Below are 144,179 nucleotides of genomic sequence, written 5' to 3' on the forward strand. Positions count from 1 at the left end.
CTCCCGGGACGCCCCTGGAGGCCGAGGAGAGAGGGAGTGGCCGGGGGCCTGGGTTGGCCTTCGCCCCCCGAGCCGAGAGGGATGATGTCGTTCCTCGCCGGACCCTGGGCATTACAAGTAGTGAACCTCTGTGGACTGGTTTCAAGCCCCAGCAAAGCGCTTGGGAATGAAGACTAGCAGCACCAAGGTTGGGGTTGTCGAGGGTGTTGAAACCTGGGAATGGTTAGTAGTGATAGTAGTAATTGTTCTGAAAGAGGTTTGCAATGATTGTTGGCAGGTGTGGAGTAAGGAGAAGATACTGTTGACGTTCATTTAAAGATCACACAAGCAGTCCTCTGAGGTCCAACAACAGATTAGAGTTATTCCCAGGTGGAATTCTATAGTTTAGTGCTGTGTGCCGGCTTATTAAGGTGCCTAAAAGCAGAATTTGGGGGGATGGGATGGGGGACAAGGTGGGTTATAAAGTAAGCTGCATATAAAGTCAGAAGTTCATACCGTTGATGCAAAGCATTTATGTCCTTACTGAAACGTAATTTATTTAAATTGCTTAAGAAAACTTGTCACCTTTGGTCCAGACGGGGCTTATCAATTCCATGTTCATCAGCAACGTTTGTCAACCAGACAACAATTTTGGCGTGTGATGTATTTAGTTCTGGTGTGTAAAAGAACAAGAATGAATGGGAAAGAAGAACAATTTGACAAACTTAGCTTCTTTTCCACACTTTAGTGAAGGTAAATATTACATATGTGATTTTTATCTTAATATTTGACCGAACGTAATAATCTGTGTTCTGTCACTCTGAATTTTCTCCCACATGTTTCTTTGACACACTGTCAACACACTGTACAGTTTGTGTTGGAGCAAAGGGAGCTAACATTGAGTATTCAGGCACTGGGCTTGGTGGGTTACGTATGTTTGCATTTAATCCTCATAGCTACCCTGTGCTAAAGATGTTATCTTTGTTGTACAGATAAACACTAACCTCCAGTATTCTTCAGTAACTTTTCTGAGTAGGTCATCTAGCTGGTAAATTGTGGAGCTAGAACCCAAACTCATGTGTGTCTGATTCTAGAATATGTGATTTTTCTACTATACTCTGCATAAGTGTATGTGCTGATTAATACATATTTTATGAAAATGGAAATTTTTGTTACAAAGAAACCTTTCAATTCTGTTGGTAATCTTGAAAGCGTTCAGTGTCCTTGGCTGAAGATAATCTCATTTTTTTTTCTTTGCAGATTTTTCCATTTTCTAGCCAGAGGTTAACATTTTAGCAGAAGTCTGCTGATTAGTGAGGATTCCTAGTAGTCGGTAGTGACCTATCTGAAATTCAGATGTTTTCAGTATCTTTGCCTTCAGTTTCAGCATGCCCAGGATACTTCAAAGATCAGATATCTTGTTTATTCTGGTCCTGAGTAGCTTTTCAAATTATATTACTAAAATAAAATATGAACTGTTTATAAGGATTTGAATTTGCTTTATCATAACTTGGAGGTTTACGCACACCTACCCACCCACCCACCTTCTCCAGCAAGTGAAGTACTTGATAGCAGATGTTTTTCTTCTCTTTAATTTAGTACAGAGGTTTTGGACCCAGTTTGTGGTTTGCAGAAAATACAGCAGCTGTTCTGGGATCCAGCATAATCTTTTATGGGGCTAGGGAGTGAAAGACCTGAGACGTTGGTGAAACAGTAGAAACATCTTCCCAGTGCATGGTCATTGGTCACTTTTGTCCCCCACTGGTCTCTGCTCTTGCATCTTTGACTTGATGCTGAACTTGCCTACCTGGCCATTATCTCTGCTCAAGAGAGAGTTCAACTGGAAGAGTAGCTGCTGAAAGCTGAAATTAAAAAAAAAAAAGAATGCTAAGTGCTGGCACTCATCCTCTACCAGGTCATTTGGTTAGGTTTACCTGTCGAATTAATTATCCCTGGCTGGAAGTTCTAGAAACATGGGCATAAGAGGCTGGAAGAAAAAACAGTCCTGTGCTCCTCAGGACGCATCTGCTTATGTTTTATGGAGTTTAGAGCTTTGCTTGAAATGTAATATCTTGAAATCCTCACGGGCGATGTTTGGTAATGAAAGAGCAAGTTTTTCATAATAGTTATACTCCCAAGAAAGGGTTAAATATATTCCTTACTTGTGAAGGTAATTACCGTATTTGGGCTACTGAGGTGAAAAAGTCAACAAATGATAATGTAACTGAGTGCTCACCAAGTAAATAAAAAAGCCTTTCTGAAATGATTTATATTGCCACTATATAAAGAAAAGACACCAGGAGATTGTCTCATATGTATTTAGAAGTTTATTTTCATACCTTCCTTATAATAAGCCTCAGTTTATTATCATGACCACAAATGTTCATTTGTCTAAAAGTGAAATGGTCCTATGAAATTTCTGAAACTGTCAAAATGAATTAATCCTAAATATTTAAGAACATTTATTATAGTTTAATTTATTGGCAGTTCTATTAATTTATTTGTCTGACCCTCTAACATCCCAGTTCTCTCCTGCTTCAAATTTCTCTCCTTCCTCTGCTTCCTCTCTTTCTGGTGCTGTTCCTGCTGGTATCTGGAGCTTTCCATTAGTTCTCAATTGACACTGAAGTCTTCGGCAGAATCAATGATGACGAGGAGGGCAAGGAAACTTCTCTGAGTCCACTCCCCTTCTCCAAACCCTTGTGCTCTAGGAGGTCAAGAGGGACCCGGACAGGAGCCCTTTACCCACTCCATTCTCTCTTGCAAAGGAGAATGAGAGTAGCCAGAGAGAGGGAGGCAGTGTCAAGACCCTTGCCACGGCTTCTTTTCCTTCTCTCTCTGAAGCATTAAGGAGGAAAGTTTGTAAAAGCCCATCTGCTGCAGGAGTAGCCACTGTTCCCTCATTGTCTTCTGCAGCCCACCCCGACCCTCACACACTTTTTCCTTGCTCCTTTTAGCGGCCATCCCACCATTCATCCTTTATTCCCAAGTAGGTCGTGCCTTCCTCATCCCAGGATCTCCTTCCACTACAGCTCTACCTTTTTGTCCTTCTAACTCTGAAGCCTGATGCACTGTCGACTGCCCTCTTTCATGCCTTTCCTCCTCCTTGGCCTTGATCATGGAAGCCTAGGCCTGTGGTCCTAGGGGAGCTGACTCCCAGTTAGAGGAGGGAAGGATTCTTTTTTACTTCCAAGGCTTATTGGGGCAGGGATATTCTTTTATTCTAAGTTGACTGTTAAATGGGTTTTCCCATAGAAACATTGCCCATGCAGGTTCGGTATTTTATTATACCTGTAACCTTATGGATGTTTAAGCTTTAGTGGACTAGCTTGGAAATCTGGCACCTTAGATCTTTGTTTCCTGGGAAGGCAAGTTCTGAGGTTCAAGTAGGTGATTTAAAAAAACAGCTTGTGCTCCAGAAGTTGTTAGGGGTTGCATGCTTTTTGTTAATTACTCATGGGCTGGTAGGGAGCACAGGTTAAGCTATCCAAAATTATCTGTTATGTGGATCAGGTGGCTCTTCTGGGAGATAAACGGTTAGTCTTTTTAGATGGTCAGTGGAGAATTTCTGAATTTAGGCACATGTTTTGAAATACAATTGAAGTTCAGTCTATCCCAGGTTAATGTTTGTGGTGAATGTTTGTCCTTAGAGCAGATGTTACAGTGTTGTGGAAAAAACAGAATTTTTCTTTGTCATAAAAGGAATATCTTGTTCCCGCTATTTCTTGCTGCTGTTCTCAAACTTTTCAAGGGTATTGGAACTCCTACAGTTATTTTACCCAAGTTTACTTAGTGGTAAACATGGACAGTGTTTTATTTTAATCAAAAGATTTTAAAGTAAAGTTTTATTAGTTTGTTGTTGAAGTTGCATGCTGTTACCACCGTTTGTATGGTTCAAACAATTGAGGGATTTCAAAGTGATAAAAGCAAAGCAAAATACATATAGAATTTGTTATCCATAAATGTGTTCAGTCTTAGCTTGGTTGAAGGACATATTTCTAATAAAAGGCGAGATGGGACCATTTTTTTTGGTCTCCAAACCAATCTTGTTTAAAAATGAATTTGAGTTAAGTACTGTTTATTTTAAGAGTTTACTAGATTATTTAATTACACACAGATTGCAGTGGTTAAAAATAAAATCTCTAGGGGTAAAATGCTCAAATGTTCAGATCTTACTTTTGACACTAACTAGCTCTGTGATCTTGGGCAAGTTGCTTAATCTCTGACCTGTTTCCTCATTTTTGAAGTTGGGATAGTGTAATGTCTACCTCACAGGATTTTCATGAGGATTAAATGAGATGTACAGAGGATGTACAGTATGTAGAACATGCCTAGCAATGGTAAATGCTCAAAAAGAGTTAGTTTTTCTTGCTATTATTACTACTTTGTCATCATCATTATTACTGCTGCTATTACTACTTTAGCTACCTTCTGACATAACACCCCTTCTGTTCTGGGTGTGTGTGTGTGTGTGTAAGATATATTTATTCGTTAATAATTTTTAAATGCAAAGCTTAGGGGGGGGCCAGGGAGAGCAGTATATTCATTGCTGGATACATCCAAAATTGGCCATAGTGCAGGAAATTCATAAAATATTAAACTAATTTTTTTCAGTAACACCGTTCCTATTATGTTAGGTATAAGGAACTGTGCCACTTTGACGTTATGAGCAAAACTGGATTATTTTAGTAATCACAGTCTTTATTAAAATTTGTTTAACTATAAGGCCAGAGCCTGTGTAGACAGAGCCTTAATTTCTAAATGGTTAAGACTTTCTTTTAGGAAGTCAGCACCATTTTCCCACAGAAATAATGTCACATATGGCCTTTAGATTCCCAGGCCAGCCCAGCATATCTGAATTTGAAGACTGATAGTACTATAAAAGCTAACTTCTATGTATAACAGTGTCTCAACAAGAATCTGCACTGAGTGCATCAGGTACTTAAAGATTATGAACACAATCTTGAAGATGGCGTGGTGGGGTCACATTCCTTCACGATTCCAGCAAGCACTCCCAAGCCTTGGGCAGAGGGCTTTCTTCTGGTGGAGGCTAAGGACAGGGTAAGTAGTGGGACCTGGTCTCTAGAAGGCAGGAGCTTTTTCCTGGCTTGGCTCCTCAAGAAGCTGTGTAGTGTAGTGGTTGCCAGTGTAGTGGTTGCCCTCGGTCTCTGTTCCATCACTTACAGAACTTCTCATGTGTAAAATGTAGATATAAGTACTGCCTATTTTACAAGGTTCTTGGGAGGATTAAATGTGTTAATATATATAAAGCAGTTAAAACAGTAGCTGGCCCATTGGTGAGTGCATGAGAAATGTTATATATATATTATTAACCTTTACTGTTTTAGGACTGCCAGAATACCCCTCTCTACTTGGCTGTCCACTGCCCATATCTGTTGTACTTAATATTTATTTATTTATTTGTTTGTTTATTTGGCTGCGCCGGGTCTTAGTTGAAGCATGTGGGACCTTTAGTTGCGGCATGTGGGATCTAGTTCCACGACCAGGGATCGAACCCGGATCCCCTGAATTGGGAGTGCAGACTCTTAGCCACTGGACCAATAGAGGGAAGTCCCTCTTTTTTTTTTTTTTTTTTTGTAGTACGCGGGCCTCTCACTGCTGTGGCCTCTCCCGCTGTGGAGCACAGGCTCCGGACGTGCAGCCTCAGCGGCCATGGCTCACGGGCCCAGCCGCTCCACCGCACGTGGGATCCTCCCCGACCGGGGCACGAACCCACGTCCCCTGCACCGGCAGGCAGACTCTCAACCACTGTGCCACCAGAGAAGCCCGGAAGTCCCTTTTTTGTACTTAAATAGGATTATTCTCCTCCCTTTCCACTGAGAAATAGTTTCATACCTTTTCATTTTCATCCCTGCCTAAAGTAAGCATCTTTTTTTGTGTGTGTGTTTTTGGCTTTTCTGGGGTTTATTTTATGTAGTAATATTGGAGAAATAGGTGGCATTTAAAGAGTCCCTTCTGGGAACCTCTCCTCATCCCCTTTTTAGGCTTTGTAGGGATGTGGAGACAACATTGCTTGAAGATACTGACTGTGGACATGTGATTGGGTCAGAATTGAGGTGCAAACTTTTGACTTTTGGTAGTTCTCACTGAGTTATTTTTTTAAAAAATAGGCAAAAATAGTACAGAATTCCATATGCCTTTCATCCAGGTATACACAGTGATGGTACGTTTGTCAAAACTAAGACACTAACATTGGTATATTATTATTAGCTAAACTGATTTTATTTGATTTCACTAGTTTTCCCACTAATGTCCTTTTGTGTTTTAGGATCCATTCGAGGGTACCATGTTGCATTTAGTTGTTAGGTCATTTTTAATCTTTAGTGAATAAGTTTCTGTGGCCATAAAACCATTTTGTGATGTAAGCTTTCTGCAGATCCTCAAAAGGCCAGGTGTTTCCCCTGGGGTTGGCAACTTCAGGGAGTCATCTTGGCACTGAACTTTATAGTTTGAAATAAGAGGAGTCCTGTGATAGAGGAAAGAATGCTATGGTGTTAGGGTGAGATTGAAGCATTTTTATAATTGAAAAATATGTTGGACTAAATGGGTTTTATGTACTGTTCACTTTTGGTGGATTTAGCTTCAGAGTGACAAGACATTCTTTTTAAAATGTTAAAGATATATAAAAAGCATGCTTCATATTGGATGTAGAAGCTAACTGGAATGAATTGCAGAAAGTACTTATAATTTTGATTGAGAAATTAATATTAAGTTAGGACAATAATTTGTTACTAATTTAGCACATTTGTTTATATGTGTTGGCTTCAGTTTGTGGTCGTGATTGATTTTATTTTGTCTTTTTCAGGGTACCGGATGCTATAGGTGCCATTGTCATTCTAAATTGTGACATATGCCTTAAGATTGATGTCACAGTCATCACTTAGTGTAAACAGAAAGTTATCTGTTAGGTTGCACATCATGAGCTTTACTTTAGAAAGTCTTATCTTTTCTGCCCCAGAAATAGGTTTTGGCTATTAGTCATGGATGGCAAAGAAATTAATTTTGAGTTGGTAAAATTTGGATGAAAATGTTTCAGTTGAATATGGTATGTGTTGAGGGACACTGTCAGTAAACAAGTACTCTTGGTGGGTGGAAATCCCCTAGTACTTAGAGAAAATTGGCAGAGGGGAGAACTTAATTAAATAGTTTCAGTTGTTTCTACTTATCAAGAGCTGCTTATGACATTGAACAAATCACCCAACTTCAAAGGACAAGGGTTTCTTCGTTTGTATATAAAATTAGGAGATTTGACTAGATGTGTGAATCTATTCATTTCTAAGATTTGAAACCCTTTTATTTAATAGAAACCTACTGTATAGCACAGGGAACTATATTCAGTATCCTGTGATAAACCATAATGGAAAAGAATGTGGGAAAAAAAGAATGTGAAAAAGAATGTGAAAAAGAATGTGTGTGTATATATATATATATATATATATCACTGAATCACTTTGCTGTACTGCAGAAATTAACACAACATTGTAAATCAACTGTACTTGAATAAAATAAATTAAAAAAAAACCTATAAGGTCAATTTGCTTATCTTGGATCTTTATGAATCAGCATTAGTCACTAATCTAGGTATAAATCAGTTTATCTTTCAGCGTTCAAATAGTTTCAAACCATTGTTACTGTAAGTTTGAGAGTCTCTAGTTGGTTTGACAGCTCTATCAATATTTTTTGGTAATTAGCATGTTGTCTAATACCTGCTTTTTTAGTTTTTGTTAAGTTATTTAATTTCTGTGCTTTGACCTGAAGTAGTGGACTTCAAACTTTTTTGCTCTCATATCCCCTAACCAATTTTGAAAAATAGGTACTCTTTCACACTTAAAAAATTATTAAAATTTAATATATTTACAGAAAGTACACATCAAAAAATTATTAAAATTTAATATATGTACAGAAAGTACACATCAGTAGTGAACAGTTTAGTGAATTTTCACAAACTGAGCACACTTGTGTACCAGCAGCCAGATCAAGAAAGTGAACATGACCAGCCACTTTCAGAAGCCCCTTTTGTTTGCCCTTTTGGTCACTTGCCGCCCTATCATCCCCCCACCGTTTCCATGACTTTTTTTTCTTAATTTAATTTTATTTATTATTTTATTTTTGGCTGCATTGGGTCTGCGTTGCTGCACGAGGGCTTTCTCTAGTTGCGGCGAGTGGGGGCTACTCTGTTGTGGTGCGCGGGCTTCTCATTGCAGTAGCTTCTCTTGTTGCAGAGCACGGGCTCTAGGCGCGCGGGCTTCAGTAGTTGTGGCATGCGGGCTCTAGAGCGCAGGCTCAGTAGTTGTGGCACACGGACTTAGTTGCTCTGCGGCATGTGGGATCTTCCCGGACCAGGGATGGAACCCGTGTCCCCTGCATTGGCAGGTGGATTCTTAACCACTGCGCCACCAGGGGAGCCCTTCCCTGACTTTTAACATCAAAGATTAGGTTTGCCTACTTTTGTATTTTATATAAATGGAATCCTACTGTACTCTCTTTTGCAGCATTATGAATGTGAGATTTATCTGTATTGTATATAGTTGTTAACTATTCCTTCTCATTACTGTATATTTCATTATGTGAATATATCATTCTGTTGTTGATGGGTATGTAGGTAGGTCTCAGTTTTTGGAGAATGTCTTTGTTGACCTTGGAGTGGGCAAAGATTTCTTAAACAGGACTTTTTCAATGATACATATTTGTTTTAGAGTTGTGACTAGAGAAAGAATGAGAAAACTGGCTTACTTTAATACAGGCATCTAAACAATTTTGAAAATATTAATATATAGTAAAAATCTTTTAGTCTGTAAATCTTAGGGAAAGTGTCAGATTTAAAACTAGATCTAGGTGACTGAGGTTTGTGCTTTTATAACTGTTTTGGGTGGTATTCCTTCAGAAATGTGTCATGTACTCCCTTGCCTATTTTGACTTGCTGATTTGTAGAAGTTCTTTACTGTATGCTAGAAATGAACCCTCACTCACTGCAGGGGCATGCTTTTTCATTTTTAATGTGTCTTCTGATAAACCAAAGTTTTAAATTTTAATGTAGTCTGATTTATCAGTGTTTTATGTTTAAACTAGACATCAGGTTCGGTTTAAAATATCCTTTCCTATCCCAAGGTCTTGAAGATATTCTCTGTCATCTTCCAGAAACTTTATTGTTTTAGCCTTCTTATATAGGTCTAACATCTACCTGAAAGTAATTTTTGTGCATCGTGTGAGGAAGAGGACAATATTCCTTTTTTCCACATGGATAGCTAATTGGCCCAGCACACTGTCTTTTCCCTACTGTTGTCAAGAATCAGATATTCCTGTGTCTCTGGTTGTGTTACTTGGCTGTCCTGTTCCATTGGTCCTTGCACTGATACCACACTGTCTTCTTTACTGTAGGTTTGTCGTAAGTCTTGATGTTCAGTAGAACAAGCTCTTCCACCCAATTGTCCTTTGAGAGCATCTTGGCTATTCTTGGCCCTTTGCACATTTATGTGAATTTTAGTATCATATTGGAACTTCCCACACATCACACATACACACACTGACACAACATACCGAGGGATTTTGACTGAATTTGCATGGAATCTATAGAGCAATTTAGGAAGAATTGACATCTTTATCATGTTGCTTTCTAATTCATGAACATGATATACCACTCCATTTATTTAGGTCCTCTTTAATTTTTCTCAGTAATGTTTATAATTTTCTCCAAAAGTCATTCACAACTTTTGAAAGTTTTATTCCTAGATCTTGATACTTTTTGATATTGTAAGTTTTTATAGATTTCATTTGTTTATAAAAATACAATTGACTTTTGTATATCAAGCTTGTATCTATCAGTTGTGCTAAACGTTTATTACTTTTAGGAATTTATCTTTTAGAATCTTGTTTTTTCCTTTCAAACTGTGACACTTTTGTTTCTTAGTGTTCTGACTAGTACTTATATTATAAGATAAACTAAGTGAATAGAAGTGGTAGTAGAGGGCAGTATTTTCTAGTTCCCTTTCTCAAGGGGAAAACTTTCAACATTTCTACTCTAAATATGATACTTGGTGTAATTTTTTACCTGTAACTCTATTGAAGTTTCATTCTGTTTGTGGTTTGGTAAGAGCTCATATCATGAGTGATACTCGATTTTATCAAATGCTTTTCCTATTGTTAATATATTATTTTACTTCTCGAATCAAATTATATCGATAGATTTCCTAATGCCAAATCAACTTTGCATTCCAGGAATAAACCCAATTTGGTCATTATCACATTTTCCTCTTACTTAACATAGGAACTTTGTACCTTTGTTCTTGAGTCAGATTGGCCTCTAATTTTGTTTTATTGTCCAGTTTTGGCGGACTTGTAAAAAGAGTTAAGGAAGGTACCTGTTATTTCTTTTAAAAAATTTATTTTTTCTATTTATTTAAACTAAAACAAAACAAGTTCACCCATTTCTTCCACTCCCACCTCTTGCAATCACAAATCTGTTTTCTGTATCTATGAGCTTTTTTTTTCTTTTTAAGATTCTGCAAATAATAGAGACTATATGATGTTGCATATAATAGAGACCATATGATATTTTCTTCCTCTGACTTTTTTCACTTAGCATAACGCCCTTGAAGAGCCCTTGAGGTCCATCCATGTTGTCACAAATGGCAAGGTTTCATTCTTTTCTAAGGCTGAATAATACACCACAGTTTCCTTTATCCATTTATTCCTTGATGGACCCTTAGGTTGTTTCCATATTTTGGCTATTTTATAATTTATATAATGCTGCAGTGAACATGGGGGTGCATATAGCTTTCCAAATTAGTGTTCTTGTTTTCTTTAGATAAATACCCAAACATGGAATTGCCGGATTGTATGGTAGTTCTATTTTTGATGTTTTTGAGGAACCTCCATACTGTTTTCCATAGTGGCTGCACCAATTTACATTACCACCAACAGTACACAAGGGTTCCCTTTTCTCACATCCTTGCTAGCACTTGTTATTTCTTGTCTTTTTGATAATAGTCATTCTGAGAGGTGTGAGGTGGTATCTCATTGCGGTTTTGATATGCATTTCCCAGATAATTAGTGATGTTAAGCACCTTTTCATGTACCTTTTGGCCATCTATATGTCTTCTTTGGAAAAATGTCCATTCACATCTACCCTTTTTTTTTTTTTTTTTTGCGGTACGCGGGTCCCTCACTGTCGCGGCCTCTCCCGCCGCGGAGCACAGGCTCCAGACGCGCAGGCTCAGCGGGCCCACGGGCCCAGCCGCTCCGCGGCACGCGGGATCCTCCCAGACCAGGGCACGAACCCGTATCCCCTGCATCGGCAGGCGGACTCTCAACCACTGCGCCACCAGGGAAGCCCTACCTATTTTTTAATCAGATTGTTTCTTTTCCTGTGGAGTTGTGTGAGTTTTTTGTATATTTTGAATATTAGTCCGTTATCAGATGATTTGAAAATATTTTCTCCCATTCTGTAGGTTGCCTTTTCATTTCTTGATGTTTCCTTCACTGTGCAGAAGCGTTTTTGGTTTGATGTAATCTCACTTGTTTAGTTTTGCTTTTGTTGCCTTGGCTTTTGGTGTCAGATCCAAACAATGATCACCAAGACCTATGTCAGGGAGCTTACTGCCTGTGTTTTCTTCTAGGAGTTTTATGGTTTTGGGTCTTACAGTCATGTCTTTATTCTATTTTGAATTAATTTTTGGGTATAGTGTAACATAGTGGTCCGTTTTTTGTTTTGCATGTGGCTGTCCAATTTTCCCAACACCATTTATTGAAGAGACTCATTTTCCCATTGTATATTCTTGGCTTCTTTGTCATAAATTAGTTGATCCTATATGTGTGGGTTTATTTCTGGACTCTCTGTTCTGTACCATTGATCTATGTGTCTGTTTTTATGCCAATTCCATACAGTTTTTTTTTAAATTAAATTATGGCTTTGATATTCATCCTATCCTCAACTCTGAGGTCCTTTTCAACGGTACCACCACTATGTATATCAGGACAGCTAAACTCAAAGCAGTCCCTGAAAAACAGCACAAAGACCCAAGTCCGAAACAGAGGTCACAGGGTGGGAGTGGAGGAGTGCCTAAGCCATTTTTCAGGACGTGTATTACTTTTTTTTTTTAACATCTTTATTGGAGTATAACTGTTTTACAATGATGTGTTAGTTTCTGCTTTATAATAAAGTGAATCAACTATACATATATCCCCATATCTCCTCCCTCTTGCGTCTCCCTCCCTCCCACGCTCCCTATCCCACCCCTCTAGGTGGTCACAAAGCACCGAGCTGATCTCCCTGTGCTACGTGGCTGCTTCCCACTAGCTATCGTTTTACATTTGGTGGTATATGTAAGTCCATGCCACTCTCTCACTTCGTGCCAGATTACCCTACCCTCTCCCCATGTCCTCAAGTCCATTCTCTATGTCTGCATCTTTATTCCTGTCCTGCCCCTAGGTTCTTCAGAACCTTTTTTTTTTTTAACATTCCATATATATGTGTTAGCATACGGAATTTGTTTTTCTCTTTCTGACTTACTTCACTCTGTATGACAGACTCTAGGTCCATCCACCTCACCACAAATAACTCACTTTCGTTTCTTTTTATGGCTGAGTAATATTCTATTGTATATATGTGCCACATATTCTTTATCCATTCGTCTGTGGATGGACACTTAGGTTGCTTCCATGCCCTGGCTATCGTAAATAGAGCCGCATTGAACATTTTGGTACATGACTCTTTTTGAATTATGGTTTTCTCAAGGAACATGCCCAGTAGTGGGATTGCTGGGTCGTACGGTAGTTCTATTTTTAGTTTTTTAAGGAACCTCCATACTGTTCTCCATAGTGGCTGTATCAATTTACATTCCCACCAGCAGTGCAGGAGGGTTCCCTTTTCTCCACACCCTCTCCAGCATTTTTGTTTGTAGATTTTTTGATGATGGCCATTATGAATGGTGTGAGGTGACACCTCATTGTAGTTTTGACTTGCACTTCTCTAATGATTAGTGATGTTCAGCATTCTTTCATGTGTTTGTTGGCAGTCTGTATATCTTCTTTGGAGAAATGTCTATTTAGTTCTTCTGCTTATTTTTGGATTGGGTTGTTTGTTTTTGTGATATTGAGCTGCATGAGGTGCTTGTAAATTTTGGAGATTACTCCTTTGTCAGTTGCTTCATTTGCAAATATTTTCTCCCATTTTGAGAGTTGTCTTTTGGTCTTGTTTATGGTTTCCTTTGCTGTGCAAAAGCTTTGAAGTTTCATTAGGTCCCATTTGTTTATTTTTGTTTTTATTTCCATTTCTCTAGGAGGTGGGTCAAAAAGGATCTTGCTGTGATTTATGTCATAGAGTGTTTTGCCTATGTTTTCCTCTAAGAGTTTTATAGTGTTTGGCCTTGCATTTAGGTCTTTGATCCATTTTGAGTTTACTTTTGTGTATAGTGTTAGGGAGTGTTCTAACTTCATTCTTTTACATGTCGCTGTCCAGTTTTCCCAGCACCACTTACTGAAGAGGCTGTCTTTTATCCTTTGTATATTTGTGCCTCCTTTATCAAAAATAAGGTGATCATATGTGTGTGGGTTTATCTCTGGGCTTTCTGTCCTGTTCCATTGATCTGTATTTCTGCTTTTGTGCCAGTACCATATTGTCTTCATTACTGTAGCTTTGTAGTATAGCCTGAAGTCAGGGAGCCTGATTCCTCCAGCTCCATTTTTCTTTCTGAATATTGCTTTGGCTGTTCGGGGTCTTTTGTGTTTCCATACAAATTGTGAAATTTTTTGTTCTAGTTCTGTGAAAAATGCCATTGGCAGTTTGATAGGGATTGCATTGCATCTGTAGATTGCTTTGGGTAGTACAGTCATTTTCACAGTGTTGATTCTTCCAATCCAAGAACATGGTATATCTTTCCATCTGTTTGTATCATCTTTAATTTCTTTCATCAGTTTCTTATCTTTTTCTGCCTACAGTTCTTTTGTCTCCTTAGATGGGTTTATTCCTCGGTATTTTCTTCTTTTTGTTGCAGTCGTAAAGGGAAGTGTTTCCTTAATTTCTCTTTCAGATTTTTCATCAGTGTATAGGAATGCCAGAGATTTCTGTGCATTAATTTTGTATCCTGCTACTTTACCACATTCATTGATTAGCTCTAGTAGTTTTCTGGTGGCATATTTAGGATTCTCTATGTATAGTATCATGTTATCTGCAAACAGTGACAGCTTTACTTCTTCTTTTCTGATTTGGATTCCTTTTATTACTTCTCTGATTCCTGTGGCTAAAACTTCCAAAACTATGTTGAATACTAGTGGTGAGAGTGGACAACCTTGTCTTGTTTTGATCTTAAAGGGAATGGTTTCAGTTTTTCACCATTGAAAACGAAGTTGGCTGTGGGTTTGTCATATATGGCCTTTATTATGTTGAGGAAAGTTCTCTCTATGCCTACTTTCTGCAGGGTTTTTATCATAAAGGGGTGTTGAATTTTGTCAAAAGCTTTCTCTGCATCTATTGAGATGATCATATGGTTTTTCTCCTTCAATTTGTTAATATGGTTTATCACATTGATTGATTTGCGTATATTGCAGAATCCTTGCATTCCTGGAATAAACCCCACTTGATCATGGTATATGATCCTTTTAATGTGCTGTTGGATTCTGTCTGCTAGTATTTTGTTGAGAATTTTTGCATCTATGTTCATCAGTGATACTGGCCTGTAGTTTTCTTTCCTTGTGACATCTTTGTCTGGTTTTGGTATCAGGGTGATGGTGGCCTTGTAGGATTAGTTTGGGAGTGTTCCTCCCTCTGCTATATTTTGGAAGTGTTTGAGAAGGATGGATGTTAGCTTTTCTCTAAATGTTTGATAGAATTCGCCTGTGAAGCCATCTGGTCCTGGGCTTTTGTTTGTTGGAAGATCTTTAATCACAGTCTCCATTTCCGTGTTTGTGATTGGTCTGGTTATATTTTTTATTTCTTCCTGGTTCAGTCTCGGAAGATTGTGCATTTCTAAGAATTTGTCCATTTCTTCCAACTTGTCTATTTTATTGGCATATAGTTGCCTGTAGTAATCTTTCATGATTCTTTGTATTTCTGCAATGTCAGTTGTAACTTCTTTTTCATTTCTAATTCTATTGATTTGAGTCTTTTCCCTTTTTTCTTGATGAGTCTGGCTAATGGTTTATTCATTTTGTTTATCTTCTCAAAGAATCAGCTTTTAGTTTTATTGATCTTTGCTCTCCTTTCCTTCATTTCTTCATTTCTGATCAGATCTTTATGCTTTCTTTCCTTCTGCTAAGTTGGGGGGTTTTTGTTCTTCTTTCTCTAATTGCTTTAGATGTAAGGTTAGGTTGTTTATTTGAGATATTTCTTGTTTCTTGAGGTAGGATTGTATTGCTATAAACTTCCCTCTTAGAACTGCTTTTGCTGCATCCCATAGGTTTTGGGTCGCCATGTTTTCATTGTCATCTGTTTCTAGGTATTTATTGATTTCTTCTTTGATTTCTTCAGTGATCTCTTGATTATTAAGTAGTGTATTGTTTAGCCTCCATGTGTTTGTATTTTTTACAGATTTTTTTCCTGTAATTGATAGCTAGTCTCATAGCGTTGTGGTTGGAAAAGATACTTGATACGATTTCAGTTTTCTTAAATTTACCAAGGCTTGATTTGTGACCCAAGATATGATCTATCCTGGAGAATGTTCCATGAGTACTTGAGAAGAAACTGTATTCTGTTGATTTTGGGCAGAATGTCCTATAAATATCAACTAAGTTATTTCTTTTTAATGTATGATTTAAAGCTTGTGTTTCCTTATTTATTTTCATTTTGGACGATCTGTCCATTGGTGAAAGTGGGGCGTTAAAGTCCCCTACTATGATTGTGTTACTCTCGATTTCCCCTTTTATGGCTGTTAGCATTTGCATTATGTATTGAGGTGCTCCTGTGTTGGGTGTATAAATATATACAACTTTTATATCTTCTTCCTGGATTGATCCCTTGATCATTATGTAGTGTCCTTCTTTGTCTCTTGTGATAGTCTTTATTTTAAAGTCTGTTTTGTTTGATATGAGAATTGCTGCTCTAGCTTTCTTTTGATTTCCATTTGCATGGAATATCTTTTTCCATCTTCTCACTTTCAGTCTGTATGTGTCCCTAGATCTAAAGTGGGTCTCTTATAGACAGCATATATATGGGTCTTGTTTTTGTATCCATTCAGCCAGTCTTATGTCTTTTGGTGGGACCATTTAATCCATTTACATTTAAGGTAATTATCAGTATGTATGTTCTTATTACCATTTTCTTAGTTGTTTAAGTTTGTTATTGTAGGTCTTTTTCTTCTCTTATGTTTCTTGCCTAGAGAAGTTCCTTTAGCATTTGTTGTAAAGCTGGTTTGGTGGTGCTGAATTCTCCTAGCTTTTGCTTGTCTGGAAAGGTTTTAATTCCTCTGTCGAATCTGAATGAGATCCTTGCTGGGAAGAGTGATCTTGGTTGTAGGCTTTTCCCTTTCATCCCTTTAAATATGTCCTGCCACCCTCTTCTGGCTTGCAGAGTTTCTGCTAAAAGATCAGCTGTTAACCTTATGGGGATTCCCTTGTGTGTTATTTATTGTTTTTCCCTTGTTGCTTTTAATATGTTTTCTTTGTATTTAATTTTTGATAGTTTGCTTAATATGTGTCTTGGCGTATTTCTCCTTGGATTTATCCTGTATGGGACTCTCTGTGCTTCCTGGACTTGATTAACTATTTCCTTTCCCATATTAGGGAAATTTTCAACAGTAATCTTTTCAAATATTTTCTCAGTCCGTTTTTTTTCTCTTCTTCTGGGACCCCTATAATTCGAATGTTGGTGCGTTTAATGTTCTCCCAGAGGTCTGTAAGAATGTCCTCAATTCTTTTCATTCTTTTTTCTTCTGCTCTGTGGTAGTTATTTCCACTATTTTATCTTCCAGGTCACTTATCCGTTCTTCTGCCTCAGTTATTCTGCTATTGATTCCTTCTAGAGAACTTTAAATTTCATTTATTGTCTTGTTCATCATTGTTTGTTTGCTCTTTAGTTCTTCTAGGTCCTTGTTAAACGTTTCTTGTATTTTCTCCATTCGATTTCCAAGATTTTGGATCTTTACTGTCATTACTCTGAATTCTTTTTCAGGTAGACTGCCTGTTTCCTCGTCATTTGTTTGGTCTGGTGGGTTTTTACCTTGCTCCTTCATCTGCTGTGTGTTTCTCTGTCTTCTCATTTTGCTTAACTTACTGTGTTGGGGTCTCCTTTTTGCAGGCTGCAGGTTTGTAGTTTCCGTTGTTTTTGGTGTCTGCCCCCAGAAGGTAAGGTTGGTTCAGAGGGTTGTGTAGGCTTCCTGGTTGGGGGGACTGGTGCCTGTGTTTTGGTGGATGATGCTGGATCTTGTCTTTCTGGTCGGCAGGACTGTGTCCGGTGGTGTGTTTTGGGGTGTCTCTGTCTTTATTATGATTTTAGGAACCTCTCTGCTAATGGATGGGATTGTTTTCCTGTCTTGCTAGTTGTTTGGCATAGGGTGTCCCGCACTGTAACTTGCTGGTCATTGAGTGGAGCTGGGTCTTAGTGTTGAGATGGAGATCTGTGGCTGAGCTTTTGCCATTTGATGTTACGTGGAGCCGGGAGGTCTCTGGTGGACCAGTGTCCTGAACTCGGCCTTCCCACCTCAGAGGCACAGGCCTGACACCCGCTCGGAACACCAAGGCTCTGTCATCCACATGGCTCAGAAGAAAAGGGAGGAAAAAAAAAAGGAAAGAATAAAATAAAATTGTTGTTAAAGTAAAAATTGAAAAATAATTATTAAAAATAACAGAAACTTGAAAAGTAATTTAAAAAAAAGAGAAAAAAGAGAGAGAAACCAAACCAAGAAACAAATCCACCAATGATAAGTGCTAAAAAGTATACTAAGAAAAGAAAACAAAACACACACACACCAAACCGGACAGACAGAACTCTAGGACAAATGGTAAAAGCAAAGCTATACAGACAAAATCACACAAAGAAGCGTACACATACACACTCACAAAAAGAGAAAAAGGAAAAACATAATTCTATATATAAAAAAAAGGAAGAGAGCGACCAAATCAATAAACAAATCTACCAGTGATAATAACTTGTACATACTGACTTAAGATAAGCATAAATCTAGAAACAAATCAGATGCAGAAAGCAAACCCCAGGTCTACGGTTGCTCCCAAAGTCCACCACCTCAATTTTGGAATGACTCGTCTATTCAGGTATTCCACAGATGCAAGATATATCAAGTTGATTATGGAGATTTAATCTGCTGCTCCTGAGGCTGCTGGGAGAAGTTGCCGTTTCTCTTCTTTGTTCTCACAGCTCCTGGGATTCAGCTTTGGATTTGGCCCCGGCTGTGTGGGTAGGTCTCCTGAGGGCGTCTGTTCTCGCCCAGACAGGCCCGGGTTAAAGGAGCAGCCGATTAGGGGGCTCTGGGTCACTCAGGCCAGTGGTAGGGAGGAGTACGGAGTGCGGGGCAAGCCTGCGGCGGCAGAGGCCAGCATGACGTAGCAACATCCTGAGGCGTGCCATGTGTTCTCCCAGGGAAGTTGTCCCTGGATCTCGGGACCCTGGCAGTGGTGGGCTGCACAGGCTCCCGGGAGGGGAGGTGTGGATAGTGACCTGTGCTTGCACACAGGTTTCTTGGTGGCTGCAGCAGCAGCCTTAGCATTTCATGCCCATCTCTGGTGTCCGCTCTGATAGTTGCGGCTCGTGCCCATCTCTGGAGCTTGTTTAGGTGGTGCTCTGAATCCCCTCTCCCCGCACACCCCAAAACAGTGGTTTCTTGCCTTTTAGGCAGTTGCAGACTTTTACCCGGCTCGCTGTGGCTCACTAGCCCCCTTCAGGGTATATTCACACAGCCAACCCCAGTCTTCTCCCTGGGATCTGACCTCCGAAGCCCGACCGTCAGCTCCCAGCCCCCACCCTCCCCGGTGGGTGAACAGACAAGCCTCTCGGGCTGGAGAGTGCTGGTTGGCACCGATCCTCTGTGTGGGAATCGCTCCGCTTTGCCCTCTCCACCCCTGTTGCTGCACTCTCCTCCGTGGCTCTGAAGCTCCCCCACCCCTGCCACCCCCACCCCTGTCTCCGCCAGTGTAGGGGCTTCCTAATGTGTGGAAACTTTTCCTCCTTCACAGCTCCCTCCCAGGGGTGCAAGTCCTGTCCCTATTCTTTTTTTGTCTCTTTTTTCTTTTGCCCTACTGACTTACATGGGGAGTTTCTTGCCTTTGGGGAAGTCTGAGGTTTTCTGCCAGCATTCAGTAGGTGTTCTGTAGGAGTTGTTCCACATGTAGATGTATTTCTGATATATTTGTGGGGAGGAAGGTGATTTCCACGTCTTACTCCTCCGCCATCTTGAAGGTCTCCCTCCATACTGTTTTGATTAGTATAACTTTTTAATATAGTTTGAAACCAGAAAACATGATGCCTCCAGCTTTGTTCTTATTTCTCAAGATTGACTATTGGAGGTTTTTTGTGATTCCATACAAATTTCAGGATTGTTTATCTTTTTGTGAAAAATACCATTGGAATGTTGACAGGGATTTCATTGAATCTGTGGATTGCTTTAGGTAGTATAGACATTTTAACAGTATTAATTCTCCCAATCCATGAGCATAGACTATCTTTCTGTTTATTTCTGTCATCAGTTTCTTTTGTCAGTGTCTTGTAGTTTTCAGTATATAGGTCTTTAACCTCCTTGGTTAGATTTATCCTAGATAGTTTATTCTTTTTGATGCAGTTGTAAATGGGATTATTTTCTTAACATCTCTTTCTGATAGTTAATTATTAGTGTAAAGAAACAGGGTTTTTGTGTATTGATTTTGTATCCTGCAAGTTTACTGAATTTGTTTATTAGTTGTAACAGTTTTTTGATGGAATCCTATGGGTTTGCTATATATAATCTCATGTCGTCTGCAAAAATTGATAGTTTTACTTTTTTCTTTCCAGCTTGGATGCTTTTTATTTCTTTTTCTTGCCTAATTTCTGTGGCTAGTTCTTCCAATGCTATGTTGAATTAAAGTGATGAGAGTGGACATTGTCTTGTTCCTGATCTTAGAGGAAAACTTTTAGCTTTTTACTGTTGAATATAGTGTTAGCTGTGTGCTTGTTACATACATCCTTTTATTATGTTTAGGTTCATTCCCTCTGTACCCGCTTCGCTGAGAATTTTTATCATGAATGAATGTTCAATTTTGTCAAATGTTTTTTCTGCATCTGTTAAGATGATCATATGATTTTTATCTTTCATTTTGTTATGTAGTGTATCACACTGACCGATTTGCAGGTGTTGCACCATCCTTGCCTCCCTGGGATAAACCCCTTTGATTATGGTGTATGATCCTTTTAATGTATTGTTGACTTTGGTTTGCTAATATTTTGTTGATGATTTTTGCATCTGTGTTCATTAAGGATATTGGCCTGTAATTTTCTTGTGCTATCCTTGTCTAGTTTTGGTATCAGCCTAATGCTGGCCTTGTAAAATGAGTTTGGAAGTGTCCTCTCCTCTTCTATTTTTAGAGGAGTTTGGGAAGGATTTGTATTAATTCTTCTTTGAATATAGAATTAACCAGTGAAGTTCTCAGGTCCTGGACTCTTTGTTTGTTGGGAGATTTTTGGTTACTGATTCAGTCTCTGTAATAGTAATTGGTCTATTCACATTTTCTATTTCTTCATGATTCATTCTTGGAAGGTTGTGTGTTTGTAGGAATTTATCTATTTTTTCTTGGTTGTCCAATTTGTTGGTGTATAATTGTTCATTGTAGTCTTTTATGATCCTTCATAGTTCTGTGGTATCTGTTGTAAATGTTTGTTAATTTTGTCTCCTTTTTAAAGAACCAGCTGTTTGTTTCCTTGATCTCTTCTTTTGTCTTTTGGCCTCTATTTTATTTGTTTCTACTCTGATCTTTGTTATTTCCTTCATTCTACTAACTTTGAACTTTGTTCTTTTTCTAGTTCCTTGAAGTGTAATATTTTGTTATTTATTTGGGATATTTATTGTTTCTTGAGGTAGGCCTCAGTTATTATGAACTTCCCTCTTAGAACTGATTTGCTGCATCTCATAATTTTTGATGTGTTGTATTTTCATTTGTCTCAAGGTATTTTTCCATTTCTCTGTTGATCTTTTAGTCTTTCAGTAGCATGTTGTTTAATCTCCACTATTTGTGCATTTTCCAGTTTTCTTTTTGTAATTGATTTCTACTTTTATACCATTGTGGGAAAAGATGCTTGGTATGAATTTATTTCTTCTTACAACTTGGTAAGTTATATATTTAAAATATTTGTCCATTTTATCCGAATTTTCAAATTATGGGCATTACAGTTATGCCCTTTTATCATTTATTGTCTACAGATTCCTTACTGAATGTTCCTCCTTTCTTTTCTTAATAGCTTTGAGGTATAACCGCACATTTCACCCACTCGAAGTGTACAATTTTGCGGTTTTTATAACATTCACAGAGTTGTACAACCATCAGCATAATCAATTTCAGAACAAAAAGGAATGCTGCACCCATTAGCAATCACTCCCCATTTTCCCCGAGCTCCTTCTTGCCCCATCAGCCCTAGGCAATCACAAATCTTTTTGCCTCTGTAGATTTTCTTCCTGAAATTTTCACATAAATGGAATCATGCAATTTGTGGTCTTTTGTCACTGGCTTCTTTCACTTAGCATAATGTTTTCAAAGTTCACTTATGTTGTAGCATATTATCAGTACAGTTGACTTTTGAACAACAGGGGTTTGAGTTGTGTGGATCCACTTATATGGGGACTTTTTTCAGTAGTAAACACTATAGTACGACACAGTCTGCATTTGGTTTAATCTGCAGATGTGGAACCGTGAATACAGAGGAACTGTGTACACAGAGGAATTATGTATGTGGAGGGCCAACTATAAGTTATACTCAGATTTTCAACTGTGTGGAGGGTTAGCAACCTTAATCCCTGTGTTGTTCAAGGGTCAACTGTACTTCATTTCTTTTTACTGCCAGATAACATGCTACTGTATGGATATACCATATTTAATTTATTCATTCATCAGTTGATGGATGTTTGAGTTGTTTTCAGTTTTTGGCTATTATGAGTAATGCTACCATGAACATTCATGTACAAATTTTTGTTCAGACATATGTTTTTATTTCTCTCGGGCCTTTTTCATTCTTGATACTGGGTATATGTATCTTTTTTTCCTCCTTCTCTTTTTAAAAAGAATTTTACTAGAGGATTAGCACTTACAGTAATTCTTCCAAAAGAACCAGCTGTGTTGGTGTTTCTTTATTTTGTTAATATCTGCTTTTATATTTATTATTTTTTTAGGATTCCTTTTGCTTTTATTTTTCTAACTTCTTAACAAGGGTGGTTAGGTATTAATTTGCACCGTTACTTCCTTCCTAACATATGAAGTTAAAACTACACATTTCAAGTATGTCTTTACTTGCATCCCATTATTTTTGATATGTAGTATTTCCATTATAGTTTCACAACATATTTTAATTTCCATTGTAATTTCTTCTTTGATCAATGGGTTATTTTAAAGTGTATTTTTTAATTTCCACTAATATAAGAATTCTCTAACTGCATATTTTATAATTGTTTTCTAGTTTAGAGTACTTTCTCTGAGTGATTTCAGTCTTTTTAAATTTCTCGAGATTTACTTTATGGCTCAACATGTGATCAGTTTTTGTAAATATGTAAGACCTTGAAAAGAATATATTCTGCAGCTGTTGTATGCAGAGTTCTATATATGCCCATCAATCAGATTTGTTAATTGTGTTGTGTTATCCTTACTGATTTGTTTTTGTTTTTGTTTTTTTGGCGGTACGTGGGCCTCTCACTGTTGTGGCCTCTCCCATTGCGGAGCACAGGCTCCGGACGCACAGGCTCATCGGCCATGGCTCACGGGCCCAGCCGCTCCGCAGCATGTGGGATCTTCCCAGACCAGGGCACGAACCCGTGTCCCCTGCATCGGCAGGTGGACTCTCAACCACTGCGCCACCAGGGAAGCCCTTTACTGATTTTTTTTGTCTGCTTATTTCAACTACTGAGAGATACCTTAAAATCCACCACTATGATACTAATGTATGTGTATTTCTCCTATTAGTTCTGTGAGCTTTTCCTGTATATATAATTTGAGGTCATTATATCAAGTGCATGTAAATTTTTAGAAACTATTTATTTATTTGGCTGTGTTGGTTCTTAGTTGGGGTACGTGGGATCTTTCGTTGTGGCATGCAGGCTCTTCTTTGCGGCACATGGGCTTCTATCTAGTTGTGGTGCGTGGACTCTCTAGTTCTGGCGTGTGGGCTCCAGAGCGCACAGGCTCAGTAGTTACAGTGCGTGGGCTTAGTTGCCCCGTGGCATGTGGGATCTTCGTTCCCTGACCAGGGATGGAACCCACGTCCCCTGCATTGGAAGGCAGATTCTTAACCACTGGTCCACCAGGGAAGTCCCAAGTGCATATAAATTTAGTTAATTATGTTCTGGTGAGTTAAACATTTTATCATTGTTGAAGTGACTCTTTTAACTGTAGTGATACTTTTTCTTTGATGTCTGTTTTTTCTGAAACTAATTTAGCTATACCATCTTTATTTTGGCTAGTGTTTGCATGATATATTTTTTTTTCTTTCAGCCTTTCTGTATGCTTATGTTTAAATGTGTCTCTTGAAAGAGACCATATGTTTGTAGATTGTTTTTTTAAGTCTGATAATCTTTCTCTTTTTTCGGAAAATTCAGTCCATTTGTATTTATGTAAGTACTGACATTTTGAGATTAAATACAGCAGCACATTTTTGTCCCACCTGTTCTTTATTTTTCTCTTCCTTTTATTTGATTGTTTTTATATCAATTTTCCTTTATTGGTTCAGATATCACATGTTCATTTTAATTATTTTCATGGTTGCACCCGCACTTCCAGCATGCATAGGTCACTTATCAAAGTCTAGTGTTAACTGATAGTTTTATCTTCCTCCTGGTTGAAGCAAGAACGTTAAAATACCTCTGTTCCGCTTACTGATCTCCTGACATACATGCTCTTGTCCTGTAACTTAATATTCTGTATGTATATTTTTCTACAAAAAGCTGTACATATTCCATGTATATAATTTAGTGGGTTGGAAGATAAGTTGCTGTACGTATTTTAACCCCCACAGGACATTATTATTTTATACAATCAATGCCCCATTAGATTTTTCACATTCTTACTTAAACTTTCATGGTTCTTCATTCATTTCTGCATCTGTGACCTTCCATTTTGGGTCAGTTTTTTTGCTTTATGACTTTTTAGTGAATTGTGAATTCTGTTTTTATTTGTCAGAAAATATATTTCATTTTCACTCTTTTTTTAAAAATGTATGTATTGTTTTTCAAGTTCTTTTCCCATTTAGGTTATTACAGAATATTGAGCAGAGTTCCGTGTGCTATACAATGTGTCCTTGTTGGTTATCTATTTTAAATACAGTAGTGTGTATATATCAGTCTCAAACTCTGAATTTTTTTTAACTTTTTATTTTATATTGGAGTACAGTTGACTAACTGTGTTGTGATAGTTTCACTTGTACAGCACAGTGGTTCAGTTATACATATACACATGTCTATTCTTTTTCAAGTTCTTTTCCCATTTGGGTTGTTACATAATATTGAGCAGAGTTTGCTGTGCTATATGGTAGGTCCTTTTTGGTTACCCTTTTTTTTGGCTGCACTGGGCGGCATGTGGGATCTTAGTTCCCTGACCAGGGATTGAACCTTCACCCCTTGCAGTGGAAGCACAGAGTCGTAACCACTGGACCACCAGGGAAGTACTGTTTATCCATTTTAAATATAGCAGTGTGTACATGTCAATCCCAAACTCTCTAACTATTCCTTCCCCTCACCCTTACCCTTACCCTTACCCTCCTGGTAACCGTAAGTTTGTTCTCTAAGTCTGTGAGTCTGTTTGTTTTGTAAATAATTTCATTTGTATCATTTGTTTTAGAGTCTGCATGTAAACAATATCATATGATATTTGTCTTTCTCTGTCTTACTTCACTCAGTATCATAATCTCCAGGTCCATCCGTTTTGCTGCAAATGGTATTATTTCATTCTTTTTAATAGCTGATTAATATTCCATTGTATATATGTACCACATCTTCTTTATCCATTCATATGTCGATGGACATTTAGGTTGCTTCCATGACTTGGCTGTTGTAAACAGCACTGCAGTGAACATTGGGGTGCCTGTATCCTTTCAAACCATAATTTTCTCCGGATGTATGTCTAGGAGTGGGAATGCTGGATCATATGGTAGCTCTGTTTTTAGTTTTTTAGGGAACCTCCATACTGTTCTCCATAGTGGCTGTACCAATTGACATTCCCACCAATAGTGTAGAAGAGCTCCCTTTTCTCCACACCCTTTCCACCATTTATTGTTTGTAGACTTTTTGATGATGGCCGTTCTGAATGGTATGAGGTGATATATCATTGTAGTTTTGATTCACATTCTTCTAATAATTAGCAGTGTTGAGCATCTTTTCATGTGTCTCTGGGCTGTATGTATGTCTTCTTTGGAGAAATGTCTATTTAGATCTTCTGCCCATTTTTTGATTGGGTTGTTTGGGTTTGTTTTGATATTGAGCTGCATGAGCTGTTTGTAGATTTTGGAGATCAGTCCCTTGTCGGTTGCATCGTTTGCAAATATTGTCTGCCGTTCTGTTCGTTGCCTTTATGTTTTGTTTATGGTTTCCTTTGCTTTGCCAAAGCTTTTGAGTTTCATTAGGTCCCATTTGTATATTTTTGTTTTTATTTCCATTACTCTAGTAGGTGGATCGAAGAAGATATTGCTGCGATTTATATCAAAGAGTGTTCTTCCTATGTTTTCCTCTAAGAGTTTTATAGTATCAGGTCTTAACATTTAGGTCTTTAATTCATTTTGAGTTTATTTTTGTGTATGGTATCAAAGAATATTCTAATTCCATTCTTTTACATGTAGCTGTCCAGTTTTCCCAGCACCACTTATTGAAGAGACCGTCTTTTCTCCATTGTATAGTCTTGCCTCCTTTGTTTTAGGTTAATTGACCATAGGTGCTTGGGTTTATTTCTGGGTTTTCTACCTTGTTCCATTGATCTATATCTCTGTTCTTGTGCCAGTACCATACTGTCTTGATTACTGTAGCTTTGTAGTATAGTCTGAAGTTGGGGAGCCTGATTCCTCCAGCTCCGTTTTTCTTTCTCAAGATTGCTTTGGCTATTCGGAGTCTTTTGTGTTTCCATACAAATTGTGAAATTTTTTGTTCTAGTTCTGTGAAAAATGCTATTGGTAGTTTGATAAGGATTGCATTGAATCTGTAGATTGCTTTGGGTAGCATAGTCATTTTCACAATATTGATTCTTCCAATCCAAGGACATGGTATATCTCTCTGTATCATCTTTAATTTCTTTCATCAGTGTCTTACAGTTTTCTGCATACAGGTCTTTTGTCTCCTTAGATAGGTTTATTCCTAGGTATTTTCTTTTTTTTGTTGTACTCGTAAATGGGAGTGTTTCCTTAATTTCTTTTTCAGATTTTTCATCATTAGTGTATAGGAATGCAAGAGATTTCTGTGCGTTAATTTTGTATCCTGCTACTTTACCGAATTCACTGGTGAGCTCTACTAGTTTTCTGGTAGCATCTTTAGGATTTCTATGTATAGTGTCATGTCATCTGCAAACAGTGACAGTTTTACTTCTTTTCCGATTTGTATTCTTTTTATTTTTTCTCTTCTCTGATTGACGTGGCTAGGACTTCCAAAACTACGTTGAATAAAAGTGGTGAGAGTGCACATCTTTGTCTTGTTCATGATCTTGGAGGAAATGCTTTCAGCTTTTCACTGTTGAGTATGTTGTTAGCTGTATATATGTTTGTTGTATATGGCCTCTATTAGGTTGATGTAAGTTCCCTCTGTGCCCACTTTCTGGAGAGTTTTTATCATAAATGAGTGTTGAATTGTTTCAAAAGCTTTTCCAGCATCTATTGAGATGATCATGTGATTTTTGTTCTTCAGTTTGTTGATGTGGTGTATCACACTGATTGACTTACGGATATTTAAAAATCATTGCATCCCTGTGATAAATCCCACTTGATTGCGGTGTAGGATCCTTTAATTGTGTTGTTGTATTCGCCTTGCTGGTAATTTGTTAAGGTTTTTTTTTTTTTTTTTTTTTTTTTTGCGGTACGCGGGCATCTCCCATTGCAGAGCACAGGCTCCTGACATGCAGGCTCAGCGGCCATGGCTCACGGGCCCAGCTGCTCCGCGGCATGTGGGATCTTCTCGGACCGGGGCACGAACCCGTGTCCTCTGCATTGGCAGGCGAACTCTCAACCACTGCACCACCAGGGAAGCCCTGTTAAGGATTTTTATGTCTGTGTTCGTTAGTGATATTGGCCTGTAATTTTCTTTTTTTGTATTATTTATGTCTAGTTTTGGTATCAGGGTGATGATGGCCTCATAGAATGAGTTTGGGAGTGTTCTTCCCTCTGCAATTTTTGTAGAAGTTTCAGAAGGATAGGCGTTAACTCTTCTCTAAATGTTTGATAGATTTTGCCTGTGAAGCCATGTGGTCCTGGGCTTTTGTTTGTTGGGAGTTTTTAAATCACAGTTTCAATTTCAGTACTTGTGATTGGACTGTCCATATTTACTATTTCTTTCTGGTTCAGTCTTGGGTGATTGTACTTTTCTAAAAATTTGTCTATTTCTTCTAGGTTGTCTATTTTATTAGCATATAGTTGTTTGTAGTAGTCTCTTATGATCCTTTGTATTTCTGTGGTGTCTGTTGTACCTTCTCCTTTTTCATTTCTAATTTTATTGATTTGAGCCCTTTCCCTGTTTTTCTTGATGAGTCTGGCTAAAGGTCTATCAATTTTGTTTATCTTTTCCAAGAACCAACTTTTAGTTTCATTGATCTTTTCTGTTTTTTTCTTCATCTCTGTTTAATTTATTTCTGCTCTGATCGTTGTTTAGTGTTGTGTTTGGATAGCTCTCTGTCTCTGTCTCCTTTTTTTTTGGTCACGCCACACAGTATGTGGGATTGAACCTGTGCTCCCTGCAGTGGGAATACAGAACCTTAACCACTGGACCGCCAGGGAATTCCTTGCTTTTTCTCTTTTGTGTGTATATTTCTTATAGATTTTTGGTTTGCGGTTCCCATGAAGTTTTGCTATAGCAGTCTGTATATATAAACAAGATTGTTTTAAGCTGCTGGTCTCTTAATTTGAAACGTTATTTCCCGTTTCCTGCATTTGTGCTCTCCTCACCATTGCCGGTTTTGATAACATATTTGTGTGTAGATGCTTTCCTACCTTTACTGTATGTTTGCCTTTACCAGTGAGCTTTCTCATTTGTATATACTTGTTTGTAGTTGTGGCCTTTTCTTTTCTGCCTAGAGAAGTTACTTTAGTATTTGTTGCAAAGTTGGTCTGGTGGTGTTGAATTCTCTTAGCTTTTCGTTGTCTGTAAAGCTTTTGATTTTTTTGTTGAATCTCAATGAGAGCATTGTTGGGTATTCTTGGTTGTAGGTTTTTCCTTTTCATCACTTTAAATATACTGTGTCACTCCCTTCTGGCCTGCAGAGTTTCTGCTGAGAAATCAGCTGAAAATCTTACGGGAGTTCCCTTGTATATTATTTGTTGCTTTTCCCTTTTGCTTTTAATATTTTTTCTTTGTTTTTAATTTTTCTCAATTTGATTATTATGTGTCTCTGCATGTTCCTCCTCGGGTTTATCCTGCCTGGGACTTTCTGTGCTTCCTGGACTTGGGTGACTGTTTCCTTTCCCAAGATAGGGAAGTTTTCAGCTATCATCTCTTCAGATATTTTCTCAGGTCCTTTATCTCTTTTTTCTCCTTCTGGGACTCCTCTAATGTGATTGTTGTTGCATTTAATGTTTCCACAGAGGTCTCTTAGACTGTCTTCATTTCTTTTCATTCTTTTTTCTTTATCGTATTCTGTAGTAGTGATTTCCACCATTCTGTCTTCCAGCTCACTTATCCTTTTTTCTGCCTAACTTATTGTGATATTGGATTCCTCTAGTGTATTTTTTATTTCAGTTGTTGTATTATTAATCTGTTTGTTTGTTCTTTAGTTCTTCTAGGTCTTTGTCAAACATTTCTTGTATCTTCTCGGTCTGTTCCTCCATTCTTTTCCTGAGATCTTGGATCATCTTTACTATCATTACTCTGAATTCTTTTTTGGGTCGATTGCCTGTCTCCACTTCACTTAGTTGTTCTTCTGGAGTTTTATCTTGTTCTAACACCTGGGACAGATTCATCTACTGTCTCATTTTGTCTTACTTTCTGTGATTACCGTTTGCATTCCGCAGGCTGCAGAGTTGTAGTTCTTGCTTCTGCTGTTTGCCCCCTGGTGGATGAGCCTGTCTCAGAGGCTTGTGCAGGCTTCCTGGTGGGAGCAACTGGTTCCTGCCCATTGGTGGGTGCAGCCGGGTCTTGTCCGTCTAGTGGGCAGGGCCATGTCAGGGGTTGTGCTTATGGGGCAGCTGTGGGCTCAGGAAGACTTTAAGCAGCCTGTCTGCTGATGGGTGGGACTGTGTTCCTGCCCTCTTGGTTGCTTGGTCTGAGGCATCTAAGCACTGGAGCCTATAGGCTGTTGCGTGGGGCCAGGTCTTGGTGAGAAGATGGCAGCCTCCAGGAGGGCACATGCCAATGAGTACTCCCCAGAACTACTGCCGCCAGTGTCTTTGTCCCTGCATTGAGCCACAGCAGCCCCACACCTCTGCAGGAGGCCCTGTAATACCAGCAGGAAGGTCTGGCCCAGGCTCTTATGAGGTCACTGTTTTTTTTCCCTGGTTCCTTGTGCACACGAGACCTTGTGTTCCCCCTCTGAGAGTGGAGTTTCTGTTTCCCCCAGTCCTGTGGAATTCCTGCAATCAAACCCCATTGGCCTTCACTGCTAGATTCTCTCGGGCCTCCTCCTCCCGTTGCCAGACTCTCAGCCTGGGGAGCCTGACGTGGGGCTCAAAACTTTCACTCCTGCAGGAAAGGTTCTGTGGTATAATTATTCTCCAATTTGTGGGTCACCCACCCAGCGGGTATGGGATTTGATTTTATTGTGATTGTGCCCCTCCTACCATCTCACTGTGACTTCTTCTTTGTCTTTGGATGTAGTATATCTTTTTTTGGGAGGTTCCAGCATTTTTTTGTCAATGGTCATTCAGCAGTTAATTGTGATTTTGGTGTTTTCGTAAGAAAAGGTCAGCTCACTTTCTTCTACTGCACCATTGTGTCTCCGCCTTCTTAATTTTCATTCTTGATGGGTGTTTTCTCTGCAGTGGAATACTTGGTTGGCAGTTGTTTTTCTTTCTGCTACTTAGGGATTCCATTACATATGTCTTTTAGCTTCCATTTTTGTTGTTGAGAATTAAGCTATCCATGTAACTGTTGCTTCTTTGAAAGTAATCTTTTTCCCCCTCGGGATGCTTTTAACTTTTTCTTTGTCTGCTGATTTTCAGCTAGGAATTCATTGACATCCTTAAATTTGTGGTTTGACATTTTAAAATCATTTTTGGAAATTTTCAGCCATTCAAGTTTTGCTTCTACTCTATACTGTCTTTCCTTTCCTTCTGGAATTCCAATTAACTGTGTCGGATGTTATACCTTCACACCATATCCCCATATTGCTTATCATGTATTTATTCTGAGCTTTTTTTCCACTGACTTGTCTCTGATTCAGTGTCTCAACTGTGTCCATTGGCTGTTAAACCTGTTCACTGGATGATTAACTTCAGTTTTTGTATTTTTCAGTAACAAAATTTGTTTGCTTCTTATAAAAATCTGGTATATCACTTTTTATAGTTTCTAGTTCATTGGTGAGACTTTTCAGTTTGGCTTCCATTTCCTTGAACCAAAGTGTGTGTTTCGTAATTCCAATATTTGGAGTCTCTGTGAGTGTTTATTGTTTTATATTTCTGTGGCTTTTGATCTTATGTCTGTTGTTTTCCCATGTGCCCAGTTGTCTTTAATTGTTTGCTGGGCATTGGATTTGAAAAATTACTTGAGAAATCATTTGAGACCAGGATGATATCTTACAGGAAGGATTTTTTGGGGGGGCGGGGGGTGGCATCTGCTTGAGGGAATCTAGGATTACTTAGTCAAATCTCAGCTTTTGAGATTTCTCTGGGCCAACTGGATGACTCAAGGCTAAATTGCTTTCAATTTATGGACTGTTCAATTTCCGGTTCACCCATATTTCTAAGGTGCAGCCCTTTAGGTTCCTAACATGAGGGTAGCGAAGAGGATTTTCCTTTTGTCTCTCTGGGCCTACCCATCTGTCAGATACAGTTTAACTTCTGGTTTCTTCTGGATTGTTGTGCTCACCTCTCTGAATTCCAGTCCTTTAATGTATCTGAAAGCACTATCCTGTTGGTTCTTTGATCCTTTAAGAAAGTCATTTCTTACATTTTGTCCAACTTTATTATTTGTCTTCAGTGGAAAGATTGGTTTGGGCTTCCCTGGTGGCGCAGTGGTTGAGAGTCCGCCTGCCGATGCAGGGGACACTGGTTTGTGCCCTGGTCCGGGAAGATCCCACATGCCGTGGAGCAGCTGGGCCCGCGAGCTATGGACACTGGGCCTGCACGCCTGGAGCCTGTGCTCCGCAACGGGAGAGGCCACAACAGTGAGAGGCTCACGTACTGCAAAAAAAAAAAAGGAAAGATTGGTTCAAATTACCTAATATGCCATAACCAAGAGAAGGAGTCTTCCCATTAGCTCTTTATGGCAGAACATGATTTTGTCTTGTTTTCTAGGTCAGACTCAGCCCCTAGTTCTCTTTAAATTTTGTTTGATGTAGCTGTACTCACTTGGATAACTTTGCACATTTTCATTAAAAGGTTACATTGTGTGTGTGTGTGTGAAAGTATAAATAAGTTGTTACCTGATTATTCAGGATTCAGGATTTTATTCTCTTCCACCTAGGGCAGTTTCTAGTCCTTGACAGTGGACAGGTTTATTGTATTTAAGTTTCAGTTAAAAATAAGTCTCTGGAATGACTTTAAGAACATGAAATCCCTCTTAATTACTATTGAAATTGGGATGTACAATATCAACTAAGTTTTTTTCCTTTCATAGAAAAGAATGTTTTCCTAGTTATACTATAAGTGTCATGACTTCTGTTTTAGTGTACATATTTGTAGACATAATATATGTCTTTGTGAAATAGAAAAAAAGGAGGCAGTTCTGCTGAGCTTCTTGTTTGCTGTATTATGAAAGCTCTCGAGCATCCTCTTGAATGAATATGGTGCTTTACAAGTTACAAACATTTTCCTTCTGCATAAATTAATTCCTACATCTTGTGAGGTGTGGTATTAAGCAAAGGATTTGGAAACAGGGCCTAAGAGAGGTTAAGTAACTTGTCTGTGGCTCCACATCTGGTGAGTGGCTTATGTCATCTATGATTATTATAGTGTTTTATTTCAGCTGTTGTGGCCTGTTAATGCTTGCCTGTAGATGCTCACTGACTTCCCAGTTTTGTCATGTTATGCTTTCTTCTTTCTGTACACCATGTAATATAATGACCTCATGACTCATGTCCTGAAGATTGAGACAATTGGGATATTACTCCTTCATATCCCATCCTCACTGCCTCTCAGCCCACCCCATTTCTAGAATATGGTCACACCAGCCCTGGAATTTGCCAACTCCTCTGCCCTGTTGGAAAGCTTGCTTTGTCACTAGTCTTTTCTCACCCCACATGTATAGTCAGTCCCTTTCCTTCTCTTTACACATGCCTCAATTTTTCTGATTCTAAGAAAGATGCCTCTTTTTTTTCCAGTGCACTTGCCATCTTTCTTGTCACTCTTATGGTTAGACTCAAACTGTCTAACTTCCTTACTGGGTATCTTCTGTAAGCCTTCCTTTCTTTCCTAATCGCTCTTTATAAGATCCTAGCCAAAATCTCGTTTGCTCTGATCCTTTGAATCTTAAGGAGAGCAAAAAGCTTTTCTGCCTCAGACCCTTTTCCTAGCAGTAGAGTCAGTGCTTCTATATGTCTGGTGGTGCTTCTGCTTCTGAATGGTACTCACATCTCATTTTCAAAATCCTTGTAATGAAAACATTGAACAGTTTTCTTACGTTAGGAATGTGGATGTCAAATGCCCTTGTTTGCTTGGAGCATGTTCAATTACATAGTGTTCAGTTACTACTTATTTAAGGGTATGAGGATGCCACCTCCTCAAATTTAGTAATATTCCATTTTCTCTTGAGAACTATTGTGTCTGTGTGTGGTTTGTTTTTTTTATTTTGTCCCTGTCCAAGGATTCTTTTCTTGGAAGTTGATTCATCAGTTTTCTCTCAATCTCACTCACAAAACTGTCATGCTTTAAAATGTTGGTAGAAGGGCTTCCCTGGTGGCGCAGTGGTTGAGAGTCCACCTGCCGATGCAGGGGACACGGGTTCGTGCCCCGGTCCGGGAGGATCCCACATGCCGCGGAGCGGCTGGCCCCGCGAGCCATGGCTGCTGAACATACACATCCGGAGCCTGTGCTCCGCAACGGGAGAGGCCACAGTAGTGAGAGGCCCGGGTACCGCAAAAATAAATAAATAATAATGTTGGTAGAATTGTGAGTGGTACCAGTACCTTTTGAATGTCCTGTTTCAAACCTTTGCACTTTTCCCTTTTCCTTCTCTTTTAATCCTGCATCATTTCTGTTGTCCACTTCGATTATTTTTCTTCAGTAAACTTGATTTACATGAACTCATCTTTCCCTTCTCTGAACTCTTTTTGTTATCAGGGTACAGAGTACATATGTTCTTTTTCACCAGCTCAAGAGTAAGCTTTAAGACAGGGCATGGGCAATTAAAAAAAAAAAAAAGACAGGGCATGGGCTTCACCCTTTTGCTTTATCACTTATTTTTTAAAATAAATTTTTAAATTATTATTTATTTTTGGCTGAGTTGGGTCTTTGTTGCTGTGTGCGGGCTTTCTCTAGTTGTGGCGAGCAGGGGCTACTCTTCATTGCAGCGTGCGGGCTTCTCATTGCAGTGGCTTCTCGTTGCGGAGCACGGCCTCTAGGTGTGTGGGCCTCAGTAGTTGAAGCTCATGGGCTCTAGAGCACAGGCTCAGTAGTTGCGGCGCACGGACTTAGTTGCTCTGTAGCATGTGAGATCTTCCCTGACCTGGGTTCGAACCCATATCCCCTGCATTGGCAGGTGGATTCTTAACCGCTGCACCACCAGGGAATCCCTGCTTTATCACTTATTGCAGGGCCTTGCATATAATAAGATTCAGTAAATATTTAAGTTTATATTTAATATTATAGTTAATTATAAGTTATGCTGATAATTATAATTACTAATTAATATTATTAATCATAATATTAGTTAATGTTAATTGACGTTTAAATATAATGGTTTTGGCTCTTTAAGAATTTTACCTCTGAACTGCCTTAAGAACCTTCTCAGTAGTTTTATATCTTTAGCTTCTTTTTCTGTGATCTCTGTACAAAAGAATGAAAATCATCAGCTTTTAAGTATTATTTTGAATACATTGGGTTTTTTCTCCTTAAAGGACTCTGTCGTGACTCCTCGTTGATTGTTTTTATTTTTAAATTTTTATTTGTGAACATTTCCAAATGTACACAAATAAAAAGTTCAGTGATCCTCTATGCTGCAGACATCAACATTTCTCCATACTTCTTTCATCTTCCCCCTATAGCTTTTTTTTTTGCTGAGAATTTATGGCATATCCAAGACATTATTTCATCCCTAAATAACATGTATCTAAAACAACACATTTTCTTACATAACCACAATGCATTGTCATGTACAGCACACCTGGTAATGATTCCTTAATTGTGTATACAATACTTACTAGTCCATGGTCAAGTTCTCCCAGTTGTCTAAAAAAATTTCTTTTGTAGTTGGTTTGTTTGATTTGTGCGAGAGGTCAGGTGTTGACAGCCTGATCCCTTCATAAAGCCCCACTTTTCACCCTAATGCTTTTATTATTCATTGATTACAATTGCATGGATTAGTTATTAAATTAAAAATTGCCAAATTAGCTGAAACTTTTCTCTCTGGAAGAACTTTTTCCTCATTCACTAAGGCTAGTTGGTTAACCTAAAATATCTAGTTAGTTCTTGAGGAGTTAATACCCTCTACTGGGGAAAGAAGACTCTGCTTTCTTTTTTAGCTAGTAAGACTCTTTAGATTATTTCACTAAGGCCTATAGTAAAGTATTTTTTTTTCCTTCTTGAGGAAGTTAAAGTTATTCTTGAGTGGTAGATTAGTGATTTTGTGGATTGGGTTATGGGGAGGGCCTCCCAGTCCTGAGTGAGCAGTTCAAGTTCTCCTGAGAAGGTACAGTGGCGGGGGGCGAGGGGGCGGTGGATGGTGGGGAAAGGAAAGGAATACAAAGGAAAAAAAATATACCCCCTTCACTGTTGGGATTTGTACTGAAGGTGTGGTGCTCACTTGGGGTGTGGAAATTTCAAACGTTCTTTTACTTTCCCAGAGAATAAATTAGACTCAATAAAGATTCTGTATAGACGCAGTATAGAGTCATTTAAATTTAAGGACGTATGGCCCTTAAAGGGTCTTAGCACAGTTTTGTAATCAAAACCATTCGATTTTTTTTTACATCTTTATTGGAGTATAATTCCTTTACAATGGTGTGTTAGTTTCTGCTTTATAACAAAGTGAATCAGTTATACATATACATATGTTCCCATATCTCTTCCCTCTTGCGTCTCCATCCATCCCACCCTCCCTATCCCACCCCTCTAGGCGGTCACAAAGCACAGAGCTGATCTCCCTGTGCTATGCGGCTGCTTCCCACTAGCTAGCTATTTTACGTTTGGTAGTGTATATATATCCATGCCACTCTCACTTTGTCACACCTTACCCTTCCCCCTTCCCATATCCTCAAGTCCATTCTCTAGTAGGTCTGTGTCTATTCCCATCCTACCCCTAGGTTCTACATGACATTTTTTTCCTAAAATTCCATATATATGTGTTAGCATATGGTATTTGTCTTTCTCTTTCTGACTTACTTCACTCTGTATGACAGACTCTAGGTCCATCCACTTCATTACAAATAGCTCAATTTCGTTTCTTTTTATGGCTGAGTAATATTCCATTGTATATATGTGCCACATCTTCTTTATCCATTCATCCGATGATGGAAACTTAGGTTGTTTCCACCTCCTGGCTATTGTAAATAGAGCTGCAATGAACATTTTGGTACATGACTCTTTTTGAATTATGGTTTTCTCAGGGTATATGCCCAGTAGTGGGATTGCTGGGTCGTATGGTAGTTCTATTTGCAGTTTTTTAAGGAACCTCCATACTGTTCTCCATAGTGGCTGTACCAATTCACATTCCCACCAGCAGTGCAAGAGTGTTCCCTTGTCTCCACACCCTCTCCAGCATTTATTGTTTGCAGATTTTTTTGATGATGGCCATTCTGACTGGTGTGAGATGATATCTCATTGTAGTTTTGATTTGCATTTCTCTAATGCTTAATGATGTTGAGCATTCTTTCATGTGTTTGTTGGCAGTCTGTATATCTTCTTTGGAAAAATGTCTATTTAGGTCTTCTGCCCATTTTTGGATTGGGTTCTTTGTTTTTTTGTTATTGAGCTGCATGAGCTGCTTGTAAATTTTGGAGATTAATCCTTTGTCAGTTGCTTCATTTGCAAATATTTTCTCCCATTCTGAGGGTTGTCTTTTGGTCTTGTTTATGGTTTCCTTTGCTGTGCAAAAGCTTTGAAGTTTCATTAGGTCCCATTTGTTTATTTTTGTTTTTATTTCCATTTCTCTAGGAGGTGGGTCAAAAAGGATATTGCTGTGATGTATGTCATAGAGTGTTCTGCCTATGTTTTCCTCTAAGAGTTTGATAGTTTCTGTCCTTACATTTAGGTCTTATGAGGTGTCACCTCACACTAGTCAAAATGGCCATCATCAAAAAATCTACAAACAATAAATGCTGGAGAGGGTGTGGAGAAAAGGGAACACTCTTGCACTGCTGGTGGGAATGTGAATTGGTACAGCCACTATGGAGAACAGTTTGGAGGTTCCTTAAAAAACTACAAATAGAACTACCATATGACCCAGCAATCCCACTACTGGGCATATACCCTGAGAAAACCATAATTCAAAAAGAGTCATGTACCAAAATGTTCATTGCAGCTCTATTTACAATAGCCCGGAGGTGGAAACAACCTAAGTTTCCATCATCGGATGAATGGATAAAGAAGATGTGGCACATATATACAATGGAATATTACTCAGCCATAAAAAGAAACGAAATTGAGCTATTTGTAATGAAGTGGATGGACCTAGAGTCTGTCATACAGAGTGAAGTAAGTCAGAAAGAGACAGACAAAAACCGTATGCTAACACATATATGTGGAATTTAAGAAAAAAAATGTCACGAAGAACCTAGGGGTAAGACAGGAATAAAGACACAGACCTACTAGAGAATGGACTTGAGGATATGGGAAGGGGGAAGGGTAAGCTGTGACAAAGCGAGAGAGTGGCATGGACATATATACACTACCAAATGTAAAATAGCTAGCTAGTGGGAAGCAGCCGCATAGCACGGGGAGATCAGCTCTGTGCTTTGTGACTGCCTAGAGGGGTGGGATAGGGAGGGTGGGAGGGAGGGAGACGCAAGAGGGAAGAGATATGGGAACATATGTATATGTATAAATGATTCACTTTGTTGTAAAGCAGAAACTAACACACCATTGTACTCCAATATAGATGTTAAAAATAATAATAATAAATAAAAAAAGAACATGTTTGGTTTTCATTCTCAAGGTTTACAGTTATAAAACCTAGAGGAAAATAAAAAGTTGGTAAACATTATTTCACGTGCTGGTGGTAACAAACAGACAATAACTTTTGTAGGCATTTAGGAAGGAGAGAAAACTGATTCAAGTTGATGGGGAGAATGTGGGGTGAATGTGGGGTGGATTTTGCGTTGTCACATCAGAGATCAGAAAAGGCTGTTTCACGTGGTAGAAAACAGCCTTCGTATAGGTGCAAGTACTTCTTGCTCATACTTGAAGTTCATTTTTCAGGTACTGTTTAAGATAAAGTAACTAAGAAGTTAAAAAGTAAGAAAAAGTATAGTAAAGTGCTAAAAAAATACATTATAAACAGGCTATGTTATTTTAGCTCTACTGTGGTTATAAAATGAGGTTGAGTCAGTAGATTAATTAGAAACTTATATGCATCATGGCTCTGATACAAGCCAGTATTTGCCCTAAAATGATAAGGTTAACATTGAATTATTAGGTTTACCGAGAACGAAGATAGTTTCTAAATGATGGAGAGAGAGAATGCTCATCTGTCAAAATAAGCCAGTAAGGGCTTTTTTTTTCCCTTAAAGTAGCAGTTTTTTAAAAGTTGTATACTATTTTGGCTATGCAATTGAAAATTTTATAGATGCTTGATAGTTCTGGGCTTCATCCTTTCTTCTCTAGATAGAATGGGGGGCTCATGATGGTAAGTCACAGCCAGGTGTGCTACAAAAGCCTTAAGAAAACAGGCAGTGGACTATCTTTTTGTCTTTCTGAAGTGCTCTCAGAAAGACAAATGGAGAATTTAATTACTTTAGAAGATATTTGTGACCTAAAGGAAAAGAAGGTTCCGTTTGTGATGATACTTGGGAAGGAACTGCTTGCCCTAAAAGTGTGGCCTAGCATCCTGTCTGTTGTTACTTTAAGTCACCAGAAGTCTATGAGTTTTTGTCATTTTTCTGTATTGAGTTAAGAAGTTAATAAAAGGATAACTTAGCTCCTCATTTTGTCAGATTTCAAGTCTACTGAAAAGAAGGTGCTTTGAGAGCTGGAGATGTAAGAGTCCAGTGCCAGGGTAATTTTTTAATTTTTAAAAAAATAGACTTTATTTTTTGGGAACAGTTTTAGTTTTTCAGAAAAATTGAGAAGATAATACAGACAGTTCCTTTATACCCTGCACCCAGTTTCCTTTATTATTAACAGCTTACATTAGCATGGTATATTTGTTACAACTAGCCAATATTAAAAGTGTTATTAACTAAAGTCTATACTTTATGCAGATTTCCTTAGTTTTTACCTAATGTATTTTTTCTCTTTCAGGATCCCACCAGGGCCCTGTATTACAGTTAATCGTCACGTCTCCTTAGGCTCCTCTTGACTGTGACAGTTTCTCAGACTTCCCTTGTTTTGATGACCTTGGCAGTTTTGAGGAGAATTTGATCAGGTATTTTGTAGAATGTCCCTCAATTGGATTTATCTGATGTTTTTCTCATGGTTAGACTGGGGTTATGGGTTTTTAGGAGGAAGACCACAGAGGTAAAGTGCCATTCTCATTCCATTATATCAAGGGTACAATTATTTATCACTATTAATGTTGACTCTGGTCACCTGGCTGAAAATGTTTGTCAAGTTTCTCCACTGTGAAGTTACTTTTTTATTTTTTGTAAAAACTTTGTTCCATGCTGTGTTGTTTGGAAATAAGTCACTAAGTGTAGTCCACACTTAAGGAGTGGGAAGTTTTGCTCCATCTCCTTGAGGCTCTTCTACGTAAGTTACTGGGAATTCTCCATGGGAGATTGTCTCTTCTCCCCCATTTATTTATTTATTTATTTATTCAGTCATTTCTTTATGTCAGTATGGGCTTACAGATATTTGTTTTATATTTTGGGTCATAATCCAATACTACCTTATTTATTTTGTTGCTCAAATTTTTGCTGTTTTGGCCATTGGGAGCTCTTTTGGTTGGCTTCTGTGTCACTCTGACATGCCCCCATCGTCATGGGGTGTTTTTTGTTTTTTTTTTCGGACACTTCCTTATTTTCTGGTACTACAAGATTCTCCAGGCTCATCCTGTATATCCCCTATCCCAGTTCTAGAATCAGCAGTTTCTCCACAAAGTCCAGATTTCTTTTATTAGAGAATGCTATTGGAAATCAAGATCTGGGTGCTAGGTGTGCTTGTTGCTACTAGAGTTTTGCTGTTTCTAGGCCTTCTTAGCTGAAATCCTGTGTATATATTACCTGTATATTTATGCACATTTATAAGTATTTCTATGCATTCATTTCTGTATATATATCAGTATTAAGGTAAACATGAGTTCATATTGATGTCTCCAGCTCTAATCCATTACTACGCAGGTCATTCTAGCCTCCTCCCCTTGCTTTTCTGTAACCTCCCACTCCAACAGTGAGAAATCTGGCTCCCACCATTCACCATCCATTTACTTAACTGTTCAGTCCCAGTGTACATGTATAGTTGTATATCAGTTTTGTTAACCTGATACCCTGATGGGTAACAATATCAGAATTGTTAACCTGTACCCCCATGGGAAACAGCTTTATCAGCTAGAATACAATGCTTATGTACAGTTCCTTTTACCTTTAGTCTTACAGGCTCCACTCATTTCCAAAGTTCTTTCAGTCAGCACCTTTCCCCCCATCCCCTGCAGTGATACTGTTTCATACATTTGTAATACAGTTAGATTCTGTTATATGGTCTCCATTCCTTCCTGGGACCCCCTGACTTTCTAAAGGATTTTTTAAAATTTGCATACTTTAAGGTTCATTCTTTGTATTATAAAGTTCTGTGGGTTTTGACAAGTGCATAATGTCATGTATCTACCATTACAGTATCATACAGAATAATTTCACTGCCCTAAAAATCTCCTGTGCTTCACCTGTGAACCCTCCCTTCCTCCCCACAAACCTCTGGCAACCGTTGATCTTTTTACTGTCTCTATAATTTTGCCTTTTCCAGAATGTTCTTGAGATATTTTTAAAGTCACTTTCTAAAGGAAACCTTTGATTTCTCTAACCTAGATACCATTTTTTCTCCCACCACCAATTCATTCTTAATTGAACAAAATATTTCTAATAAGTAAGAATCAAGGCGTTCCCATTTCTTTTCTCAGTTACCGCTATATAAGGTTGTTCAGCTTTGTTTATCTTTTAATATCCTACCTCTTTGTTACCAACCTCGGAATTGGGAGGAGATCCCAAGTACCTTCTTCTTCTTTTTTTTTTTTTTTTTTTTTTTTGTGGTACGTGGGCCTCTCACTGTTGTGGCCTCTCCCGATGCGGAGCACAGGCTCCGGACGCGCAGGCTCAGCGGCCATGGCTCACGGGCTTAGTTGCTCCGCGGCATGTGGGATCCTCCTGGACTGGGGCACGAACCCGCGTCCCCTGCATCGGCAGGCGGACTCTCAACCACTGCGCCACCAGGGAAGCCCCCAAGTACCTTTATTTTTGTTGGGGAGGTTGGTGGGGGAAGGCAGGGAGTGGCCCTGTATGGTGTGGTGCGTCCTGTATAGGTAGCAGCTGGCAAATAGATGCTCACTTGTGGGGAGGGGCATTACGCTTAAATTTTATCTGAATATGCTTCTGTTTGTTTCCGGTGGGAGGTTATACTTAACTTGAAAATTCCTTTGATGAGTGTTTTAATATGAATATTATTTTGGTCCATAGTCTCTTTTGAGAATATAACAGAATATGAGATAGATGAAGTGAATATGTGACTATTTCAAAATGGTTTCTACTGTAATGAAAATCCTGTAGGATGATAGTTTTAGAAATTATTTGGAAGGCTCTAACTTAAGGGAAATAATAACTATCATATTCCTATTTCTCACTTGTTGTTTGGTACAATCTTTACATATATGTGTGAAAAATTCTGAAATTGGAATTTTTACCCCTCCAGTAAAAGATCATTTGTTATGCTCCAATATCAGTCACTCCTTGTTGCTATTTACCTTGAAGAATTCACAGTCTGGTGCAGAAACTCTTCTTTTTCATTTTTATTTTTTTTTGTGGTACGCGGGCCTCTCACTGTTGTGGCCTCTCCCGTCGCGGAGCACAGACTCCGGATGCGCAGGCCCAGCGGCCATGGCTCACGGGCCTAGCCGCTCCGCAGCATGTGGGATCTTCCCAGACCAGGGCACGAACCCGTGTCCCCTGCATCGGCAGGCGGACTCTTAACCACTGCGCCACCAGGGAAGCCCTAAACTCTTCTTTTTTAAAAGCAAGTTTTGGTTTAAACTTTACAGTGTCTTTAAGAGTTATGACATCATCAAAATCTTACCATGTAGCCTATAGTACAGGAGAATAATGGCTAAAGCATAGACTTCAAGTTTATGTTTTAGCTTTCTGCTTGTTAACTTTGTCACCACAGGCAAATTATTTACCCTTTCTGAGCCTTGCATTTCCTCATTTGTAAAATGTGAATGATGATATTACCTCTCCCATGGGATGATAATGGGGATTATATGAGATAAAGCACTTAGCACAGTGCCTGGTACATAGATATGGCTCAATAAGTATGCTCTAGGGGTTTCCCTGGTGGCGCAGTGGTTGAGGGTCCGCCTGCCGATGCAGGGGATGCGGGTTCGTGCCCCGGTCCGGGAGGATCCCACGTGCTGCGGAGCGGCTGGGCCCGTGAGCCATGGCCGCTGAGCCTGCACGTCCGGAGCCTGTGCTCCGCAATGGGAGAGGCCACAGCAGTGAGAGGCCCTCATACCGCAAAAAAATAAAAAAATTAAAAAGTAAGTGTGCTCTAAAATCAAAACCTCCCCTCAACAAGAAAATGGATGAAGGTTCAAAGTTTTATACTAGTGTATATGTTTCTGTTCAACAGTTACTACTTGGACCAGACCAGTCAGAAAAATGAATGATTCCTTTAGTTTTTTTATCTTAAAACTTCTCTCAAGATAAGGCTAACTTTTCTTCAAATCTGGGAAATGCTCACATCACTAAATTTGACATGCTAGCAGTGGTTGTCAGCCTAAGATACTGTTGCCTCTCCTGGGGCCGTTTGGGGGTGCTCTTGGGATTTTACAGGAGGGACCAGGGTGCTGAACACCTTGTGACACATGGAGCAGGCTTGCATGTTGAATTATTGTGCCTCAAATTACCACAGCAATAGCATACTGTTGAGACACACTAGACTAGACTAATATGTACGGTACTATCTTTAAACCTCTCTGTTGAACACATTTCAGGTGTCACAGACCCAGCAAATATGTCAGTGAATAGAGCAAGGCCAGGCCTCCGTGTCTGGGACACGCAAGGGAGTGTAGGGACTAGGCAAGCTGGAGAGAATGTGTCCTTTCTAAACAAGTGAGCCGCGCTTCAGCTTCAGCTAGTTGTTGACTACTATTGCTAGATCTGATTTTTCAGAGAAAGGCTAGATATCCAAATTTTTATGTCATATTTTCCTATTTTAAAGTGTGGCTCAACCTTTTTTTTTTTTTTTAATATGCCAAGGCCAAACCAAACAGATTGGTGGGCTGATTTTGGCCCAGAGACCACACTGGTTTATAACCTGTGATTATTATTGTAGAAAGTGAGCTAAAGTTTTGGCAGGGGTAAACAGTCAGGGCCATAACAGCCCTGAATATTTGCTGAGCTCAGAGAAGGCTGTGGAAACAAAGCACTAGGTGTTGAGGTCATTTTCTAGAGCGTAGAGAATCATGGCATCAGAGCAGAGCTCTAGGGGAGCTTCCTCTGGTTGGAAGGAGAAATTCTGTTGAGAGAAATCCCAGCACCTGCATTTTGAGGAGGAGATCCTACTGTGCCTTATGCTGACACTCCTGAATTAGGAGGGTAGCTGCACCACTGGAGGAAGCCTTAGAGTGATTCCACTGCTAAGCATTACCATCCCAGCCCCCAGTCTCAGTACTGCCTTGAGAAATTAGGAGTCCCCGCAAAGCTAACAGGCAACGAAGGCTCAACGCTACAAAATCTCCTGGTTTATGTGGCTTTCGAACAGTGTGACATTCATAGGGTTTATACCTTCAATATTTCTTCTTGATCTAGGGTTACTGCCTACTCAGCTCCACAGTCCACAGCTGTGGCCATCTGTGGTTTAGTGGGGGTGTTTCATGGGTGTCCCAGGAGTTTGGTCACATCCTAGCCTAGCCAGTACAGTTCAGGTGCTACTTGCTCTGGCTGGTTTTAAGGTGTCAAGTCATCACTCATCACTTTAATATTATATAAAAAGTAGCAGCCCATTATAATATTGTTAAATAACAATGTCTGTATGTATTTTGCATAGTTGTTGAATACATTAATATATATGGGCAAGAATAGATTGTATGTTTTAATATGCATCACTTTCAAATCTAATATGAGATCATATATGGCAATGTGTCATTTTAGTTGTATTCTATGGGATTAAATACAAAAATACAGTATAGTATTTTACTGTAAAACTTTGCTTTTTTAAGAAACAGGCTGATCTTATTGGTCGGAATATTTTCTGTTTGTAAACTACCTGCTGGCTTAACCTCCCAGTGAGCAGAAAGGAAATAACTTTTTAAAAAGTATTTTAGTATTTTATAATCCTCAGAAAGTTAAATTTATTTGAGAATGTTATATATTGTGAAATACTTACAATACTTAATGATTATCCACATCATTTAGTGCTTACGTGAGTGAATGTTTGTACAGAGCAGAGTGCTAATCACTTTTAAGATCGCTGTCGTAATCCCTTGAGGAGAGTAAGTTTTTATCAGTTTAGATTCCTACTTGTGAAAAGTAGGTCTACTATTAATCATCTTTTCAGATGGTAGCCGTCTTTGTGGGTGTGTAAGTTGTTGGCTTCAATTTTAAAGATGTTTTTTAATGTTTTTCCAAAGGCAAGTATTTGTAACCACTAAAAAAGAAAATGGCAACTTTTCCCCTTCAGCTCTGTTTCTTGTATGTCCGAAAACAGCTTATTTGTAAAAGGATTCTTTCCTCCCCTCTCAGCCCTCCAAATCCCACACACCTGTAACCCTCTGTTTGGATGATAAACTGATGAGGGTTTCCTGTCTTTTTTCCCCCCAGCTAGTGAAAGAAGGGTGCTCATCATCACTCTGCTGGGAATGTCCTTGATACCTACCAATGACATAGTGGAAAGAAAAGACTTTGGAGAAGGCAGGCTTGGATTTGAGTCACGATTCTGCCATATGCCCATTCTCTGAGTTTAATTTCTTCTTTGTAAAATGGAGGTAATTGTAGCCACCTTTCAGGGCATAGTTGTTCATAAATGGTAGCTGATAACAATAGTGATAAAATTAATAGTAACTTTGGTCTTAGTAGCGCCTGAGGTTCTGAAGGCTAATAAAGCTAGCCGAGAGCTAGGAACTCCCAAAAGCTCTGCAGTAACCTATGGATCCTAGGCTCTTGACATCTGAAACATCTTTGTTCTTACTGACCCTTGTCGCTTTTTCTTCTTTCTCATAAGAAGGCAAACTGTATTGCCCTTATATTTTAAAGACTTGAAATTAGGGTTGAGAAATGAATAAAAACGGTTCTTTGAAGCCACTAGGAAAGCTTGAGTTAAGACTTTGAATGCTTCAGAAACTCTTTATTGACAATGGTTAAATAGCCATCAAGTGTTCTGAATATGGTTAGTCCGTCAAATATTGAGGAATCCTTTCCTGGTAGGAAAGGTGTTATTGTTTCTGTAAATAAATACAAGCAAATTTGATCACCTAAGTTCATTCCTATCACTAAATTCAATGAATTGCATTTTGTTCATGTCACCTAGCAAATACTCATTGAACACCTAGTCTGTGCTAGGCCCTATGCCCAGTCAATTGTATACCCTCAAAGGAGGTACTGAATTAGGGAATCTAAGAGTTGTAGCTCTTAGCCTGTATTTTAAATGAAAATCCTAAGCCTTAGAGCTGCCCTGACCAGTAAGGTAGTCATGACTAACTACAGGTGGCTGCTGAGCAGTTGAAACGTGACCAGTCTGAATGGAGATGTGCTGTAAATATAAAACACACACTGCACTCCAAGGACTTAGTTTGAAAAAAAATATGTAAAATATCAATGATGTTTATATTGAATTCATGTTAAAAACAAAAGTATTTTTGCTATCTTGGATTCAATAAAATATATTAGAATTAATTTCACCTGTTTCATTTTACTTTCTTAGGGTAGCTACTGGAACATTTAAAATGAATCACATTATGTTTTTATTGGACTGCACTGTAAGGCAGTGCTTCAGTGACTTGGCAAGGTTACTAGTCCAGTTAGGACTCCTGTGGCTAGTGCAAACTATAGATCAGCTTACTGTGAAAATGGCAGGTAGTGTTTGTTTTGATCAAAAAGGTGGAAAATTCAAACCTTGTTTCAGAAAAAAGTTAAACGCTAAGGACTTTAAATAGTTTACATTTTAAATTAAAGCCTAGATTGTTAAACTGTTAGAATTGCTTCGCGTTTCAGATTTGGGGTGCTTTAAAAGGGGCAAACTAGGGGCTTCCCTAGTGGTGCAGTGGTTAAGAATCCGCCTGCCGATACAGGGGACACAGGTTCGAGCCCTGGTCCAGGAAGACCCCACATGCTGCGGAGCAACTAAGCCCGTGTGCTACAACTACTGAGCCTGCGCTCCAGAGTCCGTGAGCCACAACTCCTAAAGCCTGGGTGCCTGGAGCCCGTGCTCTGCAACAAGAGAAGCCACCGCAATGAGAAGCCCGCACAGCGTAACGAAGAGTAGCTCCCGCTCACTGCAGTTAGAGAAAGCCCGCGCACAGCAACACAGACCCAATGGAGCCAAAAATAAATAAATAAAATAAATAATAATAAAAAATAAAAGGGGCAAACTAGAAAAATATACCCACTGATTCAGTAACGTAAACCTATTTTTCATTTCTCTAAGCATTCACAAGTCATTATGTAGTTGATCTCTGATTCCCCAATATTTTATTGGGAGGTGGGGTGTGCAGAAGGTAGGGGGCAAGCTTCATCTATATATTTTTCTTTCTTGCTAGCTAGACTGGTTCAGTATAATGAAATCGATTCTTCATTATTTAACAAACATTTGAGCAGGTACTAGGTCAGGTTCTGGAAATGCAGTGGTGAACAAGGGATAATCCCTGAATAGAACTACAGGCTTTCTGTTTGGTTTTTGTCTTGTTTTGGCTTTGTATTTGGAAAATAATTCTAAACTTAAAGAAGTTATAATAATAAATATAGTACAAAGAACACTATATACCCTTTATCCAGATCCATGTACTGTTAACATTTTTTCCTGTGTTCTTTTTTAAAAAATTGAGTTATAGTTGATTTACAATATTATATTAGTTTCAGGTGTATGACATAGTGATTCAAATTTTTATAGATTATACTCCGTTTATAGTTATTATAAAATATTGGCTATATTCCCTGTGCTGTACAATATATTCTTGTAGCTTATTTATTTTATACATAGTAGTTTGTTGTACTTCTTATCCCCTGCCCCTATTTTGCCCCTCTCCCCTTTCCTCTCCCCACTGGTAACTACTGCTTCATTCTCTATATATGTGAGTCTGTTTCTGTTTTGTTATATTCACTAGTTTTTTAGATTCCACATATAAGTGATAACATACATATTTCTCTTTCTCTGTCTGACTCATTTCACTAAGCATAATACCCTCTAGGTCCATCTATGTTGTTGCAAATTGCAAGTTTTCTTTCTTTTTTATGGTTGAGTAGTATTCCATTATATCTATATCTATATCTCTCTATCTATCTATATATCTCACATCATTTTTATCCATTCATCTTTTGATGGACACTTAGGCTATTGTACGTAATGCTGTTGTGAACGTTGGGGTGCACGTATCTTTTCAAATTAGTGTTTTTGTTTTCTTTGGATATATATCCAGGAGTGCAATTACTGGATCACATGGTAACTCTATTTTCAGCTTTCTGAGGAACCTCCATACTGTTTTCTCCAGTGGCTGTGCCAATATACATTCCCACTAACAGTGTACAAGGGTTCCCTTTTCTCTACATCCTTGCCGGCACTGGTTATTTGTTGTCTTTTTGATGATGGACATTCTGACAGGTGTGAGGTGATATCTCATTGTGGTTTTGATTTGCATTTCTTTGACGATTAGCAGTGTTGAGCATCTTTTCATGTGCCTGTTGACCATCTGCATGTCTTCTTTGGAAAATTGTCTATTCAGGTCTTTTGTCCATTTTTTAATTGGGTTATTTGTTTCTTTGGTTGTTGGGTTGTATGAGCTCTTTGTATATGTTGGATATTAACTCCTTATCAGGTGTATCATTTGCAAATATTTTCTCCCATTCAGTAGGTTGTCTTTTTCTTTTGTCGATGGTATTCTTTGCTGTCTAAAAGCTTTTAAGTTTAATTATGTCCCATTTATGTATTTTTGTTTTTGTTTTTTGTTGCTTTAGGAGACAGATCCAGAAAATGGATCTGTCTATGATTTATGTCAAGGAGTGTTCCGCTTATGTTTTCCTCCAGGAGTTTTATGGTTTCCGGTCTTATATTTAGGTCTTTAATCCATTTTGAGTTTGTTTTTATATACGGTGTGAGAAAATGTTCTAATTTCATTCCTTTATATGTAGCTGTCCAGTTTTCCCAGTGCCATTTATTGAAGAAACTGTATTTTCTCCTTTGTCATAGATTAATTGACCATATGTGCATGGGTTTATTTCTGGGCTCTCTGTTCAGTTCTGTTGATCTATGTGTCTGTTGCTTCCCTGGCTTTCTTTTGATTTCCATTTGCATGGAATACTTTTTTCCATTCTCTCTCTTTCAGTCTGTGTGTCTTGAAATCTGAAGTGAGTCTCTTATAGGCAGCATATATATGGTTCTTGTTTTTGTATCTGTTCGGCCATTCTGTATCTTTTGATTGGAGAATTTAGTCCATTTACATTTAAAGTAATTATTGAGGGGCTTCCCTGGTGGCGCAGTGGTTAAGAATCCGCCTGCCAATGCAGGGGACACGGGTTTGAGCCCTGATCCGGGAAGATCCCTCATGCCGTGGGGCAACTAAGCCTGTACGCCACAACTACTGAACCTGTGCTCTGGAGCCCATGCACCACAATTACTGAATCCCGCATGCCTAGAGCCTGTGATCCACACGCAACAAGAGAAGCCACCATAATGAGAAACCTATGCACCACAACTAAGAGTAGCCCCCGCTTGCCACAACTAGAGAAAGCCGGCACGCAGCAAGGAAGACACAATGCAGCCAAAATTATAAATAAATAAATAAAATGAAATAAATAAAGTAATTATTGATAGGTATATACTTACTGCCATTTTGTAAGTTGTTTTGTGGTTATTTTTCTGGTTATTTTTTGTTCCTTTTTTTTTTCCTACCCTTTGATTTGATGTCTATCTTTAGTGTTATGTTTGGATTCCTTTCTCCTTTTTGTGTTCTATCTGTTATAGATTTTTTGGTTTATGGTTACCATGAAGTTTATATATAGCTATCTATATATATACATGATTGTTTCAAGTTGCTGATCTCTTAATTTCAAATGCATTTTAACAACCCTTTATTTTTACTCGTCTCCCCCCATAATTACTGTTTTTGGCATATTATTTTACACCTTTTTGTTTTTGTATCCCTTACTGAGGATATAGATGATTTTACTACTTTTGCCTTTTGAACTTCTACTACCTTTGTACTTGGTTGATTTACTACCTTTACTGTATATTTGCCTTTACCAATGAGCTTTTTATTTTCATAATTTTCCTTTTTTTATTGAAGTATACTTAATTTACAATGTGCTAATATCTGCTGTACAGCAAAGTGACTCAGTTATAAACATATATATTCTTTTTTATATTCTTTTCCATTATGCTTTATCCCTGGAGATTGGATATAGTTCCCTGTGCTATACAGTAGGACCTTGTTGTTTATCCATTCTAAATTTAATAGTTTGCATCTCCTAACCCCAAACTCCCTGTCCATCCCTGTCCCTCTCCCATTCCCCCTTGGCAACCACAGGTCTATTTCCTATGTCTGAGTCTGTTTTTTGTTTTTTTTGTTTTTTTCCCCAGTACTCGGGCCTCTCACTGATGTGGCCTCTCCCGTTGCGGAGCACAGGCTCCGGACGCGCAGGCTCAGCAGCCATGGCTCATGGACCCAGCCGCTCCACGGCATGTGGGATCCTCCCAGACCGGGGCACGAACCCGTGTCCCCTGCATCGGCAGGCGGACTCTCAACCACTGCACCACCAGGGAAGCCCTGAGTCTGTTTTGTAGATAGTTTCATCTGTGTCATATTTTAGATTCCTCATATAAGTGATATCATATGGTATTAGTCTTTCTCTTTCTGACATATTTCACTTAGTATGATAATATCTAGTTGCATCCATGTCACTGCACATGGCATTGTTTCATTCTTTTTTATGGCTGAGTAGTATTCCATTGTATATATGTACCACATCTTCTTTATCCATTTATCTGTCAGTGGACATTAAGGTTGTTGCCATGTCTTGGCTATTGTGAACAGTGCTGTTATGAACACAGGGGTGCATGTATCTTTTTGAATTATAGTTTTGTCTGGGTATATGCCTAGGAGTGGGATTGCTGGATCATATGGTAATTCTATTTTTAGTTTTCTGAGGAACCTCCATACTGTTTTCCATAGTGGCTGCACCAACTTACATTCCTACCAACATTGTAGGAGGGTTCCTTTTTCTTCACACCCTTTCCAGCATTTGTTATTTGTAGAATTTTTAATGATGGCCATTCTGACCAGTGTGAGCTGGTACCACATTGTAATTTTGATTTTCATTTCTCTGATAGTTAATGACATTGAGCATTTTTTCATGTGCCTACTGGCCATCTCTATGTCTTCTTTTTTATTTTATTTTATTTAATTAACTAATTTGGCTGTATCAGGTCTTAGTTGCGGCATGTGAGATCTTTGTTGCCTGCGGGACCTTCATTGTAGCATTTGGGATCTTTTTAGTGGCGGCATGCGAACTCTGAGTTGCAGCATGTGCGTCTAGTTCCCTGACCAGGGATCGAACGTGGGCCCCCTGCATTGGGAGTGCGGAGTCTTAGCCACTGGACCACAAGGGAAGTCCTTGTATGTCTTCTTTGGAGAAATGTCTGTTAAGGTCTTCTGCCCATTTTTCAATTGGGTTGTTTGTTTTTGTTGTTGTTGAGTTGTATGAGCTGTTTGTATATTTTGGAAGTTAAGCCCTTGTCAGTTGCATCATTTGCAAATATTTTCTCCTGTTCCGTAGGTTGTCTCTTCATTTTTTTATGGTTTCCTTTGCTGTGCAAAAGCTTGTAAATTTGATTCGGTCCCATTTGTTTATTTTTGGTTTTATTTCTATTGCCTTGGGAGACTGACCTAAGAGAACACTGATTCGATTTATGTCAGAGAATGTTTTGCCTGTGCTCTCTTCTAGGAGTTTTATGGTGTCATGTCTTATGTCTTAAGTCTTCAAGTGATTTTGAGTTTATTTTTGTGCATGGTGTGTGTGTGTGTTCTAACGTGATTGATTTACATGCAGCTGTCCAACTCTCTCAACACCACTTGCTGAACAGACTCTCTTTTCTCCACTGTATATTCTTGCCTCCTTTGTCAAAGATTAATTGACCTTAGGTGTGTGGCTTTATTTCTGGGCTCTCTGTTCAGTTCCATTGATCCGTATGTGGGGTTTTTTTGTACCAATACCATACTGTTTGGATTACTGTATCTTTGTAGTATTGTCTGAAGTCTGGGAGGGTTATGCCTCCTGCTTTGTATTTTCCCTCAGGCTTGCTTTTTCAATTCTGGGTCTTTATGTTTCCATATGAATTTTTGGATTATTTGTTCTAGTTGTGTGAAAAATGTCATGGGTAATTTGATAGGGATTGTGTTTAGTCTGTAGATTGCTTTGGGTAGTATTGCCATTTTAACAATATTAATTTTTCCAGTCCAAGAGCATGGGATATCTTTCCATTTCTTTGAATCCTCTTTAACTTCCTTTATTAATGTTTTATAGTTCTCAGTGTATAAGTCTTTCACCTCCTTGGTCAGGTTTATTCCTAGGTTTCTTTTTGGTTTTGTTTTTAGTGTGATTTTTGAAAGATACTGTTTTTTACATTCCTTTTCTGATATTTCATTGTTAGTGTAAAGAAATGCAGCTGATTTCTGGATGTTAATCTTGTATCCTGCTACTTTGCTGAGTTCACTTATCAGATCTAGTAGTTTTTCTGTGGTGTCCTTAGGGTTTTCTATATATAGTATCATATCATCTGCATATAGTGACAGTTTTACCTCTTCCTTTCCAATCTGGATACCTTTTATTTCTTTTTCTTGTCTGATTGCTGTGGCTAGGACTTCCAGTACTATGTTGAATAGAAGAGATGAGAGTGGGCATCCTTATCTTGTTCCAGATTTTAGCGGGAAGGCTTTCAACTTTTCACTGTTGAGTATTATATTGGCTGTGGGGTTTTCATAAATGGTTTTTATTATGTTGAGGTATGTTCCCTCTATACCCACTTTGTTAAGAGTTTTTATCATGAATGGATGTTGAATTTTGTCAAATACTTTTTCTGCATCTATTGAGATGATCATGTGGTTGTTGACTTTTCTTTTGTTAATGTGATGTAGTACGTTGATTGATTTGCATATGTTGAACCATCCTTGTGAACTTGGGGTGAATCCCACTTGGTGGTGGTGTATGACCTTTTTAATATATTTTCGGATTCGGTTTGCTAATATATTGAGATTTTTTGCATCTATATTCATCAAAGTTATTGGCCTGTAATTTCTTTTTTGGTGATATCTTTGTCTGGTTTTGTTATCAGGGTGATGGTGGCTTCATAGAATGTCTTTGGGAGTGTTCCCCCCTCTTCAGTCTTTTGCAAGAGTTTGAGGATTGGTGTAAGTTCTTCCTGGTATGTTTGGAAGAATTCCCCAGTCCAGTCAACTGGTCCAGGACTTTAGTTTGTAGGGAGTTTTTTAAAATTACAGATTCTATTTCACTTCTAGTGATTGGTGTGTTCAAATTATCTGTTTCTCCTTGATTCAATTTTGGTGTGCTATATGTTTCAAGAAAGTTGTCCGTTTCTTCTAGGTTGTCACATTTGTTGACATATAATTGTTCTTGGTATTCTCTTATGGTTTTTTGTATTTCTGTGGTATCGGTTGAGATTCCTCCTTTTTCATTTCTTATTTTGTTTATTTGCGTTCTCTCTCTTTTCTTTTTGGTGAGCCTGGCCAGAGGTTTGTCAATTTTGTTTACCCTTTCAAAGAACCAGCTCTTGGTTTTCTTCATTTTTTCTATTTTTTTTAATCTCTATTTTATTTATTTCCTCTCTGATCTTTATTATTTCCTTCCTTCTGCTGACTTCAGGTTCTGTTTTGTTTTTTGGTTTTTCTTGAATTCCTGAATTTTATTTATTTTTCTACATAGCAGGTTCTTTTTAGTTATCCATTTTATACATATTAGTGTACATATGTCAATCCCAATCTCCCAATTCATCACACCACCACCACTCCCGGCCACTTTCCCCCCTTGGTGTCCGTACGTTTCTTCTCTACATCTGTGTCTCAATTTCTGCCCTGTAAACCGGTTCATCTGTACCATTTTTCTAGGTTTCACATATATGTGTTAATATACGATATTTCTTTTCCTCTTTCTGAGTTACTTCACTCTGTATGACAGTCTCTAGATCCATCCACGTCTGTACAAATGACCCAGTTTCGTTACTTTTTGAGGCTAAGTAATATTCCATTGTATATATGTACCACATCTTGCTTATCCATACGTCTGCCGATGGGCATTTACGTTGCTTCCATGACCTGGCTATTGTAAATAGTGCTGCAGTGAACATTGGGGTGTATATGTCTTTTTGAATTATGGTTTTCTCTGAGTATATGTCCAGTAGTGAGATTGCTGGGTCGTATGGTAATTCTATTTTTAGTTTTTTAAGGAATCTCCATACTGTTCTCCACAGTGGCTATATCAATTTATATTCCCACCAACAGTGCAAGAGGGTTCCCTTTTCTCCACACCCTCTCTAGCATTTCTTGTTTGTAGATTTTCTGATGATGCCCATTCTAACTGGTGTGAGGTGATACCTCATTGTAGTTTTGATTTGCATTTCTCTAATAATTAGTGATATTGAGCAGCTTTTCATGTGCTTCTTGGCCATCTGTACGTCTTCTTTGGAGAAATGTCCATTTAGGTCTTCTTCCCATTTTTGGATTGGGTTGTATGTTTTTTTAATATTGAGCTGCATGAGCTGGTTATATATTTTGGAGATTAATCTTTTGTCCGTTGATTCATTTGCAAATATTTTCTCCCATTCTGAAGGTTGTCTTTTTGTCTTGTTTGTGGTTTCCTTTGCTTTGCAAAAGCTTTGAAGTTTCATTAGGTCCCATTTGTTTACTTTTGTTTTTATTTCCATTGCTCTATGAGGTGGATCAAAAAAGATCTTGCTGTGATTTATGTCAAAGAGTGTTCTTCCTATGTTTTCCTCTAAGAGTTTTATAGTGTCCGGTCCTACATTTAGGTCTCTAATCCTTTTTGGGTTTATTTTTGTGTGTGGTGTTAGGGAGTGTTCTAATTTCATTCTTTTACATGTAGCTGTCCAGTTTTCCCAGCACCACTTATTGAAGAGACAGTCATTTCTCCATGGTATATCCTTGCCTCCTTTGTCATAGATTAGTTGACCATAGGTGTGTGGGTTTATCTCTGGGCTTTCTATCCTGTTCCATTGATCTATATTTCTTTTTTTGTGCCAGTACCATATTTTCTTAATTACTGTAGCTTTGTAGTATAGTCTGAAGTCAGGGAGTCTGATTCCTCCAGCTCTGTTTTTTTCCCTCAAGACTGCTTTGGCTATTTGGGGTCTTTTGTGTCTCCATACAAATTTTAAGATTTTTTGTTCAAGTTCTGTAAGAAATGCCACTGGTAATTTCACAGGGATTGCATCGAATTTGTAGATTGCTTTGGGTAGTGTAGTCATTTTCACAATATCGATTCTTCCAATCCAGGAACATGGCATATCTCTCCATCTGTTTGTATCATCTTTAATTTCTTTCATCAGTGTCTTACAGTTTTCTGCATACAGGTCTTTTGTCTCCCTAGGTAGGTTTATTCCTAGGTATTTTATTCTTTTTGTTGCAGTGGTAAATGCGAGTGTTTCCTTGATTTCTCTTTCAGATTTTTCATCATTAGTGTATAGGAATACAAGAGATTTCTGTGCATTAATTTTGTATCCTGCAACTTTACCAAATTCATTGATTAGCTCTAGGAGTTTTCTGGTAGCATCTTTAGGATTCTCTATGTATAATATCACGTCATCTGCAGACAGTGACAGTTCTACTTCTTTTCCAATTTGTATTTCTTCTTCTTCTCTGATTGCTGTGGCTAGGACTTCCAAACTGTGTTGAATAATAGTGGTGAGAGTGGACATCCTTGTCTTGTTCCTGATCTTAGAGGAAATGCTTTCAGTTTTTCACCATTGAGAATGATGTTTGCTGTGGGTTTGTCGTATGTGGCCTTTATTATGTTGAGGTAGGTTCCCTCTGTGCCCACTTTCTGGAGAGTTTTTATCATAGATGGGTGTTGAATTTTGTCAAAAGCTTTTTCTGCATCTATTGAGATGATCATATGGTTTTATTCTTCAATTTGTTAATATGGTATATCACATTGATTGATTTGTGTATATTGAAGAATCCTTGCATCCCTGGGATAGATCCCACTTAATCATGGTGTGTGATCCTTTTAATATGTTGTTGGATTCTGTTTGCTAGTATTTTGTTGAGGATTTTTTTTGTTGTTGTTGTTGAGGATTTTTACATCTATATTCATCGGTGATATTGGTCTGTAATTTTCTTTTTTTGTAGTATCTTTGGCTGGTTTTGGTATCAGGGTGATGTTGGCCTCACAGAATGAGTTTGGGAGTGTTCCTTCCTCTGCAGTTTTTTGGAAGAGTTTGAGAAGAATGGGTGTTAGCTCTTCTCTAAATGTTTGATAGAATTCACCTGTGAAGCCATCTGATCCTGGACTTTTGTTTGATGGAAGATTTTTAATCACACTTTTAATTTCATTACTTTGTGATTGGTCTTTTCATATTTTCTATTTCTTCCTGGGTCAGTCTTTGAAGGTTATACCTTTCTAAGAATTTGTCCATTTCTTCCAGGTTGTCCATTTTATTGGCATACAGTTGCTTGTAGTAGTCTCTTAGGATGCTTTGTATTTCTGGGGTGTCTGTTGTAACTTCTCCTTTTTCATTTCTCATTTTATTGATTTGAGTCCTCTCCCTCTTTTTCATGATGAGTCTGGCTAATGGTTTATCAATTTTGTTTATCTTCTCAAAGAACCAGCTTCTGGTTTTATTGATCTTTGATATTTTCTTTGTTTCTCTTTCATTTATTTCTGCTCTGATCTTTATGATTTCTTTCCTTCTACTAACTTTGGGTTTTGTTCTTCTTTCTCTAGTTCCTTTAGGTTTAAGGTTAGATTGTTTATTTGAGATGTTCGTTGTTTCTTGAGGTAGGATTGTATTGCTATAAACTTCCCTCTTAGAACTGCTTTTGCTGCCTCCCATAGGTTTTGGATCGTCATGTTTTCGTTGTCATTTGTCTCCAGGTATTTTTTGATTTCCTCTTTGATTTGTTCAGTGATCTCTTGGTGTTTTAGTATGTTTGTGTTTTTTACATTTTATTGCCTGTAATTCATTTCTAATCTCATATCGTTGTGGTCAGAAAAGATTTTTGATATGATTTCAGTTTTCTTAAATTTACTGAGGCTTGATTTGTGACCCAAGATGTGATCCATACTTGAGAATTTTCGTGCACACTTGAGAAGAAAGCATAATCTGCTGTTTTGGAGTGGAATGTCCTATAAATATCAGTTAAATCTGTCTGGTCTGTTGTGTCATTTAAAGCTTGTGTTTCCTTATTAATATTCTGTTTGGATGATCTGTCCATTGGTGTAAGTGAGGTGTTAAAGTCCCCCACTATTATTGTGTTACTGTTGATTTCCTCTTTTATAGCTGTTAGCAGTTGCCTTATGTATTGACGTGCTCCTTTGTTGAGTGCATATCTATTATATTTGCAAATATAAATATATATTTATAATTGTTATATCTTCTTGAATTGATCCCTTGATCATTATGTAGTGTCCGTCCTTGTCTCTTGTAACATTCTTTATTTTAAAGTCTATTTTATCTGATATGAGTATTGCTACTCCAGCTCTCTTTTGATTTCCATTCGCATGGTGTATCTTTTTCCATACCCTCACTTTCAGTCTGTATGTGTCCCTAGGTCTGAAGTGGGTCTCTTGTAGACAGCATATGTATGGGTCTTGTTTTTGTATCCATTCAGCGAGCCTGTGTCTTTTGGTTGGAGCAGTTAATGCATTCACATTTAAGGTAATTATCGATATGTATGTTCCTATTACCATTTTCTTAATTGTTATGGGTTTGTGCTTTAGGTCCTTTTCTTCTCTTGTGTCTCCCACTTAGAGAAGTTCCTTTAGCATTTGCTGTGGTGCTGAATTCTCTTAGCTTTTGCTTGTCTGTAAACTTTTGATTTCTCCATCGAATGTGTATGAGATCCTTGCCGGGTATAGTAATCTTGGTTGTAGGTTCTTCCCTTTCATCACTTTAAATATGTCATGCCACTCTCTTCTGGCTTATAGAGTTTCTGCTGAGAAATCAGCTGTTAGCCTTATGGGAATTCCCTTGTATCTTATTTGTCGTCTTTCCCTGTTGCTTTCAGTAATTTTTCTTTGTCTTTAATTTTTGCCCATTTGATTACTGTGTCTCGGCGTGTTTCTCCTCGGGTTTATCCTGTATGGGACTCTCTGCCCTTCCTGGACTTGGATGTCTATTCCTTTCCAATGTTTAGGGAAGTATTCGACTATAATCTCTTCAGATATTTTCTCAGGTCCTTTTTCTCTCACTTCTCCTTCTGGAACCCCTATAATGTGAGTGTTGTTGCGTTAAATGTCGTCCCAGGAGGTCTCTTAGGCTGTCTTCATTTCTTTTCATTCTTTTTTCTTTATTCTGTTCCTCGGCAGTGAATTCCACCATTCTGTCTTCCAGGTCACTTATCCGTTTTTCTGCCTCAATTATTCTGCTATTGATTCCTTCTAGTGTATTTTTTATTTCAGGTATTGTATTGTTCATCTCTCTTTGTTCTTTAATTCTTCTAGGTGTTTGTTCTTTAATTCTTCTAGGTCTTTGTTAAACATTTCTTGCATCTTCTCGATCTTTGCCTTCATTCTTTTTCCGAGGTCCTGGAACATCTTCACTATCATTATTCTGAATTCCTTTTCTGGAAGGTTGCCTATCTCCACTCCATTTAGTTGTTTTTCTGGGGTTTTATCTTGTTCCTTCATCTGGTACAAAGCCCTCTGCCTTTTCATCTTGTCTATCTTTCTGTGAATGTGGTTTTTGTTCCACAGGCTACAGGATTGTAGTTCTTCTTGCTTCTGCTGTCTGCCCTCTGGTGGATGAGGCTATCTAAGAGGCTTGTGCAAGTTTCCTGATGGGAGGGACTGGTGGTAGGTAGAGCTCAGTAAAACTTTAATTCACTTGTCTGCTGATGGGTGGGGCTGGGTGGGGCTGGGTTCCCTCCCTGTTGGTTGTTTGGCCTGAGGCAACCCGACACTGGAGCCTACTGGGCTCTTTGGTGGGGCTAATGGTGGACTCTGGGAGGGTTCATGCCAAGGAGTACTTCCCAGAACTTCTGCTGCCAGTGTCCTTGTCCTCACGGTGGGACACAGCCACCCCCCCATCTCTGTGGGAGACCCTCTGACACTAGCAGGTAGGTCTGGTTCAGTCTCCCCCAGGGTCACTGCTCCTTCCCCTGGGTCCCGATGCACACACTGCTTTATGTGTGCCATCCAAGAGTGGAGTCTCTGTTTCCCCCATTCCTGTCTAAGTCCTGCAGTCAAATCCCACTAGCCTTCAAAGGCTGATTCTTTAGGAATTCCTCCTCTCGTTGCCGGACCCCCAGGTTGGGAAGCCTGACGTAGGGCTCAGAACCTTCACTCCAGTGGGTAGTGTTCTGTGGTATAAGTGTTCTCTAGTTTGTGAGTCACCCACTCAGCAGTTACGGGATTTGATTTTATTGTGATTGCGCCCCTCCTACCGTCTCATTGTTGCTTCTCCTTTGTCTTTGGATGTGGGGTATCTTTTTTGGTAAGTTCCAGTGTCTTCCTGTCGATGATTGTGCAGCAGTTAGTTGTGATTCCGGTGCTCTCGCAAGAGGGAGTGAGAGCACGTCCTTCTACTCTGCCATCTTGAACCAGTCCCCCCAGGTTTTGTTTGTTCTTTTTCTAAATCTTTTAGGTGGTAGGTTAGGTTGTTTATTTGAGATTTTTCTTGTTTTTTGAGGAAGGCCTGTATCCCTATGAACTTCCCTTAGGAACTGCTTTTGCTGTATCGCAAAGATTTTGTATGATTGTGTTTTTATTGTCATTTGTCTCAAGGTATTTTTTAATTTTGTTTTTTATTTTGTCATTGACTCATTGGTTTTTGTTTTTGGTATTTTAAAATTAATTAATTATTTTTGGCTGTTTTGGGTCTTCGTTGCTGTGCACAGGCTTTCTCTAGTTGCAGCAAGTGGGGGCTACTCTTTGTTGCGTTGTGCAGGCTTCTCATTGTGGTGGCTTCTCTTTGTTGCACAGCACGGGCTCTAGGCACGTGGGCTTCAGTAGTTGTGGTGTGTGGGCTCAGTAGTTGTGGCTCGCAGGCTTTAGAGTGCAGGCTCAGTAGTTGTGGTGCACGGGCTTAGTTGCTCCACGGCATGTGGGATCTTCCCAGACCAGGGATCAAATCCGTGTCCCCTGCATTGGCAGGCAGATTCTTAACCACTGCACCATCAAGGAAGTTCCGACTCATTGGTTTTTTTAGTAGCATGTTGTTTAGTTCCCATGTAGTCTTTTTTTGGTCATTTCTTCTCTTGCAGTTTTTTTCTAGTTTCATGCCATTGTGGTCAGAGAAGATGCTAGAAACAATTTTTGTACTCTTCACTTTGTTGAGGTTAGTTTTGTGCCCTGGTATGTGCCCAGTCCTAGAAAATGTTCCATGTGTACTTGAAAAGAATGTGTATTCTGTTTTTTTGGATGTAATGTCCTGAAAATATCAATTAAGTCTAACTGTTGTATCATTTAGGATCTCTGTCGCCTTATTGATTTTTCTCTCTAGAAGATGTGTCCATTGATATGTGTGGGGTGTTAAAGTCTCCTACTGTTATTGTATTCCCTTCAATTTCTCCATTTATGTTGGTTAGTATTTGTTTTATGTGTTTGGGTGCTCCTATATTAGGTGCATATGTGTTCACGAGTGGAAGATCCTCTTCTTGTGTTGATCCTTTTATCATTATGTAGTATCCTTCTTTATCTTTGTTTATGGCCTTTGTTTTAAAGTTTTTTTTGTCTGATATGAGTATTGCGACTCCTGCTTTCTTGTCATTTCCGTTTGCATGAAATATTTTTCTCCATCCTCTCACTTTCAATCTCTGTGTCCTTTGCCCTAAGGTGGGTCTCTTACAGGCAGCATATTGTAGGCTGCTGTTTTTTTATCCAGTCTGCCACCCTGTGTCTTTTGATTGGAGCATTCAGTCCTTTGACATTTAAGGTAATTATTGATACATATGTGTTTATTGCCATTTTAACCCTTGTTTTCCAGTGGATTCTATGTTTCTTCTTTGTTCCTATCTTTTTCTTTCTGTTTTTCTTTTTGTGGTTTGATTTTTTGCTTGTGTTCTCTTCTTTTTGGTTTTTGTGAACCTATTGTATGTTTTTGATTTGTGGTTGCCCTGTTTTTCAGGTATGTTAATCACTTCCTATATCTGCTTCTTTTCAACGGATAGTCATATAAGCTCAAACACATTCTAAGAAAAAAAAAAGAATCTACATTTTTAAACTCTCTTTCCCCACATTTTATGATTCTGATGTCCTTTTTTACATCTTCATGTTTACCCTTTTGCCGTTCCTTCTGTTTATCAACACTTTCACAAGTAGGTTTTTTTCCCCCTTTTTGATCTGTATACTGGCTTATTTAAGTAATTTAGTTTACAATTGTGATTTACTCCTTCCTAATATCTTCTTACTTCTTTTCTATTTAGAGAAGACCTTTCATTATTTCTTTTGGGTAGGTTTAGTATTGCTGTATTCTTTTAGTTTTTGCTTGTCTGAGAAATTCTTTATCTCACCTCTTATTCTCAGTGATAATCGTGGTGGGTAGAGTATTCTAGGCTGCAGGTTTTTCTCTTTCAAAACTTTGAATATATTTTGCCACTCCCTTCTGGCCTGCAGTGTTTCTGTTGAGAAATCAGCTGATAGCCTTATGGGGGTTCCCTTGTAATTGACTCTTTGTTTTTCTCTTGCTGCCTTTAGAATCCTCTCTTGAACTTTGGCCATCTTTATTACAATATGTCTTGGTGTAGGTTTGTTTGGGTTCATCTTGTTTGAGACCCTCTGTGCTTCCTATAGCTGGATATTTGGTTCCTTCTTTAGGTTTGGGAAGTTTTCAGCCATAATTTCTTCAAATACATTTTCAATCCCCGTTTCTCTTTCTTCTCCTTTTGGAATCCCTATTATGCGTAGATTGGCATGTTTATGTTATCCCATAGGTCTCTTATATTGTTTTCTTTTTGTGTGCCGTTTTGATTAATTTCCATTTTTCTATCTTCTAGATTGCTTATTCTTTCTCCTGCAATATTCATTCTGCTATTCATTGCTTTTAGTTCAGCTTTTGTCTTGGCAGATGAATTTTCTAATTTTTCTTGGCTCCTTCTTATAGTTTCTCGGTCCTTTTTACAGTAATCTGCATTTCTGTTGATAGCCTTTCTTCATTCCTTTGGTATTTTTCTTACCTCTTTTTTTGAACTCAGTGTCTGTTAGACTGAAGAGGACTGTTTCATTGTTTGTTCTTTCAGGGGAATTCTCTTGGACTTTTAAGTGGGAGTAGTTCCTCTGCTTCTTCATTTTGCTTATATTTCTCTTACTCTGTGCGTTTAGGAGAACAATTATCTCCTGTAATCTTGGAGGTCTGTTTCTATGTGGGAGTGTCCCCGTGAAGCTTGTGTGGGTTTAATATTGTTTTGGCGTGAGGGCTGCTTTTGCTTTGGATGCTTGCTGTCTCTTTCCTCAGTATGTGCTAGCTGTTATTCCCTTGATGGGGGTGTGAAGGTGAGTGGCCTGCGCATGCTCCCAGGAATGCGGGGACAGTGGTTGGTGTCTGTTCACAGAATTCTCGGTAGTGGCAGCAATCAGCACCCACCTCTCGAGTCTGATGTGGCAGCTGTGGTTCGTGCCCACCCCAGAGCTTGTGCAGGCAGTGCCCTATTGCCTGATAGTACACACGGAGAAAGAAGCTCCTATGGTGGTCCTGCCCCTTTCCTTGCGTGCCCCCCAACAATAGCACCTTGCCTCTGTGGCAGGCCCAGTCTTCTTCCCATACTCCCTTGGTTGTGGCACATCACACCCTAGCCCTCTCAGGCTGTCTCCACACAGCCAACCTGAGTCCTCTCCCCAAGTCTGACCTCCGAATTGCGAGCCTCAGCACCCAGCCCCTGCCTGCCCCAGTGTACGAGCGTCTCAGGCTGGGGAGTGCTGGGTGTTGGCACTGACCGTCTTTGCAGGTCTCACTCCGCTTTGCCTTCTGCAAACTGGTTTCTCCACTCTCTTCTGAGGCTCCGAAGCTCTGCTTCTGTCCCAGATGATCTTCCCGCCGGTGAGGGGACTTCCCAATGTTTGGAAACATTTCCTCTTTCACAGCTCCCTCCCAGGGGCTCAGGATCCCTCCTGATTCCTTTCTCTCTCTCTTTTGTTTTTTTTTCTTTTTTAGTTTTGTCCTACTCAGTTACATGGAGATTTTCTTGTCCTTTTGGAAGTCTGAGGTCTTCTGCCAGAGTTCAGTAGATGTTCTGTGATAATCGTTCAGCATGTAGATGTATTTTTGATGTATTTTTGGGAGAAGGTGAGATCCACGTCCTACTCCTCTGCCCATCTTGATCTGATCCCATCTTTTCATAATTTTCACATTTCTAGATGTGGCCTTTTCTTTTTCTCTTAGAGAAGGCCCTTTAATGTTTCTTGTAAAGCTGGTTTGGTAGTACTGAACTCTTTTTTAGCTTTCGCTTGTCTGTAAAACTTTTGATCTCTCCATTAAACGTGAATGAGAGGCTTGCCGAGTAGAGTATTCTTGGTTGTAGGTTTTTTCCTCTCGTCACTTTAAATACATCATGCCACTTGCTTTTGGCCTGCAGAGTTTCTGCTGAAAAAACAGCTCATAGCTTTATTGGAGTTCCCTTGTATGTAACTTCTTGCTTTTTCCATGCTGCTTTTAATATTCTATCCTTGTCTGTGATTTTTGCCAGTTTAATTTCATTGTGTCATGGTGTGACCTCTGTGGGTTCATCCAGTTTGGGACTCTTTGCTTCCTGGATCTGGATATCTATTTCCTTTCCCAGGTTAGGGAAGTTTCCAGCTGTTACGTCTTCAAATATGTTCTCTGCCCCTTTCCCTCTGTCTTATCCTTCTGGGACCTTTATAGTACGAATGTTAGTATGCTTCATGATATCTTAGGAGTCCGTTAAACTGTCGTCATTTCTTTGTATTCTTTTTTTTTCTTTAAATCTGTTCAGCTCAGTGATTTCCACTGCTCTGTCTTCTGGTTCGCTGATCCATTCCTCTGTATCATTTAGTCTACTACTGATTTCTTCTAGTATTTTTTTTTTTTTTTTTGCAGTACACAGGCCTCTCACTGTTGTGGCCTCTCCCATTGCGGAGCACAGGCTCCGGACGCACAGGCTCAGTGGCCATGGCTCACGGGCCCAGCCGCTCCGCGGCATGTGGGATCTTCCCGGACTGGGGAACGAACCCGTGTTCCCTGCATTGGCAGGCGGACTCTCAACCACTGCGCCACTAGGGAAGCCCTTCTAGTGTATTTTTCATTTCAGTTACTGTAGTCTTCATTTCTGTTTGTGGTTCTTTATGTATTCTAACTCTTTGTTAAACTTCTCACTGTGTTCATCCATTCTTCCCCCAATTCTTTGATTAACTTTATGGTCAGTACCTTGAACTCTTTATCAGGTAGATGGTTTATTTCCACTTCATTTAGTTTTTCTTCTGGGGTTTTATCTTTTTCCTTTGATTGGAACATGTTGCTCTGTTGACTGCCATTTTTATTTCTGTGTATCTGGTAGATTGGTTATATTTCCCAACCTTGGAGAAGTAGCCTTTTGTAGGAGACATGCTAAGTGTTCCAGCAGTACACTCCCCTCTGGTTACCAGAGCTGTTATTCTCTAGGGGTGTGGGCTGTGTGGGTCCTTCTGTTGTGGCAGGCTGACTATGTCACTTTGCTAGGTGTGGCTGGCTCCTGGTCTGGTTGGGCACCAGGTCCTGCTTTGTGCAGTGGTTGCCAGCTGCTGGTTGGGTGGGCCAGGTCACGAGGCAACTGGCTACAGAAACCCAGGTGTTCTAGAGCTAGTGCTGGCTTACTGGTGGGCAGACCCGTGTTCAGGGGTGGGTAGTTGTGGGCCTGGGGTTCCCAGATCTAGTGTCAACCTGCTGGTAAGTAGGGCCGGTTCTTGACTCGACTGGCTGCAGGTTCCGTGGTGTCCAAAGCTGGTGCTGGCACACTGGCGAGTGGGGCTGGATCCCAGCGTGGCTGGCTGAGGGGCTCAAGTTGTCTAAGAGCTGTTGTTGACCTGATGGTGGGTGGGGAAGGGGCCTAGTGGGTCCTGTGGCTACTGCTGCTCTGTTGGTAGGTGGGGCTGCATCCCCACCTGGTTAGTTGCTTGGCCTGAGGCATCCCAGTACTGGTGCCTACAGGCATGTGGGCAGGGACTCTGTGGGATCCTGAGGCTCATAAGCTAGATGGAGGATTCCAAAGTGATGCTTGCCAACAGCAGTGTCTATATGGTAGAACAAGCTCCCCCAAATGACTGCCACCAGTGTCTGTGTCCCCAGGGTGAGTGCCAATTGCCTCCTGCCTCTCTGGGAGACTCTTCAAGGTCAGCAGGTGGGTCTGACCCAGGCTCCTTTCAAATTAGTGTTTCTGCCCTGGTTTCTGGAGCATGTGAGATTTTGTGTGTGCCCTTAAGAGTGGAGTCTCTGTTTCCCACTGCCCTTGTTGGTTCTCTGGAAGGAAAGCACTGCTGGCCTTCAAAGCCAAATGTTCTGGTGGCTCGTCTTCCCAGTGCAGGATGACAGGGCTGGGGAGCCCCATGTGGAGTTCAGACCCCTTCCTTGGGGAGGACTTCTGCAGTTGTAATTCTCCTCCTGTATGTGGGTTGCCCACCTGGGGGTTTGGGTCTTGAGTATACTGCAACTCTACCTCTTCTACTCATCTTGTTGTGGTTTTTTCTTTATATCTTTAGTTGTAGATCTTTTCTGGTAGATTCCTGACTTTCTTATCAATAGTTGCTCTGTAAATAGTTGTAATTTTGGTGTGCCCATGAGAGGAGGTGAGCTCAGGGCCTTCCTACTCTGCCATCTTGTTGTAAGTCCTTTTCCTTTGCGCTTTTGTAACTTGCTCCCTCTTTCTGTGCACATGTGTGTGTGTGCATGTTTGTATATATGCACACATATACATATATTTGATTGTTTCTCCTGAACCATTTGAAAGTAAAGTTGCCCTTTACTCCTAAATGCTTCATTGCCTAATTCCTAAAAATAGGGATATTCTCGTATATAACCACAGCACAATTACCAAGTCAGTAAATTGATTAAATTCAATAAGTTTAACATTGGTAGAATACTTTTCCTAATGTACCATCCACATTGAATTTTATCAGTTGATTCATTCATTTATTTTATAACATTTCCTCCATTTAGTATAGGATCCAGTCTGAGATCAGTCATTAGATTTAGTTGTCATGGTTCTAGTATCTCCTTTAATCTTTGATTTTTCTAGCATTTGTCTTTTATGACGTTGGCATTTTTTTAAGATGACATTTTCACCTTCCCACTCCCTGCTTTTTGTTTTTAACAGAACATTTCTCATTTTGGTTTTGTCTGTTTTTTAATGAATAGTTTCAGATTACATATTCCTAACTGGAATATTATAAAGTGATATATTCTTCTCACAGTATCACATCTGGAGGCGTGTGCTGTCCATCTGTCCCTCATTGGTGATGTTAATTTTGATTATCCAAGATGTTGTTTGATTTATCTACTATATAGTTAAATTTTCCTTTGCAGCTAATGAGCAGTTCTCTGGGGAGACACTTTTAAGACCATTAATATAGCCTAACTTCATCCAAATTTCCCCCTAGATTTAGCATCCATTGATGATTCTTTATTGAAGTAGTCTGTACTGTGATGGCTGCAAAATGATGATTTTTCCAGCTCCAGCACTTCCTGCACACATTTACCAGTTGGATTCCACTAAGCAAAAGCCCTCCCTTTGCCTTTGTTTGTGTGTGTGCCTATTTAACTATTTATTATCGGGCTAAGGACTCACGGGTTCCGCTTTTCTACAGGCCTGTAATTCATTACTGTCCTTAATTGTTTTGGTGCTCAAATTGTCACAGATTTGGTCAGTGGGAGCCTCTTCAAGCTGACTTTCAGGTTCTTGTAACAAGCTCCCATCATTCTTTGAGTACGTCCCCACTTTCTGGCATAACACATTCTAGGTGGAGCTACAGTTCCACATGTGAGACCTTCAGATACACAGGTGGCTCCAGTATAGTGTGTTTGGTGCTCCTGTGAGGATAAGCACAGCCTGCTGTGGAAGCATAGTGGAGGGTCCTTTAGCCCAGAGTAGGTGGAGGAGAGTTACGGCAGCCGGACTAAGTTGCGGGGGGTGGTGGTGACTGTCAGTGGAAGCCTTCTTAGAGGAGGTGCCACCAATACTGACATGTACGGTATCAGTATGGCTCGGAGAAGCAGTGGGAGGGAGGAAGATAGAAAAGTATCTCAGGCAGATGGATGATCATGGGCTAATGCCCTGAGAGGAGGCAGTGTGGGACATCCATGCACAGGATCACACATAGCGCTGTTTGGTTGAGATTAGAAAACAGATACTCTGGCTGTGATGTGGGGGAAGGCAAGACCTGAGGTGAGAAGAGCAGCAGGAAGTTGCTAGTATAATGTTGATGAGAACAATATTCAGACATGCCCTGAATAATAGTAACTAATGCTTCCTGACTTACTACTGTTTGCCTTTTAAATTCTACTACAATCCTACAATTATTTCCATTTTTAAATATGAAGCTTCAAAGGCTTAAAAGCTGAGTATCTTTCCTAGATGCTACTAAATGGCAGAACCAGGGTACACACCATCACCCATTTGATTTAATATTCTTGTTTAGTTGGTTGTGTAAGAATGGGAAGTCAAGGAGCACGCTCTGGTTTCTAGTTTTGTTAACTGAGTGAATAGTAGTAACATTCATAGAGAGAACACAGTGTTTGGGGAAGGATTGTGGTAAGGAGTTCCTTTTTGTACATATTGACTAATGTCTTTGGGTTTATCCAGATGGTGCTGTGTGTAGGCAGTAGACTCTATGTGTCTGGAGTCTTAAGAGAGAGCATGCATGGTGCTTAATAGCAATTTGGGAATCATCAGCCTTTAAATGTTTTTGAAACCTTAGTAGTGGAGGTCATCACTAGGCACAAGGATGTAGAATGAGAAGACGAGGCGGCTTAGGGCCCAAACCAGGCAAGCATTAATGTGACAAGAGAGGTGGGAAGAAACCAGGCTAGTGTGATGTCATAGAGGCTGAAAAAAGGAAGGAATGATCAGTAGTGTCAGATGCTGCAAAGGTCAAGGGGCATAGGAACCAGAAGATAAATCCTCTGAATTTAGCAGCAGAGAGATGATGAAGAGGGTATTTCAGTGGAACAGTGATTTGAGCCAGATTAGAGCAGACTAAGGAATGCATTGCAGAGAGCAGAATTGTATATGGAGGCCAGAAAGCCTATATATATGTGCATATTGGAAGTTATCTTTATTCTTTTCCCATATTTTGATTTTTCTTTAGATTCACTAGATATCCTCCATGTTGATGTTGGAAGTCATTAAAGCAGTCCCTAATAGCTATTTATACCTGAGGTTAGGCAGAGTCTTATCCATAGGGGCTTTGTTGCCACCTTGTAGACACAAAGAGTATAATTACTCTTGACAGTCTTGGCTTAGAAGGAAGAAAAGAGAGCTCGATGCCCAGTAAAAGTCAAGAGATTGCATGCAAAATGAAATTCCCTGCTTATAATGAAAGTCAAATTTGAGATTACATGGTATTTATTTTTTAATTATATACTTAATTATAAAGCAGCAAAAGTAATTCAGTATTTTCCTGCAGCATTTTAAGGTTTTAAAATATTCTTGGGTCTTCCCTGGTGGCGCAGTGGTTGAGAGTTCGCCTGCCGATGCAGGGGACGTGGGTTCGTGCCCCGGTCCGGGAAGATCCCACATGCCGCGGAGCGGCTGGGCCCGTGAGCCATGGCCGCTGAGCCTGTGTGTCCGGAGCCTGTGCTCCGCAACGGGAGAGGCCACAACAGTGAGAGGCCCGCGTACCGAAAAAAAAAAAAAAGAATTCTCTGTAGTTCTGTACATTGCCCCAGGTAATGGTATTATTTAAAGTTTCAGGGCCTGTTTGCAAGAAATGGATTTGGTGTGGGATGACCCTCCCTTATTGTGTAGTTTAGACTTGCATCTTAAAATCATGATTTCCGTGCATCTTACGAAGATGCAGGTGTTTAATTCTCAGTCTTAAAAATATTTTACCATCTCATGAGTGATCACAGCAGAAATATTATGAGATTGTATGGTATACACTGTACATTTTTCCCGTCATAAAAATGGGAGAGATAGATGAAAAATGGGTCAGTTAATTGACCTTGATGGTGCCACTTGATTTATGATTTCATTATTACTTCACTAGCTGCCTTTATTTACATGGGTGCTTAACTTGACTAATACCAGTGAGATTGGGGGTGACTTGCCTCTACTCAAACTGTGCCCCCAAATCCTGGCATCTTTGCACCTGTGCCAGTTGCACCAGAACTAGGTGAAACCTTAGCTAGGCAAGTCTGGCTACTGATGGACCACCAGCATCATCTTTGAAAGCAAAGGATTCTGCATTTCCGTTTTTGTTTGCCCAGTAGTTTCATTTAGACATTGGGTTTGCTTTACTCAGAGTTCAAATTCAAGCCTTTTGGCTTCAAAGTACAGGGAGAATGTAAGGCAAACAGGACATGTGTGGTTTGTGGTGTTATTATCAATTCCTGTTGCCTGATTTTATTACTTCAGACATCAAAATGATTATCCCGCTTTAGAGGACTGATATGATAGCCCGTAGGAAAACATGAGTGATTATACATAAGTAGGATTTCTCAAGACTTAGAAAAATATGGTTGCCAAATAATAATACTCTGTATTTTTAATCTAGCTGCTGCTTTCTTCATTTTTGAAGCATTAAAATGGAACTGAAGGTTTGGGAATTCTGTCGTTCTTGATTTTAAACCAGTGATTAGCTATATATTCCATCAGAAAAGTCTTTGGCTAAGTAGAATTTGTCCATTTTCCAACTTTAGAATTTGGTATACTTATTTTAGATTGCTCATTTTAATGTATTGATGGTTTCTATTTGAATAAAGTGAAATATGTAATTAAATTTAACCATACTTTAATTTCTTTTAATAGAAAATGACTGCAGTATTGGAAGATCATTACTATTGGAAGACCGATTAGCATCCATTTCATAAGAGAAGCTTGACCACCATTTGCTCTGGCATGGCGCAAAACAGTCCACAGCTTGATATGCAGGTTCTCCATGACCTCCGACAACGTTTCCCTGAGATTCCGGAGGGTGTGGTGTCTCAGTGCATGTTACAGGTAGATTACCCACCAATGATAGTGATATTAAAGTTACAGTTTACCTTATTAGAGGTGACTTTGTGTTGTAGTGACTAGAACTCAGTTAAGTTTTCTTGTTTATGTTGGGGGAACATTTAGAGCAGGATTTCTCAACCTTGGCCCTGTCGACATTTTGGGCTGGATATATTGTTTGTTGTGGGGGTCTGCCTTGTGCATTGTAGGATGTTTAGTAGCATCCCTGGCTTCCACCCACTAAATGCCATTAGTATCCCTGCAGTTGTGACAACCAAAAATGTCTCCATGGGACACAAAATCTCCATGTTCCATGGGAGGCACAATCTCCCCCATTGAGAACCAGTGATTTAGAGAAAAGAATAAAGGCGTGTAGCAAAAAGATTCTTCATGCATTTCACTTCTTAAATTTTGGGGGTTGTGTCATCAGTCCCCAAATCCTTAAGAGTTGAATTTGGATTTCAAATTTATCATTATAACTTCTTAAACTATATACTTTTTTAGCCTACTTTTTAAAGTTTTTAGAAAGTTCCCTCCCTTTCTTACTGTTTTTCTAGTTAGTAAATGCTTAACTAATATCTAATTTTAAGTGGAAGGCTACTTTCTTTAATCACATTACTTTTGTTGTCTTCTATTGAAATAAATCTTTCATCTCTGATAGAACGTCTCTTCCCACTCAAGGGGCCACAGAAATAGGCCTAACACTCCCCCTGTTGAGTTTTGCATCATCCTTCACAGAATCGCAGTGTGTTTTGGGTTACAGCATTTCCCTAGTTGGTTGACTTTTGGGAGCGGTATTTCTGTCGTGCTCACTGGACTTCCGTAATTACACAATCAGTCCAAACTCTATGTTACTGCATAATATGCAAGCTTCTCCCTTACAGTGTGAGCTGCTCAGGATATAATGTAAACCTATATATAGTTGAGGTTAATTGCAAATAGAGAATCACAGATCAGTGGTGGTAACAGAGGTGCTTCCTTTGTTTGCAAGCCCTTCTACTAGGTCTCGTTTTTGTGTTATAGCTTGTCTTTATTTTTTCTACCATAACATTTCCAGCCTGAATTTCCACTCTTTACTTTAGCCCCATTTTGGTCTCTGGTAGAGCAAAGGTACTTCCCACTGGAGTGAAACCCTTCTAGTTTAAATCACCTTCCTAGCAGTTACCTTCCTAACTTATTCTAGGGCCCCCACCTTGTTTTCTTAATTTAATTTTATTTAGCCCTTTATTTTTTCAAGGCTTATTGTTTTCGTTTTACTAAATTGAAAGAATGGAACTTTAAATTCAACTCAGTGAACATTTGTTGATAACTTACATTGTTCTAAATCTTTTACTTTTTTGTTCCTTTGGGATTAATATTGTTTATCAGTATGGACACTTAACACCTGCTGGCTCTGGAAAGTTTCTCTGTTTGCATTTAAAGTATATAAGACTCAGTAGTTTGCCTTTTTTTCCTTTTAATTGAAGTATAGTTGATTTACAATGTTGTGTTAGTTTCAGGTGTACAGCAAAGTGATTCAGTTATACATAGGCATATATCCATTCTTTTTCAGATTCTTTTCCATTATAGGTTATTACAGGATTTTGAATACAGTATAGTTCCCTGTGCTATACAGTAGGTCCTTGTTTATCTACTTTATCCCAAACTCTTAATTTATCCCTCCCTCCCTGTCCAGTAGTTTGCATTTAATACACAAGCATTAAAGCCTCTCTTAGGTTATCATCCCCCAGTTTAGGACCACTTTTTAGGGGTATGATGCTTTATTGGCTCAGTCCTTTCATGAGTGTTCACATATATCTTCTTAAAACTTCTGACCTCTTTATCCAGCTAAACAATTTTTATTTCTTTATTCTTCATATTTATCGTTTGATAAATTTTTTATCCTTTGTTTTTTCTTTTTAAGACATTTAGCAGGTCACATGTGACATTTGAATCTATTGTGGTGGTATTTTTATACTTAAATATCTTGCATTTGTGGTTTTAAATTTTTCTTCCTAAGAAAATGTACTCAGCTTGTCACTGTAGACATACATTTGAATAGGCTGACAACTCCAACTTTGCATCATTTAAATTTGTATCTTTTTTGTGGCAGTACTAATTAGGCAACCTAATTCAATGTAGAAAACATGAAATTTTAGGATAATGAATAAAAATGTTAAATAGTGAAGTGTCTGTTACTGCTTAGGTTTCAAATAAAACTCTAGTTTTTGTTCTCCTTTTAATCCATAGGTTTATTAAAAAACTTGAAGGAGCTAATAATCTTTTTTTTTCCCCTTCAGATATCTGTCAGTGACATTGTCTTGTTGGCAATCAGTTTGAATCCTTTGGCTCCAAATTTGCATAGTGTCTAGCAATATCTGTCTTCTCTCTTAATATCTGTCTTCCTTCCCTTGATCAGCATGGTTTCAAGCAGGATAAGAAAAAGCCCAAATTTAATTGTTTTCTTACATTTCAACAATTACTTTTTTCCTTGGCTCAGAAAGTATTTTAAAAAGTACTTGAATTTTAGTATCAAAAGTTTTATATAAGGAGAAGGATAAAAGTTATTATGGAGTTTTTGATAAAGCAATTCTTTGAATTTCTGAGAATTCATTTTCCAAAGGTTTGCTTGACTGAATTTTCTTTTACTTCCTAAAGTTTCAGTATAGTAATGTACTTTTGGCCTAACATCCTGTCCCTTGAAATTACTGTGTGATAGTAGAAAGAGCACTGGGAGTCAGAAGACCAAGAATCTAGAACTGGCTCTCCAGTTAACTAGTTAAGCGCTTGTTATCAAGTCATGTAACTTCCCAGGCATCTCTTTGCTCATCTGTAAATGAGTTGAGTTGGAGTAGATGGGAACCCTAAGAGTCCTCTCAGCTCTAAAATTCAAACATTTTATGTCCTGTTTTACATTTAGCTTTATTTGGTTCTCAGCAGAAGTGAAGTGTTTGCTTTCATTTTTATATAAAATGTACTTTTCCCTAGAATATAGTAATATGTGTATATGTGCATATCTGTATATATATTTATGAAATACGGAGAAGGTCATGATAATTGGGAAACTTCAATAGATTATCTCAAAGGTAATGAATAATTGTGTTTTAGGCCAATAAAATAGTTCTGAATTTTAATGGAAAACTATCTTATAGTACCTTAAAATTTTCAAAAGAGGAAACCTTTTATTAGTTTGATTACTGTCACTTGGAACATCTAAAATGTCAGTTTGCTGTTTACCATCTTTGTGTGTGTATATAATTCAAAAAATTGAAATCTTTAAAAGATTTTGGAAGTTTACCAAGCTACGTTTGAGCGGGTAAAAACTTTTGAGACTGTGGGAGTGTGAATGAATTTCATTAAGGCAGTGAAGACCTGGTTTTGTGTTAAATTACCATAATTTGGCAAAGTCACGGAACCGTAATTCAAAAAGTGGATTTGGGGCTTCCCTGGTGGCACAGTGGTTGAGAGTCCGCCTGCCGATGCAGGGGACACGGGTTCATGCCCTGGTCCGGGAAGATCCCACATGCCGCAGAGCGGCTGGGCCCGTGAGCCATGGCCGCTGAGCCTGCGCGTCCGGAGCCTGTGCTCCGCAACGGGAGAGGCCACAGCAGTGAGAGACCCACGTACCGCAAAAAAAAAAAAAAAAAAAGTGGATTTGTTTTTATACTGATATCTTTTTTTAACTTAATCTTCCATAATGAAACAGACAGTTGAAGTTAGATAGGGTTAACTTTGGTTAAACGAAAAGTAAAGGCTGCTTTAGAATTTTTGTTGTTTTGAGTCTTTAGGAATTTTTATTATAACTTTTTTCTGTTTGGGGTTTCATTACCTTTTGAAAACTAATGCATGGTTATTTTCATGTTTATCAGTTTAAATATTAATGATGGATATTACTTATACTTATATATTACAGCAAGTGTGGTGAATCCAAGATTAGCCCAGCATTTTAATTTGTTGAGATGCAACAAGTGTAAGATGAGTCCTGGATTTGGAGTCAGAAAAGTTGGGGTTGAGTCACAGTATTCATTAGTAGGTACTTTACGTTTCTGTAGCAGTAGCAGTAGCGGCGTAGTACTAGTTATGTGAGCTAAATGTCTGTAAAATAATATGGATTGTTTGGGATCTCCTTTTCAAGGTCAATGACCATAAAGCTTTTTTGTGTTTAAAATACTGTTCTCTACTTATTCTGTGACAGTTATATTTACATAATTCTGTGGCAAAGCTTGACTTCCCACTATTAGGATTTGTCCATTTTGCCAATGTTATTTTTACCATTTCTTCCCCCTAGAACAACAACAATCTTGAAGCCTGTTGCCGCGCGCTTTCCCAGGAGAGTAGCAAATACTTATATATGGAATACCACAGTCCAGATGACAACAGGATGAATAGAAATCGCCTTTTGCATATTAACCTGGGTATTCATTCTCCTAGTAGCTACCACCCAGGAGATGGAGTGCAACTTAACGGTGGTCGAACACTGGTACATAGCTCAAGCGATGGACATATTGATCCACAGCATGCAGCAGGCAAACAGCTGATATGTTTAGTTCAGGAACCACACTCAGCTCCAGCTGTTGTCGCTGCTACTCCCAACTACAATCCATTTTTTATGAATGAACAGAACAGAAGTGCAGCTACTCCTCCTTCACAGCCACCTCAACAGCCATCTTCCATTCAAACAGGAATGAATCCATCTGCTATGCAAGGGCCTTCACCACCACCACCGCCACCTCCTTCATACATGCACATACCTCGGTATAGTACAAATCCAATTACTGTTACAGTATCCCAGAACCTCCCTTCTGGACAGACTGTACCAAGAGCTTTACAAATTCTTCCACAAATTCCAAGCAATCTTTATGGGTCTCCTGGTTCTATCTATATTAGACAGACATCTCAGAGTTCATCAGGAAGACAAACTCCTCAGAGTACGCCATGGCAGTCCTCACCACAGGGCCCAGTGCCTCATTATAGCCAGCGTCCTTTACCTGTTTATCCGCATCAACAGAACTATCAACCTTCTCAGTATTCTCCCAAACAACAGCAGATCCCTCAACCTGCTTACCATTCACCACCACCTTCTCAATGTCCTTCACCCTTCAGCTCTCCACAGCATCAAGTACAGCCATCCCAGTTGGGCCACCCTAGTTCCCATGTCTTTATGCCACCTAGTCCTTCAACTACTCCACCCCATCCATATCAACAAGGACCTCCTAGCTATCAGAAACAGGGAAGTCATTCAGTAGCCTATCTCCCATATACACCATCTAGCTTACCCAAAGGATCCATGAAGAAGATAGAAATTACAGTCGAACCCTCTCAGAGATCTGGGACAGCAATTAATAGGAGTCCTTCACCTATCAGTAATCAGCCATCTCCACGGAATCAGCACTCATTGTACACAGCCACCACGCCACCTTCAAGTTCTCCTTCAAGAGGGATATCCAGTCAACCAAAACCTCCATTTAGTGTCAATCCTGTGTATATTACATATACACAGCCAACTGGACCTTCTTGCGCTCCATCACCATCTCCTCGGATGATACCAAACCCAACTACAGTTTTTAAAATTACTGTAGGCCGAGCAACAACTGAAAATCTTTTAAATTTAGTGGACCAAGAAGAACGTTCTGCAGCCCCAGAACCTATTCAGCCCATTTCAGTGATACCAGGCTCTGGGGGAGAAAAGGGAAGCCATAAATATCAGAGAAGTTCTAGTTCTGGATCAGATGACTACGCCTATACCCAAGGTAATTTTACCCTTTTTTTGAAATTTAATCTTTGTGGTGAGGTGGCAGTCTCCTATTCAAAATAAAATAATTTATATTAGCTGTTTAATTTTAATTAAATGTTTAGTATTTATTAAATATTGGGCACTAGCATTGCTATTAAGAATAGGGTTAGTGCTTCAGAATCATCTACAGACTTTGCTTTAAAATATAAAAATATAGGCATGATAATAGTGACCTCTAAAAGACTTCTTTTTTAGGAAGAACATTCACTGGGAGAAAAATATAGAGAAGTGAAACCAATATTGTCAAAAATACAAACTACAGAGTGGGAAAAAAAGATTCATAGAGGGTGGACTAAAGTTTATCAAGGTGAAAAATTTGAATATTTTCTAAGAGGATGGCCTGAAGGGTGTAATATTTATAAGTAATATATTTATAAGAAGTGGGATTGGTAATGAAGAACATTATTGGATTAGTTCACAGTGGACCTAACTAAATATAAGGAGAATAGAGTATTTTAAAAGTTTGTTTCAAGATATGTGATAATTTAGTATTCTTTCAGTATATAAGAAGGGAAGTAATTATGATTGTAATTCAATATGCCTGGTTTTGAGCCTGTTTAAAACGCACACAGGTATAGTTAAAGAGAATCTTGGGGAAATGAAGTACAGTAGAACAAGAGGAATGTACAGATGGTGTCATTTTGGCAGAAGTTACAAGAGCTAAATTAAAGCAGATTTGAAGGCAGAATAGCATTAGAAAGACATGAGAGTAAATGTCACCTGAAGTTGAATGACAGGGTTCTTTACAGGTATTTCGTACATTAGCAATGCATATAGAAATTTCCCAGTCACTTGTTCAATGTTACTTTCTGCAATGACTTTATCTGTAATGCTATAGCCTTGCTGTTACATCAGCGAGCAAGGATGGAGAGGTTAGCAAAGCAATTGAAACTTGAGAAAGAGGAGCTAGAGCAATTGAAGGCTGAAGTTAACAGTATGGAGCATGACCTGATGCAGAGACGGCTCAGAAGGGTCAGCTGCACCACTGCGATCCCAACGGTGAGTACGATCTATTAGGATGCATGGATAGGAAGGTGGACATGTTGGCTGTCCAGGCTGTTTGTTTTTCTTTTAGGTTCTGTTCCTGGCACAGTTTTGGTTTTGTTTCTGTTTTTTAAACAATGGATGAAGGACTTCTGCCTTCTTTTCTCATCAAAATAATTTGATGCTTTATTTTTCTTTGTCGTGTGAATTCCATAGACTCATCACTATTTTCAAATACTGACAGTTATAATCAAGGTAAAGCATCTCATTCACTATAAATTGCTTTCTGTCTGAATAGAAATGAAAAGTACACCTTGACCAAATATTTTATACATTGTTCTCATGTATTCATTTATCCTTTTAAGCATATTGTATATATATTTTTCAAACATTTAAAAGTTATTTTTCTAAGTACATTAATGCACATGAGTTAGATCAAGATGAATATGCATGTTGGGAAAGTGTTGACTGTAGAATATTTTAAAGCAGAGCAATTTGGTTAGTGTAAATAATTGTAGAAACTAAGATAATAGTATTAACAGCGGTCCTAACAGGAACTGCTCTCATGAAAAGATTCGGTAATATATTTTTAACATGTTGGTGAATATTTGTGAGTTCTAAAGTTCTTTAAAAATTCCGAAAAATTGGAAACAGGTGTCCTAAAATCCTGTGACATCACAAGCTTTCTGTGATCCAACCTATCATTTCCTCTTTCAACATTGATTCGTTCAACAAGCATTTTTTTTTACAGTTTATGAATGTGGTCCTATACTAGGAGCTTAGTGTATACCTGCTAGTGGGAGAAATAGACCCATCAGTAGATAACTGTAATACAGTATGGTAAGTGCTGTGTCTGCTCACGGGTAATGAGAGAACTCATACATCAGCTAGTTTATCCGTGTATACTCAATACACTTTTTGCTCGCTCACATTACGCTCCTGCTGCAGTGGTCTTCTGAAGCTCTGTGTATACGTATAAATGCTGTCTGTTCTTCAGGGCTGAACTTAATCTCTACTTTTTCATGGAGCCATTCCTCATGTTCTTACTGTCTCTTAACTAAGGGTAATCTCTTTCTCAGAGTGCACAAGTTTAGAGAAGTTAGTGTATATGTCAGGCCTCTTGCAGACAGGATGTCTGCAGCTATGCCCTCATAGAGAAGTTTTTAACTGAAGTTCGTGGCTTCAAAGGAGATCCGTGAGTCCCTGAAATTATATGCAGAGTTTCATATGTGTGTTTATATGGGAAGCAGGTCTCTAGCTTTCATCTGATTTTCATAAGGTTATTAGAACTCACCTTTTTCCTTTAATTTAATAACTGTATGAAAATCAGTATTATAGCATAACCTAAAAATACTAAACAGTACAGTATTGCTATGTAGGCATAGAGGAAAGGGGAAGGCATTTTAGAAGGGAAAAAGAGCATGAGGTAATGAAGGCTTGAAGTCAAGACAGACTTTAAGGAGTCTTTACAGTTCCCTCATTTAAGCTGAGATTTCTGATGTCTTAACAGGTTAATATGCATAGGTAGAATAGTGGAGGTGTTTGAACTGTATTCTGCTGGTAATGGGGAACCAGTGGAAGTTTCTGAGAAGTTAACTATTGAGAAAAAGGCATATTTAATAATGTAATGGAATTTTTTCTAATATTGACTAAATACCTAAGTATAGTCAATATCAGAAGTGAGAAGGAAGGGTTTTAATTACTTAAGACACATGGAAAATTACAAAGCTATCTTCCCCCCCCCCCGCGGTACGCGGGCCTCTCACTGTTGTGGTCTCTCCCGTTGCGGAAGCACAGGCTCCAGATGCGCAGGCCCAGCGGCCATGGGTCACGGGCCCAGCCGCTCCGCGGCATGTGGGATCTTCCCGGACCGGGGCACGAACCCGTGTCCCCTGCATCGGCAGGCGGACTCCCAACCACTGCGCCACCAGGGAAGCCCTACGAAGCTTTCTTTAACTGAAAGATGATACTGTAAATCACATCTATGCCTCATTTTTTTTCCCCAATCAAAATCTTAATTATATCCTCTGATTGGGGGAGATATTGAAGAACATAACCCAAATGGGAATCCACCAGTGGTGGGTGGGCACTTTGGAGTCCTTTAGGTACTTGTAGAGTATAAACAGATTTTCTTAGCATAGAAGTCATTTCTCTAAAATAACCATGTAAACTTTCTTTAGCAACTTCTTGCTGTATAATAATCCCTGCTAAAGCCCTATTGATTTCTTTGTTGTTGGAAGTAGAGAATTGTCTAAGGTAGCATAGATCAGTGCTTTAAAAAAAAACCAGATTTTACACGAGAGCTTTTATTGATGAGACTTCTTTAGAAAAAGAGGGAAGTTAGTCAAACTGCTGCCCTATGCTATAATTTATTTTTAACTTTTTGTTACAGAGTTTCAAACATACATAAAATAAGCAGAATAGTATAGTGAACTCCTGTGTAGCCATCACCCAGCTTCAGAGATTAGTGGCTCATGTGGGTGATAATATCTGAGAGGTGAGAAATTTGAGTGTGTGATTCCCATGTGTTTCCACTGCCAGGCCTAGAGTAAAATAGAAGACTAATAGGAATGCGTGGCTGAAGAACAATTATACATGGTGGTTAAGATCTGGGCTCTCAATGCAGGTGTGAATTTGAATCCTACTTCTTTCTGCTCCTTCTGTGTCACTCATATATCCTTGGATAAGCAACTTCCTTTATGCTTGTTTTCTGGGGAGTACCCATCTCATGGGATTTTTGTTAGAATTAAGTAAGATAATATACATTAAACAATTTATACAATGCCCAACAGATAGTATTCTTACAAAATAAATGTTGTTTACAAGATACTGGAGAAATCTGCTTTAGGTATATATATATATACATAACACAAATCTGAAATACTTTGAAAAAACTTGATTTCCTTTTAACTTCAGGAACATGTATAACATTAAGGGTATATATTATGTAGGAAATTAATTAAGAAATAAAGCATTTAGTCATAATTCCCTTTTTGTTCATAGAGGCTCATTCGTGGCACCATGATGTAGTTGAAAGGGTGCCTACATAGGCTCTGGAGCCAGAATAACTCTTTACTCACTGGTTCTAACTTCTCTGTATCTGATTTTCCCTATCTATAAACGGGAATTATAAGAGGTATATTTTAATATTATTGTCAAGATAAAGAGGCAGTATATGTAAACTGCCTGGTGTGAAGTGGGTGCTCAATAAATGGGTATCACTATCATTGTCCCACTCGTGTAGGATTATACAAGAGAATTAACTTTTTTGCTGCTAAGCACATATTGCCTCCTTTACGTTTCAAACTAATTTCTTACCAAGTAGTGTATAAAAAAATTGGTTAGAAACCCGTGTGCCTCATGAAACTGAAATGCAGGTTTGTGACCAGCTATATGTGCAGTTGCAGATGATTATAGAGGGGCAGTGAAATAACCTTTCCAAGGAGGGCAGAAGTGAAGGATGCATAACGGCCATCAGTTTTCTCAGTCTCCTGTTTGCAAAGCATTTTATTAAATGCTGTGGGAGATGTCATCTCCTAACAACATCTGTATGTGAAAAGACATACATATATCTGTCTGTGAACCTGTACGTGTGTGTGTGTGTGTGTGTGTGTGAGAGAGAGAGAGAGAGAGAGAGAGAGAGAGAGAGAGAGAGAGAGAGAGAGAGAGAGCGGGAAAAGATAACGTAAGACAGTAAATCAGAAGTGCTGGCCAACTAAATAGTAGTGATATTAAGTACTTTCAGAGTTCTGAGATAGAAATGTTAGTTTTTGCTAGTAGGGTTCAAAGATGGGACACTTTCATGGAGAAGGGGGAAATTTAAGTTATACCTTGAAGGAAAAATAAGATTTTAATAATCAGAGAGCTTCCAGTTATTCCCTCCCACAAGTTTTTCCCCTTCATTCATCTTGTCCTGATTAATTGGGTTTTGGGACCAACCCACAATCCCAGACACGTAACTGGGGCCAAACCATGAAAGAACATTAGTGGTCTCCGACCTTGGTCTCTGAGACAACTTCTTAAACTGATGGAACAGGTGACTCAGGGTATTTCTGCCACCTTTTGGAAAAAAGCTTAGAATTTTTTACTTGGAAAGGTCAGATATAAAACATCCTGGTACTTTACAAACAAGTCTGAATTACACACAACCAATCTTGAAACCCCCTCCCCCATGAAAATACCGTATACTTTTGGACAAATGGTAGTAATGTTTCAGAAACAACTTTTTTTCCCTCAATCAGAAGCTATGAAGATAGACATAGGAATCTTACAGATAAACTCTTAGTTTTAGCAAGTTCCAGTGGTTCTACTGTCTTTGGAAATGAGCGTGGTGACGAGAGCTTTTTTGTTATTATAAGCCCATGTATAGTAGCCTCTTGAGTATAAAGTATATTATAATATTTCCATACTTAGTTACAGAGCTTCACTATTCAGGACTGCTGTGGCTGAAACATTCCCTTCCCCCTGCAAATACATAGGAAGGATTTGCTCCTTTAGGTACTTTCCCAGTGATTCTACAAAGAAAAGAATAGGTTCTTTCACATATTCCTAGGAAGACAGCATCACTCTTTGAAACCCTTGACCAAGTGCTTTATCTTTAATATAAATGCTCAGATATGTTTTAAACTTTTAATATTTAATTACAAGGTGTAAGCATTTTGCATGTTAACATCACATGGTTTGCCCCTAGGAAGGAGAAAAGGAAAGCAGTCCCTAATAAATATTTCTCAATGACTTTTTTGTTCCCCTAGCATTCTAAGGGATTGTAGCTCTTATTATATTCTGCCTGTTAAATCATTTAAAACTTTTGACACCTGCTAATGTAATGGGCATTCCCAGTTATTCTGATAATATGTCCTAACAGCATAATATTTTGCATTATTGGTAATTAAGATAACCCATTTTGCTTATTTTTCTTTTGTATTTAGTTTTTAGCAAAACTACATGTTTTTAACAGTATTGTCTTCCTATCATAGCAGATATTTATCTTTTACTTCATGTAGTTGAAATCACCTGAGTAACTGGGTTAATAGCTGTGCTGTGCTGAAGGATTCAGTACCCATGCCTCTGGAGTCTAAACTCTTATTTTTTACTGTACATATATGTAAATAGTAAGGAAATTCAGAATCTCGAGGGAAGTAGCAGCTTCCAAAAAGCTTTATTTAACTGAAAAATAGGGCTCTCTTCACATTTCAGAGTCTCATGTATGCCCCTGAAAGACCTAGGGAGTAGGCTGGGCTGGAAAGGTCAAGGCAGAAGGAAACAGAGTTGGAGGAAGAATGGAATCCATTTGTTTCTGAAATTTTCATGTACTAGATTAATAGCTTCCTTTGATCTAGAAAAAAAGACAAAGATTTCTATATAAGTTTATACGGAAGACCTCTATATAAATCCTGGCTTTATCAATTATGTTTCTTATAACCTTGGGAAAATGATATAACTTCTTTGTGCCTCAGCTTTCTCATGTATAAATTGGGGGTGATATCAGTACTTACCTGGGAAGATTGTTTTGAGGAAAGAATGAGAGAATTCTGGTGAACATAGTGCCTGACAATTAATAAGCATTAATTAAAATTAGTACTGTGGTAATTTTTACCAGCCTTGACGAGACTAAAATCGTGGACGTTGCTTGTTTAAAAGGTTGATTCTTAGTTTCCCTTACCATGAAAACGTAGACGTAAAATACTCTCAATGCTTTGTGATTAAAATATGGTAGTATTTGTATGAGAGAACATAGTGTAGTATTACAGCCCCGCCACATTATATGCAGATTTTGTTTATATGTGGCCATATTGATGTCACCACTTTATTCCTTGAAAAACATACAGGACTTCTTAAACATGTCCTCTAACGGATTAGGGCCATTTTCTTGGTAATAACCAATCAGAACGATTAACGTGAATAGCAGTTCTTAAATGTTGGGCTTGATAATGACTTTCCCACAATTGCTATTTTGGGTCCTTTCTTACTAGCCTGAGGAAATGACAAGATTGAGAAGCATGAACAGACAACTCCAGATAAATGTTGACTGTACACTGAAAGAAGTTGACCTCCTTCAATCTAGAGGTATAGACTTGATTATTTGGTAAACCATAAGTAATAGTGTGGTGTTTTAAGCTGCTTAAATAGCAATCATTTTGGTTTTACAGATATAATGGATAAAAACTCTCTTAAAAGATCACAGTCCTGGTAGAGATCCCTCACTCCATGGTCATAGATCAGATTTGGGTGATCAAAAAATAGTATTACTTTGGCAACTTCATCATTAAGTTCTTACCATTTAGACTGTTTTATGTTGTTACTCTGTATTTATCCTCTTTTAGTCATTTACTGTGAATATTTTATAAATTGCTGGGGTTTAATTCTAAAACGTAGTAGATTTATATTATGTGATAAGTCATCTAAGTTATCTGTAAAAATAGGGATCCCAAATCAGAACATCAGATTTCTCACTTTAAAAATAAGTTCCATATGTGGTTTTTTATGTTATCTGTTACATGAAAACATTCAACTCTATCTTAGATATTTTGTTTTGGGGTTTTTTTTTTGGCTGTCTTATAGAAGTATACTACAGTAGAAGCTTGCTTAATTGACTTCGATTTACCCTACTTGCCAGGTTAGAGATATTCTTCATTTTCCTCTGTAAAATACACAGCCAGGAGAGGCTGCATTCTGGCACGTCTCTGTACTATTGCTCGCATCAGCTGAATTGTCTGCTTACCAAGAGTCAGTTGTGCCTGTTTTTAAACCCGTTTAAATTACAGAAGTATTGTAACTGGCATAATGTTTTCAAAACTGACATGAATGCAGGAGAAGCTGCTCTTTCTATAAAAGCCATAGGCAACTGCTTTTTAAAGACTCAAAAGCAAACACTTAAAAAAGAAATATATAGGGACTGTGAATTAGATATGGGTGTAAACAACTGAAAATGATTACAGAGGAAAATCAGAGGATTCTATTCTCAAATGTTCTTAAAGTATCTTTTTTGCTCCATTCTAAAATCAAAACAGGGAATTATAGATCAGGGTGCAGCAAACTAGCCTGCTCTCTGTTTCTGTAAATAGTTTTAGTGGAACATAGCCAGACCCATTTGTCTGCATATTGTCTGGGGCTTCTTTTGTGTTTCAGCAGCAGTTGAGGGCTTACAACTGTATTACAGGTCCACAAAGCCTAAAACTTTTATTATCTGGCCCTTTACAGGAAAAGTTTGCCCACCCCCACTTTAGATCATCATGATGGGTGTAGTTAATTTAAGAAAGACAATATAAGAAGTCTGGTCAACAGATACATAAAGAAAAGGTCTTGGTCCAACATTAAAATATTGCTATGTTTATATGTTTTGTTACATTAAAGTGGGCCTGGGCTTCCCTGGTGGCACAGTGGATAAGAATCCGCCTGCCAATGCAGGGGACACGGGTTCGAGCCCTGGTCCGGGAAGATCCAACATGCCACGGAGCAACTAAGCCCGTGCACCACAACTACTGAGCCTGCGCTCTAGAGCCTGCGAGCCACAACTACTGAGGCCCGCGCCTAGAGCCCATGCTCTGCAACAAGAGAAGCCACCACAATGAGAAGCCCACACACTGCAAAGAAGAGTAGCCCCCGCTCACCGCAACTAGAAAAAAGCCTGCACGCAGCAACCGACCCAGTGCAGCCAAAAATAAATAATAAAGTTGGCGTGTAATTTTTCTTAAGAATTCCGTTTTAGTCAGCCACCCCTCCCCCACCACCACTTAACTATTCTTAATTATGGCAGCTAAGAGAGCTTCTACTGTATTTTAAAGTACCCCGTTGCCATTTTAAGGCAAGATTATACAGTAGAAGCAGGGGAACCAAAAAGATACGGAACTCTCTGAACAATAGACAGAAGCACATTTCCATGTGAAAGTTGAGCAATCTGGTTGGGTACCCTTGAAGTTAATTTCAGAAGCCTAGGGGACTCTACAGCCTAGTAGCTTTAAGCAATGAAAGAACTACTGCGTGGGGGTTAGACAAACTATTGCTACTATATTAGAAGGTTGCATCAATTTTTTTGCTTAATGTGTTCTTTGAAGCTAAACAAGAAACACTGAAACATTTGGTTGGGATATTTTTAGTAAGCCTTATGGGACCTAGAAATTAGATCATCAGCTGTAACTTAAGTAATTGAAGAAATACTTATGCAGCATCTTAAAGCATAAAAAGATATAGTTAATAAATGAAATAGCATTGTGGCTTTCATGAGCCATCACAGGAATTATTTTCAGAAACTTATTTAAAAATAGCATATCTAAATGGATTAAAAGCATTTGTGTATAGTACCTGCAAGGAAAACTGTTACTGAGGTTTTATAAACACAGAGCTGTGTTTTTGGTGTCTGTTGGGCAACAAAGAGCTCTTTTTTGGTGCTTAAGCAGTTCTAAATCTCCCTTCATAAGGGGTCCAAATATATCCATTTTATACTAAATTGTACTCCTCCATCCTGTGGAAAAATTTTATACTGAGTTTTCAGCCTAAATTTTTAAGCCAGAGAAGGAATCTAGACATTTTGGGGGGCAGGGCATTTAGATTAGATACAAATCAGTGCGCGAGTTGATGAAAAGCAGCTTCATTGTTGGTTTTGGTGAGGAAAACTTTTGTTGGGGGAGAAAATTAGGTCTAGAAATCAAGAGATCCAATATATTTGAACTATCAGTACCACATATCATCCTCTGTAAATAAACATGTATACAGTTTCAAAGCTTAACTGGAATTATGCAGAACTGGCAGATTGTGATGATGGGTTCACAGATGTGAAGGTAGGACCCAAAGTTGGCACTGGATCAAAACTGACCTTGCCGTTGTCATGTCAGGAGAAGGGGCTGAAACAGACACTGTATCAGGGAGTGAACATTTTGAGAGAGGTGAGATTGTTCTATCTGTTATTCTGAAATTGGCAGCATATCATCTTTTATTATTGATAAGTCTGTAGGGAACATTTAAGATTCTCCTTTTCTTGAAGATAGGAATCCCTGAGCTGCTGCTATCATAACAACTTGATTAATCTTGGTAAATTTATGTGTAGCTTCTTCCATACTTGAATTTATAATGGATAAAATTTTAAGGTTAATATGAAAGACATAAACGTGAGCTTTCTCATGGTTTTGTTCATTAAAATCAAAACAAACAGAGAAAACAGTTGTCATCCTTTCATTTCTCTTCTTCATTTACCTCCCTATGTGCGCCACATACTTAATCCTGTGTAAAGAGATGAGCTTTATAGTTAGAAAAATGTTCCTTTAGGTGATACATTGTAGAAAGACACTGAAGTGGTAGTTTGCTTGAGTATTTTCTCAAAACGGTAAAACAGTTTCAGTGGGAGAAGGGTAGGATAGTATAATGATTTTTGAAACCCTGGAAAAACAGTTCCCCTTTTTACATGTTTATTTCCATATTTTCCTCAACAAAAATTTCAAATAACAGGAGAAAAAGTCCTAAATGCTTGCTGATTTTATTTTCTTTATAGGTAACTTTGATCCAAAAGCTATGAATAATTTTTATGACAACATAGAACCTGGTCCAGTTGTACCACCCAAGCCACCTAAAAAAGGTAAGTAGGGAAATGTCACAGACGTCATAGAAATGAATATGAAAATTCCTTGGCAGTTCACCTAAAAAGCTGAAGAAATTTCCATTAGAGATAGCATTTTAAAAGTTACCCTATTGATGTTACTGTGGCAATAATGAAATGTCCCCAAAACCTTAATTTCTAAAAAGTACTAAATAACTCCTAGAGGTCAAAGGTAACTAAAATACGATATACAATTTATTTTGTAAAAAATAACTTGAAAAAAATTGTTATTTTGTATAGTTGATTTACACTGTTACGTTAGTTTCAGGTGTACAGTGAATTTGGTTCTGTTATACATATACCCATTCTTTTTTCAGATTCTTTTCCCATGTAGGTTATTACAGAACTCTATTACAGAGTAGAGTTCCCTGTGCTATAAGTAGGTCCTTGTTGAGTATCTGTTTTATATATAGTTGTGTATATGTTAATCCCAAGCTCCTAATTTATTCCTCCCCCACCATCTTTCTCCTTTAGTAACTGTAAGTTTGTTTTTGAAGTCTGTGAGTCTGTTTCTATTTTGTAAAGAAGTTCATTTATATCATTTTTTAAGACTTTTATGGCTGAGTAATATTCCAGTGTGTGTGTGTGTGTGTGTGTGTGTGTGTGTGTGTGTGTGTGTGTGTGTGTGTGTATGTGCCACATCTTCCATACCTTCTTTATCCATTCCTCTGTCGATGGGCATTTATGTTGCTTCCATGTCTTGCCTATTGTAAACAGTGCTGCGATGAACATTGGGGTGCAGGTACGTTTTCAAAGTATGGTTTTCTCCAGATGTATGCCCAGGAGTGGGATTGCTGGAACATATGGTAGTTCTGTTTTTAGTTTTTAAAGTCATCAGTGATATTGGCCTGCAGTTTTCTTTCTTTGTGACATCTTTCTCTGGTTTTGGTACCAGGGTGATGGTGGCCTCGTAGATTGAGTTTGGGAGTGTTCCTCCCTCTGCTATCTTTTGCAAGAGTTTGAGAAGGATGGGTGTTAGCTCTGCTCTAAATGTTTGATAGAATTCGCCTGTGAAGCCCTCTGGTCCTGGGCTTTTGTTTGTTGGAAGATCTTTAATCACACTTTCAATTTCAGTGCTTGTGATCGGTCTCTTCATATTTTCTATTTCTTCAGTCTTAGGAGATTGTACGTTTCTAAGAATTTGTCCATTTCTTCTAGGATGTCCATTTTTTGGGCATAGAGTTGCTTGTAGTAGTCTCTTAGGATGCTTTGTATTTCTGCGGTGTCTGTTGTAACTTCTCCTTTTTCATTTCTAGTTTTATTTATCTTGATGAGTCTGGCTAAAGGTTTATCAATTTTGCTTACCTTTTCCAAGAACCGGCTTTCAGTTTCATTGATCTTCTCTATTTTTTCTTTGTCTCATTTCTTTCTCTACTAATTTTAGGTTTTGTTTGTTCTCTTCCAAGTTACTTTAGGTGTGAGGTTAGGTTGTTTATTTGAGATTTTTCTTGTTTCCTGAGGTAAGATGGTATTGCTATAAACTTCCCTCTTAGAACTGCTTTTGCTGTGTCCATATGTTTTAGATCTTTGTGCTTTTTTTTTATTTGTCCGTAAGCATTTTGTGATTTCTTCGGTGATCCATTGGTTAGTACCATGTTGTTTAGCCTCCATGTGTTTGTTTTTTGCACTTTTTTTCTTGTAGTTGATTTCTAATCTCATAGTGTTGTGGTTTGAAAAGATGCTGATATCATTTCAATTTTCTTAAATTTACTGAGGCTCAGTTTGTGCTCAGCATGCCTGGAGAATGTTCCATGTGCACTTGAGAAGAATGTGTATTCTGCTGCTTTTGGATGGAATGCTCTATAAATACCAATTAAGTGCATCTGGTCTAATGTGTCATCTTAAGGCCTGTGTTTTCTCATTGATTTTCTGTGTGGATGATCTGTCCATTGATGTACGTGGGGTGTTGAAGTCTGCCACTATGAATGTGTTTCTGTTAATTTCTCCTTTGAAGGCTGTGTTAGCATTTGCCTTATTAAGGTGCTCCTATGTTGGGTGCATAGATATTTACAATTGTGATATCTTCTTCTTGGATTGGTCCTTTGATCATTATGTAGTGTCCTTCTTTGTCTCTTGTGTCTGATATGAGAATTGCTACTCTGGGTCTCTTTTGACTTCCATTTGCATGGAATACCTTTTCCCATCCTGTCACTTTCAGTCTGTGTTCCTAGAACTGAATTGGGTCTCTTGGAGACAGCATATACAGGGGTCTTGTTTTTGTTTCCGTTCAGCCAGTCTGTGTCTCCTTGTTGGAGCATTCAGTCCTTTTACGTTTAAGGTAATTATTGATATGTATGTGCTTGTTGCCATTTTCCTAATTGTTTTGGATTTGTTTTTGCACGTCTTTTCCTCTTTTGTTCTCTTGTGATTTGATGACTATCTTTAGTGTTGTGTTTGGATTGCTTTTTCTCTTTTGTGTATCTGTTGTAGATTTTTGGTTTCTGATCCCCATGAGTTTTGTTTTTGTTAACTTTTATTGGAGTATGGTTGATTTACAATGTTGTGTTAGTTTCAGATGTATAGCAAAGTGAATCAGTTATACATACATATATCCACTCGTTTTTAGATTCTGTCCCATATAGGCCATTACAGAATATTGAGTAGCGTTCCCTCTGCTGTATATAGTAGGTCCTTATTAGTTATCTATTTTATATACAGTAGTGTGTCTGTCTGTGTCAATCTCCCAATTTATCCCTCCTCTCCTTACCCCCAAGTTTGTTTTCTACGTCTATCTATAACTCTCTATTTTGTAGATAAGTGAACTTGTACCCTTTTTTGAGAATCCACATATAAGTGATATCATATGATATTTGTCTTTCTCAGACTTACTTTGCTTAGTATGATCATCTCTAGGTCCATCCATGTTGCTGCAAATGGCATTGTTTCATTCTTTTCAATGGCTGAGTAATTAATATTCCATTGTATATAGGTGCCACATCTTCTTTATCCAGTTCCTCTGTCGATGGACATTTAGGTTGCTTCCATGTCCTGGCTATTGCAAATAGTGCTGCAGTGAACATTGGGGTACATGTATCTTTTTGAAGTATGGTTTTCTCCAGATATATTATGCCCAGGAGTGGGACTGCTGGATTGTATGGTAGCTCTATTTTTAGTTTTTTGAGAAATCTCCTTACTGTTTTCCACAGTGGCTATACCAATTTACATTCCCTCATCCTTTGGGAGAACCTCTGCCATATAATTTTCAGTTTGTGGGTCTCCCACCTGGTGGGTATGGGATTTGATTATATGGGGAAAGTGCCCCTCCTACCATCTCTTTGTGGCTTCTTCTTTGCCTTTGGACGTAGAATATCTTTTTTTTCGGTAGGTTCCAGTGTTTTTTGTTGATTGTTGTTCAGCATTTTGTTGTGATTTTGGTGGCTTGGTGAGAGCAGGTGAGCTCAAGTTCTTCTACTCTGCTCTGTTGTCTCCCTTCCCCCAAAATAAATGGAAACTGTATATAATATAGTTTAAATTTACTCAGCATTATAAAAACTATAGTCCTAAAAGATAATTCTTACAGTGTAATGGGAATTTTAAAGGTTTTATTTTAGAATGGGAAGTTTGGTCTGCAGTAGATCTACGATTATTTAATTGACAGGCCACAAAAGAATCCTTGTGTACTCAACAGGCGGGCATAACACTTAGATTGGGACTAGGACAAAGGAAATCCTACATGACCAAGATTTGAGGAATCACTTTTGCATAGTTATTAAATCATTTCTGTGTGGTATTAAATCTTTTCTTTTGAGTTTTATGTACCAAATGTATAACTAGCATTGCAGTATCTTAAAAAATCATTCTTATACTTCTCAAGCCTGTGGTCAAGTATGCATTTCATATCTTAACCCTCTTTGGTTTAAAGAACTCAAGGTAGGTTGATCATGAGGACATACAATATTGGAGAAGGCCTTACTTACAAAAGTTACCTACAGGGGTAACGTTTTAAAATCACATCAAACTGATTAATCAGAGAATTTTAATTCTACACAAAAATAATGTTACCTAACCTAAACAGCTTTGTGTTCAACACTCGGTACAGAGTGTTTTAAGGATTTCATTTATAGGTGGCAATGCAGTACATGTTCTTTTTATTGTTTAATACTATTGGGTTGGCCAGTTCGTTCAGGCTTTTCTGTAAGATGTTACAGAAAAACTTGAATGAATTGTTTGGCCAAGCCAATACTGTGGATGTTTTGACTGCTCTGCATTTAAAATAGCCTACTGCTGTCTAAAAATGGTACAAAGAATCTTAGTGGATGACTACCAAGTACCAGATTTGTATCTACTAAGGAAGCATTGCCTAGTGGTAATCCGGTTAATTGATTCAAGGGCTGTGGGAGGAATCACCCTGTTTAAGGGATATGTCCACTGTGAGCCACCTTATTAGCATAAACTCTATGGTCTGAAGGGCCCACCATAATTAACAAGGACACTCCTGTCTCTTGAGAAATTTCAGGATTTTAGAGGTTATCTGCCAGGAGCTGGGGCCAAAGCTAGAGCTTTCTTTGAGCAAGGCCAAATTCTTTACAACAGTTAAAGTAGTGCTTAGAAGGAAATTTATAGCCTTCAGTGCTCACATAAGACAAGGAGATCTAATGTCAATGACATTAAAATTCTACCCTAAGAATATAGAACAAAGGAAGTGAAAAGAAAGAAAATACAAGAAACATCAATGAGACAGAAAATACAAACAACAGAGAAAGGCATCAAAGCCAAAAAAAGCCAAAACTTCTTTGAAGGATAAACAAAGTCAGTAAACTCTCAGGTTGACTGATCTCGAAGAACAGATTACCAAAATCAGCAATGAAAGATGAGGCTACCTGTTAAAATAAGGGAATGCAGTGCACATCTTTATGCCAGTAAACTCGACACTGTAGATGAAATGGACACATCTTGAAAAATACTGAGAACAAGATGAAAAGGGAAATATAACTAGTTATATATGTAATTAAAGAAATTGAATCCATTATTAAAAGTTTTCCCAGAAGGAAAACTTTAGACCCAGATGGTTGCACCAGTGGGTGAATTCTATCAAATATTTAAGGAAGAGATAATGCCAATCATACAAACTCTGAGAAAACTATCAAATATTTAAGGAAGAGATAATGCCAATCATACAAACTCTGAGAAAATAAGAGGAAGGAATGCTTCCGATTTTCTTTATGTAGCCAGCAGGACCGTGATTCTAAAACCTGATAGCCATTACCTACCTCCCCAAAAGAAAACAAAGTTACAGATCAATAACCCTCATAACATAAACTTAATAAAGTATTCCCAATAGAACAAAAGATAGATAATACATCATGACCAAATTGGGTTTAGCCTCAGGAATGCAATATTAAGAAAGTAAAGGAGAAAAAGCATATGATCATTTCATTAGATACTGAAAACCATCTGATAAAATTCAGCAGATGACATGATTATTTGCAAAGAAAATCTAAGGATACCAAAAATTAGAACTAATAAGTGAATTTAACAAGGTTTTGGGATATAAGGTCAGGATCCAAAAACCATATTTATATATATTAGCCAACAATTGGAAAGTGGAAATAAAAGGATAATTACAATACCATCCAAAAAATGACACTTAAATGACACTAATAAGTTTCACCAGATATGTACATTGAATATTATAAAACACTGCCAAAGGAAATTAAAGAAGACCTAAATAAACCATGTCTGTTATTAAATCAGTTTTATTAAGGTAGCTATTCTTTTCAGATTGGTGCAATACCAGATTTACTGTTTTTTTCTTTTTTTGGTAGAAATTAAAATTCATATGGAAATGCAGAAGACCTAGAATATCCAAGTGGAATATAGATGTTTATCTGAATAATAAGTGTGATAATTAGAGAAAGAAGGAAAGACAGAAAGGGAGACTGAGAAATCTTTTTGGACCAGACTTTGTAGTTAAGCAACGCAAGTGTGTGTGTGATAAGCTGCCTCAGCTGATTCAGAAAGTTGTCCCCCCACCCCCAACCTTGACATTGGTAACTCATAGTGGCGAGAGCACTGACCTTGGTGTGGTACAACTTAACTTGAGCGCTGGTCCTGGTTGTCTTGGCCACCTGACCTTGTTCAGATCCAGAGCGGTGCTTCTGTACAGGGTTGTTGTAAGAGTCAGCGAGAAGGAAGTATGTGATGCTATAAAAGTGGTTAACAGTTCTAAGAAGTAGAACTTTACCTTAGTCTAGTCTCTGGAGCCTAAGATGTTCACTCTGCTTTTGTTTTACTCTGATAACAGTGTTTAAGATTGTGGAGCACTGATTTCCAAAGGTAGGTTGTACTAGAGGGCTGCTTATGGGCTCCAAACTGATTACAAAATGTAAGATCTTTCTTCGGTTCTTAAGGGTAAATCATATGAAGTCTGCCATTTTTTGTTTTTACTTAATACAAAACGCTACTTACTAACTGCCTATACATTAATAGAAACAGTATTCTCGCAAGAAATTGGTAATTGGTGTGCCTGCAGTCCATGTTGTGAAGTGTCTGCTAGGCTTTTGCACACACAGGTAACTGGAATTTATGAAAGATTGGGGAGTATGTATTATCAGTATATAGTATTACTTTGAGTTGGTTCTGATTTTTCAAGTACTGCTATTATGGTTTACTGTTACCATTAATGCAATGTGTTCTTGGGTTAGCCTTATATGGGTGGTGTACTTTAAACCCATAATTTTCTAGTAACTACTGCTTAATCAGGGAATTGCTAAAGTATCATCTCCCGAATTTTGTGTTCATATTGACATTTAATTATACTGAGTTTGCACCCCTAACTCACTAGAAAGTGGGAAACTGGTGAAATAAGTCATTTATTCCAAGTAATTAGAGAGGATGGAAAAAGTGGATACCACCTTATCCACTGCTCTGGATAGGTTGTAAGAGCAGTATTAAATATGGGACTTACCTTCATGGGAAAACTAAAGGTAGCATGAGGTAAAAGAGTAAATACTCAACTGTGTGTGCTGCGAAAGGTCCTTGTGAGCCTGTCCGCTCTTCTAATGCACAGCTTGATCCCTTCTTCCTGGCTTTGCTTCTTCTCATGCAGACTCATCAGACACCTGCACAGTTGAGAGGAAAGCCCGAAGAATTAGCGTGACCTCCAGAGTACAGGAGGACATCCATGACACCCAGGCAGCAGCTGCAGATGGTTTGTACTTGTGTGTCTGGAGTTTGTGCAAAATGTCCAAACACACGTGTTAACCCATGTAGAGTTCTCATAAGTAAAGGCCAACCTTTTTTTTTCCCTTAAGAAATTACTCTCTACTGAGTTTCTAAGGCTGTGCTGTCTAATAGAAATAACAGTTGAAGCCACGTACATAATTTAAAATTTTCTATTAGCCAAAGTAAAAGAGAAAAGTGAAATAACATTTCACTATGAAATCAATATAAAATTAGTGAGGTATTTTATTTTACATTCTTTCATACTAAATCTTCCTTTTACACTTAGAGCACACCTCAGTTCAGAGTGGCTGCATTTCTAGTGGCCACCACATGGGACAGAGTCCTCTAAAAATAATAGTATCTAGGAAACAAGGCCAAGTAAATAAATAAAAAACAACTTCAACTTGAACGTTTTGGACTTTACAATATCTTATCAAAAGCAGATTAATATTATAAGAAAACTTTGTACTCTTAACAGAGGTAACAAGTTCAGGTTTTGCACCACTTTCCCTTTAACATTAAAGTATTACATTTTTTCTGTTAAGATTTCCTTAGTGTACTTTTTATTTTATTTTGTTTAACATCTTTATTGGAGCATAACCGCTTTACAATGGTGTGTTAGTTTCTGCTTCATAACAAAGCGAATCAGCTACACGCTCAAATTTAATCTTAGTCCTGACCACCCATAGAATTCCTTTCTCACAAACCTTCTACAACTTTCTATATTCGTATTAATTTCTCCCTTATTTTCTTTCCCGTTTAGAAATAACCAGCTTTATGACAAATTACTTTCTGTTCTCTTAACAAAACACATTTTCATTCCTTATGCCCCTTCTTTTTCCTTGCATACAAAGATGTTTTTCCTTATGAGTTTTTAGTACTTTTACTTACATATTTTAATTAGAATTCGTAACCTTAAAGCCTTGGTTTCTAGCAAAATCTAAGAAGTAATTATGAACTGTTTGCCAGTCAGGAAATGCTGGTATGACAAACTATGAACATATCCTATAACCTACTTTCTTTCTTTAATAACCTAATTAATTTCTTTCTTTAGTGGGTCCCAAGACATGTCCAGTGAACGCAAACAGACTTGTTTAGCAGTTAATGTTCTCGTATCTTATTTGGAAATGATCCGAATATTCAGTGAATTCCCATTGCTTAATTTAGCAGTTTCAAAAGTTACCAAAAATCTGGAGAAACTGTTCTGTGTAGGCAGTCCTAAAACATTATTCCTCAAGAGTTCACCTAAAAACTCTCATCTCATTTACCTTTAAAGTTTCATCATATCAACTTATTTTCTTGCTGACAAATTTTGTAACAGGAATAGTAACATCTTATTTGACTTCTAGTCAAATTGACTCTATGGTCTGTATGACAAGCCAAGTTCCATGTTGTTACCTAGCCCCCCTTTATTTTTTTTCTTGTTGATGAGAGTTAGTTACCTTTGAAATTTGCATTTTGAAAATGGCCTAGATAAGCATTCCTGGAGTAGACCGGCTAGACCTTTGGCATCTCAAAGGCATAGGAGGAGAAATGCAAGCTTCTCCTAGGTGGACTTTGTTCCTTAAGGCCAGATCCACCCCACCCCCCACTACTACAAGCCTCTTAAGATAAATAGGGGAGGTTTTTGGGATTGGGGAATGGTGAAGGATTGTGGGCTTTGGATTGGATTGTTCCTGGGGCTACACCTCTGGTCCTGGAAAAACCTGAATTTGTAAAACAGGGACAGCTATTTTGAATTTATCAAAGGATCGACATACCCATCCACCCTATGATAGAATGTTTTTTATGAACTGTCACACCACTTATAAGTCATTATGATTAAAAACATGCATATTGTGGAGCTGAAAGTCTCATGGAAGAAGGCACACATTTAATCAATGTTTGATATAGTATGACTAGTACTACGGGGGGGTGGAGTCATGGGCGGGCCGAAGTTGTGAGGGAAAACTTCAGAACTAATTTAACATGCTATATAACATTTCTCATTGTTTTCACTTGGCTGGAATATAGCATAACTATCCACTATCGAGAGATGATTAATTAACTTGGAAGGTAGTCTGTACTGGACTTCTATCTACTTGTAGGAAAAAAGTAAATTGTTGAGAACAAAGTAGAAAATATATCATAAACTTACTATTTAGTTCTGCATTTCTAGTAGCTATGTATACTACTGGCTTTGTCATTTCACAATACCACTTTCCTTGCTTTTGGGGGGTAATTTTGAATTTCCGTTTCGATGATACTTAGAAAAAAATTCACTCTGTTTTCTGTTTTCTCTCTTTTATTCCTAACTTCTCTCAGAGCATCCAAGTAGCTCCAAACAGAGTCCTCGGACACAACCTCGAGATGAAGACTATGAAGGGGCTCCATGGAATTGTGATAGCTGCACCTTTCTGAACCACCCCGCACTAAATCGCTGTGAGCAGTGTGAGATGCCACGGTACACTTGAATTCCCAAGAGTCTGCACTAGGTTGAGAGTGAAGCTTTGAGCGCCCATTAGAAAAAAAGGAAACCTGGGGAATCTGTTCATCTGCCCAGCCTTTTCATTTCATATAACATGGTGGGGGGGGGGGTGACAATGCAGCCGCTTGTGCTCAATAAAGAAAAATGGGGAGGGTTTTTTTCCCCCTTTCTTAACTCATTGCAGAGTTACAGATCGAAAGGGATACTTGAAATGGGGAAAGGATTCACTCCTGAAAGAATGTACACAGAGAAGTCAAGAGCTCTTCTGTGCAACCCCAATTGTTAAAGTTACTGCTGTTAAAGTTACTTATAAAATAAGTTACCCTTATTTTATAAACTAGAACTTTGATTCATGATGTGACATGTTACAGTTTATGCAGACAAACTGTGAATTGCCAGAGCAGACTTACCTGGTCACAAGCTCTCTGGAAAACCCAGGCTCCCCAGGCTTCTTCCTGTTGCTTCCTACTGAAGAGAAGGACAGGGAGAAGCAACCAGAGGATGTTTTCCTGGGGGGGGCAAAATAACAAGGGTATTTGTAATTGCTGCTTTTTTCAGGGGTAATTTCAAACACACAAACAAAATGTTTTAAAATGTGATTTGTAGCAGTCAGGAATTAGGCATATCGTGCCCTTTGTTCGAAAGTACAATCAGAGGCAATAAGATCCCTTTTGCTTGTACAGTGATTCATCAAGCTATACCAACACTGGTAACTAAGACCTAATTATGCCGCATAATAGATATATTTTTTAAGTTACTGCATGCTTTTATTAGGCCACTGGTTTTTAAAATAACGAAGTCCTTACAAATTATGATTTTATGAATGACCTTCTCGTAAAACTGCGCTTCACCAATAGCACAGTGAACGTATGCTGAATGTAAATCCATTCCAAAATCCACTTGGAATCTTGAGCTCAGCTGTGGTTCTATAAGAAATGTGTGCAGTCCCTAGAGCCTTTTTCCCCCTCCTTCCAATTTGTGATGAGTCCATGATGTTTACAGCACAGATAATACTTTGTGCCATAATCCTAATTTAGCTGAAAAAAATTAATATTAGTTGTTCAATAAAGATATATTTGCACATATGTTAACAAAATAGTGTGAGGAACATTATAGTTGGCCAATATCATAAAGTTGCACGCTGCGTTATTTGGGGAGGAAGAGAAGGCTAGTCAAGAAATAACGACTGAGAGAAAGGTGAATACAACAGACTTTGAAACTAAGAACTTTTAAAATGTAACAATACTGTATTCAGAGATGATACTGAGTTTGTTCAGACAGTTCAGGTGATACTAAAGCACTCTTTATTTATGAAACTAGAACTTTAGGGTATAAATAACTGAAGACATAAAATCATTTGACTTACTAAAGTGCACCACTAGAAAATTATTAACAGGACACTGACTTAAGGTCTTTACCATTGTTGACTTTTCTTCCAAGCTCAGAATTGGATTTTGGAATCTTCCCCCTATTTGGGTAAATATAAACAGCAATGAAACTGGTAGGTTTCCTAATCCTAAAGGATTTTACCTCAGGTTATATATAACCTGAGGAGTATATATACTCTCCCATACCAGCCGTCCCCCTTCTCTCCTCTCTCTCCCTCTCTCTATCACACACACACACACACACACACACACACACACACACACACACAAGCTTCACGCTGTCACTGTGCTAATTTAGCAGTAATCTCTGGCAGACCTGGAAAAACAAGCTGCACTTAATAGCATAATGAAACCAAAGGCATAATAACTTATCATAGCTTATCATCAAAATCACAATTTCACACTGTACCTGCTTTGAAAACATTTTTTCATATGTGGAAAATGTCCTGAAGAATATCTACTTGTCTCACAAAGTCAGCGTGGCTATGTACTTACACTGATAAAACATCTCTCATATAACAACTGTGGTAAAACTGTGAAAATAAAGGTGAGAAAGCAGATGGGCTTAAAAGCATTGACCTGAAAACAGCATTCACTCTTTAAAGGCTTTTGTAGTTTGTAGTAACACTGGTGTCTGTCAGTCTCCAATAAGTCTATCAGTCCTACTGTCCTGTAATATGCCCATGCTTTTGCCTTTGTATGGTTTCACATCTCTTTAGTGATGGTCAACCCCACTTGGTATTAAGTAACAATTTAGGGGAAAAATACATATATTGCTTGATGTTCTAGCTAAAGGTTTACCCAGTATTCTTAGTGATAATGCTGAAGTGGCAGCAATTAACTTGGCAGTTGTCAGTTGAGAATGAAAGTAGCATGTATGAAAACCGTTTGATGCTTTATTAAAACCATGTAGATGACTTTAAAACTATTGCATGAACATACATCCAGATTACTGAACTGTTATCATCATACAGTAGATGCATGGTTCCAGTCCTTTGGTGATAGATCTAGTAAATCATTGTTTTCACCTGCCAGGAAATATGAGCAATCAGTCTATTTGATAGGTGTAGAGGGTGGGGTTTGAGACATCAGCGATTGATTTTTAAGGAAGTTTTGTATATGTTCATTTCTGGTTGTGCACAAGTTTCATACGCCAACATAGGCTGTATTCAGTTTTTAAAATAAGCAAAATTATTTGACACTGATAAATTTGATATATTTAACTGTGTCCCATATATAGACTACTTCTTGCCTATGACAAGTTTGAACAAGAATTCAGTCAACTTTCAAGATGCCTTTTCAAAAGGATCTGGCTGCTGAGGTGCCTATGCTTTTAGGATCAGTTGGTGCACTTCTTGTTTCTAGTAAAAAAAAAAAAAAAAAAAGGTTTTTTCTTAAAATACAACCAGTTTGATGTATCTGGGAACACAGAGAGCTGACTGTACATTTTACATTATTTCACTGTTTTGTAAACTGGGTTTGTAGAAAGCACCTTTGTCATTTTGTTAAAGTACATTGCCCCTTACATTTTGAGGTAGTTCTTAAAAGTTTAAAGTGGTAAAAGATGAGTCAGAAACTTTCTAAGCATTGTAAAATGTTTCCAATAATGACCTTGTTTGAGGGAGTACAGAGGCGCGCAATTTAAAATAAGAAGTGCGTGGTAGAAAAGGTAGTTTTAGAGCAGATTAATGATGGTGGGGAAAGTGTTGCTAATTTGTTTATTTCCCTGAAAAAATGGGAGTGTGATGAGCAGTTTAATAATTTTTAAGGAGCTGGTCTCAATTTTAGTACTTATTGTAAAAGAGATCAATGTTTCCTTCAGTTTTGACATTGCTTTGTCCCAGTTATCTAGGGGGTTCATATTCCAACTTTCTGTGGCAACTCGATTTTATATAGTATTTTAAAAGGTAATTGTAATGTTTTTGACAGTATAAACAAAAAGCAAGAATATAAGGCATAGAAAAACTGTCCTTTGAAAATATCAGTGATGTACCCTGGAATGTGAAGATGTCCCCTTATAGTTTAAATTGATTTATATTTTAATATTGTAATCACTGTTCAGACTTTGAACGAGTCGTTACAGTGTGTGTCTGTATATCCGTAGAGAAAAATGACAAATGTAATGTTACTTTAAAATCAAAATAAATTTGGCACTGTCTGTTGCACCACTACTGTATCTTTTTGAAAGAATTATTAACAGTATTTTCTTATTGTAAAAGGTAATTCTGATGATGATTTCATTCACCAGATGTGCATATTTTTTCCTGTTATTTGCATCCCCAAATATTTAATACAAGTAGATTCTGCATGGCTTGAGCATTCAGAGATTAATAGAATGACGACTCAATTTTAATTTCTAAAGCCATGAAACGTGGCTTTGACACTGAACAATTCAGATCTCTTGTTTATAATGACACCCAGTTGTCCATGTTTCCCCACTGTAAAAGATTTGCTCAATTTCTTCCCTAAAACAGCAAGAATTTATTAAATCTTGTAAATACCATGTCTTAGATTTCTGTGTATGTTGTGAATTTAATTATTTTGAGGCGAAATTGTACAAAGGCATTTTTAAAGGCTATGCATGCATCGTATCTCCAAACAGAACATATTCGGAAAGTCAGATCCCTGAGAAATAAATTAATAAACTAAAAGCAAACACTACATTCTGCATCCTTTCTGTGTAATTAGAAATGATTTACAATATCAAACCAGTCCTAGTTCCAATACTCATATATTTCTGGACTGAAATATGCTGTCTTAGAAATCTAATCTTTTCTATTCTTCTATTAGAACATGTAGTAATGTTAGATGTGGGTTATTAAGTATTAGTACATTACTCTAACTTAAAAATTGGGTGAAAGTATAAATAAGCAAATTTTATATAAAAGTGGGATATATACACTACCAAATGTAAAATAGCTAGTGGGAAGCAGCCGCATAGCACAGGGAGATCAGCTCAGTGCTTTGTGACCACCTAGAGGGGTGGGATAGGGAGGGTGGGAGGGAGACGCAACAGGGAGGAGATATGGGGATATATGTATACATAGAGCTGATTCACTTTGTTATACAGCAGAAACTAACACAATATTGTAAAGCAATTATACTCCAATAAAGATATCCACTTTAATACATATCACTTACCAAAGAATGAGTGATTTTCTTATATCTTTATGTCATCTGTAGTTAGGTTTTCAAAGGGATATAATCACCTTCCTCTTGCTAGGGTCTGTAGTCACCCTTCCCAACTTGTGCACAGAAAATACTGCAGATGAAGTATGGTAGAAAGTATTTTCAGTGATTAGGCATATTTAAAGTCAAAATCACTCCCACTACATTATTTAAATATAAGAAAATTTGCAAACATACAGAAGTACAGAAGAATCCTGTAATCCCCCACTCATTACCCGGCTTCCAAAATTATCCAGATATAAGCAGACTTATTTCATCTATATTCTCATCCACCACCCCCACCATTATTTTGAAACAAATCCCCAAACATCCTAGCAACTCATCTGTAAATAAACTTTTAAGTTTATTAAAAAGCACCATCTATCACACCTTATAAGATAATATCAAATATCCAGTGTTAAGTTTCCCAACTGGTCTCACAGGGTTTTTTTATAAGCATGTCTAAATTAGGGTCTAAATAGAATACTTGACATTGATTGTTATGTTTCTTACATCTTTAATCTGCATATATACTTTCCCTCCTTCCCTCTCAGAAGTTACAAGGAAACTTTACTTCATCAGGTACTTGGTTACCCTCCACCACATCTTAGTGTAAAGTAACACATAGAAAGAACATCAAAGATAACTAAAAATAGTATGTGAAGTATTTTTTTACTGTCTTCTTTCCTTTCTCATCACTTCTCACATCCTGTGTTGTCCCTTTTAAACAATCTGTTTTTGAAATAGAAGATTACTTCAAATCTGGTTACCACAATAGTGATTCCTTGTGCTGCTCATTTTGTTAATTAGGCATCTGAGAGAACTGCATCATCTGTCTGTAATCCCACTACCCATATAATGATTTCTCTTCAGGTACTGACCGCTCAGTTTCCCACACGGAAGTGTGCTGGGTGTGGTTTGTCTCCTACCCCAATTCCTCCAGAGACTTCCTGACTTGACTTTGGCCTACAGGCCTTTTTCTAGGACACTATCCAGGTGGTGTTTCGTGACGGAGGTTTCAGAGGTTTTAATAGGGTATATAATATGTGGGTGAGATTTTTGGTTCGCCAGTTCCATACTCTTAGAGCTGTGAAATCATCTCACTTGTCCTGCCCTTTGGAAAAGTGGTGGGTGTGCTTTTTTTTTTTTTTTTTTTTTTTGCGGTACGCAGGCCTCTCACTGCCGTGGCCTCTCGCGTTGCGGAGCACAGGCTCCGGACGCACAGACTCAGTGGCCATGGCTCACGGGCCCAGCCGCTCCACGGCATGTGGGATCCTCCCGGACCGGGGCATGAACCTGCGTCCCCCGCATCGGCAGGCGGACTAACAACCACTGTGCCACCAGGGAAGTCGGGTGGGTGTGCTTTTCACCAGCCTCTCATGACGTTCTAGCGGTAAGAAAAAGAGAATGCAGGAAAATCAGGTGATGCAGCCTAGCTTCCTTCGGTTTTGCATTGCGATTCGGGAGCAAAATGTTACTTACTATATATTATATTACTTTGCTTCCTTTTGACTTGTTTATGCATTTATTCTCTTGGGGACTGAATCTGTTTTGAGGTAGTTCTGTTCCCTTGATCAAGAACCACTAACATAGCCATTTCTAAATCCCATCCCCCAATTATGACTTCTTTTAAGTCACTAAAAATAGTCTGCTTTGGGTGTACATGATTCAAAAAAAGGGTCTTTATTTGAAAGGCATTTGGGGTTGGGGGAGGAGAAAATTGGATTAGTGTATTGAAATAGCTTGCATTCCCTCTACACTTTCCTACACTTTCACAACGAATGAAATGGTCACAGCTGGCAGGGGTACTGCTATTTCAAGATTAGAATTTGAGTTTCTCTTCCCAAATTCTACTGAAATAACTAATGAAAACATTTCTAAGGGCTGGAGAACAGGGAAGGGTGCTCTCAGGGAGAAGGAAATGACAGGATGCAGATGGGGGGGGGGTGTGTACTGAGGGCGGTAGCAACCAATATCAAGAACCCACAGTTTTAGCTGCCAGTGAAAGTTAACCTATAACTCAAGTCTATTGGGCTCCCCAACGGAGGCCATGAAGACCCCCAAATTCTGAGCAGCAGGCAAATAGAAGGATCTGTGATGGTCAGAAAGCAGGGAGACTGCGGCAACTGCCTCCTGTCTCACTTGCACCACAATTGACTAAATAAGAGAGGTACTTAATACAACTGGTTTGGCCACATTGATAAGTAGCACGATGCACCCAGTAACTTAAAGCTGCCATACGAGCATGGAGGAAAAACTTCCTTAGCCTGGCTCAAGATTCCAGGGAGCAATTTTCAACCCTGCTGTAAATACCTAAAAGCAGCAGCCACTGGTGTTTGCTTATTGACTGGCTAGAAACAAATGCTTAGCAAAACATTCAACCTCCCTGTCTTTCCTATACTCTGTAATCAAGTAATTTTCTAACTAAGAAGAAGCTACAGAAAAGAGTAGAAAGCTTTACGCTTGCTTTTTCGTTAAGGATTAAAAGATTAAAGCAGTGTGACCCACATAACCTTTTAAAATTTTCCTTAAAAATCAGCGAACATATAGAAACGTTTAGCCTCCTGAAAAAAGGACTTCATTCTACAGAATCAGAGAAGAAGAGCAAACTTTGATTTCTAATTTTAATTCCAAACAGAAATTTACAGCTATGTCATATCTCTCAAAAAGGATTAATCAGATCAGGGATGGTTGCTTTCAAATGAAAAGTAACTTTTATGGAATTGTAAACTAAAAATATAGGTAGTGAGATTTCACAAAACTGAGTCAATAGAGAAACTATTCTAGAATTCAGAGGAAAGGGATAGAGATGAAGAGCTAACACATAAGAAATGTGAATTCTAGATCCAGGAGATGCAATAAGGCATACCACAAGGAACGAACACAGCAGACAGGGAAGAAGCAAGAAATATAGAAAAAAGAAACATGGGGATGAGAGGGTTTAAAAAGATTATCAAGATAAACAATAAACAAAGGTGACATCAGAATTCTCCTAAATTTTGTGTGTAAAACTTGAACACACGTGTCTAATTTTGACATGCAAAACAGACAAAATAGGAAATATTATAATCGGCAGTTAAATCTCCATATAATAAAATTTTGTATCTCACGTGAACTAAATATTTTTTCAAATGTCCACCAAACATTAACCAAAAAAATATATACCCAGAAAACCTGAATTTTTAAAACAATTATACAGGCCACATTTTTCTAATTGCAAGACATTAAATCTTTAAAAATTACTGAATCAAATCAAGCCACCTAAAAGGGGAAGAAGAAAAAAAAACTTCTAAAGCTCTTGATTAAAAACTGGAAATAAAAACAAAGTCAGGGGCTTCCCTGGTGGCGCAGTGGTTGAGAGTCCGCCTGCATGCCCCGGTCCGGGAAGATCCCACATGCCGCGGAGCGGCTGGGCCCGTGAGCCATGGCCACTGAGCCTGCGCGTCCGGAGCACAGGCTCCGCAACGGGAGAGGCCACAACTCTGAGAGGCCCGCGTACCGGGAAAAAAAAACAAAACAGCCAGATTTAGTTCAGGCAAATCCTCAACAAGAGGCTTTAGCAAAGATGTTATCTCAAACTCAAAAGAAAGCTTTCCACTCCCAGAAAACAGGGCAGAATAAAAGAGTATGATACCTCAGTGACGGTCAGAGAATGCATCTGTTGAAACAGTTCTAGATGCGAGTAAATTGTCCACACTTGTAACAGAACAAGTTGCACAAAGAAATAATTCAGAACTTGAGTTGATGAAATACATTTCCATTACTAGATGTCTCTGTGCAAACTCTTAACAGTGAAACGAAAATGTGGAAAATCACAGTTCAACTATACTCTGAGAGAAAACACACTGTATTTAATACAGCCAGTGTCAAGAATCCTTACGAGCTGGAAAGCTCCAGGAAAGAGCTGGATCAGAGGTCTTCCAAGGGCAAGCTGATGTGTAACGTGTATGGAAAAGTGGTTTTACAAGCCAGCAGCTTGAGAAGGCACGTGAGTATACATACAAGGGAGTCAAACTCTACCTCTGCCACACGTGTGGAAATGTGTTCACCCAGTATAACCAGCTGAAAACTCAATGTAAGAAAGCCATATAAATGAATTATGTGATAGAGGCTTTTGCTCAAAAGTGCCAGGTACTCATCCGCAGTTGCATTCACTGTGGTGAGAAAAAACCCTTTAAGTGTGATGTATGTCACTGACCACTTACAACTTCCACAATTTCAAGATTAACAACATGGACAGATAGCGGAGAGAAGTCCTATGTCTAAGATAGGAGTGGACAAAGATTTGCCCGTCCCAGCACGCTGACCTCTCACAGTCGCAGGTTTACTGAAGGAAACCCTTACAGGTGTCATACCCACAAGGAGGCATGTGCTGTCTCTGGTTCTCTTATCTCACACACTCCAAACACGCAGGGGGAAACCATACAAAGGTGGTTGTCTGTGGGAAAACTTCAGCTCAAAAACTTATGATCTCATCAATAAGAAAGGTAATTTATTATGTAGAAGTACTTACAAAGCTATTAAAAATGTAAAGAATCATAAAACGCAAGTTCAGACTAGGCAAAACTCTAGAGTCCAGTGCTAAGATTCCATATGGAAACGTCCTGTACTGGAAGCTATGGATTTGAGGCTTTCTGAAATGACTTTACCAGATGATATCAGTGTTCTCCATCAGATACTTGCTGTGCTTAGCTGGGACTAGAGTTGATTTGCTGGGTACTGGGGGCTGGGGAGAACAGTTAACTGAGGAATAGAAAGTTGCTTATATGTCTCTGTTAGTAAACAAAAATATCTCTGGTAAAATTTTCTGCATCTTCACTGTGCAGTGCTCGTTCTGACTTTTCGCTTTTGAAGTCTAGATATACACACAGCTTTTTAAGGAATGCATATGACAGTACTTTTAAATAGAGTGCTATTTTAATTTTTAATATACATTAAACTTATTTTCAAGTTGCCTGCATTCCATTTTTATTTTGCATTAACTATTGCTTTAATTTATTTAAGTAGAATCTATCTTATAGTGTGCATCAGCATATAATCTATTCATGATTCATTTTTGACTTGTGAAATTTTTATTTTTCTGTCCTCAAAATTTAAGCAAAGTTCTTAACAGTATCAGCCCAAGAGTGTTGCTGTTTGTAAGCCCAATAGACCAATATGTAAGCAATGGGGGAAGAATTGAAATTTTACAATTCTAGAATATTTGAGCTATCTTTCTTCTTAACATATTCGACTGGAGATATCTTTTCTAATAAAGTATAGAAGGTTCTCATAAAAACTGAAGTGTACACAATTTTTAAAATTAATTTATTGAAGTATAATGGATATGTTTGTAGAGAACTCAGTATTATGGAGGAAACTCAAGGGCAGTGTTTTGCTTTGAGACTACATTTTCAAAATTAATTTTAAATAGGTATTTGGTGTTTTTATCCTGCCAAAAGAGAATTTGAAAATTCAATTCAGGGCTTCCCTGGTGGCGCAGTGCTTGAGAGTCCGCCTGCCAATGCAGGGGACACGGCTTTGTGCCCCAGTCCGGGAAGATCCCACATGCCGTGGAGCGGCTGGGCCCGTGAGCCATGGCCGCTGAGCCTGCGTGGCCGGAGCCTGGGCTCCGCAACGGGAGACGCCCCAACAGTGAGAGGCCCACGTACCGCAAAAAAAAAAAAAAAAAAACTTGTTTCATTTTTACATTTATTTATTTATTTATGGCTGCGTTGGGTCTTTGTTGTGGTGCGCAGGCTTCTTCATGGCAGTGGCTTCTCGTTGCAGAGCTTGGGCTCTAGGGCACGGGCTTCAGTAGCTATGGCACATGGGCTCAGTAGTTGTGGCTCGCGGGCTCTAGAGCGCAGGCTCAGTAGTTGTGGCGCACGGGCTTAGGTGCTCCGCGGCATGTGGGATCTTCCCGGACCAGGGCTCGAACCCGTGTAGCCTGCATTGGCAGGCAGATTCACAACCACTGCACCACCAGGGAAGTCCCTGATTCATTTTTAATAGATTAATTTGCTGAAGATAAGGAAAATATACTGAGTTTTAGAAATTTTTTGAGAATCCTCTGGTGTACCTGCTATGCAGTTTTTAAAAATGAATATTAAAATCTAAAAGATTTTTACTGAACATAAACAATGCATAACTGCAAATCCCTTGTTTTCTGAATTTGATGTATTATCTTACATAAGGAATGAGAAATTAACTTCAATTATGATATTTTGAGCTACTAGAAGGCAAATTTATTTTAATATTTGAGTGTCTATAAGCTGTATATTTTAATTTTTTTCGTGTCTTAGAACATAGCATTTGGTTATTATAGTTTCACAGGGTCCTTTTCCTTGCTTAATGGATATAAAAAAATTTAGGGTTACCTGATGTTAACTGCTACCCTTCCCCTTTATTCTTTGCTCTTGCATTGATTTATTTCACTGTCTCATCTTTGGTCATTAAGTAATCAGTTCCACAAACTCAGTTCCTATACTGCTGACAGAACTGCCTGGTGACATTATTTCTTATTTCTGCCCTGCATTACCTGTGGTTTATTTATTTCCTACTTTTAAACTAGACGTGTAATATAGTTAATGTATTTTCCATTGGTAGTGATTTCTTTCATTGTAATTTTCTGTTTAGAGGTCCAGGTCATAAGAATCAATTGAAGAAAATATAGTAATTACTATAGCTACTCAATTCTTGTAGAGATCTTCACTATTTCTCAGCATGTTCAGCATTTTCACAAGAAAGTACCACCAGCAGGATTGACTTCACTGAAGAAGGAATTTGAAATATTGCCTTTGTATAATACACATTAAACTTAGTATTTATTTATCTAAGAAATCTAACCATACGTGTTTATTAACTTAATATGCAGGCTTTAAATAAAATTCATGAATTTATAAAATGCTGAACTAATCTAATCTAGCTTGAATTCAACAGGAATCTGTTCGAACAGATACTACAGTAAAAATGTGAAAAATGATAATACCCAGTGCTCGGGGACCTTCTCACACTGCTAGAGATCAATTTGGCAACATTTAATCAAAGTCTAAATGTGGTCCAGTCCTGGGAAATTTTCACAAAGACATCATTAGGTGTGCAAAGAAGCATGTACCATCCAGTCAAGGTACTGTTTGCCACAGTGAAGAATTAGAAACAACTTACCACTAATGGGGTTGGTTAAGTAAATTGTGTAAGAACTACGTGATATTATTAATTTTTGTCAAAAGTCATAGTTTACATAATATCCAATTGATGGAATTACAGATAATCTTTATTTTCTAAACCGTGACTGAATTTTTAGAATTATTCTTATTTTATGATGACCATGTAATAATTTTATAATCACAAGTATCAAAAAGTCTAAGGAAAGTAAATTGGCCAAGATGTTGGAGTAGGAAGACCGTGAGCTCATTTCTTCTCACCAGAATGACAACTATTTAGAGAACACCTATCAGTGAAAAAGACGGGAACCTACCAGAAGAGATCTTCTACAACTAAAGACAGAAAGAAGAAACCACAAGATGGGTAGGACGGGTGGAGTCACAGTACAGTCAAGACCCAACCCCCCAGGTGGCTGACCCACAAATGCGAGGAAAATTACAATTGCAGACGTCTTCCCCGAGAAGCAAGGGGTCCAAGCCCCACATCAGGCTCCCCAGCCCGAGGGTGCTGCACCAGGAAGCTGAAACCCGGAAACACTTGGCTTTGAGCGCCAGCAGGGCTTCCTTTCAAGAGTCCCAGAGGGCTGTAGGAAATGGAGACCCCACTCTTAAAGGACCAGAAACACATACACTCTGGGACCTAGGGCAGAAACAGTCATTTGAAAGGAGCCTGGGTCAGACCCACCCGCTGATCTTGGTGTGTCTCCCAGAGAGGCAGGAGGCAACATTCCTGGGGACATAGATACCGGAGGCAGGCATTCTGGGAGCTTGTTCTACCATGTGGACACTGGTGCTGGCAAGTGCTATTTTGGAATCCTCCATCTAGCTTATGAGCCTCAGGACGCAGCCCTGACCTCGCCTATCAGCCTGTAGGCAAGAGCACTGGGAAACCTCAGGGCAGTCAACTAGCCAGGTGGCCACACAGCCCCACCCACTAGCAGAGAGGCTGCCCTAAGACCCCTTGAGCCCACAGCCACCCCTGGACACAGCCCTTTCCACCAGAGGGCCGAGGACCCTGCACCACACACCAGTGCACAGGGACTAGATCCAGGACCCCCAGAGACCCTGGGACCCAGCCCCACCCACCAGTGGGCAGGCATCAACCTTATAATTGCCAGTACTGCACACCAGGGAGCCTGCTCTAGCCTACGGACCAGCCTCACCCAAAAGCGGGCAGACACCAGCCCCAATAAAACTGCACACCAGGCCCACCACCAGCAGGCCAGCACTAGCCCTGGGACCAGCTGGACCCCAGCCCAGCCCACCAGCAGGTGAACACAAATTTTGGGACACCCTGGACCCCACAGCCATCTGGGTCAGGAACTGGCCCCAATCACGAGTGGTTTGACACCAGATCTGGGACCCCTGAACGCTGCAGCCAGACCCTAGGACCTGGCTGTGCCTGCCAGTAGGCCAGCACTAGGCTCAGTGCACCGCCCCCGCCCCCCCGCCAGGTTGTGCAGCCGGCCACCTCCTGACCCAGCCCAGGCAAGCAGTGGCCAGCAGCCTCTATACAAGGCAGGGCCAGCAAACAACCAGACCAGTGACCAGCCATGCCTACAAGACTACCCATAACAGTTACCTGACAAAACAGAAGGAGCTGTGCAACACCCACAGGGGGCACCCCTACAGCATATAGCTCTAGTGAACAGAGAGGAGTACCCTGCTGGGATCAAAAACAAAAACAAAAACCTTATGGTTACCAAAGGGGAAAGGTGGGGGGAGAAATAAATTAGGAGGTTGGGATTAACATATACACATTATTATATATAAACCAGATAATCAACAAGGACCCAGTGTATAGCACAGGAAACTATACCCAATAATCTGTAATAAGCTAAATGGGAAAATAATCTGAAAAAGAATAGATACATATATAACAATCACTCTGCTGTACACCTGAAACCAACACAACATTGTAAATCAACTATACTCCAGTACAAAATAAAAATTTTAAATAAAGGAAGCAAAAAACGGTGACAAAAGACACAAAAACCTCAAAAAAAAAAAAAAAAGACATAAGGATGGCCAAAAGGCATATGAAAAGAGGCTCAACATGACTAATTATTAGTGAAATGCAAATCAAAAGTACAATGAGGTATCACCTCACACCAGTCAGGATGGCCACCATCAAAAAGTCTACAAATAACAAATGCTAGCAGGTATGGAGAAAAAGGAACCCTCCTACACTATTGGTGGGAATGTAAATTTGTACCACCACTATGGAGAACAGTATGGAGGTCCCTTAAAAAACTAAAAACAGAGCTACCACACGACCCAGCAATCCCACTCCTGGGCGGATATCTACAAAAGGCAAAAACACTAATTTAAAAAGATACATACATGCACCATAATATTCACAGCAGCTCTATTTACAATACCCAAGAGATGGAAGAAACCTAACTGTCCATCAACGGATGAATGAATAAAGATGTGGTGTGTGTGTGTGTGTGTGTGTGTGTATACACGTGCGCGCACACACACACACAAACGGAATATTACTCAGCCATAAAAGAGTGAAATAATGTCATTTGCAGCAACATGTAAAGACCTAGAGATTATAATCCTAAATGAAGTAAAACAGAGAAAAACAAATGATATCACTTATATGTGGAATCTAAAAAATGATACAAATGAAGTGACTTACAAAACAGAAACAGACTCACAGATGTAGAACAAAATTTATGATACAAAAGGGGATAGATGAGGGAGGGACACATTGGGAATTTGGAATTAACATGTACACACTACTATGTATAAAACAGGTAAACAAGAAGGACATACTGTATAGCACAGGGAACTTTACTGAATATTCTGTAATGACCTAAATGGGAAAATAATCTGAGAAAGAACAGATATATGTATATGTATAACTGAATCACTTTGCTGTACACCTGAAACTAACACAGCATGGTAATAAATCAATTGTACTCCAATATAAAATAAAATTTTTTTTAAAGGAAAAAAAAACTGTGACAAAGGAGAAAAAAGCTCAAATTAAAAAAAACACAATGGTGCTTCCCTGGTGGCACAGTGGTTGAGAGTCTGCCTGCCGATGCAGGAGACACGGGTTTGTACCCCGGTCCGGAGATGCCACATGCCACAGAGTGGCTAAGCCCGTGAGCCATGGCCGCTGAGCCTGCGCATCCGGAGCCTGTGCTCCACAACGGGAGAGGCCACAACAGTGAGAGGCTTGCGTACTGCAAAAAAAAAAACCCACAATGAAGACATACAGGTGGCCAAAATGCACATGAAAGATGCTCAACATCGCTAATTATTAGAGAAATGCAAATCACCACTACAATGAAGTATCACCTCACAGTCAGGATGGCCATCATCAAAAAGTCTACAAATAATAAATGCTAGAGCAGGTGTGGAGAAAAAGGAACCCTCCTACACTACTGGAGGGAATGTAAATCTGTACAGCCACCATGGAGAATAGTATGGAGGTTCCTTAAAAAACTAAAAACAGAAGTACCATATGATCCAGCAATTCCACTACAGAGCATATATCCAGAGAAAACCATAATTCGAAAAGATACATGCACCCCAATGTTCACTGCAGCACTATTTACAATAGCCAAGCTATGGAAGCAACCTAAATGTCCATCAACAGATGAATGTATAAAGACAGTGTGCTATATATATACGGTGGAATACTACTCAGCCATAAAAAGAACAAAACAATGCCATTTACAGTAACATGGATGGACCTAGAGATGATCACCCTAAGTGAAGTAAGTCAGACAGAGAAAGAGTAATACTATATATATCATGTATATCTGGAATCTTAAAAATGATACAAATGAACTGATTCACAAAATAGAAACAGACTCACAGATTTAGAAAATAAACTTAAGATACCAAAGGGGAAAGGTAAGGGGAGGGATAAATTAGGAGCTTGGGAAAACTTATACACACTACTATATGTACAACAGTTAATCAACAAGGACCTACTATAGAGCAGAGGAAATTCTACTTAATATTCTGTAATAACCTATATGGGAAAAGATATTGAAAAAGAATAGGTATATGTATATATATAACAGAATCGTGTTGCTGTACACCTGAAATTAGCACAACACTGTAAATCAATTATACTCCAATACAAAATAAATATTTTGTAATAAATAAAGACTGTGAGGAAAGACAAAAAAACCTCAAAAAAAAAAAAAAAAAGACAGGGCTTCCCTGGTGGTGCAGTGGTTGACAGTGCGCTTGCCGATGCAGGGGACATGGGTTCATACCCCGGTCCGGGAAGATCCCACAAGCCGCAGAGCGGCTGGACCCGTGAGCCATGGCCGCTGAGCCAGCGTGTCCGGAGCCTGTGCTCCGCAACAGGAGAGGCCACAACAATGAGAGGCCCGCGTACCGGGAAAAAAAAAAAAAAAAGACATACACATAGGCAAAAGGCACATGCAAAGATGTCCAACATCACTAATTATTAGAAAAATGCAAACCAAAACTACATTGAGGGACTTCCGTGGTAGCACACTGCTTAAGAATCCACCCACGAATGCAGGGGACATGGGTTTGATTCCTGGTCTGGGAAGATCCCACATGCCACGGAGCAACTAAGGCTGTGCACACAACTACAGAGCCTGTATGCCACAACTACAGAAGCCCGTGCACTCTAGGGCCCACGTGCCGCAACTACCGAGCCTGCGCGCTGGAACCACGAAAGCCTGCATGCCTAGAGCCTGTGCTCCGCAACAGGAGAAGCCACTGCAATGATAAGCCTGCACACAGCAACAAAGAGTAGTCCCCACGTGCCGCAACTACAGAAAGCCTGCACGCAATAACAAAGACCCAACTCAGCCAAAATAAAAAAACAAAACAAACAAAAAACATGCATTGAGGTATCAACTCGCACCGGTCAGAATGGCCATCCTCAAAAAGTCTACAAATACCGGCTCGGGGTCTCTTCCCTCCACCATCACGGAACTGCCCTGGGGCCCGAGGGAAGGGCAGCCTCACTGAGGATGCCGGCTCTGGAGTGGCCCCGGCGGCCGAAGCCACGACAGTCGTGGGGACAGTGGGCTGGCCGTGTGGATGAAACGCTCTTGTTGCTGCAACCAGGAGTCAGTGCTGTGCCTCTGAGGTGGGAGAGCCAACTTCAGGACACTGGTCCACAAGAGACCTCCCAGCTCCACGTAATATCAAACAGTGAAAATCTCTCAGAGATCTCCATCTCAACACCAACACCCAGCTTCACTCAACGACCAGAAGCTACAGTGCTGGACACCCTATGCCAAACAACTAGCAAGACAGGAACATAACCCCATCCATAAGCAGACAGGCTGCCTAAAATCATAATAAGGCCACAGGCACCCCAAAACACACCACCAGACGTGGACCTGCCCAACAGAAAGACAAGATCCAGCCTCATCCACCAGAACACAAGTACTAGTCCTCTTCACCAGGAAGCTTACACAACCCACTGAACCAACTTTAGCCACTGCGGACAGACACCAAAAACAACGGGAACTACGAACCTGCAGCCTGCAAAAAGGAGACCCCAAACACAGTAAGATAAGCAAAATGAGAAGACAGAAAAACACACAGCAGATGAAGGAGCAAGATAAAAACCCACCAGACCTAACAAATGAAGAGGAAATAGGCAGTCTACCTGAAAAAGAATTCAGAATAATGATAGTAAAGATGATTCAAAATCTTGGAAAGAGAATAGAAAAAAAGCAAGAAACATTTAACAAGGACCTAGAAGAACTAAAGATGAAACAAGCAATGATGAAAACACAATAAATGAAATTAAAAATACTCTAGAAGGGATCAATAGCAGAATAACTGAGGCAGAAGGACAGATAAGTGACCTGGAAGATAAAATAGTGGAAATAACTACTGCAAAGCAGATGAAAGAAAAAAGAATGAAAAGAACTGAAGACAGTCTCAGAGACCTCTGGGACAACATTAAACACACCAACGTTCGAATTATAGGGGTTCCAGAAGAAGAAGAGAAAAATAAAGGGACTGAGAAAATATTTGAAAAGATTATAGTTGAAAATTTCCCTAATATGGGAAAGGAAATGGTTAATCAAGTCCAGAAAGCACAGAGAGTCCCATACAGGATAAATCCAAGGAGAAACATGCCAAGACACATATTAATCAAACTGTCAAAAATTAAATACAAAGAAAACATATTAAAAGCAGCAAGGGAACAACAACAAATAACACACAAGGGAATCCCCATAAGGTTAACACCTGATCTTTCAGCAAAAACTCTGCAAGCCAGAAGGGACTGGCAGGACATATTTAAAGTGATGAAGGAGGGCTTCCCTGGTGGCACAGTGGTTGAGAGTCCACCTGCTGATACAGGGGACACAGGTTCGTGCCCCAGTCCAGGAAGATCCCACATGCCGCGGAGCGACTGGGCCCATGAGCCATGGCCGCTGAGCCTGCACGTCCGGAGCCTGTGCTCCGCAATGGGAGAGGCCACAACAGTGAGAGGCCCGCAAACAAACAAACAAACAAACAAACAAAAGTGATGAACGAGAAAAACCTACAGCCAAAATTACTCTACCCAGCAAGGATCTCATTCAGATTTGATGGAAAAATTAAAACCTTTACAGACAAGCAAAAGCTGAGAGATTTCAGCACCACCAAACCAGCTTTACAGCAAACGCTAAAGGATCTTCTCTAGGCAAGAAACACAAAAGAAGGAAAATACCTACAATAACAAACCCAAAACAATTAAGAAAATGGGAATGGGAACATACATATCAATAATTACATTAAATGTAAATGGATTAAATGCTCCCACCAAAAGACACAGACTAGCTGAATGGATACAAAAACAAGACCCATGTGTATGCTGTCTACAAGAGACCCACTTCAAACCAAGAGACACGTACAGACTGAAAATGAGGGGATGGAAAAAGTTATTCCATGCAAATGGTAACCAAAAGAAAGCTGGAGTAGCAATTCTCATATCAGACAAAATAGACATTAAAATAAAGACTATTAGAAGAGACAAAGAAGGAAACTACATAATGATAAAGGGATCAATTCAAGAAGAAGATACAACCATTGTAAATATTTATGCACCCAACATAGGAGCACCTCAATACATAAGGCAAATACTAACAGCCATAAAAGGGGAAATCGACAGTAACATATTCATGGTAGGGGACTTTAACACCCCACTTTCAGCAATGGACAGATCATCCAAAATGAAAATAAATAAGGAATCACAAGCTTTAAATGATACATTAAACAAGATGAACTTAACTGATATTTATAGGACATTCCATCCAAAAACAACAGAATACACATTTTTCTCAAGTGCTCATGGAACATTCTCCAGAATAGATCATATCTTGGGTCACAAATCAAGCCTTGGTAAATTTAAGAAAACTGAAATTGTATCAAGTATCTTTTCCGACCACAATGCTATGAGACTAGATATCAATTACAGGAAGAGGTCTGTAAAAAATACAAACACATGGAGGCGAAACAATACACTACTTAATAATGAAGTGATCACGGAAAAAACCAAAGAGGAAATCAAAAAATACCTAGAAAAGAAACAAATTACAATGGAGACATGACGATCCAAAACCTATGGGATGCAGCAAAAGCAGTTCTAAGAGGGAAGTTTATAGCAATACAATCCTACCTTAAGAAACAGGAAACATCTCGAACAAACAACCTAACGTTGCACCTAAAGCAATGAGAGAAAGAAGAACAAAAAACCCCCAAAGTTACCAGAAGGAAAGAAATCATAAAAATCAGATCAGAAATAAATGAAAAAGAAATGAAGGAAACGATACCAAAGATCAATAAAACTAAAAGCTGGTTCTTTGAGAAGATAAACAAAATACATAAACCACTAGCCAGACTCATCAAGAAAAAAAGGGAGAAGACTCAAATCAATAGAATTAGAAATGAAAAAGGAGAAGTAACAACTGACACTGCAGAAATACAAAGGATCATGAGAGATTACTATAAGCAACTCTATGCCAATAAAATAGACAACCTGGAAGAAATGGACAAATTCTAAGAAATGCACAACCTGCCAAGACTGAACCAGGAAGAAATAGAAAATATGAACAGACCAATCACAAGCACTGAAATTGAAACTGTGATTAAAAATCTTCCAACAAACAAAAGCCCAGGACCAGAGGGATTCACAGGCAACTTCTATCAAACTTTTAGAGAAAAGCTAACACCTGTCCTTCTCAAACTCTTCCAAAATATAGCAGAGGGAGGAACACTCCCAAACTCATTCTACAAGGCCACCATCACCCTGATACCAAAACCAGACAAGGATGTCACAAAGAAAGAAAACTACTGGCCAATATCACTGATGAACATCGATGCAAAAATCCTCAACAAAATACTAGCAAACAGAATCCAACAGCACATTAAAAGGATCATACACCATGATCAAGTGGGGTTTATTCCAGGAATGCAGGGATTCTTCAATATACGCAAATCAATCAACGTGATACACCATATTAACAAATTGAAGGAGAAAAACCATATGATCATCTCAATAGACGCAGAGAAAGCTTTCGACAAAATTCAACACCCATTTATGATAAAAATCCTGCAGAAAGTAGGCATAGAGGGAACTTTCTTCAACATAATAAAGGCCATATATGACAAGCCCACAGCCAACATCATCCTCAATGGTGAAAAACTAAAAGCATTTCCATTAAGATCAGGAACAAGACAAGGTTGCCCACTCTTAGCACTCTTATTCAACATAGTTTTGGAAGTTTTAGCCACAGCAATCAGAGAAGAAAAGGAAATAAAAGGAATCCAAATTGGAAACGAAGAAGTAAAGCTGTCACTGTTTGCAGACGACATGATACTATACATAGAGAATCCTAAAGATGCTACCAGAAAACTACTAGAGCTAATCAATGAATTTGGTAAAGGAGCAAGATACAAAATTAATGCACAGAAATCTCTGGAATTCCTATACACTAATGATGAAAAATCTCAAAGTGAAATCAAGAAAACACTCCCATTTACCACTGCAACAAAAAGAATAAAATATCTAGGAATAAACCTACCTACGAAGACAAAAGACCTGTATGCAGAAAATTATAAGACACTGATGAAAGAAATTAAAGATGATACAAATAGATGGAGAGATATTCCATGTTCTTGGATTGGAAGAATCAACATTGTGAAAATGACTCTACTACCCAAAGCATTCTACAGATTCAATGCAATCCCTATCAAACTACCACTGGCATTTTTCAGAAGTACAACAAAAAATTTCACAATCTGTATGGAAACACAAAAGACCCCGAATAGCCAAAGCAATCTTGAGAACGAAAAACAGAGCTGGAGGAATCAGGCTCCCTGACTTCAGACATACTGTAGCTACAAAGCTACAGTAATCAAGACAGTATGGTATTGGCACAAAAACAGAAATATAGATCAATGGAACAGGATAGAAAGCCAGAGATAAACCCATGCACATATGGTCACCTTATCTTTGATAAAGGAGGCAGGAATGTACAGTGGAGAAAGGACAGCCTCTTTAATAAGTGGTGCTGGGAAAACTGGACAGGTGCATGTAAAAGTATGAGATTAGATCACTCCCTAACACCATACACAAAAATAAGCTCAAAATGGATTAAATACCTAAATGTAAGGCCAGAAACTATCAAACTCTTAGAGGGAAACACAGGCAGAATACTCAATGACATAAATCACAGCAAGATCCTTTTTGACCCACCTCCTAGAGAAATGGAAATAAAAACAAAAATAAACAAATGGGACCTAATGAAACTTCAAAGCTTTTGCACAGCAAAGGAAACCATAAACACGACCAAAAGACAACCCTCAGAATGGGAGAAAATATTTGCAAATGAAACAACTGACAAAGGGTTAATTTCCAAAATTTACAAGCAGCTCATGCAGCTCAATAACAAAAAAACAAACAACCCAATCCCAAAATGGGCAGAGGACCTAAATAGACGTTTCTCCAAAGAAGATATACAGACTGCCAACAAACACATGAAAGAATGCTCAACATCATTAATCATTAGAGAAATGCAACTCAAAACTACAATGAGATATCATCTCACACCAGTCAGAATGGCCATCATCAAAAAAATCTAGAAACAGTAAATGCTGGAGAGGGTGTGGAGAAAAGGGAACCCTCTTGCACTGCTGGTGGGAATGTGAATTGGTACAGCCACTATGGAGAACAGTATGGAGGTTCCTTAAAAAACTAAAAATAGAACTACCATATGACCCAGCAATCCCACTACTGGGCATATACCCTGAGAAAACCATAATTCAAAAAGAGTCATGTACCAAAATGTTCATTGCAGCTCTATTTACAATAGCCCAGAGATGGAAACAACCTAAGTGTCCACCATCGGATGAATGGATAAAGAAGATGTGGCACATATATACAATGGAGTATTACTCAGCCATAAAAAGAAACGAAATTGAGCTATTTGTAATGAGGTGGATAGACATAGAGTCTGTCATACAAAGTGAAGTAAGTCAGAAAGAGAAAGACAAATACCATATGTTAACACATATATAAGGAATTTAAGGAAAAAAAATGTCATGAAGAACCTAGGGGTAAGACAGGAATAAAGACACAGACCTACTAGAGAATGGACTTGACGATATGGGGAGGGGAAGTGTAAGCTGTGACAAAGTGAGAGAGTGGCATTGACATATATACGCTACCAAACGTAAAATAGATAGCTAGTGGGAAGCAGCCACATAACCCAGGGAGATCAGCTCGGTGCTTTGTGACCACCTGGAGGGGTGGGATAGGGAGGGTGGGAGGGAGGGAGATGCAAGAGGGAAGAGATACGGGAACATATGTATATGTATAACTGATTCACTTTGTTATAAAGCAGAAAGTTAACACACCACTGTAAAGCAATTATACCCCAATAAAGATGTTAAAAAAAATAGAATAAAATAAAATAAAAATACAAAGAAAAAAAAAACTACAAATAGAGTTACCATACAATCCACAATCCTACTCCTAGGCAGAGATCCAGAAAAGACAAGAACTCTAATTCAAAAAGATACATGCACCCCAATGTTCATAGCAGCTCTATTTACAACAGCCAAGACATGGAAGCAACTTAAGTGTCCACCAACAGAGCAATACATAAAAAAGATGTGTGTGTATACACACACACACACACACACACACACACTGGAATATTACACAGCCATAAAAAGCATGAAATAATGCCATTTGAAGCAACATGGATGGACAGAGAGATTATCATCCTATGTGAAGTAAGTCAAACAAAGACAAACACCATATGATATCACTTATATGTGGAATCTAAAAAGTGATACAAATGAACTTATTTACACAATAGAAAGAGACTCACAGATTTTGAAAACAAACTTATGATACCAACGGGGAGTGATAAATTAGGCATTTGGGATTAACAAATACAAACTACTATATGTAAAATTTTTAATCAACAAGGACCTACTTTATCACACAGGAACAGTACTCAGTATTCTGTAATAATGTTAAGTGGGAAAATAATCTGAAGTATATATATACACATACACACACACACACACACACACACACACACACATATAACTGAATCACTTTGCCATACACCTGAAACTAACACAACATGGTAAATCAACGATACTCCAATATAAAATAAAAATTTTTTTAAAAAGAAGAACTGTGACAAAAGAGGAAAAAGACTCAAACAAAAACACAATGAAGACATACAGGTGGCCAATAGCACATGAAAAGATGCTCAACATCGCTAATTATTAGAGAAATGCAAATCAAAACTACAGTGATGTATCAATTCACATCCCTCAGAATGGCCATCACCAAAAAGTCTACAAATAATATATGCTGGAAAAATGTGGGGAGAAAAAGGAACCCTCCTACACTATTGGTGAGAATGTAAATTCGTACAGCCACTATGGAGAACAGTATGGAGGTTCCTTAAAAAACTAAAAGTAGAGGTACCATATGATCCTGCAATCCCACTACAGGGCATATATCCAGAGATAATCATAATTCAATAAAATGTATGCACCCCAATCAATGTTCATTGCAGCATTATAAAAAATAACTTTATTTATTTTTTTATATTTATTTTTGGCTGCATTGGGTCTTCATTGCTGCACACAGGCTTTCTCTAGTTGCAATGAGCGGGGGCTACTCTTCATTGCAGTGTGCAGGCTTCTCATTGCAGTGCCTTCTCTTGTTCTGGAGCACAGGCTCTAGGCATGTGGGCTTCAGTAGTTGTGGTACACAGGCTCAGTAGTTGTGGCTCACCGGCTCTAGAGTACAGGCTCAGCAGTTGTGGCGCACAGGCTTAGTTGCTCTGTGGCACATTGGATCTTCCCAGACCATGGCTCAAACTTGTGTCTCTTGCATTGGCAGGCGGATTCTTAACCACTGCACCACCAGGGAAGTCCCTGCAGCATTATTTTAATAGCCAAGACATGGAAGCAACCTAAATGTCCATCGACAGATGAATGGATAAAGAATGTGTGGTATATATACAATGGAATATTACTCAGCCATAAAAAGAATGGAATAATGCCATTTGCAGGAACATGAATGGACCTAGAGATTATCATACTAAGCAAAGTAAGCCAAACAGAGTAAGACAGATATCATATGATATCACTTATATGTGGAAGTTAAAAAATGATACAAAGGAACTTTTTTTATTTTATTATTATTATTTTTTTTAGCGGTACGCGGGCCTCTCACTGTTGTGGCCTCTCCCATTGCGGAGCACAGGCTCCGGATGCGCAGGCTCAGTGGCCATGGCTCACGGGCCCAGCCGCTCCGCGGCATGTGGGATCTTCCCGGACTGGGGCACGAACCCGCATCCCCTGCATCGGCAGGCGGACTCTCAACCACTGTGCCACCAGGGAAGCCCCAAAGGAACTTATTTATGAAATAGAAAGAGACTCACAGACATAGAAAACAAGCTTACGGTTACCAAAGTGGAAAGAGGGGTTGGGGAGGGATAAATTAGGAGTTTGGGATTAACAGATACACACTACTATATATAAAACCGATAATGAACAAGGACCTACTGCATAGCACAGGAAACTATACTTAGTATTCTGTAATAACCTATAAGAAAAAAAAATCTGAAAAAGAATGTGTGTATGTATGACTGAATCACTGTGCTGTACAACTGAAACATGATATTGTAAATCAACTATACTTGAATATTAACAAAATTTTTTTTAAAAATTGACCAGAAAATTTTTTTTAAAGTTGACCTGAAAATTTTAAAAAAGCAAAAACAGAAAAACTGTAGCATTACTCCAACCACAAAAGGAACAAATAATTATGTAACATGATAGACATGATAATTACTGCTATAATGGCTATCATATTACTATATATAAATGTATCAAATTTACATGTTTTACCCCTTAAATTTACACATCACATATCGAATATATTTCAATAAAAATAAGTAAAAGAAAAATATTTTGAAAAAGTAAGGAAAACACTGTTTCACTCATTAAAAAAAACTATGGCATTAAAATTTGCATGTACTTTTGCTGTTGGGGATGTAACTCTTTGTCACATCCTGATTTCAAACTATATTACAAATCTATAGCAATCAAAACAGTATGGTACTGGAAGAAAAACAAAACACATAGATCAGTGGAACAGAAGACAAAGCTCAGAAGTTAACCCATGCATACATGATCAACTAACTTATGACGAAGGAGCCAAGAATATACAATGCGAAAAGGACAATCTCTTCAATAAATGGTGTTGAGAAAACTGGACAGCCATAAGCGAAAGAATGAAACTGGAGCACTATCTTACCCCATACACAGAAATTCACTCAAAATGGATTAAACATTTGAATGTTAAGACCTGAAACCATAAAACTCCTAAAAGAAGGCAAAGCTTGTAAGCTTCTTGACATTGGTCTTGGTGATAATTTGGGGGGATTTGACACCAAAAGCAAAAATAAATAAATAGGACTACATCAAACTCAAAAGCTTCTGCACAGTAGAGGAAACCAACAACAAAGTGAAAAGGCAATCTACTGAATGGGAGAAAATATTTGCAACTCATATATCCGATAAGGGGGTAATATCCAAAATACATAAAGAACTCATACATATAACTAGCAAAAAACCCACACAATCCAATTTAAAAATTCGCGGAAGAGGGCGTCCTGGGTGGCACAGTGGTTGAGAGTCCGCCTGCCAATGCAGGGGACACGGGTTCGTGCCCCGGTCCGGGAAAATCCCACATGCCGCGGAGCGGCTGGGCCCGTGAGCCATGGCCGCTGAGCCTGCGCGTCCGGAGCCTGTGCTCCGCAATGGGAGAGGCCACAGCAGTGAGAGGCCCGCGTACCGCAAAAAAAAAAAAAAAAAAAAAAAATTGGCGGAAGATCTCAATAGACATTTTTCCACTGACAACCTACAGATGGCCAACAGGTACGTGAAAAGATGCTCAATATCATTAATCATCAGGGAAATGCAAATCAAAACAATGAGCTATCATCTCATACCTGTTAGAATGGCCATCATCAAAAAATCTAGAAACAATAAATGCTGGAGAGGGTGTGGAGAAAAGGGAACACTCTTGCACTGCTGGTGTGGGAATGTGAATTGGTACAGCCACTATGGAGAACAGTATGGAGGTTCCTTAAAAAACTACAAATGGAACTACCTTCTGACACAGATATTCCACTTCTGGGTATTTATCTGAAGTATATGAAAATGCTAATTTGAAAAGATATATGCACCCCTATATTCATTGTAGTAATATTTACAATAGCAAGATATGAAAACACCTATGTGTCCTTTGATAGATGAATGAATTAAGAAGATGTGGCATATACACACACACACACACACACACACACACACATAACAATATGACTCAGCCATAAAAAAGAAGGAAATTTTGCCATTTGCAACAACATGGTTGGACCTTGAGGGTATTATGCTAAATGAAATAAGTCAGAGAAAGACAAATATTGTATGATCTCACATTTATGCAGAATTTAAAAAAACAAGCAAACCAAGCTCAAAGTTACAGAGAACATATTGGTGGTTGCCACAGACGGGGGTGGAGGCAATAGGGGCGGGCGAAATGGGTGAAGGAAGTCAAAAGGTACAAACTTCCCGTTATGAAATAAGTCATGGGGATGTAATGCATGGTGACTATAGTTAATAATACTGTAGTGCAAATTTGGAAGTTGCTAAGCAGGTAGATCTAAAAACTGCTAATCACAAGAAAAGAAATTCTGTAACTATGTATGGTGACGGATGTTAACTAGTCTTATAGTGATCATTTTGCAATATATCGAATCATTATGTGTTGTACCTCTGAAACTAATATAATGTATGCCAATTTTACCTCAATTTAAAAAATTACGTGAATTTGTGCTGCTGGGAATGTGCAACTTTGTCCATTCATAGAGAAATACAGGACACCAAGAAGACGGACCCTGTCTGATTAGATTTCTACTTTTCCCCAGGATCACTGTGTGTGTCCTAAAAAGAATTTCTTACAGATCATGACTTACTTCCCCAACTGGAAATTAATTCCACATACTCTCCCCCCCAGGGAGCTGAAATGAAATAAATGAAGCAATGTGTATTGTAGGTGTAAAAGTGTGTGTGTCTCCAAGTGCTATCATCACTTAAAAAGTGTCTAATTTTTAAGGCTTTTGAATTATTTCACACACCAAAAAAATAGCTTTACAAAACTGTAACTGAAGTACACAGTTTTAAAACCAAGCTAAAAATGATAACAATTTTTCACAGAAGGGGGATTAGGTAAACTTTGGCAGCAGATGAGTTCACAACTTTTGAAGTTAGGACTCTCCAATGGACTGCTTTTTTTATGTTCCTGAGTTTGATGTAACTCACAAATGAGTATTTTGACAAAAGCACCTGCTGATCTCATTTCTGATCTCTAGGTCTCTGAGGGAGCCCCATGTCTCATTTCCAACAACAGGATGGAACTAGCCCATCTCTATTTTAGAAACTTGATGAGATTAAGTTTTATACCCCAGCTTTGAGCAGATGACCTTTGTCCTCGTTTTCGTCTTTAAGGACATTTGCCTGGAGCATGACACCTGATGACTGGTTTCCTTAAGATTGCTGGAGTTATGGAATTTCAGTTGGTGGATGGATTGCTGTTTTATTCTCTTTACTATCTTTTTAAACCAATGTGGATAACAGAAACTTATTTCCCAACCTGCTAAGGCACAGTGTTTCTCCACAGGATTAGATCTCACTCAGACCTCATCCCGGTCCACCTGAATCAGAACGTATGGATTGTGGGACCCAGGGATCAATATTTTAACAAAGTTCCCTAGGTAATTCTAATCTCTAGCCAAGGATTAGAACCAGTGAACTAGACTAGCCTCTTCACTTTAAAATGTCCAAGCACTAGGATTTGTCCTCCTGACATACCACCTACTTAAGTGAAATACCTGAGATCCTATGTGCTTGAAGCAAGTGTCTCAACAATTTGACTTTGCCAATCCTGAGGGAGTGGGGTTCTTTCCCTGTGAGACTTCCAAGTGTATCCTCATTGGAAGTGACTCATAGATTTGGTTGAATCAGATGCTCATCAAAATATATTTGGCCTGAAGTACCCTTACATCATTAACTCTTTTTCAACCCTGACAAATTTTATGCTGCTGTTTTTGGCATGAAAAAAAGTCAAATCGAAACAACGCTCTCATTCACACATTCTCTCTCACACACTCACACACACACTCACACACACACACACACACACACACACATAGGCTTACTTTGCAATATCAGATTCAGAATTCTGGCTTGTTTTCTGCTATCCAGTTATTGGGACTACTATAAACACATTAACTTTGAGTAATGGACAGGCTTTCCACGTGTAATATTCTTAATTCTCTCTCTCACTTATACGAAAATGTAACTGAGCATTTTGGCTGACTTGGGGCTGGGCTTTGAATCTTCTTCTCTGGCAGGTAGATTTAAGCAACACCTTCCTACCACCTAATTCTATCCCGATTTATGCACTGCTGAGGAGCAACTTAGGACAAAAGCAAGTCAACCCATGTCCCTAGTGATGTTTTACATATACATATTAAGTGTGGACACTGCCTGGTAAGTAATAAACACTTAATAAAGACTTAGTTGAAGGAACGTTTGGGATACTTGGGTCAATGAGCAGGGGGCGCTGCCAGGAGTGGGGATGAGCAACTGACAAGAGTCATATTTTATGAATGAACAATGGGACCACTGGAGAGAGATTTTGTCATAAGGGAAAGAGAAGCTTGGTACAGCTTCTCAGCTGAGGGTTGAAAGGAAGTGATAATTTTGACCTCCAAGGAGGTGCGCTATGCAGGCACGAGCTGAACTAACGTGCCCGCAGGCACGAGCTGAACTAACCGCAATGTTCCCAGGCCCCGGCACCCTTCCCTGGGATCATTCTCTTACTGAGAAAAACACAGAGGGAACGAGGGTCCTGTGCCTTTTCTTTCTAGGAGCATAACTGGTGGAAAATTTTTTACATTATCAGGAATGAACAAGAAGGCACAGCTCAGAACTTCAGCTCCAGTGGCGTGGAGGTTCAGCACTGAAGCCCCAGCTGCTCTAGCCAAAACGGCCTTCTCCACCAGAACTGTGGACACACGTAAAGGGTTTGGGATCCCCAGAAACACTTGGTCTCTACAGCCTCCTAACTGTCCTACAGGATTCACTTTCCACATCTTCCTCTTAGTTCTAGAACACCCTGAGTTCTAGTTTATGACATGTAAGTATATGGCTTCTGTTTGTGGTATATATGAGGGTTTCTGTTATTCAATGAAAAATTTTAATTCTCCACATTATTCCAGTCTACTCCAGAATCCCTACCACATTACCATACGAGGGATTTTACTCATGTTCTATGATGCAAAGCTAAAGAAAGAGCTGAATATACAGGAGATTTGAAAATACACATACATGTGTAAATAAACATGAGGAGATTAAGTGGAAAAGAGAGACACCAATGTCTGTCTGTCCTTTTTTTCATACCACCATTCCAATTTTCAGTGTCCTACAATTCAACTCAATTTTGACACTATCTACCTGAAGATAGCATCAGATGCCACAGGGTAAGGGCTCAGTCCCACAAGACTGTCCCCACCCTCAACACACACACACACACACACACACACACACACATTTTAGATGCCAATCACCAGTCCGGGTTGTTACTTGTTCTTCTGACCCACCAGTCACAGATCAGAGGTTCCCACAACCCCCTCTCCTCAGGTTCGATTCATTTGCTAGAGCAGCCCAGAGAACTCAGAGAAACATTTTACTTACTAGATCACGGGTATATGATAGAAGGATATAATCGGCAACAGCCAGATGGATGAGGTGCATAGGGCAAGGCTTGGGGAAAGGGTGCAGAGCTTCCATGCCCTCTCCAGGCACACCACTCTCACCACATCTCCACATGTTCACCAACACCGAAGCTCTATGAACTCTGTCCTTTTGAGTGCTTATGGAGACTTCATTACATAGGCAAGACTGATTAAATCACTGGCCATTGGCGATTGAACGCAATCCCCAGCCCCTCTCCCCTCCAGGAGATCTGGGGGTGGGACTGAAAGTTCCAACCCTCTCAGCACTGGGTTGGTTCCCCTGGCAACCAGCTCCCATTTTCGGAGAAAAAGGGGCTTTCCAAAAGTTACCATTGGGCTTTCCTGGTGGCACAGTGGTTGAGAGTCCGCCTGCCAATGCAGCGGGCACGGGTTCGTGCCCTGGTCTGGGAAGATCCCACATGCCGCGGAGCGGCTGGGCCCGTGAGCCATGGCCGCTGAGCCTGCACGTCCGGAGCCTGTGCTCCGCAACGGGAGAGGTCGCAACAGTGAGAGGCCCGAGTACAGCAAAAAACAAAACAAAACAAGTTACCATTAACATAACAAAGACACCTTTATCACTCTCATTAGGAAGTTCCAAAGGTTTTAGGAGCTCTGTGCCAGCAAAGGGACAAACACTAAATATATATTTCTCATTGTAAATCACAATATCACAGATAGCAAGAAAAGAATTATTGGGACTTCCCTGGTGGGTCCAGTGGGTAAGATGTCACGCTCCCAATGCAGGGGGCCTGGGTTCCATCCCTGGTCTGGGAACTAAATCCCGCATGCATGCCACAACTAAGAGTCCTCATGTCGCAACTAAAAGAGCCCGCATGCTACAACTAAAGACCCCACATGCTGCAACTAAGACCTGGCACAGCCAAAATAAATAATACATATACATTTTTTAAAAAAAGAAAAGAATTATTTTAATGAGAGAGGATAATAAGGGACTGTTTCCTTAACTTATTAATGGTACATAAAAGTACATAAATTTTAAGTGTACAGCCTGAAAAACTTTATATATGAAGACTCTCATGTAACCATCAACCACATCATGGTATGGAATATTAGAAGACTTCTTTGTGTCCTCTGCATGTTGGTTGTCCCCAAAGGGTAACCATTATTTTAATTTATCATCACAGACTAGTTTTGCCAATTTTAAACTTTATATAAAGGAATCATACAATTTGTGGAATGGTTGTTTGTTTTTTGCGGAGACGACAGTTTTTAACAAAGGTTGCTATAGCCCAGATGACATTTAATGGTGGGATTCAGAAGCGAAAACGAACACAAAAACAAATAAATGTACAGTATAAGGAGTCCCTTTCCAAGTCTAACTCTGGGAGTGTTCTCCACCTACCAAAAAAGCCAGGGTGAGCTATAAAACCCTTCTCACAGCAGTTGCAAAGGGAAACACTGTTTCTATGACAAGAGGGATTCAGTCATGAGTATAGTCCCATTGGAGGAGAGTGACTATTTAATATTTCAGTCCAACATAGATCTATCTGCAGAGGCAAGTGGGATCAATAAAAGCTAGAAAGATTAAGAGAGTTGCTATGATGTGTGAGTGGAGACCGAGAACCCTTTATAATCAGGATGTCCACTCTGTACCGATGAGTCCCAAGAGTTTAAAATGGTACTGGGCATATTGCAGGTGAAAAATGGAATATTTCCTGCCATTATCAGTAAACAAAGGACTTCACACTCATCAGCGATTGCAGCCCTCCAATGTGAGCCGGTGAGCCCTGAGGAAACTCAGGCTGTGAAAACACAGGATACTGGCCGCAGATAGCTGAGGTGCAGATCAAAGGAATGATTTCGGTGAGCCCAGACTCTTGCATCTTCCCATACATAGAAAAGCACTAAATTCCTTAACTTGGGATATCTGCTTTTCTTTAATTAACAATATTTTAATGTTCCCAACTACCTGCCCCTTGTTGCAAAACGTCTGTATAACCTGCCTGCCCCCACCTCGGTGCAGTTCTCCCAGGGTTACTTGAGCTGCTGCCTCCAGGGCCTGAAGTCCTAAAAATTCCCACCGAATAAAACATAACTTTCAACTTTTAGGTTGTGAATATTTTCTAAGTTGACATGGGCATTCAACAAATATCTGATTGAAAGAGTGTTGAACTAAATGAATAATGAATAAGGTTGAAGGAAGACTTCTAAAATAATTATATTATATACCCATCACCCAGAAAGTGGGAATAAGCCTACAGACAATGGTACTTGTTTCTGTGAACCTTCAAACTTTCTGTTTAAAAATATTCCAGTTCTAATTCTCTCTCAAGCAGATAACTACGAAATATTATTTTTTACATCTTTATTGGAGTATAATTGCTTTACAATGGTGTGCTAGTTTCTGCTTTATAACAAAGTGAATCAGTTATACATATACATATGTCCCCATATATCTTCCCTCTTGTGTCTCCCTCCCTCCCACCCTCCCTATCCCACCCCTCCAGGTGGTCACAAACCACCGAGCTGATCTCCCTGTGCTATGCAGCTGCTTCCCACTAGCTATCTGTTTTACATTTGGTAGTGTATATATGTCCATGCCACTCTCTCACTTTGTCCCAGCTTACCCTTCCCCCTCCCCATATCCTCAAGTCCATTCTCTAGTAGGTCTGCGTCTTTATTCCTGTCTTACCCCTAGGTTCTTCATGACATTTTTTTTCTTAAATTCCATATATGTGTGTTAGCATACGGTATTTGTCCTTCTCTTTCTGACTTACTTCACTCTGTATGACAGACTCTAGGTCCATCCACCTCATTACAAATACGAACACAATTCCTTAAGTACTTTGAAATATCTAAGAGCCCATCAGTTTACTCGCTGAAATTTTTTCTCTGGGTACTAAGGCAGATCTTCCTAGAAAAATATTAAACCAGTGTTATTTACTAAATGTATGTATTTGGATATCATCTTAACATGCAAGTATTTTAACATCAAAAAGAGAATTGTTCTACAATTTTTTAATTGTCTAACATGATGAATTCCTGTAATTTAAATAATGTCATAATTAAATACACTATGGTATCATGGATTGGATTCTGGAACAGAAAAAGGACATTAGTGAAAAAACTGGTGCAATCCAAGTAAATTCTACAGTTTTAGTAAGTAGTAATGTACCAGTATTCACCTCTTAGGTTTGACAAAGGTATCATGGTTATGCAAGATGTTAACATTAAGAGAAACCAGGTGAAGGGTATATGAGAACTCTGTACTATCTTTACAACTTTTCTATAAATCTAAATTATTCCAAAATTAAAAGTCTATTAAAAAGTAAAGCAGTAAGTCCCAATAGCCTGTGCTGCAGAAGATCATGAATGTTTGCTATTTACTTGACTTTGTTAAGCAGAATTAGACTTACCAGCCAATATACTAATATTAAGGGAGGGGGAAGAAAAGGATCCCTTATGCTTCTTTTACCAAAGGAGCACACGCGGTGGCACAGTAGTTAAGAATCTGCCTGCCAATGCAGGGGACACGGGTTCGAGTCCCGGTCCGGGAAGATCCCACATGCCCTGGAGCAGCTAAGCCCGTGCGCCACAACTACTGAGCCTGCACTCTAGAGCTGGCGAGCCACAGCTACTGAAGCCCGCACACCTCAACAAAGAGTAGCTCCCAGCTCGCCACAACTAGAGAAAGCCCGTGCGCAGCAACGCAGCCAAAAATAAACTGATTAATTTTTTTAAAAAGTGTTTAAAAAAAAAAGAAACTACTATGAACAATTATATGCCAACAAATTACATAACCTAGAAGAAATGGATACATTCCTAAAAACATACAACCTAGCAAGATTAAATAATGAAGAAGTAGACAATCTGAATAGACCAATTACTAGTAAGGAGATTGAATCAATAATCAAAAACCTCCTAACAAACAATGGTCCAGGACTAGACAGTTTCACTGGTGAATTCTACCAAACATTCAAAGAATACCAATCCTTTTCAAACTTCCAAAAATAGAAAAGGAAAGAACACTTTCATATTCGTTTTATGAAGCCAGCATTACCCTGATACCAAAGCCAGACAAGGACACAAGAAAATAAAATTATAGGTCAATTTCCCTGATGAACATAGATGCAAAAATTCTCAACAGAATAACAGCAAACTGAATTGAACAGTACATTAAAAGGATCATACACCATGATCAAGAGGAATTTATCCTTGTGACGCAAGGATGGTTCAACATATGCAAAACAATACATGTGATACACCACACTAACAAAATGAAGGATAAAATCATATGATCATCTCAAGAGATTTAGAAAAAGCATTTGGCAAAATTCAACGTCCTTTCATGATAAAAACTCACAACAAATTCAGTATAGAGGAAATGTATCTCAACATAATAAAGGCCATATATGACAAGTCCACAGCTAACACCATACTCAAGGATGAAAAGCTGAAAACTTTTCCTCTAAGATCAGGAATAAGACAATGATACCCACTTTCACCACTTTATTCAACATAGTCCTGAAAATCTTAGAGCAATTAGGCAAGAAAGGGAAATAAAAGACATCCAAGTCAGAAAGAAAGCAGTAAAATTCTCTACTTGCAGATGACATGATCTTATATATGGAAAACCCTAAAGGCTCCACCAAAAACTGAACTATCAATGAATTCAGTAAGTTGCAAGACACAAAAATCAATATACAAAAATCAGTTGTGTTTCTATACATTAACAATGAACTACTGGAAAGAGAAGTTTTGAAAACAATCCCATTTACATAGCATCACAAAGAATAAAATATTTAGGAATAAATTTAACCAAGGTGCTAAAAGATCTATACACAGAAAACCATAAAACATTAATGTAATTAAAACAAACACAAATAAATGGAAGGATGTCTGTGTTCATTCTTTGGAAGAATATGGTTAAAACGTCCACACTAGGGGCTTCCCTGGTGGCACAGTGGTTGAGAGTCTGCCTGCCCATGCAGGGGACACAGGTTTGAGCCCTGGTCTGGGAGGATCCCACATGCCGTGGAGCAACTGGGCCCGTGAGCCACAACTACTGAGCCTGCGCTCCACAACAAGAGAGGCCGCGACAGTGAGAGGCCCGCGCACCACGATGAAGAGTGGCCACCACTCGCCACAACTAGAGAAAGCCCTCACACAGAAACGAAGACCCAACACAGCCAAAAATAAATAAATTAATTAATTTTAAAAAAAGTCCACAATATACAAAGCAATCTACAGATTCAATACAATCCCTATTATAATTCCAATGGCATTTTAAACAGAAAACAATCCTAAAGTCTGTATGGAACCACAAAAGATACAGAAAATTTGAAGCAATCTTGAGAACAAAGCAGGAGGCATGACACTTTTGATTTTAGACTATTTTATAAAGCTATAGTAATCAAGACAGTATTGTATTAGCACAAAAAACAGACACATAGATCAATGGAACATAAGAGAAAGCCCAGAAATAAATCCATGCATATATGGTCAGTTAATTTAGGACAAAGGAGCCAAGAATATACAATGGGGAAAGGATAGTCTCTTCAATAAATGGTGTTAGCAAAACTGGATATCCACATGCAAAAGAATAAAACTGCATCCCTGTCTTACACCATATACAATATCAACTCAAAATAGATTAAAGACTTGCACATAAGATCTTTAACCATAAAACTCATAAAAGAAAACACAGGAGTAAACTCCTTGACATTGGTCTTGGTGCTGATTTTTTGGATTTGACACCAAAAGCAAAGGCAACAAAAGAAACATTAATAAGCAGGACTACATCAAACTACAAAAATCAAAGACATACAAATGGCCAACAAGTACATGAAAAGGTTCTCATTAATTATCAGGGAAATGCAAATCAAAACCACAATGAGGGACTTCCCTGGTGGTCCAGTGGGTAAGACTGTGCTCCCAATGCAGCGGGCCCAGGTTCAATCCCTAGTCGGGGACTAGATCCTGCATGCATGCCACAACTAAGAAGTCTGCATGCCGCAACTAAGAGTCCACATGCCGCAACTAAGACCCAGCGCAGCCAGAATAAATAAATATTAAAACAAAACCAAAACCACAATGACATGTCACCTCATACCTGTTAGGATGTCTGTTATCAAAAAAACAAGACATAACAAATATTGGTAAGGATGTAGAGAAAAGGGAACCCTTGTACACTGTTGACAGGAATGTAAGTTGGTAAAACCACTATGGAAAATCGTATGGAGGTTTCTCAAAAAAATTAAAAATAGTACTGCCATGTGATCCAGCAATCCCACTTCCAAGTATACATCCGAAATAAATAAAATCACATTTTATATTCCCATCAGAAACATATGAGGTTTCCAATTTCTCCTCTTCCTTGCCAACACTTGTTATCTATCTTTCAAAATATACTTCTTAGGGCTTCCCTGGTAGCACAGTGCTTGAGAGTCCTCCTGCCGATGCAGGGGCCGCGGGTTCGTGCCCCAGTCTGGGAAGATCCCACATGCCCCGGAGCGGCTGGGCCTGTGAGTCATGGCCACTGAGCCTGCGTGTCCGGAGCCTGTGCTCCGCAACGGGAGAGGCCACAACAGTGAGAGGCCCGCGTACCGCAAAAAAATAATAATAATAAAATATATATATATATATACACACACATATATACTTCTTACTCTTGGATGTAAACAGTCCAAAAGAGATTCCAATCCTATTCCATCTTGTCTATTGTGGGGCCATTTTTAGGCTATCTGTGCCTCATTATACCCATCTGTAAAAAGGGGATAACAAGAATACCTATATCATAGGGTTATATGAGAATGAAATACTTTCATAAGAACACTTCTTGCTATAGCAAATGCCCAAAAACCATTTGCTGTTATCATTACTATTATATCATCACCTATGACAAAATGGTTTTTTGCCTTTTCTCAATATACTTATTTTTAAAATAAATTTATTTATTTATTTTCGGCTGCATTGGGTCTTCATTGCTGCATGCAGGCCTTTCTCTAGTTGTGGTGAGCGGGGGCTACTCTTTGTTGCGGTGCACGGGCTTCTCATTGCGGTGGCTTCTCTTGTTGCAGAGCACAGGCTCTAGGCACGCAGGCTTCAGTACTTGTGGCTCGCAGGCTCAGTACTTGTGGCTCGTGGGCTCTAGAGGGCAGGCTCAGTAGTTGTGGTGCACGGGCCTAGCTGCTCCGCAGCATGTGGGTTTTCCCGGACCAGGGCTCGAACCCGTGTCCCCTGCATTGGCAGGTGTATTCTTCACCACTGTGCCACCAGGGAAGTCCCTACTTCTTATTTTAAATCTTGTAAGTAATGTTCAGGTTACCCATATCATTTTCAGTTTGTGACAGTGTTAGCACCTTTTTTTTTTTTTGGCCGTACGTGGGCCTCTCACTGTCGTGGCCTCTCCCGTTGCGGAGCACAGGCTCCGGACACGCAGGCTCAGCGGCCACGGCTCACGGGCCCAGCCACTCCGCGGCATGTGGGATCTTCCCAGACCGGGGCACGAACCCATGTCCCCTGCATCGGCAGGCGGACTCCCAACCACTGCGCCACCAGGGAAGCCCCAGCACCTATTTTTTACTCCTGATATAGCTGTACGTTGGGAGAAACAATTCATTAAAGTGGTATCCGTGGCCTTTCTGTGCTCCTTTGCTGAGGATGGTGACTCATCTCTTGGTGAATCTGGGAAAATAATCTTGCCGATCTTGACACAATTTTTCCTCAATGTCCTCAGGCACTTCCTGCGTACAGAGGGCATATAATCTAATTTGTTCCCCCCTGCTTTAAGTTTCACAAGGGCTGCCTCCCCACCAGAGAGTGGCTGAAAGTCATTCAATTCAAGCAGGGGCGGTGAGTGGGTATGTAATTCTCAGTCTGTAAACTCAGTAGCATCAAGCTCATCATCTAGGCCACCTCGTCCAGGCCAGGACTAACCAGTGATTTCAGAGACAGTTTATTCTCCTTCTGCCTTACTCCTGGGCCTGTCACTTAATTGGTTCTAAACTTGAGGGGGAGTTTGAGGGAAAGGTGTTTATTACTGATCCCCCACAAAGTCCAGCATACATCTATTTTTGTCATACCCAAGACTATAATTTAAATGACTTAAAAAATCAGTTACATGATCTTTAAGCCTCACCAAATTACAAAAGGATAAACTTGTGGAAATGGAAATATGAAAGTGGAAAAATGCACTAATGTCCCTTAGAGGCAGGTTATACCAGTTAGCTATTTCTGTGTAACAAACTACCCCAAAATTGATTATCTTTAAAGAACAATCATTCATTTAGCTCAGTAGTCTATGGATCAGCCATTTAGGCTGGGCTCAACAGGGAATTTCTCCTGTTGGTCTTGGCTGGGTTCACTCTTGTTTCTGTGGTTGGTTGGGGGCTACTTGGTTTTGGGGGGCCTCAGCTAGGATAACTTATCTCTACTCCATTTTGTCTCTTATTCTTTAGCAAGCTAGCTCTGGCTAGCTCACATGGTGGTGAAAAGGTCCCAAGAGCCACAAGAAAGCAAAAACTGGAAGGACTCTTTAGTCCTAGGCTCAGAATTTTGGACATTTCTTACACTGCATTCTATTCATCAAAGCAGGCCACTTGGCCAGCCCAGATTCAAGGGAGGAGAAAACAGATTTCACTTCTTGGTGGGAAGAACTGCAAAAGATTGTAGCCATATTTGTAATCTACCACATATGCACAATAGAATAAAAGCAAATTTGCAGAAATATCGAACTTTACTTGTGTAATATAAAATTATCTGGACTAAAACTTAGCTAGACTAAACAGTATTTGCTTAGTACTGTTAAAGTTTATAAGCCAAGAATGAAAAGTTACCCTTACATTGTGGTACACAATGTGAAGTGAAAATTTTTAAATTATAGAAGTCATTTTGAAATAGAAACCTCCTATGTAAATCCAGGGACCAACAAGTATAAGACTGAATATCAGAGTCAATGAAAATGTTAGTCCATCATATAACTTTTGGTTAGTTACATGGTTTGAAAGTGAGACATTCTATAATACCAATGACATGGGAGATGAATGTCCAAACTAATATTTTGGTATATAATATAAAATTAAGACATTAAAAACAGGTAACAATTTATTATTGTAATCATAAAATTGAGTCACCCATGAAAGAGACTGGGTAGGATATTTTCTCTACCAAAAAAAACATTCTCTACTGAAAAAGTCTAAATAATTTATTCTTTACAAAGAACATACATTATTTAACTTGTTACTCCTACTTATATCATGAATTTGTTACTTTCCTTTTTCCTCATTTTTTTGGGTCTCTATTTTGTAAACTTTTTATAATTAAATATTATAAAAATTATTCCAAGATGCCATATTGTCATTAATTCAATAGTAAGAAGCAGCTTAGTACTATTTTTATATTCCGATTTCCTGCCATTCCCCATCTGCCCCATTAACGACCTAGATTATCAGATTTTGATGAATTTCCACCACCACCACCCCCTGCTCTTATGTTTATCTCTAGTTTTCTAAAATCCTCTCTGGTCCATTGGCTGCATAAAATGAATCTTCCCTAAATATTTGGTCTCGAATACTTCACTATTACAAGAGTAGTCTTGACTTCAACATGAAAAGAAAACAAATAAAACACCCAATGCACAACAGTTATTCTGAACCGGGGGCGATTGAATAAACTTATTAACATATAGCTTCTAAATGTTTCTAATGTAATCTGAGAGTATTTTTTTGTTTTGAAGTTGTCACAGCAACTTGTTTTTTTCCCCCAGCCCAACTAGAATTGTTCTGCTTGGCCTAATTAGAACTGAACTGCTTGGTTTTCATCAAAAATCAAACAACACTGCTCAGTATTTTCTGGCTTTGTTTTTAAAAATCATTTACGATTTTGTATTGGATCACATATCTGGGGGAAAAAAACCAAACCCTCAGTTTTAATCAAAGCATACCTCAGTTGATTGCACGTCGTTTTTGAGTTTATTCATGCAAAATACCATCTATGAACTATGGGTATCAATGTCTACTTAAGGGAATGACTACATTGTAGAAGTAGTCCCAATAAATTTAGTTAAATAAATGAATGGATGAATGAAATATAAAATGGAACATTAAATAAAGCAGATTCATATACGAGTGAAAGCACATGAATTAGGTGACTGAGTTCAAGGCTTTGTTCCTTGATTAACTGCCTATGTGACTTTAGTCACAGATCGAAAACATGCCGTAAAGTTCATCATATTGGTTGAAATGCATCTGGCTGCAAAATAACAGCACCAAGCTAGAGGTGTCTATGGCTTCATCAAGGCTTATGGCCTTACGGTTGTCATATGGATGCCACAGCTCATGCATGACAGGGTGTACAAGTGGGAAAGGAAAAGTTCTCCTTACATGCCCTGCACCTTTCATGGTGGGGGTGGGTGGGAGGGAATCTTTCCCAGAAGTCTCCTATAATTTCCCTTCTATCTCACTGGCCACAACTGTGTCATATGGCCAATTCTGACTGCAAAATTGGCTGGATAGTGAAGATTGGGCATTTTCAGCCTCTGTACAGAGACAGGCAAGGAAGAAGACTGGGAATGGCAGTCAACTAGGCAGTCAACAGAGTCTGCCACAAGCCAGCTCCCTGGTTTCAATGATGATGAAGATTAGTCCAGAGAAAAGAGGTGACTTGTAGCAATTTACTGTTATGGCCAGAATCAGAACTAGAACTTACACCTGCTCATTGTGCAGTTCTGAGCATCCCCTAGTAACCACAGTGCTTCTTCAAATGTACCATATCCTCACCTCTGAGACAAGGGGGTTGACTAGATGCAATTAATTCAGCAATGTATAAATGGGCATTAACTGACCACTTAATATATTCCATACCCTGAGTGAAGTGCAGGAGATCAAAAGAAATAGTTTCTTCCCTCAAAATCTGAATGATCTTAGTATTCTAGTTTCATAGCTAACATAATTGTAATTTTTAAAACAATAAAATGAATCAAGTATCCACTCCAAGAAAAGGTTTAGAAGGTACATGTAAATCAGAAAATAACACTACTAGCTTACATAATTATCTAAGGCAAAGGTTAGCAAACTGTACCCTGTGGACCAAATCTACCCAGTGTTTGGATATAGTTTTATTGGAATCAAATCTAGCCCACTGTTTGGATACAAATAAAGTTTTATTGGAACACAGCCATACCCATATGTATACATATATTCTATGACTGCTTTCCTACTACAATGGCAGAGCTGAGTAGTTGCAACAGAATTGAATAGTTGTGATGGAATCTGTAGCTTGCAAGGTCTAAAATATTTACTATCTGGCCCTTTACAGAAAAAGTTTGCCAACCTCGTATTTAAGGGGGAAAGGAAGAATGTTTATATAAAATATAGATGGTTGTTATTTATCTCATCATGTCCTCCAAATGTTTTACTGACTATCTGGTTTTTGGCCCTGCAAATTCAGCAGACAGTACATCAACATCAGCAATATAAGACCTTGATTACTTGTGCCACTGTTGACTTGAAAACATTAAAAAATGCTTCAATTACCAGATGAGTTATTTTTGTTTCAGAGAGCATTTATTCACTCTGTTCAAGATGACAAAGATTTGACTTGGTTGGCTTAGATGACATTTTTGGATAACTTGAATTTATCAGCGTATATATAACTATATTGTGTGAGGGAAGTCAAATTCAGCTGACCCCATTTGCTTCCTGGCGTCTCCCAAGACCCTTGGACGTTTCCCTTCCTCTGGTGGCTGAATATCCACACCTAAATGCTCGTCAGTGTCTCAGATGCAGGTTTCAAGTTCAACTCAACTCTTCCCTCCACCTTGTCCCATGTTTGTTTATGATATGTTACACAGGCTTGGTTTCAAATTCTGACTTCACCACCCTTGAACTTGGGCACATTTTTACAACTGTCTAAAGCTTCAGTTTTCTCTTTCGTACAACGGGAAGAATAATATTCACCTTATTTAGGATTGGTATAAAAATTAAAGGAGACATTGAGTGTAAAGTGCTTGGCACAGAGCAGATATAAAAAATACTTCTCCTTCCACACACTTCTCAAAATGTTAGGCATTAAGTCGCGAGAACTCAGCTTCTGTAGCAGGCTTTGAATCTGGCGCATCGTTTCCAAAAATGTGGCCATCACCTTGCTTCTTCCCTAAATGGCTGCGATTATCGCCCATCTCTTCTTCCTTGCTCTGACTGCATGTTTTTTTGAGCTATCTTACTACAATTTTGCTTAGCAATCTACACTTAAAATAAAATTCCATTCTTAGTTTGTTACACTTGTTGATCAAGGCTATTATTCAGTCATGATCTGCAAGGCTCTGCATTCCTCTCCAAGCCCATCTCTGCTCCACATGGTGTCTCATCTTCCAATAGGCTAGCCCAAGCTTCTTCGTATGGCAGACTCAGGGTCCCAAAGAGCAGTAGGAGACGACAAGCCCCAGTGAGCAAGTACTTTTCAAGGCTCTGTTTGTGTCTTTTTCTTACTGAGGTATAATTAACACATAACATTGTATCTACTTGTGTCTTCTTTGTTAGTGTCCGCTAGGACATAACAAGTCACATGGCCTAGAGTCAGTGTGGATAAAAGGGTATGTATATAAGGAGATGTCCTTCTTTGGGGGTCATTACTGCCACAGTCTAGCGCAGCCACTTCCTGCTTATGTGACAATGGGCAAGTCACTTACCTCACTGACACTGTTTCTTTAATCTGTAAAATGCAGATACCATTCAAATTGTATGGTCCCTATAAAGATGAATAATTTTTAATTCTTTACATGTCAATTCTGTATATCTCTTGCAATGCTCAGTATTGCGCCTTACACATAAATCCATTGTTATATTACTTGGCTAGGAACTAAGAAGGACCATAAAGATAAACAACAAACAACGGTGTCAGTAAATATCTGTTTATAGAAATAAAATGACTGCCCTGAGAAATGGACCGGTTGTAATATGGCCTTTGTCAGAGATGTTTTCCATTTTAATGACTTTTTTCTCTTGATTTAGAAATATATCTTCAGGGTAGAAAGAGATAGGAAAGTACAAAGGAAAGTAAAATTAACTAAAATCCCATTCTTAAGAGAGAACCACTCTTAACATCCCAGCAGATTCCTCTTCAACCTTGTTCTCTATGGATTTTTTTTCCTAGAGATTTCACTCTTGTTAATAGCTTACAAGTAAAATTAAAACAGCTTCTGAAAAGAGAAAATGGATGATTCCCACTTTGAAAACTTACTGAAAACATTTGCGTGTTGAAATAAAACCAAACGTACTGACATACCATATAATTTTTGTTAATAGGGCATCAGGAATGGTGACTGAGAGATTGCCAGGAGACAGAAAAACATTCAATTTGCTTGTTTGGCAGCTAACAAGAAGTCACAGCCATAAAACTCAAAATAACTGACAAGTCATAAATATACCCTATTTTCTTTCTTAAAAAAATTCCTCATATAATCAAAAACATTTCCTTTACTTGACTCATTACAGGTGCCTTGTGCTAGGAGTATCTCCTCCATGCAAGAGTGGAAAAAGCAGCTCCACCTTTTTAAAGGTTTTTTTTCTGTGTTTTTGTTTGCCTTTTACGTAGACTGTATTCTAATCTTTCAGCAGTTTCTGCTTTTTCATGTGCTCCTTATTCAGCTCTTGGTTGCCCTGATCAATTTCCAGTTGACTTTCTCATTGAACTTTTAGCAAGTGTATTGGTGTATCCTTGGGGTCTTTACCATTCAAAATTGTTGCAAATACACATGAGCCACATGAATGTAGTTTAAATTGTCTCAATTTACCAGATTTCTCCTTCATTAGTGAGACTTTACACATGGTTAAAAAAGTAATATGGGCAAAGAGAAAGAACTTTAATTACAAACCCTTTTTTTTTTTTTTTGCGGTACGCAGGCCTCTCACTGCTGTGGCCTCTCCCGTTGTGGAGCACAGGCTCCAGACGCGCAGGCTCATCGGCCATGGCTCACGGGACCAGCCGCTCAGCGGCATGCAGGACCTTCCTGGACCAGGGCACGAACCCGTGTCCCCTGCATCGGCAGGCTGACTCTCAACCACCCATCTTTTTTTTTTTAATTAATCTATTTATTTTTGGCTACATTGGGTCTTCGTTGCCGCACAGGGGCTTTCTCTAGTTGCGGTGAGCGAGGGCTGCTCTTCGTTGTGGTGCATGGGCTTCTCATTGCAGTGGCTTCTCTTGCTGTGGGGCACGGGCTCTAGGTGCACGGGCTTCAGTAGTTGTGGCACACCGGCTCAGTAGCTGTGGAGCACGGGCTTAGTTGCTCCGTGGCATGTGGGATCTTCCCGGACCAAGGATCGAACCTGTGTCCCCTGCATTGGCAGGCGGATTCTTAACCCCTGCGCCACCAGGGAAGTCCCACAAACCCATCATTGACTTAGTGACATGCTTCTAATCTAACAAAGATGATTTCAGAGGTATTACATTTCTAACTTACTAGAAGGAAAGAAGGGAGGAAGGGAGGAGAAGAGGAAGAAGGACTAGTGAGTGACTTCTAATTTCCCTATCATGAAGGATTAAGTCATCTTTCTATGTCTGTGTAAATATGCATCCTTTGGGAATGAATTTTCAAAGGTAACCAAGCGAGCTAGGACTACTCAGTTTCAGAATCACAGTCATGATGGAATGGGCTGAGGGAGTCCAGATAGCCTAAGGGGTAAAGTCAAAGAATTGATTTTAGGGGGAAATGGAAAAAAATTTTTTTGGCCAACCATTAGATTATTTGGCTGGGATGAGGTTAGGGATATACTTTCACAATCAAAAGACATCTGCTTAGTAGTTACCAAATCTCTACGTCAAGTTCATCAGTCTCCCCCGTCAAGGAATCTGTGAATAAGTGGGAGGCACGGCCGAAAGTCGTTGTGCATCGTGTACTTTTTAAAAAGTAGTTTCATAAAAATGGTGAAATCACTCTAGGCTAATCCTTTTCTCCAAATTTTACTCCCATCCAAAATGTGCCTGCTTTGGTTCACTCTCTGGAGCCTTTAGACAGTTTTTTCTATTTTGTTCAGAGCTTTTAGTTCTCTGTTGCAGAGTCACTTTATTAGGAGCCTACTTGGCCACACAGGAAGTGGCATTCCTGCTGAATCACATTTAGCTCAGAGAACATGACCTTTATGGTACTGATTCTTTGAGCTATGTTGATACTTGTTTTATGGACCAATTATTTTTATGGACCAATTTTTATAAACTGTGTGTTTGAAAAGAGTATGTAATTTTGCCTCTGTTGGGTGCAGTATTTCTTTCGGGTCAAATGTGATTGTGTAGTTCAAATTGTCCATAGCCTTAATGATTTTTATCTTTTTGATATATTAAACCAGAAGAGTGTTAATATTTCCCACTATGATTGTGGATTTGTCTATTTATCCTTGCATTTCTATCAATTTTGACTCTATATATTTGCAGTCTTGTACTAAACATATAAAATTTTTAGTTGTTCTGACTTCTTGGCATACTGAAACTTTTATCATAATAATCATTAAGAAAAATCTTTGGAAAGGCTTTTTACATGGTATTCTGTTTTCTCTTTAGATCTCTTGGCTCACAACTGGATTATAGACTTGTCTTGGAGAACTTCTATCATCTATCTCGTCAGAACAATAATCTTTAAGGAGATGCTCCTCTCTCACTTCATCCAGGCGTTTCTGGAATTGCCAACCATAGTCTCTATCCCCTTGTCCACAGCAAGTAGTCTGAGAAGAAGTCCAATGGCCCCAGCTGGGCCAAAGTTCTTCCCCAGACTTTTCTGGATTGTAGCTAGAGAAGAAGTTTTCCTTCCTCATTGGTCAGAAAACTGTCGAGATGGGTGCCCAGGGTTCCCATGTGAGGTACTCTCTCTGTGGAGAATTTCCTCTGCTGTGGAAGAGAATGAGACCAGTAGGGAGACAGCAGCAGATATAATGTAGTGTGTGTGCGTGCGTGTGTGCGTGTGTGTGTGCCTGTGTGTGTTGGCAAGGGTGGGAGTGGGAGCAGATATCACTGATGCCTATCTAGCTCCACTGCTGGTGGGTTACATGAGATGATAAATTTCTGCTCCACCCTTTTCCCATAAGGTCGTGTGATCTGTCTGTTGCAATAAGTTAACACATCATGAAGTACTTTAAAGGGTGTTATGGAATTCTGGCCAAAGAAGACAGTGTACCAACCAACAGCCATCCTCACCATTATAATTTTGTTCTAAAACTTTACTGGAAAGAAAGGAGTGCTTTTCTGTTTAATAATGAAAGTGTTCATGCTTACAGGAATGCAGTGATAAAAATCTTTAAAATATTTAATATACCTGAATGTGTGAGTACACATGATTTATACTTTTGGGATATACCAGGCAATGACTTGAAGAAAAACACTGATTTAATCGAGAAGACATAAGCTAATTTTAAAAATAATAATTACGACTTTATGTAGGTGGTAAAGCAATGATGTCATTTGTAAACACAAAAGCCACACAAATAATAGAAAACCGCAGTCTGGAAGCAATAAAGTCTAGATGATATGAAACAGGTTTTTGCATAAGTAAACACTAATCAAAAAAAAGGCCAAAGTTTAATTTACTGGTAGCATGAATTATTTTTAGCATATGCAAACAATAATCATGAAAATGCTCTTTGAAGCCAAGTTGCCTGTTTCAAAAAGGCCAAATCTACTGAGTGAAATCAGAATCATTAATTTTAAACTATATTCAATAGTAGCAGATAGATACTTTTCACGTGATCAATCATGAATAATCAAATACTACTTTATGCAACACCTATTCAGCACATTAAACTCTGTAGTATGTTATGCTTTTTAGTAATTATATTTATCTCTTTAGTATACAAAATTTAATTCAAGAATAATTTACTAAAGGAAGTAAACAAAGAAGAATTCTAGGTAAATATGTGATAAAAAAGACATCATTCTATTCTCTCGTTCTTGTCTGTGGTCATGATGCATGACCAAGTATTTATGAACTCAGTTTTGATAACTTAATGATTCTTGCTTATAATCACATTTTCCATGCCCTTTATTTTTGGCCTTCTATTTTATCTCAAAGAAAGAGAAATGAGATAAAGAGAAGCAAGTTGCTAGACTACAGCTATACTGCAGTATTGCTCTGAACTTAGTCAAATGCATGACCTGGAGTGCTTCAAAATGTGGTCACTTCCATCCATTCAGTTTTTTCTGTACGAGTAATGTTAGGTAAACAGAAACAGCTGATACATATCTATAATTTGCTATTTATGATCTATTTAAAGCAATACCCGAAATATATCATTCAAATCTTGGTTGTGTGAAATGAATCAAACTTTTTTGTGTGTGTGTGTGTGTGTTATGCGGGCCTCTCACTGTTGTGGCCTCTCCCGTTGCGGAGCACAGGCTCCGGACGCGCAGGCTCGGCGGCCATGGCTCACGGGCCCAGCCGCTCCACGGCATGTGGGATCCTCCCAGACCGGGGCACGAACCCGTGTCCCCTGCATCGGCAGGCAGACTCCCAACCACTGAGCCACCAGGGAAGCCCTGAATCAAACTTTTGACAGTGATTTGTGTGTGTGTGTACAGCTTTCAAAATACTGTGTTTTATACTAGTGGGTAAGAATATGCCCTAAAAGGAATATTCTGTAACTAACAAGCAAGCTAATTTCCTAGGAGAGATCAGTTAGCAGTTTCTAGCTAACGCTACTTGTGGTTTGCTATTCATAACATTGAGATCACTAAGAAAGCAAGCTTTCGTATAGAGGACACCAATCATTTTTCAGCCTAAGCTGCACGGGGTTGAACTATCAGGGGTTGTCAACCTCTCCCAACCTCTCTAGTAGTGAAGAAGAGCAGGAAATGAATGCTGACCACTCTAGTTGCATAGCATGCAGGTGAAGAAACCCATTTTTCTCTACCAGCACCCAGGGTACAGGGACAGGACCTCCATGACTGGGAGGAGGGAAGAGAACAAGAAAAAGGCAGAAAAGAATATCATATCAAAGGGCATTAAAGGGACATGGTTCCTGCTGAATACACTCAGCAGGAAGTCAAGCCTCTGGGAGTAGGACACCTGGGGACCTACCTACCAGATCCGTGGGCACCTTCAATTCCCTGAATGCTAAATACACACCTCCTGCCATGCTGCAGCTGGTTGCTTGTGCACACTCCCAAGTACAGCAGCGAGAGCTAGCTCTGTATGTAGATAGTGAGTGAGCTCAGAAAACAGGCCAGGGTTTACGGGCAAGGGAAAAATCATAACGTGAGCTATAGTGCCACCTTCTGGAAAGCAAGAAAGGTTTCCAATAGCTACCCTGACGACTTGTAAGAAGAGAAGACATAAAAGCTCAAGAATTGTGCCACAAGAGGAAGCAGGAAGAGCGGAGCAGGTGCACCCATACGGAAGTGGAGAAAACCCTACATAGTAACAGCACTAACAAACGGAATACTCTACCTGACGGCAACTAGCAAAGATTTAAAGAAGTATCTGCTTGCTTTCACATTTGAAATAGTAACGCAAAACTACAAGCAATATGAAAAAAAGAAAAATCAAGGAATCATGTCATCAACAAAAGATACTTCTTCAGGGCTTCCCTGGTGGCGCAGTGGTTGAGAGTCCGCCTGCCAATGCAGGGGACGCGGGTTCGTGCTCTGGTCCGGGAAGATCCCACATGCAGCGGAGTAGCTGGGCCCGTGAGCCATGGCTGCTGAGCCTGCGCG

At 38.9% G+C, this 144,179-nt stretch overlaps 1 protein-coding gene across 2 annotated transcripts; it reads left to right on the forward strand.

Moving 5' to 3' along the window:
• Positions 1-39,092: 39,092 nt before the first annotated feature.
• On the forward strand, positions 39,093-95,518 carry TAB3 (TGF-beta activated kinase 1 (MAP3K7) binding protein 3). Of its 2 annotated transcripts, XM_082681071.1 has the most exons (8): positions 39,093-39,185; positions 69,309-69,500; positions 73,762-75,223; positions 76,106-76,266; positions 82,224-82,317; positions 85,736-85,819; positions 92,889-92,990; positions 95,309-95,518. In XM_082681071.1, the coding sequence occupies exons 2-8, from the start codon at positions 69,399-69,401 to the stop codon at positions 95,455-95,457; spliced, it is 2,154 nt and encodes a 717-aa protein (XP_082537197.1). In that variant the 5' UTR covers positions 39,093-39,185; positions 69,309-69,398; the 3' UTR covers positions 95,458-95,518. The 2 variants fall into 2 exon arrangements, 1 of the variants encoding a protein (XP_082537197.1); XR_014298502.1 differs by lacking the exons at positions 82,224-82,317; positions 95,309-95,518 and having other exon boundaries at positions 92,889-92,989.
• Positions 95,519-144,179: the final 48,661 nt, after the last annotated feature.

Source organism: Grampus griseus (genome assembly GCF_964374135.1).
Source record: "Grampus griseus genome assembly, chromosome: X".
Classification (NCBI taxonomy): Eukaryota; Metazoa; Chordata; class Mammalia; order Artiodactyla; family Delphinidae; genus Grampus; species Grampus griseus.

Excerpts from the sequence above, each read along its gene's own strand:
- TAB3 (XM_082681071.1), top strand. The coding sequence starts at position 69,399 with ATGGCGCAAAACAGTCCACAGCTTGATATGCAGGTTCTCCATGACCTC. Across the intron at positions 69,501-73,761 it reads TGTCTCAGTGCATGTTACAG|AACAACAACAATCTTGAAGC; the intron begins GTAGATTACCCA and ends TCTTCCCCCTAG. Across the intron at positions 92,991-95,308 it reads CCAGGCAGCAGCTGCAGATG|AGCATCCAAGTAGCTCCAAA; the intron begins GTTTGTACTTGT and ends AACTTCTCTCAG.